Source organism: Melanerpes formicivorus, unplaced genomic scaffold, assembly GCF_026170545.1.
Source record: "Melanerpes formicivorus ecotype bairdi unplaced genomic scaffold, bMelFor1.0.p_v2 SCAF_59, whole genome shotgun sequence".
NCBI lineage: Eukaryota > Metazoa > Chordata > Aves > Piciformes > Picidae > Melanerpes > Melanerpes formicivorus.
In genome coordinates this window covers 3,340,334-3,449,547 of record NW_027142411.1, presented here as the reverse complement: position 1 = coordinate 3,449,547, position 109,214 = coordinate 3,340,334, and the positions used below count along the sequence as shown (strand labels likewise).

At 47.7% G+C, this 109,214-nt stretch overlaps 9 protein-coding genes across 10 annotated transcripts; 1 reads left to right on the top strand and 8 right to left on the bottom strand.

Moving 5' to 3' along the window:
- Positions 1–5,723: 5,723 nt before the first annotated feature.
- On the bottom strand, positions 5,724–22,460 carry UBA2 (ubiquitin like modifier activating enzyme 2). 2 transcript variants are annotated; one of them, XM_068161660.1, is made up of 17 exons: positions 22,260–22,460; positions 17,902–17,985; positions 17,590–17,660; positions 16,406–16,470; positions 15,649–15,749; positions 15,386–15,507; positions 14,731–14,798; positions 13,188–13,309; positions 12,234–12,333; positions 11,558–11,718; positions 11,255–11,348; positions 11,046–11,158; positions 10,443–10,598; positions 9,804–9,900; positions 8,759–8,864; positions 7,461–7,591; positions 5,724–6,888 (listed from the first exon to the last, which is right to left on the bottom strand). In XM_068161660.1, exons 1-17 carry the CDS (start codon positions 22,401–22,403, stop codon positions 6,701–6,703), a joined length of 1,923 nt encoding a protein of 640 aa, XP_068017761.1. In that variant the 5' UTR covers positions 22,404–22,460; the 3' UTR covers positions 5,724–6,700. The 2 variants fall into 2 exon arrangements, with proteins under 2 accessions (XP_068017761.1, XP_068017762.1); XM_068161661.1 differs by lacking the exon at positions 22,260–22,460 and adding an exon at positions 21,762–21,841.
- Positions 22,461–24,164: 1,704 nt separating this feature from the next.
- On the bottom strand, positions 24,165–29,599 carry PDCD2L (programmed cell death 2 like). The gene is made up of 7 exons (XM_068161659.1): positions 29,480–29,599; positions 29,197–29,360; positions 29,002–29,071; positions 27,556–27,959; positions 26,419–26,532; positions 25,286–25,434; positions 24,165–24,319 (listed from the first exon to the last, which is right to left on the bottom strand). The coding sequence occupies exons 1-7, from the start codon at positions 29,591–29,593 to the stop codon at positions 24,189–24,191; spliced, it is 1,146 nt and encodes a 381-aa protein (XP_068017760.1). The 5' UTR covers positions 29,594–29,599; the 3' UTR covers positions 24,165–24,188.
- Positions 29,600–32,473: 2,874 nt separating this feature from the next.
- On the bottom strand, positions 32,474–40,583 carry LOC137452857 (fatty acyl-CoA hydrolase precursor, medium chain-like). Its single transcript, XM_068161658.1, has 13 exons — positions 40,452–40,583; positions 39,428–39,632; positions 38,737–38,881; positions 38,140–38,273; positions 37,705–37,858; positions 37,031–37,132; positions 36,598–36,702; positions 35,870–36,010; positions 35,701–35,787; positions 34,884–35,031; positions 34,494–34,625; positions 33,720–33,792; positions 32,474–33,209 (listed from the first exon to the last, which is right to left on the bottom strand). The coding sequence occupies exons 1-13, from the start codon at positions 40,522–40,524 to the stop codon at positions 33,035–33,037; spliced, it is 1,674 nt and encodes a 557-aa protein (XP_068017759.1). The 5' UTR covers positions 40,525–40,583; the 3' UTR covers positions 32,474–33,034.
- A 1,967-nt stretch (positions 40,584–42,550) lies between these two features.
- Positions 42,551–52,295, bottom strand: LOC137452856 (fatty acyl-CoA hydrolase precursor, medium chain-like). The gene is made up of 13 exons (XM_068161657.1): positions 52,155–52,295; positions 51,132–51,336; positions 49,906–50,050; positions 49,362–49,495; positions 48,925–49,078; positions 48,251–48,352; positions 46,784–46,888; positions 46,257–46,397; positions 46,085–46,174; positions 44,765–44,912; positions 44,375–44,506; positions 44,012–44,084; positions 42,551–43,774 (listed from the first exon to the last, which is right to left on the bottom strand). The coding sequence occupies exons 1-13, from the start codon at positions 52,225–52,227 to the stop codon at positions 43,600–43,602; spliced, it is 1,677 nt and encodes a 558-aa protein (XP_068017758.1). The 5' UTR covers positions 52,228–52,295; the 3' UTR covers positions 42,551–43,599.
- A 5,049-nt stretch (positions 52,296–57,344) lies between these two features.
- LOC137452855 (fatty acyl-CoA hydrolase precursor, medium chain-like) lies at positions 57,345–64,691 on the bottom strand. The gene is made up of 13 exons (XM_068161656.1): positions 64,553–64,691; positions 63,529–63,733; positions 62,921–63,065; positions 62,377–62,510; positions 61,940–62,093; positions 61,266–61,367; positions 60,817–60,921; positions 60,059–60,199; positions 59,887–59,976; positions 59,070–59,217; positions 58,680–58,811; positions 58,317–58,389; positions 57,345–58,080 (listed from the first exon to the last, which is right to left on the bottom strand). Exons 1-13 carry the CDS (start codon positions 64,623–64,625, stop codon positions 57,930–57,932), a joined length of 1,653 nt encoding a protein of 550 aa, XP_068017757.1. The 5' UTR covers positions 64,626–64,691; the 3' UTR covers positions 57,345–57,929.
- Positions 64,692–66,819: 2,128 nt separating this feature from the next.
- On the bottom strand, positions 66,820–72,545 carry LOC137452854 (carboxylesterase 5A-like). Its single transcript, XM_068161655.1, has 5 exons — positions 72,251–72,545; positions 71,430–71,577; positions 70,629–70,778; positions 67,318–67,390; positions 66,820–67,187 (listed from the first exon to the last, which is right to left on the bottom strand). The coding sequence occupies exons 1-5, from the start codon at positions 72,443–72,445 to the stop codon at positions 67,007–67,009; spliced, it is 747 nt and encodes a 248-aa protein (XP_068017756.1). The 5' UTR covers positions 72,446–72,545; the 3' UTR covers positions 66,820–67,006.
- A 1,302-nt stretch (positions 72,546–73,847) lies between these two features.
- Positions 73,848–81,257, bottom strand: LOC137452853 (fatty acyl-CoA hydrolase precursor, medium chain-like). Its single transcript, XM_068161653.1, has 13 exons — positions 81,135–81,257; positions 80,112–80,316; positions 79,421–79,565; positions 78,877–79,010; positions 78,440–78,593; positions 77,766–77,867; positions 77,317–77,421; positions 76,559–76,699; positions 76,390–76,476; positions 75,573–75,720; positions 75,183–75,314; positions 74,820–74,892; positions 73,848–74,583 (listed from the first exon to the last, which is right to left on the bottom strand). The coding sequence occupies exons 1-13, from the start codon at positions 81,205–81,207 to the stop codon at positions 74,433–74,435; spliced, it is 1,650 nt and encodes a 549-aa protein (XP_068017754.1). The 5' UTR covers positions 81,208–81,257; the 3' UTR covers positions 73,848–74,432.
- Positions 81,258–83,991: 2,734 nt separating this feature from the next.
- Positions 83,992–95,754, bottom strand: LOC137452851 (fatty acyl-CoA hydrolase precursor, medium chain-like). Its single transcript, XM_068161651.1, has 13 exons — positions 95,616–95,754; positions 94,881–95,085; positions 94,342–94,477; positions 93,886–94,019; positions 93,230–93,383; positions 92,923–93,021; positions 92,013–92,111; positions 91,411–91,551; positions 90,381–90,461; positions 88,602–88,749; positions 87,801–87,950; positions 84,490–84,562; positions 83,992–84,359 (listed from the first exon to the last, which is right to left on the bottom strand). The coding sequence occupies exons 1-13, from the start codon at positions 95,689–95,691 to the stop codon at positions 84,179–84,181; spliced, it is 1,677 nt and encodes a 558-aa protein (XP_068017752.1). The 5' UTR covers positions 95,692–95,754; the 3' UTR covers positions 83,992–84,178.
- Positions 95,755–96,791: 1,037 nt separating this feature from the next.
- Positions 96,792–99,454, top strand: CIAO2B (cytosolic iron-sulfur assembly component 2B). The gene is made up of 5 exons (XM_068161652.1): positions 96,792–97,006; positions 97,086–97,163; positions 98,026–98,151; positions 98,661–98,706; positions 99,232–99,454. Exons 1-5 carry the CDS (start codon positions 96,863–96,865, stop codon positions 99,327–99,329), a joined length of 492 nt encoding a protein of 163 aa, XP_068017753.1. The 5' UTR covers positions 96,792–96,862; the 3' UTR covers positions 99,330–99,454.
- Positions 99,455–109,214: the final 9,760 nt, after the last annotated feature.

Below are 109,214 nucleotides of genomic sequence, written 5' to 3'. Positions count from 1 at the left end.
GGGCTCCGCTGCTCGCGCCCCCGACTAGAACTTTCTAGCTGGCCCCGCGGCCTCATCCCACCGCGGGAGAGGGGCAGCTCCTGCCCGCCCTCCTGCCGGGGCGCGCCTCCTGAAGCAGCCGGGTTGGTGGTGGTGGTGCCCGCAGCGGCCGGGGGGACGAGAGCGACCCCGCTGATACGAATGACTCACACCTGTGCAAAACCCCGGAACCGGCCCGGTGACTCCGGGGAGAGGACCTGTGCTTTAGCACGGCAGCTGGCGATTGTTTGTAGTCGTTTATTTAGTTTAAAAAAATGCAATACTAAGAGAGACGATAAACATATCGTGGCCTGGAGCAGCCGGTGGATTGACACGAGTTTAGAGAAGCATGCTACCGTCTCTGCAACTTCAGAGCAGCTTCATCTCTTGATCCACTAACAAACAAGACCCAGCACTGCCTACCGTTTACATCTGCACGCAGATGAAAAAAGCTCTCCGGACACACCGCCTTCAAAAGGGGCGCTGAACTGAGCCCTCCCATACTAGACCCTAGCCCACAGTTAGCTTCTTCACACCTAAGCTGCAGATCCCTGACGAGCATTTGTGCCGATGGCAGAAATGCTGACAAATTCCTAACGAGTACCTGAGCAGTGTCCTTAGACAGTAGGTGCTGAGCACCCTATCAGGAGAGAAATGTGCTGCAAGTTTGAGCTGTAAGCACTCTGCCCTGCCAAGAACGTTTTATCCTGTTATCATACCTAATTAAACATTAAAAGCAACTGTGTACTCAAAAACGTCCCCAGCTGTGGAGGGCAATTGATTGGCAATCTGCTTGTTTGTGCATGCAGGGGTGGAAAGCAATAACAACAAAAAAGCCACCAAGCCTCATAAACGTGCAGAGCAAGACCTGAAAAGCAAATTATTAGGGAGAGGGAGTCCACTGCCAGTGTGAGCATGAGTGTGCAAATAAACCCAGCCTTGGGAGTTCAGTGCTCTTCTTCAACCTGCTCACGTTACCCTCTTTGCCAATCTCCTGAGCTAGCTGTTACCCTCTGCACCTTACCACTTGTGGAATAAGTCACATTTCACCCCCAGGTGTGTGATGGCCAGAAGCACCTCTTGCAGCGGTGCACCCTGGTGTGTATCATCGCTACTCCAACCAGCACAGTGTGGGGCACTGGCAGTGAAAGCTTCCCCAGCCAGTGTGCTGTGCCACTGAGAGGGCTCAAAGCAGCAGCTCAAATCCCTGCCCCACTCAAGCCTTGCTCTTTGCTAAAGCTGTCAGCAAAGACACAAACTGTGCTGTTAGCCACAGACCACAGACAAGTCCCCACCACTGACAGGGAGCTTCCTTCCACAGGGCATGTGGAAATCACTGGTGACTTGGGCCCTCATCTACCCCACCTGGAACTCCTGCACGAGGTTCTCCTGGGGCAGATGGGAGTCTTGGAGGCTTCTGCTTCCAGGGGAGTCTGTGCAGAGCTCCTTCTTCAGTCGTTCCTGGGGCCTGCCCTGGGGTAAACTATCCTCTTACTGACTTAGAGCTGCTTACTGCCCCTTTTTATAAGGTTGTCTTCCTGAGAAGCTAGGAGAGGCTCATGGACAACCTGGGAACTTGGTCCATCAGGGCACACATGAGGGAAAATGAATTTGTTCTGGTTCAAGTTTTTGATTGTGTTTTGGGGGGTTTAAAAGTAATTTTACAACATTGGATAACAACTTTGCTATTAAACTATGGGAGCAGGTAGGATATAGTGAGAGACTGCTGTGTGCTCATGCAAAGGAGCATTCTGAACAGCTATCTTTAAAGCAGGAACTGTGTGAAGTCAGAATCCTAAGATACAGTAGGAACTTCTTGTCCTTCTGTAGCTCTGTCCTGAGCCACAGATCCACCCTTGGTCTACCTTTTGAGCCAGCACAGCTCCATTCTGCTTCTGCTGCTAGCAGGTAGCAAGTTTCTGCTGTAAGCCTCTTGGTACATAAAGTGTTAAAGCAGCCTGGGGACTGGGAGAATCTGAGGAATCTAAAGGGTACAGCCCTTTTTAGTAAGCAGTGTGGCTCAAATGCTAAAAGTCACTCATTTGCACTGCTGAAGGCCTAGGCTCAGGAAGTAAATCCTGACAGCCAGGCCCAACAGAGCTGTCCCTGCAGTGTGTTCCCATCTCAGCCCTGCTGCAGGGGCAATACTCCACCAGCAAATCCCACTTCTGGCATACACGATGAACATCACCTTTAGCCACATCATAGCTGCAGGTGTAGGCCACATGGGTGAAATAAATAAGTTTGCAGTGGCACACAGCAGACTCAAGCCCTGCTGCACTTCTCCTGGGGCACTGTACGTGCTGGGCTGTGCACACACAAGGTGTGGGGTTCAAGCTGCTGTCGCTGGGAGAAGTTCTTTCATCTTTCTCCTTGTGTACAAAAACCCCAGAGTAGTGGCAATCACAGCTTGGCAATGCTGAGGGTTTGTCCCTGCTTCCTTTTAAACATGTTTGCTTCATTTTAACCAGCAGTAAAATGCATGCACTGCAAATCAGACTCACACTTCTGCAACGAGGAGCACAAGAGCTGTTACAGGGTTGTAAAAGCTGAACTTCAGCTCTTCATCTGGTGTGGTAATCCTTACACCTGATTTTGTGGCCTATCAGTAAATCAGGCATTAAGGAAAGCCAGCTGCCTCTGTTAAATAAACTCCTTTGTCTATGACTTAAAGGGAGCAAAAAGGCCAGGTGGAGTTATTGATCTGTGAATATCAGCTGGCTGGGCCTCACAGGCAGCAGCTCCTGGTTCTGCTAATTGCCAATGCCTGCAAGGAGACCCTGCCCAAGCCACCAGGCAGGGAGACCTGATGGGCTGGCAGCTGGGGATTTTGTCTCCCTGAGCTGCAGATGGTTTATCACCAACAAAGCAGAGACTCTAAGAACTCACTGATGAAACTCCAGACCTACTGAAGACAATGCCAAACATCCCAGGGCCTGGCCCTATGGAGGATGCTGTACCAGAGCTGGGTTCTCTGGCACAAGGCAGGATGCAGCTCTTTGTCTCACTCCATCCAGTCACCAGTTTGAAGCTGCTCTGCAGATTTGCTTACTGAGGTGCATGCTGCCTGTTTGTGCTTTTTGTTGTTGTTGGGTTGGGTTTTGGCCATTTCCCTCCTTGTCTCCAACATTAAGTAACCAATTAAATGACCCTGTGAACTCCATAAGGTAAAGAAGATTTATTATTACCCAGGGATTTACTGTTCTGATTTCCCCTTGTAGAACTGATTGGTGAGGAATACATATATATATGTGTGTGTGTGTGTATTTTACTCTGGTCTGTTTTAAGCCATATTAAAATAAACAAAACAAACCACCAAACCCCGTGTGAACTTCATACAGAAAATGATGCTGAGGAGTGTTTTTGGTTTGGGAAGAGTGACTGAATTTCCTTTTCTTTGCCACGTGGTTTATGGCTTTGTTTTGCTTGTTTGGGTCCTGCATGCTAGCTTGTGCTGTTTAAGTATAAGCAGCCTTTTTGGAATCCAAGGTATGGCCATGACTATGTGGCTGGGCTCGGGCCATTTGTTTGCAAATCACCTTGTTCTGGCACGGGTTTCAAACCCCCTCCTTCGCAGTCGATCACAGATGTTCCAGATTGCACTTAGCGCTTGCGTTTTAGGGCACCATCTTCTGGCGGACACAGCGCACTGTACTCCAAGGGCCGCCCTTGCTAGGCACAACTATTCCAAGCATTTTTGACTAGCACTGCTCTGCAGGCTCACAGGTCATTTCTCACTCTAAATCTGCAGTAAAACGCTCTTTAACATTTTTGACATTCTTCCTCCTCTTTGCTGCAAACGCAGCTATTCACTGTGCCACACAAATACCAGTTGGGACGGACCCTGCGAGATTCCAGTCACAACAGGCACTTTGTGAGCCCCTTAGGTTAGACAGACAACAGATGTGCAAGCTCTCGTGATTAATACCCCATTTATGGATCTGATTTCTTCTACAGTCTCACCTTCCACTTCTCTGACATATTTCAGATAGTAACACTTCTGGCCAAAAGCAGTTTCTTGGCTCATGCTCTGGAGGCTGCCCATGGCCTTAGTCATGCTTACTTGCCCTCACAGGACATAATCCCTGTCTGTTCACGCAGCAGCCACTACATTTGCACAAATACACGATTTAGTCAGCCAGCTCAGTTAGCAGGACTCCCACTTCATATTTTTAAGGAGGTCTTAGATTATCAAGCTTCTTGCTTTAGAGACTTGGAAACAGAAAAACCACCTGGGGCTCTCCAGAGCTACAATCTTTCTTGAGGGGATATGAAGCAAGCCCTAATGCTGCAAACCAGCATCCAGCAAAGGAAAAAAGGCAGCTCTGGTGCATTTCATGAAAACAGGAAGCACTGTGTGAGGGTCAGACTGCTCTAGCACCCCTTATTCTCTGCTGGTGAGAACTAGCAGATGCACTGTATCCACCTCTTGGAGCAGACTGTGCTGACCTCCTGAGCCACCAAGACAACGCTCTGCAGCTCTGCTAAGGATCATTTCAGGAGGAGGAGGACATTGTTTTGTTGGGAACACCAATTAAATTTACATTTCCTGGTGTTTCCCATATTAAATGATACTCCAGAGGTCACACTTGTGAAGTGAAAGCAATGAACAGATTTGCAGGCAGCAGAGAGCTGGTCCATAAGCAATGGCACTAGTGCAGGGCAGTCTCCTATAGGTCTGTATTCTGCATCCTTTGCATTCTCCGTCTTGTAACCTCTCAACCCCCAGTAATGCTGCAATCCTGTCACCCCTTGTCCCATAGAGCATTCCCACTGCTGCAGGACTTGCCCTAGTCCTCAGCCACTAGATACAGTACCTCCAGGTTCCTCCTACCATGTTCACCTACATCCCTTCATAGACTTGCCTGTGCTCTTGTGTCTCTGGCATACCTCAACATCTTCACTCGCCTCCCATGTCCACCTACGTACAAAGGGAACAGAGAGAAGGTTGTAATATCCACAGCTCCTAGTCCCTTCCTAAGCTTCTGTTTAGGTATCTTAGCCCCTCTTCTTCCCCAGGACACTCCTGCTATCTCCACTCATCACTGTTTAGATGTGCAAAACTCTAAGCTCCCCCACAGACTTGCACACAGACCCTGGCACCATCAGGCAGTGTGAGTAGCACTTCTGTGGAACTGCTTCTTCATATCTAGAGACACTTACCTGTGTAGTTCTACCTATGGAGAACTGCAGTAGCTTGGAGGTCACTGATGCAATTGCTTGACATTTGCAAGCTGCTTCAAGGACAACTCTTAACTAGACTGAACTGCTCAAGCCCTCATCCAGCCTGGCCTTGAACAGTTCCACAAAGGAGGCATCCACAACCTCCCTGGGCAGCCTATTCCAGAGTCTCACCACCCCTGTACTGAAGAACTTCTTCCTAAGATCCAGTCTCACCCTGCTCTCCCTCAGCTTCAAACCATTCACCCTTGTCATGTCTCTAAACACCCTCAGGAAAAGTCCCTCTGCAGCCTTCCTGTAGGATCCCTTCAGGTTCGGTCTTCTCCAGGCTGAACACCCCCGGCTCCCTCAGCCTACCCTCACAGCAGAGGTGCTGCAGCCCTTGGATCATCTTTGCAGCCTCCTCTGGACGCACTCCAACAGCTCTGTGTCCTTCTTACGCCGGGGACTGAAGGCAGCATGCGAGGTGGGGTCTCACAAATGCTCTGACTGCAAAAGCCAATAACTGATTGTCCAACCAAAAAGAACATTCACAAAAGTTTTATTAAAAAAATTCCCCTTTCACCTCAAACAAGTGAAGCTCAAGTTCTGTACTACTAGGTTATGCTTAGAAAAATGAAAATAATACAGTCATTTTGGAAGGCTATACAGTGTAAAATCCCACCAGCCAGCATCAACTTGGACTGTGCAAGCAAATGTAGCAAGTATTTCAGATGTCATTTATTTGGTCCATCAGATGTACAGTGTAGGAGTATCTTGAGTTTACAAAACATCAAATATAAATAACCTGAAACTGTAACAATACACAAAAATTTGCTTCTTACATTGACATACCAGGCAGTACGAGCTGAAAACCTTGAGGCAATCAGAGCAGTTTTACAGTAATGTACAAAGTGCCAGCTGAGCTTGGAGAACACTGCCAGAGCAGGGCACTCGGTCGCTTTGTTGGAGTCTCCTCTTTACTGAATTTTCTTCTTTGCTTGTTCAGGGTGTGAAAAATGTTTAGGACTAGGCACAAAAGACTTTGCTTCAAGCAAAAAAAACAAACTAAAAATAAAGCAAACCAAACCAAACCAAAATTAAAAGAAGAAAAAGGGAAAAAAAAAAGTAGTTACTGAAAGTCTGGGCATCGGCTGACGGCCCTCTGCTAAGCAAGAGTAGGCTTGGGGTTTTTCTTCTCCTATTTTATTATACCTAAAATGTATTTACACTAAACCAACATGCTTCTTTTCATGGCTGTTTAAGCAAATACTTAGCTGTGAGCATTTATAAACTATAGTTCTACTACATTTAATATATGGAATCAATGGAAAAGCTTCTGGAAGAGTCTATTGAGATGAGAGCTTTATCATCAAGAGAAACAGACACAAATTAGTTTGGTACTCACTTAGAAAAAAGGCCTTAAAATCAGTCTAGTTCTGGACATTTTTCACATCCCAACAGAATCTGCTGTTACTGAATTCCATAAACTGAATCATTTTGTCAAGGGGCATTTGCATGCTCAGTCTAATGCTATAATTTCATCCTCCTCATCCTCATCTTCTGTCTGCTCAGCACGCACTCGCTTTGTCCCGACAGCCTCTTTCTCTTCCAGCTTTCTCTTGCGGCTTTTGTTCTCCTTGTCATCATCAGCCTTGCCTGAAGAACTTTCACTTTCTTCAACAAACATTACATCCTCTTCTTCTGGAGCTGCAAAAGAATGGCTTTAGTTCAGAAGAGCCCACTGGGTTTGAGACAGAAGAATGTCACTAACACCACATGCATTTCGGAGCATGTGCCCATAGTCTGTGCCCTTCAGCTGCAGGAGCAGCCCGAGCTGTCCTGAGGTCAGGATAAGACAGGCTTCTCACGTGCTCTAAAACTGGAGCAGGGCAGGTTTGGGTTGGGTATCAGGAGGAAGTTCTTCACAATGAGGGTGGTGAAATACAGCCACAGTTTGCCCAGGGATGTGGTTCAGGCTCCACTGCTGGAGACATTCAAGATCAGACTTGATGTGGCCCTGGGCAGCCTGCTTCAGCTGGAGGCTTCCCTGGTGGCTGCAGGGGGCTTGGACCTTTGAACAATCTTGAATGTCTACTTTACCCCAACTGCCAATGTGCATTTTTCTATTTAGTGTTAATCTTTATACACAAATGATCTTATTTAAGGCAACTTAAATGCTGTTTGTTTAATGTTGGCAAATCCAAGCCACGACACTGCAGACTGGGACTACACTACTGAACGTTTCCTTTGTTTGCTTCACTATTGATCCTGTTACTTACCTGTTGATGTCGAGGGCTGTGCTCCATCATCACTACCATTGGTAATGTTCTTTGATGCGGGCTCTGATGGTTTAGGGCCATCAGGAGTATCACCAACAACTTCAAATTCTACATCTTTCTCTAGGTCTTCACTGCAGACAAACAGAGATGCTTGTATCAGCTAGGTGAAAAGGACCCCCCTGGCTTTTTGACAAAGTACAGCATTCCAGTGTTAGAGCATCCTGCAGCTGACACAAGGTAAGAAAACCACTGGAAAAAAGGGAAAATCTGCTCAGTCCTCCTTTAGAATTTGTGCTTTTTCTATCCATAAACACTGCTTCACCCAGTGCCATGACCTAAAATGCTTAGAAATGAGACAAAAAGTCATTACTGGGGGTTACCTCTCCCTCAGTGTCACATTCCAGCCTGGCATTCTGTGACTGCAAGATTCCTGCTCTGACTGCAAGCACAGGGTGTTTAGTGTATAAAATATGTATCTGATTATGCAGGGTTAAACACACCCCCTGCCTATTTCCAAGTGCCTGGTAGCTGTGCTGCTGCAGCTGAACACAGCTACTCATGCAGAGGACTCACTGCCCCAGCAGACTGGGGGGGGTGGTTTTTCCTTCCTTCCTTTTACATTTTTTATTGCTAAACAGGAGTCTCTCACTTGTTGGCTGCCCCAAAAGCAAATATGGTGCTGCAGTGCATTTTTATGTTGTGGGAAGAAAAATGTTGTGTAAAGACAAGTTATTTAAATAAACTTTGTCGGTTACTGTTGTAAAACAAACCACCCACCCACCCCAAACAACAAAGCCAACAAGCCAAACCAGAACACCAACCCCCAAACCACACCCCCCAAACCAAAGCCCTCGACTCTATAAATGCATGGAAAAATAACAATTCCTTTTTATTCTGTACTTAAAAAAAACACCCAGAAAACCAAACCCCAACACCCCAAACCACCCCAACCCCAAACCCTAAGACCCCAACCACCAAACCAACCCCCCTAAGCTCTATAAATTCATTAGGAATTGATGTTTAAAAGAAAAGAATAAAATCACAACTAGTTTTTACTCTGTATTAAAAAACCCAACAAAACCAACCAACCCACCCCCAAACCACCACCACAGCTCAATCAAACCCAAGCCAACTCCCTGAAACTCTCTCAATCCACCAAAAACAATAGCAATTCCTTTTTGACTCTGCACTTTCTTTCCACAGCTTAGCCTCTGAGCTTTATTCCTTAGTTTGAAATTCCAAGTCTGTGGAACTGCACTACAACTCTACACACAGAGAGTGATTTGGGAGTTCCTTACCTATGCAGCACATTGATTAAGAGTGTGTAGTCCTGGAGGAAATCATCTGCTTGTAGCCGAGTGCCATTTCGAATTCCGAAGTCTGATAACTTCCTGTGGTTGTTTGCTAGGAAGAGGGAAAAAGTGCATGGATACAGCTTGTAACAAAGCTCCTTTGCACCTGAATCCAGGTGATGAAATGAGTACTCCAGCAGTGTTAGGTAGAGAAGCAAAGAGCCTGGCCCCTTCTTGACACCCCTCAGATATTTGTAAGCACTGATAAATCTCCTCTCATCCTTCTCTTCTCCAGACTCAACAGCCCCAGGTCTCCCAACCCTTCCCCATCAGAGAGATGTCCCAGTCCCTCCATCAACCTCGCAGCCTCCATCGGGCTCTCTCCAGCAGATCCCTGTCCCTCTTAAACTGGGAAGCCCAGAACTAGACACGATGTACCAGATGTGGTCTCATCAGGGCAGAGCAGAGGGGGAGGAAAACCTGAACCTGCTGGCCACGCTCTTCTGAATGCACCCCAGGACACCACTGGCCTTGTTGGCCACAAGGGCGCACTGCTGTCCCACGGATAACTTATTGTCCACCAGGATACCAAGGTCTTTCTCCATGGAGCTGTTTTCCAGCAGGCGAACCCCTAGCCTGTACTGGTGCATGGTGTTGTTCCTCCCCAGGTGCAGGACTCTACAGTTACTCTTGCTGAACCTCATTAGGCTCAGCATTTGGGAGATAACATTTGTCTGACAGCAGTGCCTATAAGCATCCTAAAAGGAACACGAAGGAGACACTCCAAGAGAGGCATTCAGTATAGCTGAGTACCTCTTTTTGAAAGGAATCCTGACACTCCAGCTGAAAAGCACTCAGATAGGAAAGCTGAACTGCACAAGCAGGCATGCAGACACCACTAACTCCTACTCAGTCACAAAGTACTTGCAAGTCCAGTTCACTTTGAATACTGCTCTACAGGATGAACACCAGAACATCTGCTATCCTCTCTACAGCTTGATCTCCCCCTAGTTTTTATCTACTCCCATCTAAAAAGCTTCAGTATACACACCTTCTGTTTCTCCTTCCTCTGAAGAGATAAGAATAGTTCCTTTTCCATCATCTATTTGTACATCTGGTGCTACCATAGCAAACTTTTCTTTCACTATCTGAAAAGATGAATAGGATTATTTAATCAATAGCTGGTTAAAACCACTTAGAAAAGAAAGAACCTTGAACTATTTTGACTTTTGTGGCCCAGGCTCATTTTCAGGCATCTGCTGAAAGCCTGCACTTCCTCCCCCCCACTTTCAGGAACAAAATAATCACATTTTCACTGTCCAAAACCCACAGGTCCAGACTGAAAATCTTTGTTGAACATATGTCATAACATGACAGAATTCCATCAGTGACTCTGCCACAGTACTGTGGTTACTGAACTATACAACTGAAGCACAAATGTAGCTTGTGCTGTTACATATGACCAGGCTCTGAAGCCACCACAAAAGTCAGAGAACATTCTTTCACAGGAGATAGAAGAGCAAGAAGCAGACTGCCTGATCTGGCTGCTCCTAGAGCTGAGGGAAAGGCCAAATGCAGAGCAACCATAAACAGCTGATGCTCAGTCAGAATACGCAGAGCAAACCTCTAACTTGACTGATTTACAGGATTAGAATCACAATGAAAGCTGTAGCTAATATTTCAGCTTTACCTTGTCCTGGAGTGTGAGCACAGTAACTTTGTGCACATTCAGTTTCACAGTCACTTCGGGCTTACTTGCACACACATAGCAGTTGGGGTTTGGCGGATCCAAAGCACAAGGAACTAACAGCTTCTTCCTGGGATTTGGCTGCTTGTTCAGAAAGATCTTGAGACAGACAAGAATAAACCAAGTTATTCTGTAAGTAACAGCAGCTGTAAATCTTTTCTCATGCACATTTGTTGTTTTCTTCTCACAGGTTGTCCCTCATCCTCTTTGACATGCCTGCTGAAGAGGAGTGAGTACCACAGCCAGTCCTCAAGGACGCCTGTGTGGTTGAACAGCTACTGCCAAGCAACCCTGGAACATGAGGTGTTTCAAGGGATGTCAGCCTGGTTCTCTCTCCTACCCAGCAGCTATTTTGTATTAAATCAGAGGAGTTTAATCAGCCTTTAAACTTCCACTTCTCTTTCATTGTGGCTGAAAGTTCCCAGTACATTCAGAATCTACTGAAGCAACAAGTGAGAGACAGTAAAACTACAAAGCAGGCAAAGCAGGAGAGATGTGACTTCCAAAGAAAGAGCAAGAAAGCAGAAGTGTCTCGGTCCCACTTACCGTTCTACACTGATCTATTTTTCCTGATAAAATCTTCAACCCCTCCAGCACTATCAGACCAGCTATGACTGCATTAGTAGTAGCTATAGCTGGGATAATATTTCCTGCCATTGCTGCAAAATAAGCAAGAGTATGGAAGATTTTTAACAGCAAGTAAGGAGTTTAGATTATCATCATTGACATAAAACAAGGTTGCAGTTTATCCTTACACTTGATATCAAATCTGCTCTTCATATTCATACTGAAAACATGCATCCTGAGATTGGCAGCAGAAGTGACAAAATCCATTGCAGAAGGGTCATCCTGGCAAGAATTTAATACAAAAACAAAGGAACAATTTAACATTCAAAGTCTGCAAAACATGGTTCCTAAAATGTTAGCTGCAGGAAGTTTTACTGCACAGGCTTCTTGTTTGCTATTTGATTTGCAAGCCACACTTCCTCTCTCAGCTGAATCCAGTTGATATTTGCACTACAGAGCGCAACTGCTTCTTGTGTGTTTGGCAAGCTGACCTTATCCCATATGAGCTCTGCTCCATCACCCTTCTCAGCCAGGTGAAGTCTCAGGGTTTCAACACTCTTTGAAAATAAGTGTGCATAGCTCTTGACATCCAGAACCTGCTGATCCTTCAAGACTGCAGAGGATTCATTTTGCTGGTCAGATGTGTTTTTCTCTTTGGGAAAAGAAAAAGAGAAAATGAGTGTCAGGAATACCTATAAACCCCACTGAAGCTCTCTCCAGGAGCTAAAGGAATTTCCCAGTTTCAGCAAGACCAAATATTTTTTACACTGAACTACAGAAGGCCAAACCCAGGACAACACATCTGCATTTAAAACTGTGTCTACAGCTGGACTTACATCAACCACCTAGACAGGCACAAGTGCAGCAAATTCACATTTGCAGCAGAGCTCAGCTTTCAAGGATAGCTGCATCAGTGTTCATGGTAAGGTCTCCTAGAACAAGCTGACCCTAATTTTGTGGCTGTCTAAAATAACAAACAACAACCCAGTTCTAGAACAGCATTTTCTATACAGAGAAAAAAATGTAAAGTCCTTGGGAATGGCAAAGAATTGCTGTGTTCATGCCCAGTACCCAGCTGGGGGAGTGAGCAGATGCCTGTGTTGCAGTGCTGCATCACCCAACAGCAGGTATGACTTTCAAATACACAGTGGGAGGAAGGACAATTACCTTGCTTTTGTACCTCAGCCCAGTCCAGTGGCACTGGAGGCTTTCTCTTCCTCCACAGCTTATCCATTGTCAGCAGATATCTGATGTCATCTTTGAAAAGCTAGGAAACAGAAGGAAAAAACCAAACAAACCCAAAAACCATTAAAGAGGGGGAAAAAGGGAACTATTTTTACATTTGGTGTGAAACTGACAAAACAAGTGTTAGATTGATTGGGGTTTTGCTGCTGTCCTTGAAAATACTTGCAATAGTGTAAATAAAAATCCAACTCCACAGGAAAAGGACTGGAAGAGCTTCCTATTTCCCATTCCCCAATCCTTACTGCACAAAGCAGGCACAGATCTGATCAATTTGAGGAGCAGTAAAGTGAGGAAAAGTAAGGAAAAAACCAAAATCAAGACACAACAGTGCAGAGTAGGCTCAGGTGCCTACTGAGGCCACCATTACAGCTCCCCCTGAGATACTCTTACCTACCAGCCAATGAATTTGCTAAGGGAAGTGATTACTACTCATCAACATCACATTCTAAGCTCATTTCCTCTATTTATTCACTTTTGGCAACTGCTTTAGAAGGAAAACTCCTGCAGCAGTTTGCATTTTCTTACACCAGAGCCTGATGATGCACAGAAGGTGACTGATGGATTTTAGGTGCTTAGATTGATTCTGACCATGCCCAGGCAAGCTCATAGAGAGCTCAGCTTTCCCTTTTCATATTACAGATAATGAGAATAAAGTGTTTTCTGTACAATATGGCCAAGCTGCTGAAGCCATCTGTGCAGACACAGATGGAATGCTGCAAAACAAGCAAGTGTTGCAGAAGACCAACCCTACAGCAAAATTGGTGGCAATCACAACATAATTGCATCACTGATGGCTAGCATTAGGGGTCCAAACTGGGTTCTGACTTCACCTCACACACTTGAAATAAAGACATTTATTGGGGGTAAGGAAGATACCTTAGTAAACAGTTTAACTGGGTCATATCCAGTTGATTTAGCCCACTCCTTAGTCGAAACACGTTTGATCTCACCATCCTCATTGGATGCTCGTGCTCTGGCTTCTGCTTCTGCTGGCTCCCCTGTTAATAAAGTGTCAAACAACAGTTTAGTTAAAAATAAAAGAAAAAAGGACAAGCACATCCAAATATTTCCTCTAGAGTCACTAACCAAAATTAAATGGCTCTACTGCACCCACCAAGATGAACCAGACACAGGGTGCCCACTGCTGTTTGCAAGTCACCAGTGTAACCTGATGTCACCTAATTCCTGTTTGCAGAAAGAGTGAGCAGCTGTTTCCTGTTCATTTTCTCCACATCACGTTGTGGTTTCATCAATGTCTAACCATCCCCTTTCAGTAGTCTCTTTCCCTGGCTGAGGAGGCTTAGTTTGGGTAGAACTTCAGCACAAAAATAAATCAATTTCTTTTCCTCTGGTTCTTCCTGCATAGTAAAACCCCAGACACACAGATGCTATTCATTGTGTTTCTTTCCCAGTCACATCCAGCCACTGCTGGCATGACTCTTAATGAGCAGCAGGTGATGTTCTCATAAAACTATCTATTAACATCTTGCCTGAATACAACAAATCAACATCATCACTTTGTGACCTTTTCCTCCCTTTCATCAGAGCATCATTTCACATCTATCTGCACCAGACATCGTTGCCCAGCCATTGTGTTGTGAAACTTTCCACTACTTTTTGTAGTCAGTCCTCATTTGATTATTCTTAATGACTTAACCAGGCATGCTGACCCCCACTCCAAGACATTTCTCTAATCACCATTTAGCTACCATTTAAGCAGTGCAAGTACTTCAAGTCTTTCACTATTTTTTCCTCCCCATGGCTGCATAGCTCCTTCAGATTCCTCACAAAAAGCTTTTTTGAGTGCTTTCTGCAGATTCAAACCAGTGTAAGCCACAGATGTTTGTCCTCAGCTTTGTGAATTGCTTCAGAGGACCTGCAGAGCCATACCAGACCCGAGTTCTCTTCACCAGAGGTGTGCTGACTCCTCCTCCCTGACACACCATCCATGTCCACTGGCTCTAAAGAGCATTACTGGACAGCGTGCTCACTACAGAGTGAGCTCCAGCTCAGGCCCTCCTGCAGCCCCCTGCCATCTTTGCTTAGCTCAACACCACTGTGTCTGCCACCAAGCATTCCAGCAGCAGTGAGTTTATATACCACTCTTTGAAAGATGCAGCTCTGAAGAGATCTTGTGCACATTCTCCATGCAGAAGTTAACTAAACCCCATGAAAATGTTGCAAATATCTAATAAGCAGCAGTATGAGGGAACTAAACTATGCATACTGCACACGAGGCTCTGAAAGTGAAACTACTGTTAACACATCTCAAAGTCTTGTTGTCCAAGGGTAAATGGAATCCTCTTAAAGGTAAATGGAGCTGGACTCTGCAACATTAAGGCATCACAGAAACAAGCCACAGTCTCTGCAAGGGAACATTTCAGTAACAGGGTCAGCTACCAGCTTGTATCACACTCACAGGCAGCTTCAGGATCAGCTCTGTCGGGAGAGACTTCTTGATCAGCATCTTCTTCTCCAAACAACTGGCTACATAATGATCAAGAACAACACAACACTGGAATTTCAGCATATTTGGTGAGAGACTGAAATACTTCCTAATGGATATATATCCACTTTAGAAGCTCTGCTGTCAGAGTGCCTCTTCATATATCATGCTTTTTGAACTGACAACACAAAATGTGCAATACAAACATGGATGTTGCAAACCAGCTCTGGTAACTCGCTCCACAGCTCACCCAGCCTTGTCTTTCCATTGCAGAACTGAATGCCTTGCTTACAAGCCTCCAACAACCCAGCAAAAGTTACATCCACACATGCATTACACTGAAAAATGTGTTGAAGAATAAAGTAACCTCACCCCACACTGCTGTGCCAAAGCACTTCTGATCTTCTGTGGTATTAGAGCAAGGCCTAAGTAGTAACTAACCTCCCAACCCCCCCATAACCCAAGTTAAAGAATGGGGAATTTTATCTATAATTAACATTCATTGTTTTTAAATCCCCCAACCAACCAAAAACCAAACCCAGACAGCATGTGTCCTCTTCTTGTTTGCAGGTTTATAAATCAGGACAGTGACCCAGAGTACCTTTTTGTTTTGACAGCAATCACTTACTTGAACAAATACTTAGCCCACACAATGCAGTGGATAGGTTCTGATGGTGTATTTCTAATAGTGCAGCCTGGGAAAGTCTTCTGGGTTGGCTTAGGATGGCATTCATAACATTCTGTCATTCCCTGGGAAAAGGCAAACACTTCCTTGTCACACTGTGAAGGCTCCTGCCACTGTGCGCTGTTGCCAGATGAACTGTAACTGGATCTCAACAGGCACAAGTGCCTGCTGTCTAAAAGAGCCAAGTGACAGAGACAGAACCTCACCTTCTTAATAACCGTTACTTGTCCAAGGTAGCCTGCAGTTCCGCTCTCTATCAGAGGGACATCAGCAGCCAGACACATCCTGTTCACGTGGTTACGGGCAGCTGCAGATCAAGAGTTTGCAAAGCAAAATGGAATCATCAGCAAACCAAGGAGACAGAAGTTTGACTTCTCCATACGCAAACCAGCCTCTCGTGCAAACATTCATCCTTCATCTGCCTTGTCTCATTCCACAGTACCATGCCTTTTGCAAAGTCCATTTTCATAGAATCCTAGAATGGGTTGGGTTGGAAGGGACCTTGAAGATCATCCAGTTCCAACCTCCCTGCCATGGGCAGGGACACCTAACACCAGCCCAGACTGCTCAAGGCCTCATCCAGCCTGGCCTTGAATACCTCCAGGGAGAGGGCATCCACAGCCTCCCTGGGCAATCTGTTCCAGTGTCTCCCCACCCTCACTGTCAAGAATTTCTTCCTAATCTCCAGTCTAAATCCCTCCTCAAGCTTCAATCCATTCCCCTCAATTAACACAAAATACATCCATAGCAGACTCCACTCTCCTGGGGAGCAGCAACACAGCAGTAAATGTTTTACCTTCGAAGCACCAACTACACTTTCTAGTAGAAGCACACAAACCACAGATGGCTTGAGAGGATTATTTCACTGACACTGCAGCACGACTAGGAGTGGAACCCATTCCAGTTCTACGAAGAAGCAACAGCATTTTGATCTCCAACACAAACCCACAGTGCAAAGCTCACCTCTGTTATCCAGAGCATTCATAACCAAGGTAAACTGGCGGAAGAACTCTACGTTATAGTCAGGGCTACATGGAAAAGAAACAAAGACAAAAGGTGTATCAAAGTGGTTGAGGTTTATGGCACAACAGAAACTGCACACATGCAAAGGGTGGCCTGATGTTCATGGGCTAAATTACACAGATCATAACTTTACTGCTAGCCTTTAACTGCCTCACTTGTCTTCTGCCCATTTTAAAGCGGGGCGAAAGCAAGGATGTTGTGCTGCTGGAAGGAAGCTGTTGCAATTAGCACTAATTTGACCAATGAAACAGGCAGAGAGGGAAAAGGCCATTGTACTGCTCTGACCGAACAAGTAAATTGGCTGAGCTGTGGTAACTGACCCTAAAACCCATCAGCTGAGACTAAACTCTGCACACTGTAATTACCACAGCTCATCAGAGCGCTGATGGTTGATTACACTGTGATAGCTCAGTTGGTTATGATCGTGCCTCCACGCCCTCAGGAGCCCAGACAGGAGGATTTTAAAATCCTGACACTTCAGGGTCCTTAATTTGCATTTTTCTGACCTGAAGAAGGTGGTGAAGGAGCAAAGAGGAAGCAGGATTAATGGGTTTACACTTTCAGGAGAAGGATGCACTCAGTCGGTGGTTAACAGTGACATTATAGTTCAAACCTGAATGTCCCAAACCAGAAGTTTTCAAGAAACTGGACAAATACAAATTGAAGCTAATGAAAACCTACATCATCTTGTACCCTATTCATTGGCTGTGGGTCACACAGACTGAATTTGAACAGTCTGGGGCATACATAAATGATACTCAGTTCACCCCCCCCAAAACAGGACTGTTTTTTTAATCACAGAATTAACATTCCCATTTCTCTTAATCTAATCCTTGCTCAGGACAGCAAGGCATCCTTACAGTGCAAAAACTTCCACACTAAATGCTGCTAATAAAATGGAAAATAGGCACAAGCAGATGACTACAGCTTACTACCAGCACTTCAGAGAACTCCTGCAAAACCCTCAGTGCCCCTCAGCGGTGTGCAGACTCACTCTTACAGCTGGTTCTTTTTACTGCAGTACTTTTGCAAAGGTCTTAAAGTACACAATTGCAGCATTTCAGTAACACAGCATTTGAACACAAACCCATGTTAACTGGAGATTAAAACCCAAGCAAACATACTTCATGATGCTGTCATGGTAAGCTGTAATGTTAGCCTCTGGATGAAACTGTAACACACTTTCCTTGGCAACCTAGAAATAAAAACCAAGAAAACAAAACCCCTGCATTATTTCTTCCTTCCTTATAAACACAGACTTGATACAAGTCAAGCATTAAGCTGACTAGCTTGAGACCCAAGTATTTCTATAATGAAATGTGGACAGCCACAGCCAACCAACATTTACCTCTTGAAGGCAGAAACAAAACCATGAGAGGTTCCTAACACTGCCCATCAAATATTGAGTAAGGCCTCAGCTTTGACTTTCTCCTCACCTGTGCTTTTGATCTTCCAACATGCTTCTTTTGGAACAAGAACTGCCTGTTGAGATTGCTGACATCGATGGTGTCCAGATCAATCTACAAACACAGGAGAGAGCCATTTCACTTGGACAGCAACAAAAGGAACAAAGTCACCAACAGAATTTGAGGCAAGTCTGATGACTAAAATGCATAAACTTTATAGACCTCTTTTCAGACCTGCAAGCAACCCTAGAGGCACAAGTATCACCTCATCCCCTTCAGGAATCCCTACATGTTCAATCAGGGCTAACAGTTGGACTGTAGGTCAAAAATTAAGGGCTCCCTGACAACAAACTTCCTGAAGAAAGAGTCCCTGCTGAAAATGCACGTGATTTTTGAGACACATATGCAGAGCAGTTGGTAGAAAGTCACTGACTGTCTTATTCACTGTAGGAGAAAGATCTTTAGTTAAGAATTCACCAGGAGCACAGGACACAAACTGCAGAAATCCCTCTAGATGGGTCCAAACTCTGCATGGGACTGACCACCCCAAATTCTGGCTCTGTACTGTGCTTCCCCAAGGTGCAAGTGTTCAAGGCCAGGTTGGATGAGGCCTTGAGCAACCTGGGCTAGTGGGAGGTGTCCCTGCCCATGGCAGGGGGTTGGAACTGGATGATCTTGAAGGTCCCTTCCAACCCAACCCATTCTTTGAACCCATGGATGTCCAAGAAAGGCCACTCAGCAAACCACTCCTCCCGTTTGATATGTGAGCGTGGCTTTGAGCAACTGAATCAGTCATCTGAGGGCTGTGTTGCCATCTCATTCACGCACTGCAGGGCAAAAGCTTTTACCCTTTGCCCTCAGGACTAACTGCCTAAGTGCATGTTAAAAAATTATGAAGTCTACTTACAAAAAAATAAAAAAGTCCATGCCACCAAGATGCCTAAAAACACAAAGCACAGAGCTGCTGCCATGCAGAGCCCCAGAGGACGCCGTGCCTGCAGCTCCCCACGGGCCACCTTTCTCTTTATTAATGTATGCACATCAACACCACCGCTGCAAACGTCTCTGCCCTCCACCACATCAACTAACAAGAGTTAATGGGAACTTGAAGATCTATTCCTACCTTTGTTGCCCCTACTTTTCCTTTAATTAAACAGCTTCTCAAATCAACCACTCTATTTAGAAGTCCTCTCCTCACCCCAATATTTTGAACTGGGAGGGGAAGGAGACAGTTTTCCTGAGCCTCAGAGTTTTTTCTCCCAAATCCCCACAGCTCAAGCTTTCACACTCAACACAGCAATGCTTTCAGCTCTGTGGAGAGGACTACCAGGCTGGCTGTGCAGCGTGAAGCTTAAACATGACCTACCCAGGGTGTTCTCACACACTTCTCATTTCAGTAACCAAACTTGAAGAAGAGAAACAAGGATGGCACACATTTCCCACTGAAGATTAGATCCTTTGCATGCAACATCCAAGCTTCAAGACTGAACTTCCTGGTTTCTGGGCATTTTTAATTAACTTTTGATATACTAAGAACTGTGATAGCTGGAAAGGTTTAACATTAAATAAAAGCATGTGGGAATATAGAGCAAACAGGAAATGTACAATGGTTTAGGAATCTATCATAAAGCAGGGACTGCTGACCTTTGTTAACTAGAGATATCCTTAGTAACTACTCATGGTCTTGTATCTTTACATGAAAATGGCATCTGCATGCAAACATATTTTTACCTCCCTTCCTACACTGCTTACTTCCCAAACTTGCTTAGTCCACAGCCAAAAACACCTCAAGTGAAAATCATGAAGTGCATCACTCTGTTAAAACATCCTCCACCCACAAAACCTGCAGTATTTTAACTGGAAATAACAAGTCCTTAGGTTACAACTGCAAACAATATTATCATGAGCAAAAGCAGCTAAGGTAGCTTCTCTCCAGAGAGAATACTTAAGACTGAGACCTCAGCAGAAGCATCCATCTAGCTAAGAATGATCAGGATTTAACTGTGTCCAGTTCTGGGCCCCTCAGTTTAGGAAGGAGGTTGACTTGCTGGAAGGTGTCCAGAGAAGGGCAACAAAGTTGGTGAGGGGCTTGGAGCACAGCCCTGTGAGGAGAGGCTGAGGGAGCTGGGGTTGCTTAGCCTGGAGAGGAGGAGGCTCAGGGGTGACCTTATTGCTCTGTACAACTACCTGAAGGGAGGTTGTAGACAGGCAGAGGTTGGTCTCTTCTCCCAGGCAGCCAGTACCAGAACAAGAGGACACAGTCTCAGGCTGCACCAGGGGAGGTTTAGGCTGGAGGTTAGGAGGAAGTTCCACATATGAGAATGTGCTGCCCGAGGAGGTGGTGCAGTCACCATCACTAGAGGTGTTCAGGAGGAGACTTGACAGGGTGCTCGGTGCCATGGGTTAGTTGGTTTAGTATTAAAATAACTTTCACACTGCTCCTGTTTTTGCAAGGTAGAAGGGAAGGCCTCAGAACTTCCTGAGAAGAGGTATTAATGATTTTAATTCAGACTCAGATCTTGAGTGACTGGATTTTGTCCTTCATTCAGGAGGACAACAGCACCGCCCTTCAAGAAGGTGTGCTTAACGCAATCCCACCTTTCTGGGTCGTCTGGTGTTCAAAACCACCAGATGCTTTTTGGTTTCCAAAATCCTGACCTACATACAAAACCAGGAAATACTTCCAGGTCTTCATGCTTGTTAGGAATTAATAACCATGGAAAGCCCTCAACAAAATCAACAACCTTGGCAAAATCAACTTCTTGCCACAGCAAATTTCCTCCTCGGGTTACAGTTCTCTTTTTGCCCTGGCCCCGGTTTTGTGCCCACCCACTCCCTATGTTATCAAAACATTTCTGTCTTGCATAAAACACTGCCAAAGATATTTTTAAATGAAGATGGCCCTGATCCAACATGTACTTAAGTTAATGGAGTCCAACCATGTTTGCCTTGAAAGATAACACACACAAAAAAGAAAACCGAAAAAAATCAAACTACAGGAAGTGAAACCATAAGCACATCCCAAAGAGATTTATGCCTAATGACTAAGTGGAAAGTCAGGAGGTATTCACCTCTATTGTACTGGAACGTAGGAGTACACAAATGACAGGCTGGGAAAAAAATCAGTGCAGAAAATGCAAACTTCCACTCCTCTATTGATGTTTGCTTCACTCATACAGTGTTGGAAATGGATAGGCTTGCAGTGGGAGACTGAACTCCAAGGGACAACTTGGATTACACCTAAGCACATCCTAAAAGTTATCTGAGTAGAAGGGGCTGAGCTGCATGAACAACAAAGCAAGGCTGTCACCTTCTACAGCCTCACAACCGTTTCAGATAAAAGCTGTTTCTTACACGCTCTGCTCAGCAAGTCCGAGGGGAAAAGCAACCCTTACAACTTGCCATACAACGCTCCCCGGTGAGATTCCTGGCCAGGCACACGCAAGTGAAAACGCATTCAAGGAACCAGACCTGTGCTCTAGCTGCATTTGTACTTCCATCGTTTCTTCACACCCTGTACTTTTGGAACGACAGTAAGCAATAAGGTTTGGAAACTCGGTACTCGAGTTTTGCTAATGGTGTTTCTGTCTCTTGCGTTCTCATCCCGACCCTCTCAGTCCTGCCCTCCCTATACGCACTCGGAGATCAGCATCACGAAGCAAAAGTGAAAGCAGCCGCCCGCGGGAAGCTGTCGCGACCGGACTTCAAGACTGGCAGTTTTACAACTGGGTATCTAAAAATACACTTCACCTCCCACGTATTTTGTTTTTCGCACAAGCCATCCCCAGACCACTCTCCGCAGTACTCAAGGCGGCACTAGGCAAAGCCAAGGCTGTACGGGCAATCGCCGGGCAGCGAACACAACACGCCAGTTTCCCACCAGATTTCACCTGCGGGCTCCCAGGCGCAGCCGCTCCCCCGCCGAGCTGCCCCGGGAAGGCGGCCCGACCCCGGGAGGCGGGCGGCCATAGCTCCGTGGGGAAAGGCGGCCCTCGGCCGCTCCTCCTCCCCGCGGCCGCCCCGGCGGGGAGTCCGGGCGCAGCGGCACTGCCACTCGGGGCGGCCCGCGGGAGGGAGCAAGCCGCACGGGACGGCCCCGTGGAGGCCGCGGCCCCTTCGCGGCGGAGCCCGTCCCCCGGCGGCAGGGGCGGCGCGGCCGCCTGGCGGCAGCTTTGGCGGGCCGGGAGCAGTTTGAAAACACGCAGACAATGCGGCGGGCGGGAGGGGCCTCCCCGCCACGGCGCCGCCGCGGCCCCGCCGCCCCGGCCCACCAAGGCCCTCGCTCCGTTCCCTGTGCCCCCCCACCCCACCCCGGCCTTCGCTGCGCCGCCGCCCTCCGGCCCCTCACTCGCCCCGGCCCCCGCCCCGGCCCCGGCCCCGGCCCGCACCACGTCGATGTTGCTGAAGCCGGTGAGCACCAGGTTCTTGAGGAGCTCACAGCCGATGCCGCCGGCTCCCACCACCAAGACCCGCGCCTGGGCTACGGCTTCCGCCAGCTCGGTGCGCAAGGGGCCCGACACGGGCACGGACATGACGGCGGGCGAGCGAGGGCGGCGGGCAGAGGCAGCGACTCCGCGCGGCTCCCTTCACCGGGCCGCACTCTGGACAGTGAGTCCGGGCAGGGCCAGAGCGGCAGCCGCCCGCCTCGCCCGCAGCGCCCCCTCCTGGCAGGGAGGGCCTCGGCCCCTTCCCGCTCGCCGCCCAGGACGGCGGCAGCAGGACCGCAGTCGGGGCGGGACAGGGAACTCTGGACCGCTGCGTGGAGCCCTGCTCTCGGCTGCCGCCTCGGCCGGAGGCTGGCTACGGGTGGCACCACGGGCAGCGCCTCGCGTGGAAGCCGCTCTGTGTGCTGCAACCGTCGGCATGGCCAGGGCTCGGCTCCCAGAGCGTGCGCTCGGGGCTGCCTGCCATGGCTGGGGATGCGAGCGGACCGAGCACCCGCGGGACGCCTCCCCATCACGGTAAGCGTTGGATTTCCGTTAGCCTTAGCTAGCTGCCTCGCCTCTGGAAGCTACAGTTCTTCGTTAAAAAGGGGCAGATTTGCGAATATATTTAATCATTTTAGCTTCCCCCTTCCTATTCCCCCTCTCCCCCCACCCCTTTTTTTCCACTTCTACTGCATTCATTTATGCTGCAGCATTAAACCTCTACAAAAAGCTATAAAGACACATTTAAATTACTCCTCCATTAAGTCAATTAAAATACTGCAATTTAGCCTAAACCAACAGGGAGCTCCACTCTAGAATTCAGTTTAACTACAGCAGCCAGATGAGCCTGCAAGCACTAGGCTGGTGCTGTACCTGCCCCTTCCCTCTGTCCCTGTGAAAACAAAAACCTCCTCTTCCTCACCCAGAGCAACGTGACTGTGAGAGCTCATCTTGGCCGTGCAGATGTAGCCTTATCCCTCACTGCAAAAACGTCTCCAACAGCTTCATCATGAGAAGGATGTAGTGACAGCAAGGCCCTTTCAGCTGCTGCACACTGAGCTTCCAATCTGTGGTTAAAACACAGCAGATCTGCTTTTTAAAATCAAGATTACATTTATTTCTTCACTGCCAATAGTTCCTAAAGTCTGGATCCTGCTTGACTCATAAATGACCATCTCTCTTATGAAGGAAGGCTGAGGGACCTGGGGCATTTTAGCCTAAAGAAAACCGGGGGGGGGGGGGGGGGGCAAATCTCATCAATGTTGATCAATACTTAGAGGGTGGGTGCCGGGAGGATGGGACCAAGCTTTCTTCAGTGGTGCCCAGTGACAGCACAAGGGGTAACAGGCACAAACTTGAACATCAGAACTTCCATCTAAACATGAGGAGGAACGCCTTTAATTTAAGGGTGACAGAGCCCTGGAGCAGGCTGCCCAGAGAGGTGGTGAAGTCTCCATCTCTGGAGGCATTCCAAACCCACCTAGACTTGTCCCTGCGTGACCTTCTCTTGGTGACCCTGCCTTGGCACAGGGGTTGGACTCTGATCTCCAGAGGTCCCTTCTAACCCCAAGCAGTCTGTGAAGAGAACCCTTCTCCACTACTATCCTTCCCAAACATGAGGTGTACCTAGAATTACGAAGCAATCTCTACCTTTCCACATCTCACTGAAACACGCAAGTTTCCTGTCACCACGTTTTAGAGGCTTGATACTGTGTACCTCCATCAGCTACTCCTGGGAATCAGCACCACGTCAGCAAATTCACTTCGTTTTCACCACACTGAGGGGGGGGAAAAAAGCTCTGCCGCCTAACTACATGCTTTCACCTGCAGGAGAAAAACACACCACCACAACAACCCAACAGCCTCTCCATCTATGCAGAGAAACACAGTTTATTTAAATAATCTCTGATCTGGGTCTTCTTGTACAAAAATAAATTCTTCAAGAGGGGTTTGATGATTTGGTGGCCAACAGCTTCTCTCACACGTGTAAACCAGAGCCGTTCCAAATTCCACTGCCAGATCTAAAACCAAAGTAATAAAGGTATGAGAAATGACATCACCAAAGGCTGCTCTTTATTGTGATCCCTCAGTGTCTGCAGTTCAAAAGGTACTTGTCATATTCAGTCTTCGTTTTCTGATTTTAAAGCAAGCTTATCCTGAGTTTTCAAAGAGCTTCTTAAGTCTCTCCAATCTTACTTTTCAAGGCCTCATTCAAGAAGCAATAAAGACAAACTCCTCCCCATGGCATGGAATGGTCTGTATTGCTGTTATTAATGTTCACTGGTGAGCAAATGAAGTTACAGTCTCAGAATCTCCATAAACTAGTTACACTTTTGCTTAGTGAAATCTCTAATGGAAACAGAGTGGATTCCATTCAGTTTTGGGCTCCTCACTATGAGCATATTGAGTTGCTGGAGCAAGTCCAGAGAAGGGCAACAAAGATGGGGAAAGGTCTGGAGAGCAGGGCTTGGGAGGAGCAGCTGAGGGAGCTGAGGTTGATTAGCCCAGAGAAGAGGAGGCTGAGGGGAGACTTCATTTCTCTCTACAACTCCCTGAAAGGAGGCTGCAGTGAGGTGGGGGTTGGTCTCTTCTCCTTAGTATCAGGTGATAGAAGGAGAGGAAATGGTCTGAAACCTGCCAAAGGAGGGTTAGGTTGGACATGAGGAACAATTCCTTTGCTGCAAGAGTGGTCAGGGATTGAAACAGGCTGCCCAGGGAGGTGGTGGAGTCACCAAACCTGGAGGTGTCCCAGAAAGGTGTGGCCATGGCAGCTGGTGACATGGTTTAATGGCCATGATGGCGTTGGGTTGATGGTTGGACTGGATGACCTTAGAGGACTTTCAACCCAAACAATTCTAAGATGATGACTGCAGTTACACAGCTCAGTGCATGTGGTTAGCAAGCAACAATCCAAGCTGCAGTTCACTGAACTTCACCAGGAAGGTGACTGTTTCTAGTACACTTTCAGCTAAGTCAAAAGTCAACACCTGAGTCGCTCTGGAGCATGCTGACCAGCGCTGGCATCAGCTGAAATTCAAATACTCTGCTGCCTCCACAGGTACTGCAGGCTGGAATACCTTTGTCAATGTTGGCTGGAGGACATGTTATGAATAAAGGCTGCCCACCCCAAGAGTACCTAAGAGAAGAAAGGAAAGAAAGTATTCCATTTTTTAACCTGAATTTCACAGGGAAACAATGCAGGCTGGCAACAGTGCTCTGAACTTGCTTGAGGTACAAAACATTGTTATGAGCCCAAATCTCTGCCAAAGCTTCATTAAACAGAGAATAAAGATGGGCAGGGGGGAAATACTTGCAAGATCAACACTTGGAATGTCTTAAGGCATTTAGAGGAGACATCTCCAAAATAGGCTATACCTGACTCATTCAATTAAGCAAACTGAACCTTCCTGAAAATGGAATCCTGACCAGCAGCAGTTTCAGACACTCAACACAGAAATGGTCTCAAAACCGCTGCAGTTACGTCACAGTAACAACTGATGGTTTATTTCTGAGAGCTATCACAGTTAACAGCAAACCAAGATCAGAGATTATCTGCACTGAATTGCCAAGCAGGGAATCCCATGCTGTGCAGCAAGCTCAACAGATCTGGCAGACCAGGAGAAGCTGCAGAACTCAGGCTTTAAAAGCAGCGCTTTCTCACTTCAGTTACATCTCAAGGATGGAGACTTCAGCAACTACAGCAAGGTTACAGAATTGCAGAGGAGCAGACAGCTGTGGAAATCTATCTATACACTACTGGGTATTACACTTCCACCTCAAAACTGCCTCTTGAAAACCTTTTTCTGGGTTTCAGCAAGTCTTCACAGTCTGGGTCTGTCCTCATCAGGTTTTATGTTGAAGAAAAGTCTCCCACAGCCAGATCTGGGGACTCTGATCCTGCTCTGCTTCTCTCATCAACTTACATTTGTACAAAAAAGCTGAAAGAGGGGCTGAAGTCTGACCACAGGGACAAGGTAATGACCCTCTTGGCAGGCAAGTTTTTATCATATTTTTTTTTATGAAGGAACTACCCATTTCCAACAAAAAGGTTTATTATGCTGGACTAACAATCCATGGCTCTCTGTCTCCCTGTTCCAAGCAGATGATCAGCACACCATACCTTAGGATCTGTTCAGGACACACGGACACTCTTTTCATAAATTTATGGAATGTGTGGTCCCTGCCTTTGGCTTCACTCTTCTCATAGTTTTCACTACTACCTTCACCTGCAAAACTATAAGGAAGCAAGAAAGGAACACAATTTCCAGTAAGGTTCTCGGTGTGATATGCATGACTGAAATAAGCAATGGCTACTACAAATTCACATTAAGTTATACCAAGCACACTAAAAAAAACCCACCACCAAACTTATGCATGGTGAACTAAGAGGCAATTCCTGCAAGAGCTTGCAAGTGAACATTTTGCTTCTAGTTCTTCAGTTTCTGGTGGCTTACAATTACTAACAGTGTTTCAAGATTCAAATCCAGCAGATCCCCACTTAACTCCTTCAAAAGTTACTCCTTTAGTAACCCCCTCTAAGATTTACTGGTTCTAAAATTACATTGTTGTCTCTTTACATTTTGAAATAATTAAAGTTCTCCAAGTCATAAAGATCAACAAAACTCAACAAGAACACCACTGCTCAAAAGCATTCCATATAGTGTTAGCTCCCAAAAAAATTCAGTGTCACCCCCAATTCAGGAGAAGTCACGGTAGGTGTTAAAATGATCCAAAGAGAAGTGGTCTGGATGTAAATGCTCACTGTGATCACTTCATAAGGAAAATGTCTTTAGTAGCTACATTAAAAAAAAGTTGTTTTCAGACAACCTTTATGAAGTCTGAGTCTTACTGAGTCTTACACTCATCTCTGGTTAAAATTCCTGAATAATTAAACTCTTAAAAATGCAATTGGGATGGAAGAAAAGCTTCAGCCTTGTAAAGAAAAACAACCCCCAAACGTTACAAAGTAAACGCTGCCATGTAGCACGAAGTGTTTTTTAAGCCACCTCAGTGCTCCAGAGCCTGTAGGCTCTGTCTGGAGCCCAAGGACATTCAAACTGCTCAACCCCTCAGAAAGAGATTCATCTCTGAGGAACTCAAAATCTGACAGAAGTGGGGGCATTGCTGTGTTCTTCCACCAATTACTGCTGAAGGACTCAGTTACAAACAATACCTGTTCAGAATCAGTGAGAGATTTATGCTATCCATTGTACACAAATCCCTTCAGCTTCAGCATGAAATCCAGACCTGTTCTCACCTTTCTGAGACCAACTGTTCCACATCAACACCCTCTCTCTGCTGATACTCCTTCAATAGTTTTTCTGCATGATCTGTATCAGGGAAACCTGTGTAGTCTTCCTCATCCACCACACTAATGTAAAAGGGCTGGAACACAGGAGCTGAACTCTGCGTTGCCGTTACCATTGCCTGGCTGTCTGGAGGGTGTGTGTGCAGGGGACGGGGCCCATCTGTAGCTTCAGACAAGCACAGCTGTTGGAATTGGGATGCACACTCCAGCTCTCTGGACAAAGAGCTGCTCACTGCTTCATTTAAGCCAAGCAGCTGGAGGGAGGCAGATGCAGCAGATTCTGTTCCATCACAGGGTCCCCAGTCATCTGCTTCATCACACCAATCCTTTGCAGCACAGTTTGATGCTTGTTTCTGAGAAGAACAAAGGAAAAAAAGAGAGAACACCACCAAGATCAGCTCCCATCAAGCACTTAAAATGCAGTTTGATAACAGGTAAGAAAACTAAACCCTTTGCCTAATGCTCAGCATCATTTAATTTTGCTTGTGCTGGACAAGCCCACTAAGATCATCCAGTCAACTCTCAGCCTAAGACCACCATGGCCACTAAACCATGGCCAGTGACATTCACCACCATACCCACAGTTACTTTGTTCAGCAGCACAGTTATGGCAAAACACTTTTCACAGCAGAGAAACAGAAGAGGAATTCAGTGGCTGTTTGAAGGGCCTTTGTGCATCATGTTGCCAGACCCTGGCTGCTGACAAGCCCACTGACAGCTAGCTTGGGTGCATTTACCTGCAGTTACTGCACCACAGGTAGGCTCAAGGGGCAGAATATGGAGGAAAACAATAATTTTCCTCATTTTTCCAGACTGTAAGTTCATTTCCCCCAGTTTCACACTGGAAATACACCAGTGGAATGAACACTTTCTGCCCATGATCACTAGTTTGCCATCCTCCTCTTTTGGTCTTCTTAAGCCTGCACGCAGCTTTTCTTCCATAGCAAAATGCCATAAGAGTATTAACAATAACTGAGGCAAATTAAATGAAACTGATGACACTTTAGAAATTGATTTAACTAAGAAAACAAAGAAAACACCTTAAAGGTCCAATCCTAAACAGGCTCACCCAATCATTTGAAGGTGAAAAGTACTTTTTAGGTTAAAGTATTAAATATCCTTAGTTGTGACCCTAGTTGGGCTGCAAGCTCCGCTTTAGAACAAGTCTTCTGGGACTCAGCGGTGTCAAACACTCCCCAACCATGCCTTCTCCACGTGGCCACATAGGTGACTCCAGACTGACACAGCACAGCTTCTTCAGAGAGGTTCTGGTTACCATGACAAGCAACTCGTCTAACTCAGCTGCATTTTTAAGACCTGCCTGCTCAATACCGTGCTTCAGTGAGCACACTGACAGCCAGGGCAGAAGCCCAGAAAGCAGTTTGTCACTGATACCTGGTTTATGCTGCAGTTTTGTGTTTCCTTTTCTTGCGGCTGCAAATACTGGGAGCGCAGCACCTTCCAGCTTCACCAGCCCGCGTGGAAATGAAGAAGGACATGTAAGGGAACAAACCATTCAGCCAAAGCGGCGTGTATAAGAGGCGGCACAGCCGCGCCCGTTTAAAGCAAAGCTCCCCCGCCCGCGCTCACCTCTGGGGTGCTCCCCAGCAGCCCTTGCCGGCGCAGGCGAAGACGTTAGCGACGCGGTGGCTGGGGGACCCCTCCAGCGGGCAGTACACCTGCACCAGGTGCGCCAGCGCCCCGCCGCACACCCCGCAGCGCGGACAGCCCGGCCGCACGGAAGGCACCCAGTCCTGAAAGGCGAGCAGTACAAGTACGGCTGGAGACTCTGCGAGGCCGCCCGGCGCCTCTACCGCGAGACCCTCCGCAGCTGCAGCTGCAGCTACCCCTCCCCAGCCCGCCGCAGCCCTACCGCGGAGCCGCCGAGCTTGTTGGTAGCCCAGGCGGGGGCCTGCTCGCCTCCTCGGCACGGCCCGACCACGGCAGCATCGCGCAACCCCAGCAGCACGCGCGGCCCGGCCGCCATCACAGCGCCGCCCGACCCCGCCCCGCTACGGCAGCCGCCAGCGGACACGCCTCAGCGGACACGCCTCGGCGGAGCGCTCGCACCCTCCGGCGCGGCGCGCGGACCGTCTCGAACCCCGCGGGGGTGGGAGGTGAGGGGCTTCTCAGTAACTCGCCCGGCTCTCAGCCCTCTCCTGCGCGGCTGGAGCGGGTCCGCCGCGGTCGGCGGCCTCCTTTACGGTCACTAACAACGGAGACAGTTGGGCTTTAGCGTAGCGATTAGGCAGGCGTGGGAACTTACATGAGAGTAAAGCGAATCCAGCGTCCCGAAGCCGTTCTGCCAGGCTGAGACTCGCCCGCGGCGGAGCAGCGGATCCTGGCGAGCTCCCGGTGAGCGCTGCCGCACGGCTGCCCGGGGCCGTTCCGCTCCCACAGCGCGGCGGGACGCCTTGCGGCGCCGGAGCTCCGCGGCAGCTTGCGCGTCGGGGCTGATTGTTTCATAGTTTCATTCAGGGTTGGAAGGGACCACAAGGATCATCTAGTTCCAACCCCCCTGCCATGGGCAGGGACACCCCACACTAGATCAGGCTGGACAGAGCCTCATCCAGCCTGCTCTTAAACACCCCCAGGGACGGGGCCTCGACCACCTCCCTGGACAACCCATTCCAGGGTTTCACCACTCTCATGGTGAAGAACCTCCTCCTCACATCCAGCCTGAATCTCCCCACCTCCAGCTTCATTCCATTGATAGAAAAGCTACAAGAATACAAAAATTCCTTGTTTTACTAGAACGTCTTTTAATCTTTTATCAGCCCTCAAATGCAAATGATGAGTAACCAAATTACTGAGCAAACCCTGATACCGGCCAAGAAGGGTTCTCCAGGTCCAAAGAGTGCTTTTACAGAGACAGTTTGAACTGAGTTGAACCTGGCTGGTACTGAACTCATAACCATACACTGGATTGTCTAATAAATAAGCAATGGAAACACAGCGCTGGTGCTTCAGTGCTCCTTGATACAGCTGCAGAAGCAGGAGGTTTGCAGCAGCTCAAGGGGGAATTACACTGATACTTGCTCAGGTGCCACCAGACATCAAAAGCCTCCTGTGTGCAAATCACTGAGACAAAACAGAATTTGAATAAGCTCTTCCTGAGTTTCCACAGACTTATCTCAAGCTCACTCTGCTTCCTTCTGAGATAGGTTGTTCTCATGCACATTAAGTGTCTCCTGGAGCAGGGTCTCCAGGGACCCTGAAGGGCTGGACCCTCTCCAGAGCCTGAACTACAGCCTAAAGCCTAGCCTACCCCTGCCTCTTCTCTGAAGGACAGCACTAGCTTCAGTTTTTAGTTACCTTCACCGTTTCTTGCCGTTTTTTCTCTTAAGCACTGAACTACTGCAGCTGGAATCAGGTTTTTCACAGCCATGGTAGCTGCAAGTCTCTGCAGTCAGTGTCACCAAAGACTGACAATTTTCTGCTATTAATTGTGCTGCTTATTCCCGGGCAGTGCATTCTTTAGCTACTGAGTCACAGTGACAGGAATCAGCTAGCCAGTGCTGGCAGTGCCAATGATTCTGCAGAACACCAGGCTGTTCCATCGCAGCTGGAGGCTGGAGTCATGTTTCATGCAAAAGCTGTGACACGAATAAATCACACTGTGAGTAAACACAGCATGCATAACTGCAACACTGAGTATCTGGGGCTTGTGCCAATGGATTACTTTTTTCACAGAAATCATCAGAGTGTGGAGAGCTACAATATTAAAAGGCCAGCAATAGTACTGATTACCATTGAGGTCCTAAAATGTGGGACAATATACATTCTAAAACCGCTTCCTTTATGTTGGATTTCTCAGTTACCAGAGCTCTGGCTGCTACTCCAGGCTCTGAGACAGTCTTGCAGAACGAACTCTTTCCCAGAGGAGAGGTGACCTGAGACACAGGAATGGCACATAACAAATATATTTGCTGACCTACAGGAAGGCTGGGAAGGGACTGTTCAGAAGGGTCTGTAGCAACAGGACAAGGGGCAACAGCTTGAAACTGGAGCAGGGCAGATTTAGGTTGGACATTAGTAGAAAGTTCTGTACAATGAGAGTGGTGGACCACTGGAACAGGTTGTCCAGAGATGTGGTTGAGGCCCCAGCCCTGCAGACATCAAAAGCCAAAGGTGATGTGACCTAGAGCAACCTGATCCAGTTGGAGATGTTCCTGCTCATTGCAGGGATGTTGGACAAGATGGCCTTCGAAGGTCTCTTCTAACCCAATGCATTCTGTGACTCTGTGAAGCCTGGGGGTGCTGTGCACATCAGAAAGGCCTCCTGACACTTAAGACCATAACTCCCTCTCTCACCTGTGTTTAACTTGCACACTAAGCATAGGAAAACTTCAACCATAAACCAGTCTGGTTTACAGTTTATGAGACTAAATCAAGCATTGTATCCATCCACTATGTCCAGAGCTTTTGAAAAACAAAGGAAAAGAGAGAAGAAACCAAAAGGATCTGAAATGCAGACCTGAGGAATGCAACCTCAGAGTAACAAAACAGGCTTGTGGTTTTTAAGGTGACATTCCCTTTGTGGGCCTGCAGACAATGCTGAGCTACCAAGATGCAGTGAGCAACACCATACTTAGCTTTCCCCTCTATCCTGCCAGCAATGCTTTCAACACCCAGCCAGAGAACGGTGAAGTCTTTGCCAGGAAGGGTTCAAGAAAGAACAGATCTGCACAGCACCAAGCAGTGTGTGCCAAGCCTGGAGCCCTGAGGCTCAGGCTCTGCCATGAAAGCTGCAAAATCCATAGCTGAAACCCTTTGGGCTGAAGCAAACTGGGCACACTCCTGGCTTCTTGGATATAATTTAACCTCTTGGAATCAGCCTCTTGCAGCTCAGTGACAGAAAAGGGAGTGCCAGAAAAAGCAAAAGCAACATTTATTTAGAACAATTTACAAACCAAGAAGCAAGCACAGATTTTCTGTCCTCATTTGTGACACGTCAAGCTCATCTCACAGAAGGTTTTTGATGGATGCTCTGCTCCCTTCAAGTTGTTTCCAATGACAGAAGGTGGAAAGAGGCTGCAAGAATGACAAGTGACCCTTCTCTTCTGAAAGAAGAGGGCAATAAGCATACAGACCAATCTGACACTTGTGATGTATTGTGCACAGATCAGTGCTTAGAGCTGTCACTGCAATGCAAGTCTCCCCCTCCTTCTTGCAGGGGGATGCTGCAGTTTTGCTGTCCACTGATATCCACTCCCCAGGGTCTTTTTGAGCCTGAAAGATTCTGGGTTCATTACAGAGTGATTTTTAGTCTCACCAACATCCCTGATATCCCTTGATTCCCTCTTTTCACTATGATTCTATGAACAGATCACTCAGCAGGGAGTTAGGTGATTGGTAAGCTCTGCACACCGACAAACTCTCTCTGTTTGACTTCAGCTTTCAAAAGCAAACTGTGCCCTCACCACTCTCATAAGTCTGTGTGTTGTCTCTTTTCACGCATCATTTGTTCTGTGAGCAGCATCCAGAACTCCATTTTGCCTTCTTTCAGTTTCTTGGATGCTTTTTGCTTGAGGTCTATTTCCAGGTAGCTTTCATCCAGACCATACTGAGGCCAATGGACCAGGTCTCCTCCATTGGGATGTCTGGAAAGCAGATCATGAGAAGTTAGATTTCCATTTGCCTGTCAGCTGTTCCCTGGCCGCTGGCAGTTGCTAGTAGCATGAGGAATATACTATGTCTACTGCCCAATGCTACTTCCTTGTAAGAGGCTGTCAAACAGAACAAAGTTGGGTGTTTTTTTGTCTGCAGTTTCATTTAAAAGGTCCTCATTGGAATCATTAAGAAGAGAAATAATTTACTTCAGTATCTGTTTGAAACTCTGACAGATTTGCAGACTCCTCCATGTAAATAATTATTCAGGCATGTATGAGCCTTTCAGGCAGCAAAGACAAAACTTGAGCTGTAATTCATATATTGGTTTGGGTTGGAAGGGATGGGCATGAGCACGGACACCTCCCACCAACCCAGGTTGCTCAAGGCCTCATCCAACCTGGCCTTGAACACATCCAGGGAGGGGACATCCACAAGTGACTGTTCCAGTGTCTGCCCATCCTCCTGCAGGGTTGGTGCCTAAGTAGCATTATGATCCTCACCCATTTCTAGCAAAGTTAGTCCAGTATCTCATCATAGTTCTGCTAAGTTTGCTTTCTTCTTCTGTAGCTTGTCCTGTGAAGTGAAAGGTGAAATGGCAACGTTGAAAGCTTGTTGGGGATTGCTTTAAGCAAGAGTGGACATGGGTCCCAGGAACATCTGTGCAAATTAGGCCTTGAAGGATTTTCTGTTGTTAATATAGCAATGGAGTAGGAGCTGTGGGAAAGTGCTGATTGCTTGGTATGCTGAGGTCAAGCTGCCCCTGAGAAGAGGCAAACAAGATAAGGAGGAGGCGAGATCTGGGAAAAAGAGCAATTAGATTGAGTAGAAAAAAAATCCACAGAGTAGTGAAAACAATGATGTAATCTTTTAGAGAGAAACCAATAGTATGTGTCAAATTAGAATAGAATTAACTATGCATAAGATAAGCCTATAAATAATGAAGCATGGAACACTAAAGTCAGATGATTTCTGTCACTCATATTGAGTGCTGTCGTCCCTGTCTCCCTTCTTGTCAAAAGCTCAGTCAGCAAGAAAGCAGCAGCTGCATCAAATCCTACAGACTCTCCTCAGCTCTACTTGTCAGTCTGGGTGATGGCAGCTTTACCCAAGCAGAGCTCTAGGAGAGGACTGCAGTGGACTACTCCAGGCAGAAAGTGTTTATGCTGAGTCCAGTGTTTCTAGGAGACAAAGTCTCCCCTGAAGCCCCCCCAGGAAGTGAAGTGAAGAACAGTGCTGTTGCAAGAGGAATAGTGTGGTAAGCATGGATACATCACCAGCTAAGAAAGGCTTCCCAAAGACAAAGGCAATCTCATCTCCATGATCTGCTTTCACAAACTCTGGCACCACTCCTGCCGATGAGCTTGGTCGATGCTGAAACTCATAGAAGTAGACCTGGTTGCCAGCATCTAGTAGAAAAGGTACAGAAGAGTCTTAGCCTGGGAGCTGAAAATACCTGCCACCAAAGAAGATGGAAGGTTGGACCTGATCATCTTTCAGGTCTCTTCCAAGCTGCAGGATTCTGTGATAAGACAACCTTCCATTCCTGCTGTTTTGACAACATGAAAGCACTCTCAGTTCTGTGGAGCACACTGCATGCTGTCCACAAGCACATCCCAGGATGGAACTCCACAGCTCTTCTAACAGATGCTGACTTAGAGACTCACCCCTATGGTATCTGGCCACTTCAACAGCTGAGGAAACAAACATGAAGTCTCCAATTGCAGTGAGAAGGCCATCTCGCACCTGAACACGGTCTTCTGCCTTCTCAATGTACTCCTTGTATACTTGGTCAACAACTTCAGGACTGGCAGTCTGAAATGAAGAGTGAAAATACTCCTTGCAGTGATGAAGAACAATATCAAGAGTAACAGCACTGAGTGTGCCATCTGCACACCCCTGGCTAAGCAGAGACAATCCTCAGCTGCAGCAGAGTGTGGCTCAGAGCTCCACCTGGGGAGTCACCCAGCTGCCAGCTCTGGATGCTCTCAGGGCAAAGAGGTTTGCAGGGTCTACAGACCTTTAGCTAAGCATCAGTCAGTGATGCAGATAAGCAGGGTGATCTGTTCTCCCTTCTGTGCAAGTGCCCCTCATGGGAGAACTGAAATCCTGCTGGGTTCAGAGCAATTCCATTCTTCTTGTGGGCAGCTACAATTTATTCCCTTTCAGAACAAGCCTGGCTCTGCCTTTCCAGGGCCATGATGGATGTTGGTGACACTGAATGACCCATGGCAAGTCCTGGCCATTGCTGGATTTCCACAGGGCTCTTTAGAAAGAGAAGCATTTAGGATAGACATCTGGGGGATGTTTTCAGTTGCTAGTGGCACGAGGAGTACCCCAAGCCTACTGCCCACCACTACCTCGTGGTAGAAAGAGGTCAAACAGAACAAAGTTTGCTTCTAATATATAGCCCTCCAGGAGTACAAGGGCAGGAGCAGAGCAGTGAGGAAGCAGCACTGAGTTATTCTGAAAATGGTCTCTCACCTTAGGGTCTAATGCCAAGATGTTCTGCAAAAGCTGATGTGCAACATCCTTATCCAGACCATCTCTGAAATCAGGGAAATTCATCATCTGCATGACACAGAATCATCTTTGTTAGAAGAGCTGCTGCTACCAAAATGAGAGCTAAGGAGCAACAGTAAGAGTCTCTTACCGTAGGAACTAACCATCCTCCCTCCCAGTTGTTCATTCCTATGATATATGGCACTGGATTGATCAGTTTTTCAGATAGTAATTCCCTGGGGGTCTTTGGGAAAAAGACACCATCTGGACAGCCTCCAAGGAACAGCGGAGGCTGGGGAAAAATAAAAGGAAAGCTTCCTTAAGACACAGGTTTTGTATCTAGGGAAAAAAATATCAGGTTTGACTCTGGAGTTGCAAAGCAATTCCAATTGAGTGCCAGAGAAAACAGAAGCAGTAACAGTATTTAAGCCATCCCTAAATTTTCTCTGACAGAGTCTCTGCACTGGAAAGAAGGTTCTGTGACGATCAGCATTATGTCCTCAATGTTTGTGAGCCACAGGCCATGGAGTCCAATGTACATCTTAGTCCAATCCTCATTTGGATGTGTGGTGCACTGGGGGGGGGAAATAACTGCTGTGTAGAACCTGCAAAGGAAGGTGGAATCCAGACCTGTGAGCAGACACTGTGACAGGTCCCACACTCTTTTCCTTTCCCTGGCAGAGCATGACACCAAAACACAAGGAGCTCAGAGGCCCTGCAGGATGGAAGGCAAGGAACCTGTTCACAGTTTCAGGTGCCAAGGAGGTCAAGTGCTACTCTCACTTCCAGCTCTCCTGATGTTCCAACACACCAGCAGCATACTCTCTCGTGGGCAGATCTGAGAGGTCATTTCAAAGCAAGCAGTCTAATCTCACCTACCATTTTCAGTGTTATCTCAATTATCTCTTCTTCTGTTTTTCCTCTTAAGCATTCCACCATTGCAGCTGAACTGGATTGGTCACAGCCAGCAGCAGCAGCAACTCTCTGCAATCAATAAAACCAAAGACTGACTTTTTCATGCAGCAGGAGGGAGACTGAGCTTCTGCACAAGGATCATTGAAGCCAGACAGGTTCCAGCTGCAGAGGCAGGGAATAAGCAGGGAGCAGCCTTTTCCATAGTCTCCCCACTCCTGTAAAGAAGAATTTCTTTCTAAGATCCAGATAAACCCTGCTCTCCCTTAGCTTCAAACCATTCCCCTTGTCCTGTCTCTAGACCCTCATCCAATGTTCCTCTGCAGCCTTCAGAACCTGAAGATCACTTCAGGTATTGAAGGCAGCTCTCAGGTCCCACTAATGACTACAAAATACCCACTTGTGCTTCCTCCAGGGGCTCTTCAGTGAACAGAAGTTTGACTGCAGTGCCACTCTCTGAAATGGCCTTGTGGAACAAGCCCTTTGCCAGGGGAGATAACACCTGTGAAAGAGAAGGAGCAAACATTACCAGCAGCCAAGCATTGTCTCCTGTCTGCTACCTTAGGGGTGCAGCATCAGGAATTTCAAAAGCAAACGTCCCAAGAGTGTTGCTCTGCAGCCTCTGCTCACAGCTACACCCAGGGCTCAGGCCTGCCTGTTCCCCTCCCAGAGCACCTTGCTTCCCAGGCTTGATGGAACAGCTGCAAGCCAGGCATGGATTGATTGTAGCTGTGCCCAAGACAGCCTGGCTGTGCTGCAGAAGGGCAGTAAAGAACTATTGGCCAAAGGGCAGGACTTAGGAAATAGGAATTTTATCACATGTATCCCTGAACCCTGGCTTCATGCTGTGAGCTGTCATGGAAGCACAGAATGGGTTGGGTTGGAAGGCACCTGAAAGGTCTTCCAGTTCCAACCCCCTGCCATGGGCAGGGACACTCCCCACTGGCCCAATTTGAGGCCATTTCCTCTTGTCCTGTTTGCTATCAGATCACTTTCCATGCAAGTGGGAAAAGTGAAGGGGGACAGTGTTGGGGTTTTGCCCCAAGCCATTAAAGTCAACATCACTGAACTTACAAGAGCAGAAACACTGACTGCCCCTGCAGATTCTCCAAAAAGAGTGACAGCTGCTGGATCTCCTCCAAAGTGGATGATGTTCTCCTGAATCCACTGCAGAGCTGCTACTTGATCTAAATAGCCCCAGTTACCCCGGGCATGCTCATCACCAGTGCTGCAGAGAAAGGACAGAGGTCTGTAAGTGCTCAGCACAAGAGGGGAAAAAGGCAGAGAGCCAAACTCTGTGGGAGAAGAAACCAGCTGCCATTCTCTACACAGAGCTGCCCTACTCAACTGAACACCGAAATGGCTCAGAGGGTGTTGAGATTAGAGGAGCAATTGAGCCACAACAGCCTTGGAAGCTGACCTAGGCAAATATCTGCACACCTCTTAGCCAAGGCTTTGCACACACTGCTCTGGAAGTCACTTAGCCAAAGCTGAGCTAAAAGAGCTTACCTGAAATAGCCAGCAATACCCAGTCTGTACTGAATGGTTACAACCACCACGTTCTCAAAGGCTGCTAGTGCTGAACCATCATATGATGAAGCTGCTCCTACAGCTAATCCACCTCCATGGATCCATACCAGGACCTGGAATGACACAAATCAAAGAATGGGATGGGTTAAAAGGGACCTTACAGGTCTTCTAGTTCCAACCTCCCACTTAGATGGGCAGGGACACCTCCCACTAGCCCAGGTTGCTCAAGGCATTGTCCAGCCTGGCAGCAGACACCTCCAGGGAGGAGTCACGGCAGAAGTGTCTTGGGGTCCTGCATGTTACAAAAGGACATTGACTTTATTAATTACCCACTGCCCCATGACTTGGAGGAGATTCCTGAAAGGAAATCAAACATTACCTAGACAGAAAAGCCATAAACCCTTATTTGTAAATAGGATTCTGTTTGTCTTTCTAAACCTCAGCAAATATTTACTGGAGCAAAGAATGTAACCTGATCAACCATCATTACAAAGCAGCTCTCCCAAGTCAGCAAGCAGCACAGGTTGCAGCTTTGCAGGGAAATTATTTTGCCAGAGGTTTAATCATTTTGCTTACAGGCAGCTTCTCTGGTGCCTCTGCAGAAACAGGGGTGTACACATTGAGGTATAAGCAGTCCTCAGACACCTGGAGAACAACTTTTTCTTTCCTGTTAGTAGTAAGGTCTGACAAATGTTGCCCTACGGCTTTCTCCTGTAGACACCTGAAGAAAGGAGAAAGGAGCAAGCTTACAGAACTATGGCTACAAAATATTTCAGAGGCAATGCAGCTTCATTACTTTACATCTCCAATGAGCTTTTTAGGTTGTGATGCTCTGTGTGAGGCCCCAGGCACTGAACAAGGGCAGTGGTACACACGGGGCAAGCTCTGCTTTCCTCACGTGGCCTCTTCAGTGTGTCACTCACTCCACAGACTGTTGTTCTCCTACTATGCTATTCCAACCTTTCCCCACCTTCTCTCTGTCTCTGCTCCAAAGCTGCCAGGCTGCCCCATTGCCAAATGCTCCCAAAGCAGAGCATGCTTGGCAAAGGGCAGGCCCCTCTCAGCTGATCACTGATGCCCATTTTTAACACAAAGCAGCTTACAGAGATGTCCTTAGCAAGGCATTCCCTGAAATAGCTGCAGGTGGTAAGCAGATGGCCCCAAGCAGTTGCTCTGTGTGGCCTGTGCTTGCCCTGCACAGCAGTGTCCTGGAGCTGCACACAGTAGAAAATCATTTACAAGATGAGTGGCTTTGTCACTGTCTTACATTGGTGGGTAGGAAGTGGCATCTCTGACACCTTTCCACGGCGCAGGTGGCTGGGGTTCAGAAAACCTCAGTGGTCCAACTGGAGGCTTAGCAAAAGGAAGTCCCAGAAAGATATTGACACTCTTCTCAGCTGCATCTACGTGGAACTGGTACCCTCGGACTCTCCCAGACTTGGTCTCCACTTCTGGTTGCTCTGCTTCTTGCCCTGGGGGATGTGAGCACAAAATCCCATCACTGCTCTGTGTCTAGCTGCACATGCCTAAGAGCCTGAGCTGCTTCCACACTCCCCTTTGCTTTGCTTAAACAGTTCATTCTCATGCAGGAGGCTTCACCAAGCTCCAGTCAGCACAGCTAACATTATTTCAGCCTTCCTTTGCAGTGGCTTCTCTGTGGAGTCTGCCTCGGGCCTAGCTTCTGCCTTCTCCTGCTCTGCACAGACATTGATGACTGCATTTAGATCTGAGTGCTTTGTGATGCTGGTTGGTAGCTGAAAGTCCAACTGATTGCTCTGGTTAAGAGATGGCAATTCCTATGGAAGCAAAGATCTGTGAGCACACAAAATCTATTCTGGAGCCTTTGATGGCACACACAGCCAAGAGAAGAAGCTTCTACCATGCCTGCAAATAGCCTGGCAGGTACAGCTACTGCTAACAGTCAGGCAAGCTCAGCCGTGTCACCATTGAAGACTCGGGCAGATTGGTCGTGCAAGATCAGTGGGAGAGTCCCCAGCACCAAACCGCCAGTGTGCTAGAGGGGGCTGCTGTGCCTCAGCAGACAAGGTTTGGGGATCAGCAATTTGATTTTGCTATTGGCAAACCCAACATTCGAAAAGGCAAAGAAGACAAACGAGTGGAAACAGATCTCGAAAAGAAAGGAAGAGCTCCCAGCTTAGTCGGAGTCAGGATCTGGGCAGCAAGGGGAGGTGCCCAGCTGCTCAGAGAAAGCTGCGGGCCCCTCGCTGAGCCCAGGCACGTTTGCTGTCTCCTTAGGGAAGGCGATAGGGAACAGCCCTTCCGACGCTTACCGGTAGCTACCAGCGCTGTGCCCGCGATGGTGAGAAGCAAGGAGAGCAGTGCCAAGCCCTTCCCAGTTGCCATCTTGCACGGCGGTCGAACATTTCCCCTCCTGGTGTGCTGCCTTTTATCCTCTGTGGAGCGCAGCTGTTGCGCAAGGCGAGCAGCCACTCCTCCCGGGGCACAGAGGGCAGCTCAGCTGCGGATGGCACAGGGACAGGTGGCTTGCAGAGATGTGATATGGCTGAACAGAAATGAAAGAGATTTTCTGCCCACCTTAGCTAAGAGGTTGTCGTTTATGGAAACATAGGGCTCTGCCTTTTGGGTTTTCTTTCTGTTTTGCGATCTCAGAAAGGCTGCTTTGCAATCTCATGTGTTAAATCAGTTCAGCACGCAGCTAATGCACACTGTAGTTGTGTCCTGAGCCTGTGCTTTGTGAACTTTACTCCAGATCTAGCTCAGGAGATTTGCACAGGTGTGATTTACAGCTCAGGTAGGTGAATCCCAGCCAAGTTTCAACTGAGCTGCTTGGAGAGCAAACTGTTCTGGGAGACCTCTTTCTTGTTTCTCAGGAGTGAAATTCATGATGCTAAAGCTCCATAGAAGTGGTTTGGGATTGTTCTGCACTGCTGTGGAGCTACAGTCTACACTGTGTTGAGAGGTGTGTTGAGATAGCAGCAAGGGTGGGGAGACACTGGAACAGGCTGCCCAGGGAGCTGCAAAACAGAGACAAACATCACATTTATAGGCTCATGCTTACACAAGAGCTCCCAACTGCATTTTGCCTCCACTAGGTATGGGAGAAACATTCAGAAGTCTGCATTTCAAACAGGCTCACTTTGGTTTACCACTCAGCCCTGCTGAGCATTCTACATTCACCAGAGTGCCTCTGGGACAAAGTGGACTAACAGAGCACTCCTAAGCAGGTGAGAGTGAAATCTTTTGGCCTTCTCCACTGTGATTTAGTTTAGAACTGTGTCAGAGTTCCACTGCCCCTCTGCACTTCCAACATCAGCTTTTTTTCTGGGGATGTTCATGCATCACCCTCTCTTAATCTCCTTTTACAGCAGCGGCACAGCACCCCAGAGGAATTGTACACAGGTCTCCCCAGAGCCTTCTCTTCTCCAGGCTGAGCAGCCTCACCTCCCTCAGTCCTCACAGGAGAGGTTCTCCAGCCCTCTGCTATCTCCTCTAGACCCTGTGACTCTTCTGGAGTCCTCTCAGCTTTGCTGGATCTCTCCCCAAAACAGAATATAAGCTCAAGGCTTAGCAACAGGACAATGGTCTTACACTGGAGCAGGGCACATTTAGCTTGGACATCAGGAGCAAGTTCTCCACAAGGAGAGCAGTGAAACACTGGCACAGGTTGCCCAAAGCTGTGGTGGAGGCCTCATCCCCAGAGACATTCAAGGTCAGACTTGGGCTGCCTGATCGAGTTGGAGGTGTCCCTGCTGGCTGCAGGGGGGTTGGACAAGGTGACCTTTGAGGGTCCCTTCCAACCCAATGCACTCTGAGACTCAGCCAAGCCTGGGGGCGCTGTGGACATCAGCAAGGCCTCCTGAGGCTGGAATCATGCAGACAGTGTAGGCCTCACTCCCAAGGCCACTCTCACACACTTAGGACCATAACTCCCTTTCCTATCTGTGTTTAACCTGCACACTAACCAAAGAAAACATTCAAACCCATAAAGCAGCCTGTTCTGCACTGCAGGAGAGTTTAGGAAGAAGTTCTATACAGAAAGAGTGATTGCGCTATGGAATGGGTTGCCCGGGGAGGTGGTGGAGTCGCCGTCATTGAAGGTGTTCAGAAGGAGACTTGACGGGGTGCTTGGTGCCATGGGTTAGCTGTTTGGGTGGGTTGGATTGGTTGATGGGTTGGACACGATGATCTTGAAGGTCTCTTCCAACCTGGTTTGGTTTATTCTAATAAAGAGTATTTCAAGCTACTGAAAAAGCAGCACAGAGCAGTCTGTGCCAAGCCTGGAGCCCTGAGGCTCAGGCTCTGCAATGAAACCCTTTGGGCTGAAGCAAACTGGGCACACTCCTGGCTTCTTGGATATAATTTAACCTCTTGGAATCAGCCTCTTGCAGCTCAGTGACAGAAAAGGGAGTGCCAGAAAAAGCAAAAGCAACATTTATTTAGAACAATTTACAAACCAAGAAGCAAGCACAGATTTTCTGTCCTCATTTGTGACACGTCAAGCTCATCTCACAGAAGGTTTTTGATGGATGCTCTGCTCCCTTCAAGTTGTTTCCAATGACAGAAGGTGGAAAGAGGCTGCAAGAATGACAAGTGACCCTTCTCTTCTGAAAGAAGAGGGCAATAAGCATACAGACCAATCTGACACTTGTGATGTATTCTGCATGGGTAATTCCTTGTAGCTGCTTGGCACTTTTAGACTATGCCCTTAAATATTTTCACAGATCTTGAAGAGAAAGTACTAAAATGTAAATAAGTTACTCTTGGGTGTAAACTGGAAACTAAGGATGATTCTAAACTGTCCCATTGGAGAGGGCAGGGATTTAAGCTAGAAATGTAAACAATTTCTCTCTCCTCTCTTGCTTCTTCGCTTTGGGATAGATATTAACTCACTTCTGCTTGACTTTGGCTGCATTGTTTTGGCTAAGTCTCTCATCTCTCTGCTCTTTTCTATTGCCCCTTTTATGTGCAGAGGTTGGGGAGGAAGGAGGCAGAAGGTATTTTGACCATGGTTGTCGTTGTGCTGTTCATTAGTTGTGAATACCTGTAAGTTCTATTTTGTACATATTCATTCCATTTCATTGTACATTGTAGTTATGCTTCCAAATACAACTTTTATTTGCTGGCTGGCCAAATTTAATGTTGGGGGAGAATTTCCAACCACCACAAGCTGCAATATATTCGCCAGTCTCCCCCTCCTTCTTGCAGGGGGATGCTGCAGTTTTGCTGTCCACTGATATCCACTCCTCAGGGTCTTATTGAGCCTAAATGATTCTGGGTTCATTACAGAGTGATTTTTAGTCTCACCAACATCCCTGATATCCCTTGATTCCCTCTTTTCACTATGATTCTATGAACAGATCACTCAGCAGGGAGTTAGGTGATTGGTAAGCTCTGCACACCGACAAACTCTCTCTGCTTGACTTCAGCTTTCAAAAGCAAACTGTGCCCTCACCACTCTCATAAGTCAGTGTGTTGTCTCTTTTCATGCATCATTTGTTCTGTGAGCAGCATCCAGAACTCCATTTTGCCTTCTTTCAGTTTCTTGGATACTTTTTGCTCGAGGTCTATTTCCAGGTAGCTTTCATCCAGACCATACTGAGGCCAATGGACCAGGTCTCCTCCGTTGGGTTGTCTGGAAAGCAGATCATGAGAAGTTAGATTTCCATTTGCCTGTACTGGGATGGAAGGGACCATCCACTTCTGACCCATGTGCCAGGGGCAGGGACACCTCCCACCAACCCAGGTTGCTCAAGGCCTCATCCAACTTGGCCTTGAACATCTCCAGGGAGGGGGCATCCACAAGGTGACTGTTCCAGTGTCTGCCCATCCCCCTGCAGGGTTGCTGCCTAAGTAGCACTATGATCCTCACCCATTTCTAGCAAAGTTAGTCCAGTATCTCATCATAGTTCTGCTAAGTTTGCTTTCTTCTTCTGTAGCTTGTCCTGTGAAGTGAAAGGTGAAATGGCAACGTTGAAAGCTCAGTCAGCAAGAAAGCAGCAGCTGCATCAAATCCTACAGACTCTCCTCAGCTCTACTTGTCAGTCTGGGTGATGGCAGCTTTACCCAAGCAGAGCTCTAGGAGAGGACTGCAGTGGACTACTCCAGGCAGAAAGTGTTTATGCTGAGTCCAGTGTTTCTAGGAGACAAAGTCTCCCCTGAAGCCCCCCCAGGAAGTGAAGTGAAGAACAGTGCTGTTGCAAGAGGAATAGTGTGGTAAGCATGGATACATCACCAGCTAAGAAAGGCTTTCCCAAGACAAAGGAAATCTCATCTCCATGATCTGCTTTCACAAACTCTGGCACCACTCCTGCCGATGAGCTTGGTCGATGCTGAAACTCATAGAAGTAGACCTGGTTGCCAGCATCTAGTAGAAAAGGTACAGAAGAGTCTTAGCCTGGGAGCTGAAAATACCTGCCACCAAAGAAGATGGAAGGTTGGACCTGATCATCTTTCAGGTCTCTTCCAAGCTGCAGGATTCTGTGATAAGACAACCTTCCATTCCTGCTGTTTTGACAACATGAAAGCACTCTCAGTTCTGTGGAGCACACTGCATGCTGTCCACAAGCACATCCCAGGATGGAACTCCACAGCTCTTCTAACAGATGCTGACTTAGAGACTCACCCCTGTGGTATCTGGCCACTTCAACAGCTGAGGAAACAAACATGAAGTCTCCAATTGCAGTGAGAAGGCCATCTCGCACCTGAACACGGTCTTCTGCCTTCTCAATGTACTCCTTGTATACTTGGTCAACAACTTCAGGACTGGCAGCCTGAAATGAAGAGTGAAAATACTCCTTGCAGTGATGAAGAACAATATCAAGAGTAACAGCACTGAGTGTGCCATCTGCACACCCCTGGCTAAGCAGAGACAATCCTCGGCTGCAGCAGAGTGTGGCTCAGAGCTCCACCTGGGGAGTCACCCAGCTGCCAGCTCTGGATGCTCTCAGGGCAAAGAGGTTTGCAGGGTCTACAGATCTTTAGCTAAGCATCAGTCAGTGATGCAGATAAGCAGGGTGATCTGTTCTCCCTTCTGTGCAAGTGCCCCTCATGGGAGAACTGAAATCCTGCTGGGTTCAGAGCAATTCCATTCTTCTTGTGGGCAGCTACAATTTACTCCCTTTCAGAACAAGCCTGGCTCTGCCTTTCCAGGGCCATGATGGATGTTGGTGACACTGAATGACCCATGGCAAGTCCTGGCCATTGCTGGATTTCCACAGGGCTCTTTAGAAAGAGAAGCATTTAGGATAGACATCTGGGGGATGTTTTCAGTTGCTAGTGGCACAAGGAGTACCCCAAGTCTGTGGCAATGCCAGCGATGAGCAGTGTGAGCAATCTGGCAGTGCAGGCCTAGAGCCTGACATGGTGGCAGGCCATGCTCAGCATAAATGCAGAGCCAGCTAGCAGTGTGGTAAAACAGTGCTGTGCCTGCAGAATGTAACTAAAACAAGACACTGGTAGCTATAAACATGGACAGTTATCTTGGAACAACAGGACAGGCACCTGCATCAAGAAACCTCGCGTGTCGTTAGTAGTTGGACCAGTAATCTATAGCAGTGCGATGTGTGGTCACCACAGGCAACCAAGGAAGCCATGCCAACAGGGCACCCGAGTACATAGAAGTTGTAGAAGTTCCCTTGCTACGCAATTCTGCCTTTCCTGTCTCTTCTTCTTCTACACTTTACTGTGCTATACTTGCACCACAGACCTGCTCCATAGGCCTGCAACACTGGAACAATAAAGGAACAATACTCGATCATATTGGTCAGCCCTACTGATTCCCATCTCCGTCGCCCATACAAGCCTACTGCCCACCACTACCTCGTGGTAGGAAGAGGTCAAACAGAACAAAGTTTGCTTCTAATATATAGCCCTCCAGGAGTACAAGGGCAGGAGCAGAGCAGTGAGGAAGCAGCACTGAGTTATTCTGAAAATGGTCTCTCACCTTAGGGTCTAATGCCAAGATGTTCTGCAAAAGCTGATGTGCAACATCCTTATCCAGACCATCTCTGAAATCAGGGAAACGCATCAGCGCCTGCATGACACAGAATCATCTTTGTTAGAAGAGCTGCTGCTACCAAAATGAGAGCTAAGGAGCAACAGTAAGAGTCTCTTACCACAGGAAGTACCCATCCAAACTCCCAGTTATTGATTCCTATGATATATGGCACGGGATTGATCAGTTTTTCAGATAGTAATTCCCTGGGGGTCTTTGGGAAAAAGACACCATCTGGACAGCCAGAGATGAAGCCAGCAGGCTGAGGGGAGAACATAAAGCTTCATTAATGCATAGATTGTGCTTCCAGGTGACTATCAGCAGTGACTGTGCTTAGGCCAGCCCTCAATTTACAGGTTTTTTCTGTGTAGAACCTGCAAAGGAAGGTGGAATCCAGGCCTGTGAGCAGACACTGTGACAGGTCCCACACTCTTTTCCTTTCCCTGGCAGAGCATGACACCAAAACACAAGGAGCTCAGAGGCCCTGCAGGATGGAAGGCAAGGAACCTGTTCACAGTTTCAGGTGCCAAGGAGGTCAAGTGCTACTCTCACTTCCAGCTCTCCTGATGTTCCAACACACCAGCAGCATACTCTCTCGTGGGCAGATCTGAGAGGTCATTTCAAAGCAAGCAGTCTAATCTCACCTACCATTTTCAGTGTTATCTCAAGTATCTCTTCTTCTGTTTTTCCTCTTAAGCATTCCACCATTGCAGCTGAACTGGATTGGTCACAGCCAGCAGCAGCAGCAACTCTCTGCAATCAATAAAACCAAAGACTGACTTTTTCATGCAGCAGGAGGGAGTCTGAGCTTCTGCACAAGGATCATTGAAGCCAGCTGCAGAGGCAGGGAATAAGGAATCATTGTAACCCTTCACACCATGGGCTGAGCAGAAGGACAATACATATGGCTCCAGAATAGTTAGAAACAGAATTATCACAGAATCATAGAATGGCTCAGGTTGGAATGGACCTCAGAGCTCATCTGCTCCAACCTCCCTGTCATGGCAGGGACACCTCTCAACTAGACTCAGCTGCTCAAGGCCTCGTCCAGCCTGGCCTTCAAACCCCATGGGAGGAGGCATCCACAACCATCCTGGGCAGCCTATTCCAGAGACTCAGCACCCTGGTACTGAAGAACTTCTTCTGCAGCTCCAGTCTAACCCTGTTCTCTCTCAGCTCAAACCATTCCCCCTTGTCCTGTCTCTAGATACTGTCATGCAGCCTTCCTGTAGGATCCCTTCAGGTACTGGAAAGCAGCTCTCAGGTCCCCCTGGAGCCTTCCCCTCTCCAGGCTGAACAACCCCAGCTCCCTCAGCTCATCCTCACAGCAGAGGTGCTCCAGGCCTTGGATCATCTTTGTGGCCTCCTATGGACTCACTCCAACAGCTCTGTATTCAGAGCTAGAGGCAGTATTCAAGGTGGGGTCAAGATAATAATTCTGGTAAAGAACACACTGGGCTGAGAAGGAAGGTGACATAAAGGAGTGAAGCACAGTAAGAATACAACCACATAGATGGGAACAAAGAATACATGGTACTGGTCTTGATGGGGTCTTTTGGGGCAGAGTCACAGCAGGCATTAGAGAGACAAAGCTTATTATAATGGTGCTGCTTTTAGATAGCAAATTATTAAATACAGGTTCAGGGGAGCTGTTTCTTGCAGTTGGGAAAAAACCCACAGAAAAATGGGTTGAACTCAGCTCTTCTTTGCAACTATGAGCAAATTTAAGAAAGTCTTGTTCATTTCCACACAACAGGCACCAAAAAGGAGGCAAAGAGAAGGGTATTCAGAACCTGGTGCCACTGATCAGCCAAAAATTCTAGCTCAACCTTTTCTTTGAAGACAGTACACGTTAGAGCATGGCCTTCCAGAGCACATTTCTCTGCCTTCTCTCTTTGCTTCCTTACTTTTTGCTGTCACTCAGATCTTATGTGGGTGCTTGGGGATTTGAAAAGCAAGCTCTGTTTAACAGGTGCTGTCTGTACACAGAAATGCTGTCTTCAAGGAGTGTGGTCATAGATTCACAAGAAGAACATAGCTGTTTCTGGAATTAAACAGTTTAAGATATGCAAAACTACCTGAAATAAATAATTCAAAATACCACAAAGCACCCACTCGTGCTGCCTCCAGGGGCTTTTCAGTGAACAGGATCCTGACTGCAGTGCCACTCTCTGAAATGGCCTTATGGAACAAGCCCTTTGCCAGGGGAGATAAGACCTGTGAAAGAGAAGGAGCAAACATTACCAGCAGCCAAGCATTGTCTCCTGTCTGCTACCTTAGGGGTGCAGCATCAGGAATTTCAAAAGCAAACGTCCCAAGAGTGTTGCTCTGCAGCCTCTGCTCACAGCTACACCCAGGGCTCAGGCCTGCCTGTTCCCCTCCCAGAGCACCTTGCTTCCCAGGCTTGATGGAACAGCTGCAAGCCAGGCATGGATTGATTGTAGCTGTGCCCAAGACAGCCTGGCTGTGCTGCAGAAGGGCAGTAAAGAACTATTGGCCAAAGGGCAGGACTTAGGAAATAGGAATTTTATCACATGTATCCCTGAACCCTGGCTTCATGCTGTGAGCTGTCATGGAAGCACAGAATGGGTTGGGTTGGAAGGCACCTGAAAGGTCTTCCAGTTCCAACCCCCTGCCATGGGCAGGGACACTCCCCACTGGCCCAATTTGAGGCCATTTCCTCTTGTCCTGTTTGCTATCAGATCACTTTCCATGCAAGTGGGAAAAGTGAAGGGGGACAGTGTTGGGGTTTTGCCCCAAGCCATTAAAGTCAACATCACTGAACTTACAAGAGCAGAAACACTGACTGCCCCTGCAGATTCTCCAAAAAGAGTGACAGCTGCTGGATCTCCTCCAAAGTGGATGATGTTCTCCTGAATCCACTGCAGAGCTGCTACTTGATCTAAATAGCCCCAGTTACCCCGGGCATGCTCATCACCAGTGCTGCAGAGAAAGGACAGAGGTCTGTAAGTGCTCAGCACAAGAGGGGAAAAAGGCAGAGAGCCAAACTCTCTGTGGGAGAAGAAACCAGCTGCCATTCTCTACACAGAGCTGCCCTACTCAACTGAACACAGAAATGGCTCAGAGGGTGTTGAGATTAGAGGAGCAATTGAGCCACAACAGCCTTGGAAGCTGACCTAGGCAAATATCTACACACCTCTTAGCCAAGGCTTTGCACACACTGCTCTGGAAGTCACTTAGCCAAAGCTGAGCTAAAAGAGCTTACCTGAAATAGCCAGCAATACCCAGTCTGTACTGAATGGTTACAACCACCACGTTCTCAAAGGCTGCTAGTGCTGAACCATCATATGATGAAGCTGCTCCTACAGTTAATGCACCTCCATGGATCCATACCAGGACCTGGAATGACACAAATCAAAGAATGGGATGGGTTAAAAGGGACCTTAAAGGTCTTCTAGTTGCAACCTCCCACTTAGATGGGCAGGGACACCTCCCACTAGCCCAGGCTGCACAAGCCTCTGTCCAGCCTGGCCTGGAACACTTCCAGGGAGGGAGCATGGTAGAAGTCTTTCAAATCTGAGGCCTGCATGTCACAAGAGGACATTGACTTTATTAATTACCCACTGCCCCATGCCTTGGAGGAGATTCTTGAGAGGAAACCAAACATCATCTAGCAATAAAATCTGACTGGGCAAGGAATGTAACCTGATCAATCATCGTTACACAGCAGCTCCCCCAGGTCTACAATTAGCACAGGATGCAGCTTTGCAGGGAAATTATTGTGCCAGAGGTTTAATCATTTTGCTTACAGGCAGCTTCTCTGGTGCCTCTGCAGAAACAGGGGTGTACACATTGAGGTATAAGCAGTCCTCAGACACTTGGAGAGCAACTTTTTCTTTCCTGTTAGTAACTGCATTGGACAAATATTGTCCTTTGACTTTATCCTGGAGACACCTGAAGAAAGGAGAAAGCAACAAGCCACAGAAATCATTAACACCTCAATGCTATCAGCTGTAGCTTTTTGTACTTCCATGACAAGGTCCAAACCAGAAACCAATCTCTGCTACATTCTGAAGTTATTAACAGCACAAAACACTGCCTTTTTTTCCACTTATCATATCTTCTGCCTCTGGCCTGGCATTATGGAGAGCTGTAAAAAGGAAGCACAGCCTGCAGCTGTCAGCCTGCTCCAGGCCCAAGGCTTTGGACCAGTTGCAGCCTGGTCTTGGAAGGGTTTAGCCTCGGAGGCCTCCAAGGCCCAGTTGGAGAAATGAGCCCAGGCTGAATTCTGACGTGCTGTATATGGTGAGAGAGTTTCCTTTCTGCCTTGATGTATTTACTTTTGTACAGCATGTTCCCATGTCACATCCACTTTTGTGTGTGCATTCTTATTTCACTCCTTGGGGGGAGGTAAAATCTCTTTCGGTCTGCTCAAACCCAGGCAGGTGTAGAAAAGAGGCACAGCCTGCAGCAGCACAGTGAGATGCAGATCTGCTTTTGCATGTCTCCAAATATTACAGATCTATGGCTACAAATTACTTCAGAGGCAATGCAGCTTCATTACTTTACATCTCCAATGAGCTTTTTAGGTTGTGATGCTCTGTGTGAGGCCCCAGGCACTGAACAAGGGCAGTGGTACACACGGGGCAAGCTCTGCTTTCCTCACGTGGCCTCTTCAGTGTGTCACTCACTCCACAGACTGTTGTTCTCCTACTATGCTATTCCAACCTTTCCCCACCTTCTCTCTGTCTCTGCTCCAAAGCTGCCAGGCTGCCCCATTGCCAAATGCTCCCAAAGCAGAGCATGCTTGGCAAAGGGCAGGCCCCTCTCAGCTGATCACTGATGCCCATTTTTAACACAAAGCAGCTTACAGAGATGTCCTTAGCAAGGCATTCCCTGAAATAGCTGCAGGTGGTAAGCAGATGGCCCCAAGCAGTTGCTCTGTGTGGCCTGTGCTTGCCCTGCACAGCAGTGTCCTGGAGCTGCACACAGTAGAAAATCATTTACAAGATGAGTGGCTTTGTCACTGTCTTACATTGGTGGGTAGGAAGTGGCATCTCTGACACCTTTCCACGGCTCAGGTGGCTGGGGTTCAGAAAACCTCAGTGGTCCAACTGGAGGCTTAGCAAAAGGAAGTCCCAGAAAGATATTGACACTCTTCTCAGCTGCATCTACGTGGAACTGGTACCCTCGGACTCTCCCAGACTTGGTCTCCACTTCTGGTTGCTCTGCTTCTTGCCCTGGGGGATGTGAGCACAAAATCCCATCACTGCTCTGTGTCTAGCTGCACATGCCTAAGAGCCTGAGCTGCTTCCACACTCCCCTTTGCTTTGCTTAAACAGTTCATTCTCATGCAGGAGGCTTCACCAAGCTCCAGTCAGCACAGCTAACATTATTTCAGCCTTCCTTTGCAGTGGCTTCTCTGTGGAGTCTGCCTCGGGCCTAGCTTCTGCTTTCTCCTGCTCTGCACAGACATTGATGACTGCATTTAGATCTGAGTGCTTTGTGATGCTGGTTGGTAGCTGAAAGTCCAACTGATTGCTCTGGTTAAGAGATGGCAATTCCTATGGAAGCAAAGATCTGTGAGCACACAAAATCTATTCTGGAGCCTTTGATGGCACACACAGCCAAGAGAAGAAGCTTCTACCATGCCTGCAAATAGCCTGGCAGGTACAGCTACTGCTAACAGTCAGGCAAGCTCAGCCGTGTCACCATTGAAGACTCGGGCAGATTGGTCGTGCAAGATCAGTGGGAGAGTCCCCAGCACCAAACCGCCAGTGTGCTAGAGGGGGCTGCTGTGCCTCAGCAGACAAGGTTTGGGGATCAGCAATTTGATTTTGCTATTGGCAAACCCAACATTCGAAAAGGCAAAGAAGACAAACGAGTGGAAACAGATCTCGAAAAGAAAGGAAGAGCTCCCAGCTAGTCGGAGTCAGGATCTGGGCAGCAAGGGGAGGTGCCCAGCTGCTCAGAGAAAGCTGCGGGCCCCTCGCTGAGCCCAGGCACGTTTGCTGTCTCCTTAGGGAAGGCGATAGGGAACAGCCCTTCCGACGCTTACCGGTAGCTACCAGCGCTGTGCCCGCGATGGTGAGAAGCAAGGAGAGCAGTGCCAAGCCCTTCCCAGTTGCCATCTTGCACGGCGGTCGAACATTTCCCCTCCTGGTGTGCTGCCTTTTATCCTCTGTGCAGCGCAGCTGTTGCGCAAGGCGAGCAGCCACTCCTCCCGGGGCACAGAGGGCAGCTCAGCTGCGGATGGCACAGGGACAGGTGGCTTGCAGAGGAGCCCCCCCTAGGGCCATGCTGGCTCCTTCGTGCTGCCCTGCTCACTTGCAGGGCGAAAGGAGGATTCCTCTGCACGCTGCACAGGGAGGGCAGCAGGAAGGGAACGACACCTCTGCTTTATTACAGCTGTTGGCTTCCTTTGGTTTGACAGAAACCACAGCAGGAAACTCTTTTGTTTGCTGCAGGGTGGACACCCTGCCTGCCGCTCAGCCCTGCCCATTCAGGGAGGTTTGTCTGGCAGCTAACACAACACATCAGTTTCCCCACACTGAAGAGGTGACTTCCCAAGCTTTGTAGTGTGGGAACAATATCAAAGCATTTGGGTGGTTCCAACGTGTGTAATGCTCTGAAAAATCAGGAGAGATTAGGAGCTTTTGTGTGAACTGACATTTGTCATGGGAAGAGGCTGTGGAGGACAGGACAGAGATGAGAGGTGGCTGAAGAGAAAGGAGAGATTTTCTGCCCTCCTTAACTGAGAGGCTGTGGTTTATGGAAGCTTTGGGCTCTGCCTTTGCGTCTGTTTCTGGTTTGCGATCTCAGAAAGGCTGCTTTGCAATCTCATGTGTTAAATCAGTTCAGCATGCAGCTAATGCACACTGTAGTTGTGTCCTGAGCCTGTGCTTTGTGAACTTTACTCCAGATCTAGCTGAGGAGATTTGCACAGGTGTGATTTACAGCTCAGGTAGGTGAATCCCAGCCAAGTTTCAACTTTGCTGCTTTGAGAGAAAAACTGTTCTGGGAGACCTCTTTCTTGTTTCTCAGGAATGAAATTCATGATGCTAATGCTCCAGAAGTGATCTGGGATTGCTCTGCACTGCTGTGAACTTACAGTCTACACTGTGTTGAGTCGCAGAATCACAGAAACATTCAGGTTGGAAAAGAACCTCAGCACCACCAAGTCCAACCCATTACGCTGCTCTGCAAAGTTCATCCCTAAACCATATCCCCAAGCACCACATCTGAAAGACCTTTACACATCTCCAGGGTTGGTGACTCAACCACCTCCCTGGGCAGCACATTCTAATCCCTGATCACTCTTGCTGTGAATTTTTTTTTCCTATTGGCCAGTCTAAACCTACCCGGACGTAGCTTTGGGCCATTCCCCCTTGTTCTATCATTAATTACCTGTGAGAAGAGACCAGCAGAAACCTCTCCACAACCTCCTTTCAGGTGGTTGTACAGAGCAATGAGGTCTCCTCTCAGCCTCCTCTTTTCCAAACTAACCAGCCCCAGCTCCTTCAGTTGCTCCTTATAAGATTTATTCTCCAGGCCCTGCACCAGATTCGCTGCCCTCCTCTGCGCTGGCTCTAGCACCTCCACATCTCTCCTGTACTGAGGTGCCCAAAACTGGACACAATACACATGGTGTGGCATCACCAGAGCGGAGTACAAGGGCACAATCTCCTGCCTATTCCTGCTGGACACAGCATTTGTGATACAAGCCAGGATGCCATTGGCTTTCTTGGCCACCTGGGCACACTGCTTGCTCATATTCAGTTGCCCCAGGTCCCTTTCTGGCAGCAGCTTTCCAGCCACACTGCCCCAGGCCTGCAGCGCTGCTTGGGGTTGCTGTGACCTAAAGTGCAGGACCTGGCATTTAGCCTTGTTGAAGCTCATCCCATTAATGTTGGTGTGGCAGTTTTAGGCTATGCCTTTAAAAGTTAGCTGCAGATTTGAAGCAGAAAAGTGGAAAAATATAAACAATTCACTATTGGGTGTAAAAAGAAAAAGAAAAGATAATTCTGAATGAATTTCATTGGCTAGAAGGTGTGGGACGGAGGCAGATGTACCCTAACAATCTTACACATTCCACTTCATTCCTTTTCTTCTCTGGCCTGGCTGTTCTGCTGGGGAGGATAACACTCCTGACCAGGCAGATAAGGATACTGATATTGTTTCTTTGAACTAACATTTCTCCTAATGGCTTCTCTTCCTCTAACTACAGGGGGAAAGGAGGTGGGTTTGGGGGGAGTGGAACAGCTTCCCTGGTCATTTTGGCCAAGGGGTTTTGTGTGTGCTATTTTCTGATTCTAAATACCTGTATAATATTGTAAGTCCTGTATATTTTGCACATATTCATTGCATTCCATGGCAGAGTATAGTTTTGCTTTGTAAATACAGCTTCCATTTGCTTCCAGTTGAGCTGGTCATGCTTAGTTATGTGAATGGGAAATTTTAACCCACTACAGCTGGCCATGGATCCAATCAATCCAAGTCCCTCTGTAGAGCTTCCTTACCCTCCCACCTATCTTGGTGTCATCTGTGAACTTAATGATAACACACGGTGTCTTCAGCATGGTCACTCTATGTCTTCAGTGAGAGGTGTGTTGAGATAGCAGCAAGGGTAGGGAGACACTGGAACAGGTTGCCCAGGGAGGTGTGGAGGTCTCCTCCCTGGAGGTGTTCAAGGCCTCCTCCCTGGAGGTGTTCAAGGCCAGCCTGGATGAGGCCTTGAGCAACGTGAGCTGGTGGGAGCTGTCCCTGCCCATGGATCTAGATGACCTTTCAAGTCTCTTCCAACCTAAACCATTCTGTGGATGTAGGACTCTGTGTATGCACTGCCAGTGGAAGGAGGCATCACCTCTGCAAATGTGGGGGGCAAGGACTAAACTTGTGGCATCTGGAGACAGTGCTGCAAGTCTGGCAAGTGGAGCTCCTGAATCCTTTCTGGCATTTAACAGAGACCATTTTGTGACTTACCCTCAACCAGTGAACACTGCACAATTCAGGGATCAATCAAAAAACCTCCTGCCATAGGATGACCTTTGCCTCTTTCTACTTTAATGCATTTCTACCTTGCTCCATTTCAATAGCTGCAAAACAGAGACAAACATCACATTTATAGGCTCATGCTTACACAAGAGCTCCCAACTGCATTTTGCCTCCACTAGGTATGGGAGAAACATTCAGAAGTCTGCATTTCAAACAGGCTCACTTTGGTTTACCACTCAGCCCTGCTGAGCATTCTACATTCACCAGAGTGCCTCTGGGACAAAGTGGACTAACAGAGCACTCCTAAGCAGGTGAGAGTGAAATCTTTTGGCCTTTTCCACTGTGATTTAGTTTAGAACTGTGTCAGAGTTCCACTGCCCCTCTGCACTTTCAACATCAGCATTTTTTCTGGGCATGTTCATGCATCACCCTCTCTTAATTTCCTTTTCATGACAGTGGCACAGCACCCCAGAGGAATTGTACATTGAATGAAAATCTGTCAGGACTGTTTTGAGCTTATACTCCCCTCCCTAATCTTCTGAGCTAAAGCCAAGGGGGAGGGACAGCAATTCCTGTTTATCAAAACATCAGTCATGCTGTACCTCCCCAGGTCTGACTGGCAACCAAGTTTAGACAGAACAATGTAGGATATCTCACCCAATCTCCTCCTCTAAAGTCATTCAGAATGAAAGGGGGGGCAGGGAGTTGCTGTAGAACATTATTAGCTATGACAAAAATCTTAAATATTCCTGCAAATACAGAGAAGAGATGGAAGAAGGTTGAGCAGATGCATAATGCCCTGTAGGATCTGTGGAGCTGCTGGGGGGCGACAGGACACTCAGGACTGGCCATGGTGTTCTTGAGCTGACGGCTGGACTCAATGATCTTAAAGGTCTTTTCCACCTGAAACAATTCTGTGATCCTATGGACATGGTTAGGACAGGGGCAGCAGCCAGATACAGGAATCAAAGAAGACACAGCAGAAAAAGAACTTCTTGACAACACTGAAGTGTCTTCATTGATTACATTTTGTTAAAAAGAGCATTGCTGCTATATTCTCCCTTCAGCCATGGGGAGGCAGCAGGAAAAGAGGTTTCTGTGCAACTCCATAGGCTGTAGCCATAGAATCACAGAATGTCTTGAGGTGGAAGATGATCTAGTAAAGATCATCCTTTTCCAACCCCCTGCCATGGGCAGGGTCACCTCCCACCAGCCCAGGTTGCTCGAGGCCTCATCCAGCCCGGTCTTCAACACCTCCAGGGAGGAGGCATCCACAGCCTCCCTTGGCAACCTGTTCCAGTGTCTCACCACACTCACTCTCAAGAATTTCCTAAGGACCAATTGAAATCCACCCTGCTCAAGTTTAAATCCATTCCCTCTCTTCCTATCACCACAGGCCTGTAGAAAAAGTGCCTCCACAGCTCTCCAGTAGCTTCCTTCTGGTACTGGAAGGCTGCTCTAAGGTCTCCCCAGAGCCTTCTCTTCTCCAGGCTGAGCAGCCTCACCTCCCTCAGTCCTCACAGGAGAGGTTCTCCAGCCCTCTGCTATCTCCTCTAGACCCTGTGACTCTTCTGGAGTCCTCTCAGCTTTGCTGGATCTCTCCCCAAAACAGAATATAAGCTCAAGGCTTAGCAACAGGACAATGGTCTTACACTGGAGCAGGGCACATTTAGCTTGGACATCAGGAGCAAGTTCTCCACAAGGAGAGCAGTGAAACACTGGCACAGGTTGCCCAAAGCTGTGGTGGAGGCCTCATCCCCAGAGACATTCAAGGTCAGACTTGGGCTGCCTGATCGAGTTGGAGGTGTCCCTGCTGGCTGCAGGGGGGTTGGACAAGGTGACCTTTGAGGGTCCCTTCCAACCCAATGCACTCTGAGACTCAGCCAAGCCTGGGGGCGCTGTGGACATCAGCAAGGCCTCCTGAGGCTGGAATCATGCAGACAGTGTAGGCCTCACTCCCAAGGCCACTCTCACACACTTAGGACCATAACTCCCTTTCCTATCTGTGTTTAACCTGCACACTAACCAAAGAAAACATTCAAACCCATAAAGCAGCCTGTTCTGCACTGCAGGAGAGTATTTCAAGATACTGAAAAAGCAGCACAGAGCAGTCTGTGCCAAGCCTGGAGCCCTGAGGCTCAGGCTCTGCAATGAAACCCTTTGGGCTGAAGCAAACTGGGCACACTCCTGGCTTCTTGGATATAATTTAGCCTCTTGGAATCAGCCTCTTGCAGCTCAGTGACAGAAAAGGGAGTGCCAGAAAAAGCAAAAGCAACATTTATTTAGAACAATTTACAAACCAAGAAGCAAGCACAGATTTTCTGTCCTCATTTGTGACACGTCAAGCTCATCTCACAGAAGGTTTTTGATGGATGCTCTGCTCCCTTCAAGTTGTTTCCAATGACAGAAGGTGGAAAGAGGCTGCAAGAATGACAAGTGACCCTTCTCTTCTGAAAGAAGAGGGCAATAAGCATACAGACCAATCTGACACTTGTGATGTATTGTGTACAGATCAGTGCTTAGAGCTGTCACTGCAATGCAAGTCTCCCCCTCCTTCTTGCAGGGGGATGCTGCAGTTTTGCTGTCCACTGATATCCACTCCCCAGGGTCTTTTTGAGCCTGAAAGATTCTGGGTTCATTACAGAGTGATTTTTAGTCTCACCAACATCCCTGATTTCCCTTGATTCCCTCTTTTCACTATGATTCTATGAACAGATCACTCAGCAGGGAGTTAGGTGATTGGTAAGCTCTGCACACCGACAAACTCTCTCTGTTTGACTTCAGCTTTCAAAAGCAAACTGTGCCCTCACCACTCTCATAAGTCAGTGTGTTGTCTCTTTTAATGCATCATTTTTTCTGTGAGCTGCATCCAGAACTCCATTTTGCTTTCCTTCAGTTTCTTGGATACTTTTTGCTCGAGGTCTATTTCCAGGTAGCTTTCATCCAGACCATACTGAGGCCAATGGACCAGGTCTCCTCCGTTGGGTTGTCTGGAAAGCAGATCATGAGAAGTTAGATTTCCATTTGCCTGTACTGGGATGGAAGGGACCATCCACTTCTGACCCATGTGCCAGGGGCAGGGACACCTCCCACCAACCCAGGTTGCTCAAGGCCTCATCCACCTGGCCTTGAACATCTCCAGGGAGGGGGCATCCACAAGGTGACTGTTCCAGTGTCTGCCCATCCCCCTGCAGGGTTGGTGCCTAAGTAGCATTATGATCCTCACCCATTTCTAGCAAAGTTAGTCCAGTATCTCATCATAGTTCTGCTAAGTTTGCTTTCTTCTTCTGTAGCTTCTCCTGTGAAGTGAAAGGTGAAATGGCAACGTTGAAAGCTCAGTCAGCAAGAAAGCAGCAGCTGCATCAAATCCAACAGACTCTCCTCAGCTCTACTTGTCAGTCTGGGTGATGGCAGCTTTACCCAAGCAGAGCTCTAGGAGAGGACTGCAGTGGACTACTCCAGGCAGAAAGTGTTTATGCTGAGTCCAGTGTTTCTAGGAGACAAAGTCTCCCCTGAAGCCCCCCCAGGAAGTGAAGTGAAGAACAGTGCTGTTGCAAGAGGAATAGTGGAGTAAGCATGGATACATCACCAGCTAAGAAAGGCTTCCCAAAGACAAAGGCAATCTCATCTCCATGGTCTGCTTTCACAAACTCTGGCACCACTCCTGCCGATGAGCTTGGTCGATGCTGAAACTCATAGAAGTAGACCTGGTTGCCAGCATCTAGTAGAAAAGGTACAGAAGAGTCTTAGCCTAGGAGCTGAAAATACCTGCCACCAAAGAAGATGGAAGGTTGGACCTGATCATCTTTCAGGCCTCTTCCAAGCTGCAGGATTCTGTGATAAGACAACCTTCCATTCCTGCTGTTTTGACAACATGAAAGCACTCTCAGTTCTGTGGAGCACACTGCATGCTGTCCACAAGCACATCCCAGGATGGAACTCCACAGCTCTTCTAACAGATGCTGACTTAGAGACTCACCCCTGTGGTATCTGGCCACTTCAACAGCTGAGGAAACAAACATGAAGTCTCCAATTGCAGTGAGAAGGCCATCTCGCACCTGAACACGGTCTTCTGCCTTCTCAATGTACTCCTTGTATACTTGGTCAACAACTTCAGGACTGGCAGTCTGAAATGAAGAGTAAAAATACTCCTTGCAGTGATGAAGAACAATATCAAGAGTAACAGCACTGAGTGTGCCATCTGCACACCCCTGGCTAAGCAGAGACAATCCTCAGCTGCAGCAGAGTGTGGCTCAGAGCTCCACCTGGGGAGTCACCCAGCTGCCAGCTCTGGATGCTCTCAGGGCAAAGAGGTTTGCAGGGTCTACAGACCTTTAGCTAAGCATCAGTCAGTGATGCAGATAAGCAGGGTGATCTGTTCTCCCTTCTGTGCAAGTGCCCCTCATGGGAGAACTGAAATCCTGCTGGGTTCAGAGCAATTCCATTCTTCTTGTGGGCAGCTACAATTTACTCCCTTTCAGAACAAGCCTGGCTCTGCCTTTCCAGGGCCATGATGGATGTTGGTGACACTGAATGACCCATGGCAAGTCCTGGCCATTGCTGGATTTCCACAGGGCTCTTTAGAAAGAGAAGCATTTAGGATAGACATCTGGGGGATGTTTTCAGTTGCTAGTGGCACGAGGAGTACCCCAAGTCTACTGCCCACCACTACCTCGTGGTAGGAAGAGGTCAAACAGAACAAAGTTTGCTTCTAATATATAGCCCTCCAGGAGTACAAGGGCAGGAGCAGAGCAGTGAGGAAGCAGCACTGAGTTATTCTGAAAATGGTCTCTCACCTTAGGTCCCAATATCAAGTTGTTCTGCAAAAGCTCATATGCAACATCCTTATCCAGACCATCTCTGAAATCAGGGAAATTTCTCATCATCTGCATGACACAGAATCATCTTTGTTAGAATTGCTCCTGCTAACATAATGAGAGCTAAGGAACAACAGTAAGAGTCTCTTACCGTAGGAAGTGCCCATCCAAACTCCCAGTTATTGACTCCTATGATATATGGCACTGGATTGATCAGTTTTTCAGATAGTAATTCCCTGGGAGTCTTTGGGAAAAAGACACCATCTGGACAGCCACTGAAGAAGTCAGGAGGCTGAGGGGAAAGAAAAAGAACAAGAAAAGCTTCATTAATAAACAGATTTTGCTTCCAGGAAGAAAAAAAAAGAAAAATATATGGAAAAAAACATCAGGTTTGATTCTGGAGTTGCAAAGCAATTCCAATTGAGTGCCAGAGAAAACAGAAGCAGTAACAGTATTTAAGCCATCCCTAAATTTTCTCTGACAGAGTCTCTGCACTGGAAAGAAGGTTCTGTGACGATCAGCATTATGTCCTCAATGTTTGTGAGCCACAGGCCATGGAGTCCAATGTACATCTTAGTCCAATCCTCATTTGGATGTGTGGTGCACTGGGGGGGGAAATAACTGCTGTGTAGAACCTGCAAAGGAAGGTGGAATCCAGACCTGTGAGCAGACACTGTGACAGGTCCCACACTCTTTTCCTTTCCCTGGCAGAGCATGACACCAAAACACAAGGAGCTCAGAGGCCCTGCAGGATGGAAGGCAAGGAACCTGTTCACAGTTTCAGGTGCCAAGGAGGTCAAGTGCTACTCTCACTTCCAGCTCTCCTGATGTTCCAACACACCAGCAGCATACTCTCTCGTGGGCAGATCTGAGAGGTCATTTCAAAGCAAGCAGTCTAATCTCACCTACCATTTTCAGTGTTATCTCAATTATCTCTTCTTCTGTTTTTCCTCTTAAGCATTCCACCATTGCAGCTGAACTGGATTGGTCACAGCCAGCAGCAGCAGCAAGACTCTGCAATCAATAAAACCAAAGACTGACTTTTTCATGCAGCAGGAGGGAGTCTGAGCTTCTGCACAAGGATCATTGAAGCCAGACAGGTTCCAGCTGCAGAGGCAGGGAATAAGCAGGGAGCAGCCTTTTCCATAGTCTCCCCACTCCTGTAAAGAAGAATTTCTTTCTAAGATCCAGATAAACCCTGCTCTCCCTTAGCTTCAAACCATTCCCCTTGTCCTGTCTCTAGACCCTCATCCAAAGTTCCTCTGCAGCCTTCCTGTAGGATTATTTCAGGTATTGAAGGCAGCTCTCAGGTCCCCTTAGTGACCACAAAATACCACAAAATACCACAAAGCACCCACTCGTGCTGCCTCCAGGGGCTCATCAGTGAACAGAAGCTTGACTGCAGTGCCACTCTCTGAAATGGCCTTGTGGAACAAGCCCTTTGCCAGGGGAGATAAGACCTGTGAAAGAGAAGGAGCAAACATTACCAGCAGCCAAGCATTGTCTCCTGTCTGCTACCTTAGGGGTGCAGCATCAGGAATTTCAAAAGCAAACGTCCCAAGAGTGTTGCTCTGCAGCCTCTGCTCACAGCTACACCCAGGGCTCAGGCCTGCCTGTTCCCCTCCCAGAGCACCTTGCTTCCCAGGCTTGATGGAACAGCTGCAAGCCAGGCATGGATTGATTGTAGCTGTGCCCAAGACAGCCTGGCTGTGCTGCAGAAGGGCAGTAAAGAACTATTGGCCAAAGGGCAGGACTTAGGAAATAGGAATTTTATCACATGTATCCCTGAACCCTGGCTTCATGCTGTGAGCTGTCATGGAAGCACAGAATGGGTTGGGTTGGAAGGCACCTGAAAGGTCTTCCAGTTCCAACCCCCTGCCATGGGCAGGGACACTCCCCACTGGCCCAATTTGAGGCCATTTCCTCTTGTCCTGTTTGCTATCAGATCACTTTCCATGCAAGTGGGAAAAGTGAAGGGGGACAGTGTTGGGGTTTTGCCCCAAGCCATTAAAGTCAACATCACTGAACTTACAAGAGCAGAAACACTGACTGCCCCTGCAGATTGTCCAAAAAGAGTGACAGCTGCTGGATCTCCTCCAAAGTGGATGATGTTCTCCTGAATCCACTGCAGAGCTGCTACTTGATCTAAATAGCCCCAGTTACCCCGGGCATGCTCATCACCAGTGCTGCAGAGAAAGGACAGAGGTCTGTAAGTGCTCAGCACAAGAGGGGAAAAAGGCAGAGAGCCAAACTCTCTGTGGGAGAAGAAACCAGCTGCCATTCTCTACACAGAGCTGCCCTACTCAACTGAACACCGAAATGGCTCAGAGGGTGTTGAGATTAGAGGAGCAATTGAGCCACAACAGCCTTGGAAGCTGACCTAGGCAAATATCTGCACACCTCTTAGCCAAGGCTTTGCACACACTGCTCTGGAAGTCACTTAGCCAAAGCTGAGCTAAAAGAGCTTACCTAAAATAGCCAGCAATACCCAGTCTGTACTGAATGGTTACAACCACCACGTTCTCAAAGGCTGCTAGTGCTGAACCATCATATGATGAAGCTGCTCCTACAGTTAATGCACCTCCATGGATCCATACCAGGACCTGGAATGACACAAATCAAAGAATGGGATGGGTTAAAAGGGACCTTAAAGGTCTTCTAGTTCCAACCTCCCACTTAGATGGGCAGGGACACCTCCCACTAGCCCAGGCTGCACAAGGCTCTGTCCAGCCTGGCCTGGAACACTTCCAGGGAGGGAGCATGTTAGAAGTCTTTCAAATCTGAGGCCTGCATGTCACAAGAGGACATTGACTTTATTAATTACCCAGTGCCCCATGACTTGGAGGAGATTCTTGAGAGGAAACCAAACATCATCTAGCAATAAAATCTGACTGGGCAAGGAATGTAACCTGATCAATCATCGTTACACAGCAGCTCCCCCAGGTCTACAATTAGCACAGGATGCAGCTTTGCAGGGAAATTATTGTGCCAGAGGTTTAATCATTTTGCTTACAGGCAGCTTCTCTGGTGCCTCTGCAGAAACAGGGGTGTACACATTGAGGTATAAGCAGTCCTCAGACACTTGGAGAGCAACTTTTTCTTTCCTGTTAGTAACTGCATTGGACAAATATTGTCCTTTGACTTTATCCTGGAGACACCTGAAGAAAGGAGAAAGCAACAAGCCACAGAAATCATTAACACCTCAATGCTATCAGCTGTAGCTTTTTGTACTTCCATGACAAGGTCCAAACCAGAAACCAATCTCTGCTACATTCTGAAGTTATTAACAGCACAAAACACTGCCTTTTTTTTCACTTATCATATCTTCTGCCTCTGGCCTGGCATTATGGAGAGCTGTAAAAAGGAAGCACAGCCTGCAGCTGTCAGCCTGCTCCAGGCCCAAGGCTTTGGACCAGTTGCAGCCTGGTCTTGGAAGGGTTTAGCCTCGGAGGCCTCCAAGGCCCAGTTGGAGAAATGAGCCCAGGCAACAGCTGCAGGTGGTAAGCAGATGGCCCCAAGCAGTTGCTCTGTGTGGCCTGTGCTTGCCCTGCACAGCAGTGTCCTGGAGCTGCACACAGTAGAAAATCATTTACAAGATGAGTGGCTTTGTCACTGTCTTACATTGGTGGGTAGGAAGTGGCATCTCTGACACCTTTCCACGGCTCAGGTGGCTGGGGTTCAGAAAACCTCAGTGGTCCAACTGGAGGCTTAGCAAAAGGAAGTCCCAGAAAGATATTGACACTCTTCTCAGCTGCATCTACGTGGAACTGGTACCCTCGGACTCTCCCAGACTTGGTCTCCACTTCTGGTTGCTCTGCTTCTTGCCCTGGGGGATGTGAGCACAAAATCCCATCACTGCTCTGTGTCTAGCTGCACATGCCTAAGAGCCTGAGCTGCTTCCACACTCCCCTTTGCTTTGCTTAAACAGTTCATTCTCATGCAGGAGGCTTCACCAAGCTCCAGTCAGCACAGCTAACATTATTTCAGCCTTCCTTTGCAGTGGCTTCTCTGTGGAGTCTGCCTCGGGCCTAGCTTCTGCCTTCTCCTGCTCTGCACAGACATTGATGACTGCATTTAGATCTGAGTGCTTTGTGATGCTGGTTGGTAGCTGAAAGTCCAACTGATTGCTCTGGTTAAGAGATGGCAATTCCTATGGAAGCAAAGATCTGTGAGCACACAAAATCTATTCTGGAGCCTTTGATGGCACACACAGCCAAGAGAAGAAGCTTCTACCATGCCTGCAAATAGCCTGGCAGGTACAGCTACTGCTAACAGTCAGGCAAGCTCAGCCGTGTCACCATTGAAGACTCGGGCAGATTGGTCGTGCAAGATCAGTGGGAGAGTCCCCAGCACCAAACCGCCAGTGTGCTAGAGGGGGCTGCTGTGCCTCAGCAGACAAGGTTTGGGGATCAGCAATTTGATTTTGCTATTGGCAAACCCAACATTCGAAAAGGCAAAGAAGACAAACGAGTGGAAACAGATCTCGAAAAGAAAGGAAGAGCTCCCAGCTTAGTCGGAGTCAGGATCTGGGCAGCAAGGGGAGGTGCCCAGCTGCTCAGAGAAAGCTGCGAGCCCCTCGCTGAGCCCAGGCACGTTTGCTGTCTCCTTAGGGAAGGCGATAGGGAACAGCCCTTCCGACGCTTACCGGTAGCTACCAGCGCTGTGCCCGCGATGGTGAGAAGCAAGGAGAGCAGTGCCAAGCCCTTCCCAGTTGCCATCTTGCACGGCGGTCGAACATTTCCCCTCCTGGTGTGCTGCCTTTTATCCTCTGTGGAGCGCAGCTGTTGCGCAAGGCGAGCGCCGAGCAGCCACGCAACAGCGGAGCTGTGGCCAGGCAGCCACTCCTCCCGGGGCACAGAGGGCAGCTCAGCTGCGGATGGCACAGGGACAGGTGGCTTGCAGAGGAGCCCCCCCCAGGGCCATGCTGGCTCCTTCGTGCTGCCCTGCTCACTTGCAGGGCGAAAGGAGGATTCCTCTGCACGCTGCACAGGGAGGGCAGCAGGAAGGGAACGACATCTCTGCTTTATTACAGCTGTTGGCTTCCTTTGGTTTGACAGAAACCACAGCAGGAAACTCTTTGTTTGCTGCAGGGTGGACACCCTGCCTGCCGCTCAGCCCTGCCCATTCAGGGAGGTTTGTCTGGCAGCTAACACAACACATCAGTTTCCCCACACTGAAGAGGTGACTTCCCAAGCTTTGTAGTGTGGGAACAATATCAAAGCATTTGGGTGGTTCCAACGTGTGTAATGCTCTGAAAAATCAGGAGAGATTAGGAGCTTTTGTGTGAACTGACATTTGTCATGGGAAGAGGCTGTGGAGGACAGGACAGAGATGAGAGGTGGCTGAAGAGAAAGGAGAGATTTTCTGCCCTCCTTAACTAAGAGGGTGTGGTTTATGGAAGCTTTGGGCTCTGCCTTTGTGTCTGTTTCTGGTTTGCAAGGCTCAGTAGCTCTTGCCTCAGAAAGGCTGCTTTGCAAGCTTATGGCATGAGCATTGTCATTTGTTCCTGGAGATGCTCTTACTGCCTGCCCCTTTGTTGGCAGCTGAAGAGGCCATAGAGGCTCAAGGCCATTAAATCAGTTCTGCACATGGCTTATACATGTTGTACTTGTGTCCTTGGCCTGTGCTTGAGGTGTGTTGAGATAGCAGCAAGGGTAGGGAGACACTGGAACAGGTTGCCCAGGGAGGTGTGGAGGTCTCCTCCCTGGAGGTGTTCAAGGCCAGCCTGGATGAGGCCTTGAGCAACGTGGGCTGGTGGGAGCTGTCCCTGCCCATGGATCTAGATGACCTTTCAAGTCTCTTCCAACCTAAACCATTCTGTGGATGTAGGACTCTGTGTATGCACTGCCAGTGGAAGGAGGCATCACCTCTGCAAATGTGGGGGGCAAGGACTAAACTTGTGGCATCTGGAGACAGTGCTGCAAGTCTGGCAAGTGGAGCTCCTGAATCCTTTCTGGCATTTAACAGAGACCATTTTGTGACTTACCCTCAACCAGTGAACACTGCACAATTCAGGGATCAATCAAAAAACCTCCTGCCATAGGATGACCTTTGCCTCTTTCTACTTTAATGCATTTCTACCTTGCTCCATTTCAACAGCTGCAAAACAGAGACAAACATCACATTTATAGGCTCATGCTTACACAAGAGCTCCCAACTGCATTTTGCCTCCACTAGGTATGGGAGAAACATTCAGAAGTCTGCATTTCAAACAGGCTCACTTTGGTTTACCACTCAGCCCTGCTGAGCATTCTACGTTCACCAGAGTGCCTCTGGGACAAAGTGGACTAACAGAGCACTCCTAAGCAGGTGAGAGTGAAATCTTTTGGCCTTTTCCACTGTGATTTAGTTTAGAACTGTGTCAGAGTTCCACTGCCCCTCTGCACTTCCAACATCAGCTTTTTTTCTGGGGATATTCATGCAACACCCTCACCCCAGAGGAACTGTACATTGAATGAACCAGTGCTGGTAATGAAGGCCTGACCCAGAAATGGTAGAAACAGAAAGTGTGGAAATAATGTTGATCCTTCTAGGGCTGTTACTGCTAAATTAAATTTAAGAGGAAAGCAGTCTAGGTAGTAGAGATTGACTCTTCCTTTCCTAGTGTTGAAGTTCCTGCTGTTACAGACCATGTATCAGAAATAGGCTCTGCTGTAAAACTGACTTACAAAGCAGAATATTCTTTAGTTTTTGATTGCTTCCTTGTTTGTTTCCACAGAGGACCTTTCTGTATCTAAATCAGGCCAAAACTTCTGCTAATTGGGTCTCTATTGATTTCATTTTATTAAAAACAGCATTGCTGCTATATTCTTCCTTCAGGGAAGCAACAGGTAAAGAGGAACAGTTGGGGATCTGGTGTTTGTATTCAATAAGTGAGGGTTCAGGGAAAAGTAAAGCATCAGGCAGTAGAAATAGATCAACTGCATTTATTACAGTGAATATCATAGTATCACAGTATCACTAAGGTTGGAAGAGACCTCAAAGATCATTGCAAATAAGACAACTGTTAAAAGAAGGGAAGCGATTTTATCCTCAAAATGAAGTAATTTCTTTTACTATCCTAATAGTTTGCTGACGGTGTGCCTGGTGAGGCTGTACATCATAACTCTGAATGAACCTTCTTTTTTTGGTCATTTGTGTTTTCAAACACCACCTTCTTCCAGAAATCTACCTTCTTTTCTTTCAGCTTTCTGCCTTTCTTTTGCTTGAGGTTTATCTCTAAGTATTCTTCATGGAGGTTGTAAGATGGCCATTCAGCCAAACCCTCTCCATTAGGATTTCTGGAACCAAGAAGAAAGAAAGAGTTAGTGCCCTTCTGATTCACAGAAGTTCAGACTGAATCAAGAAAGCAGCTAATTCACTAGGAGTCTATACAACCAGGAAGAAGTGTGGTGACTCTCATGTTCTTACCCAGTTCGAGCAAAGTTAGCCCAGTACTTCATTAGAGTTCTACTGAGATTCTTTTCCTCCTCTGTAACCTCACCTGAGACACAAAATAAAAATGGATTATTGGGTGTGGCAGAAATCTAAGCAGCACTTCAGTCTGTCAATGTCTTATATTCACAGTCAAGTTTTCAGCACCCTTTCTGAAGGAGAGTAGCATAACTATCTTTATTCCACAAAGCAGGGAAACAGGGGACAAGGAAGTGATGTGCCTGTGGCTTTTCAGGAATCCAGAAACAACCCCCGAGAAAGAAGCCACCTGTCCTGCCTTCCACTGCAGCTCCAGAAGAGGCCACAGGGTTTTGTTTCATAGATCTCATTCTAGCCTTGTGGGTCTGAAATTCCCCCCCTTATTCACAGAATCACAGAATGTTAGGGGTTGGAAGGAACCTCTGGAGATCATCCAGTCCCACCCCCCTGCCAGAGTAGGATTACCTAGGGCAGGTCACACAGCAACACATCCAGGTAAGTTTTGAGTATCTCCAGAGAAGGAGACTCCACAACCTCTCTGGGCAGCCTGCTCCAGGGCTCCAGCACATTCACAGTGACAAAGTTTTTCCTCCTGTTCCTGTGGCACCACCTCTGCTCCAGCTTGCCCCCACTGCCCCTTGACCTGTCATTGGACATCCCTGAGCAGAGCCTGGCTCCGTCCTCCCCACACTGCCCTGCACATCTTTATCAACAGCAATGAGGTCACCCCTCAGGCTCCTCTGCTCCAAGCTCAAGAGCCCCAGCTCCCTCAGCCTGTCCTCACAGGGAGATGTTCCACTGCCTTCAGCATCTGGACTCTTTCAAGCAGTTCCCTGAGGTCCTTACTGAACTGAGAGGCCTAGAACTGGACACAATGTAAGCAAAGATTTGTTCCTTCTGATACCAAACAATGTCATCCTGTGGCTCAAGACTTCATACATTGAGAGGCAGGCAGCCCCATGTTTGCCCACTGTATCAGCTCTGTGAAGATAATTTTAGTTACAGTGTGCACTTAATTAGAAATGCACCTCAATACAGCAGAAAAGTATTTGCTCTTTTAGTGCTCTCAGTAAATTCTGGCAAATTAACAAAAGAACTAGAAAGTGTTTTCTTAATGTAGGATGACCTCAGCGAAATACATCAATACAAGCAAACCCAATACAAACAAATCAATGTAACAGATAAACAAATGGGTTTACAGCACAATAGAATAGCTCCAAGGTTCAGAAGAGTAAAAGGAAATGCTGACTATGAACCATTATGACAAATGGTTCAAGAGGGGATTGGACGTGGCACTTGGTGCCATGGTCTACTCATGGGGTCTGTGTTGACAGGTTGGACTCACAGTATCACAGTATCACTAAGGTTGGAAGAGACCTCAAGGATCATCGAGTCCAACCTACCAACACAGACCTCATGATTAGACCATGGCACCAAGTGCCACATCCAATCTCCTCTTGAACACCTCCGGGGACGGTGACTCTACCACCTCCCTGGGCAGCACATCCCAATGATGACGACTCTCTCAGTGAAGAACTTTCTCCTCACCTCGAGTCTAAACCTCCCCTGGTGCAGCTTGAGACTGTGTCCCCTTGTTCTGGTGCTGGTTGCCTGGGAGAAGAGACCAACCCCCTCCTGGCTACAACTACCTTTCAGGTAGTTGTAGAGGGCAATGAGGTCTCCCCTGAGCCTCCTCTTCTCCAGGCTAAGCAACCCCAGCTCCCTCAGCCTCTCCTCACAGGGCTGTGCTCAAGGCCTCTCCCCAGCCTTGTTGCCCTTCTCTGGACACCTTCAAGTGTTTTGATGTCGTTCTTAAACTGAGGGGCCCTGAACTCGAGATGTGGACACAGGACTCGAGATGTGGCCTAACCAATGCAGAGTACAGGGACACAATGACCTTCCTGCTCCTGCTGGCCACACTATTCCTAATGCAGGCCAGGATGCCCTTGGCCCTCTTGGCCACCTGGGCACACTGCTGGCTCATATTCAGGCGGCTGTCAATCAGCACCCCCAGGTCCCTCTCTGTTTGGGAGCTCTCCAGCCACTCTGACCCCAGCCTATAGCTCTGCATGGGATTGCCGTAGCCAAAGTGCAGCACCCGGCACTTGGACTTGTTGAATGCCATCCCATTGGATTCTGCCCATCTGTCCAGTCTGTCGAGGACCCTCTGCAGAGCCTTTCTACCCTCTAACTGACTAACATCTGCTGGGGCTGGAGCTCCTCTGCTACGGAGACAGACTGAGAGAGCTGGGGTTGTTCAGTCTGGAGAAGAGAAGGCTCCGAGGAGACCTTCTTGTGGCCTTCCGGTATCTGAAGGGGGCTACAAGAAAGCTGGGGAGGGACTATTTAGGATGTCAGGCAGTGACAGGACTGGGGGGAATGGAGCAAAACTAGAAATGGGTAGATTCAGATTGGATGTTAGGAAGAAGCTGTTCACCATGAGGGTGGTGAGACACTGGCATAGGGAGGTGGTGGAAGCCTCATCCCTGGAGGTTTTTAAGGCCAGGCTGGATGTGGCTCTGAGCAACCTGATCTAGTGCAAGGTGTCTCTGCCCATGGCAGGGGGGTTGGAACTGGATGATCCTTGAGGTCCCTTCCAACCCTGACAATTCTATGATTCTATTATTTGGATTCAGAACTTCCAGAATCCTATGAGAATGCCCAAACTGAGAAAGCAAAGGCCCTTAACCCTTTCTCAATGGACCAGTTCTATTTTGAAGAAAAAGCTGAATCATTAACTGAGACATGGAACAAAATACTCATTAACCTAACCATTAGATCTTCATGCAGAAAGTCAAACACTAGGGTTCCAAGCCTTGCTCCAGTCAACACAACTGGAACTCTATCTGCAAAAGAGACCAAGTCCCCCATGCTCTGAAGCCAGAGAGCCCATGGGATTTCCTGGAAAGGAGACATTAACTTGAATCCCAGAGGAAAACAGAAGAGCCCCCAGATTTCCTTCTTCCCAAGCACTTCACTAATCCTCTGCGATTTAATTGACCTTTCCTTCAATTGATTTTCCAGCCAAAGCTTTTTTATTGGCAATTTCACAATCAGTGCTGGTATAGTGACAGTGATTTTTTTTCTAGCAAATGTCCTACTTGCTGTATTGTTGACAAACAGCAAAGGGCAGATGATAAAGGATGGATAAGACAGCAAATCAGTGTTAAACAAAGTCTAAAAGATCTAGAGGGTTATACTTTGGTCTCACTGTTAATACAGCTGATTAAAATGGAAGCACCACTACAGAACAGTGTCATGCCAGTGTCATGAGAGTAATTTCTAAGTGAACACTGAATGTTCCTTACTACGTAGCTGAATGTCCCCAGTCAGAAATGGCCCTCCAAAGACAAAGCCAACATCATCTCCATGGTCAGCTTTCACATACTCTGGCTTACTGTCCCAGTAGGAAGAGGGCCGGTGCTGAAATTCAAAGAAGTAAGCAGGAGCTCCAGACTCTGAAGGACAAAACATTTAAAGAAGAAATGTGAAGAAGAAAATTGAATGGAAACATAACATGTAAAGAAGAAACAGCATGTAAAGAAGAAAGCTGGCAGCAGCTGCCTAAAACATTACTTTAAATATGCCCAAAGCTTCACATGTTTTGCATGCAATGTAGCATTCCAATATGGATTTTTAATTCCAAATGATGAACTCACAGCACATACACTGAAAAATATAAAAGAAAATGAAATATTGACCCCAGGAACATTTATAGCCAAGAAAATATCATCAAATTGGTTTCCAGTTCTGGGTGTTTTGGCATGGTTTGTCCACACTTACATAACAGAAAATCTCCAGCCTGCAGGCCTTCCCAAGCAGTGCTGGGGCAAAGGACAAACTCCAGGTGGCTTGTGTATGTTTTAACTCTGAATCAAGTATACCTGAGCAAACATCCACCTGTGTTATCATGCTCTGCCCTCAACACAGTGTGACCAGGAGCACAGGTGCAAGGCATTAGTACCAAGATAAAGGATTAATTGCTTCACACAACTCTGCAGGAGGAATCTGAAGAAGGCTGCCTACACACAACGGGAATTTGTGTCCACATCATTTGATTCAGCATGTAGTAAGAGGGTTGAACATGCTGCTGGTGTGGATTAGCTCACCCCTGTGATAGTTGAGTACTCTAACGGAGGGCAGGACGAATGCTGCATCCCCGAGCAAGTCCAGAAACCGGTCCCGTAGCTCAGCAGGATCATCTGTGGTTCCCATGTATTCATCCACGACCACAGGCAGGAGCTCTGATGGCACGTTCTGGGAGGGAAAAAAAAGGGAAACAAGAAGCCAACAAAAAAAGGATCACTTTCTGAATTGGCAACTGAAAATGGCATCTTGTAAGCTTTGGAGGTTCAGCAAAGGCACAGAGGTCCAGGGCAGCACTCATGTTTATAGGAAAAGGTAAATAAAATCTATTTAGACTTTCTTTTGGGGGAACGAGCACCCAAACAGCAACAAAACCCACAGCAGACAAACCACCTCAGGTGAAATTTATAACAGATGTAGGGGCATTAAAACTCTACAGAAACTGACAGCATTCAGCAGCTTCTCCTGATAATAATTTTGGCTTCTGTTTCCTTCAGGACTAAAGAGATGGAATAACAAAAGTAAATCCTTTGAGTCCTTGAAAGACTCAGGGACCATTGGACTACAGGGCAAGATCAGCAGGATCTCCAAACACAGTTTAAGGTTCATGCATCACCCTCTCTTAATCTCCTTTTCATGACAGTGGCACAGCACCCCAGAGGAATTGTACATTGAATGAAAATCTGTCAGGACTGTTTTGAGCTTATACTCCCCTCCCTAATCTTCTGAGCTAAAGCCAAGGGGGAGGGACAGCAGTTCCTGTTTATCAAAACATCAGTCATGCTGTACCTCCCCAGGTCTGACTGGCAACCAAGTTTAGACAGAACAATGTAGGATATCTCACCCAATCTCCTCCTCTAAAGTCATTCAGAATGAAAGGGGGGGCAGGGAGTTGCTGTAGAACATTATTAGCTATGACAAAAATCTTAAATATTCCTGCAAATACAGAGAAGAGATGGAAGAAGGTTGAGCAGATGCATAATGCCCTGTAGGATCTGTGGAGCTGCTGGGGGGCGACAGGACACTCAGGACTGGCCATGGTGTTCTTGAGCTGACGGCTGGACTCAATGATCTTAAAGGTCTTTTCCACCTGAAACAATTCTGTGATCCTATGGACATGGTTAGGACAGGGGCAGCAGCCAGATACAGGAATCAAAGAAGACACAGCAGAAAAAGAACTTCTTGACAACACTGAAGTGTCTTCATTGATTACATTTTGTTAAAAAGAGCATTGCTGCTATATTCTCCCTTCAGCCATGGGGAGGCAGCAGGAAAAGAGGTTTCTGTGCAACTCCATAGGCTGTAGCCATAGAATCACAGAATGTCTTGAGGTGGAAGATGATCTAGTAAAGATCATCCTTTTCCAACCCCCTGCCATGGGCAGGGTCACCTCCCACCAGCCCAGGTTGCTCGAGGCCTCATCCAACCCGGTCTTCAACACCTCCAGGGAGAAGGCATCCACAGCCTCCCTTGGCAACCTGTTCCAGTGTCTCACCACACTCACTCTCAAGAATTTCCTAAGGACCAATTGAAATCCACCCTGCTCAAGTTTAAATCCATTCCCTCTCTTCCTATCACCACAGGCCTGTAGAAAAAGTGCCTCCACAGCTCTCCAGTAGCTTCCTTCTGGTACTGGAAGGCTGCTCTAAGGTCTCCCCAGAGCCTTCTCTTCTCCAGGCTGAGCAGCCTCACCTCCCTCAGTCCTCACAGGAGAGGTTCTCCAGCCCTCTGCTATCTCCTCTAGACCCTGTGACTCTTCTGGAGTCCTCTCAGCTTTGCTGGATCTCTCCCCAAAACAGAATATAAGCTCAAGGCTTAGCAACAGGACAATGGTCTTACACTGGAGCAGGGCACATTTAGCTTGGACATCAGGAGCAAGTTCTCCACAAGGAGAGCAGTGAAACACTGGCACAGGTTGCCCAAAGCTGTGGTGGAGGCCTCATCCCCAGAGACATTCAAGGTCAGACTTGGGCTGCCTGATCGAGTTGGAGGTGTCCCTGCTGGCTGCGGGGGGGTTGGACAAGGTGACCTTTGAGGGTCCCTTCCAACCCAATGCACTCTGAGACTCAGCCAAGCCTGGGGGCGCTGTGGACATCAGCAAGGCCTCCTGAGGCTGGAATCATGCAGACAGTGTAGGCCTCACTCTCAAGGCCACTCTCACACACTTAGGACCATAACTCCCTTTCCTATCTGTGTTTAACCTGCACACTAACCAAAGAAAACATTCAAACCCATAAAGCAGCCTGTTCTGCACTGCAGGAGAGTATTTCAAGATACTGAAAAAGCAGCACAGAGCAGTCTGTGCCAAGCCTGGAGCCCTGAGGCTCAGGCTCTGCAATGAAACCCTTTGGGCTGAAGCAAACTGGGCACACTCCTGGCTTCTTGGATATAATTTAGCCTCTTGGAATCAGCCTCTTGCAGCTCAGTGACAGAAAAGGGAGTGCCAGAAAAAGCAAAAGCAACATTTATTTAGAACAATTTACAAACCAAGAAGCAAGCACAGATTTTCTGTCCTCATTTGTGACACGTCAAGCTCATCTCACAGAAGGTTTATGATGGATGCTCTGCTCCCTTCAAGTTGTTTCCAATGACAGAAGGTGGAAAGAGGCTGCAAGAATGACAAGTGACCCTTCTCTTCTGAAAGAAGAGGGCAATAAGCATACAGACTAATCTGACACTTGTGATGTATTGTGTACAGATCAGTGCTTAGAGCTGTCACTGCAATGCAAGTCTCCCCCTCCTTCTTGCAGGGGGATGCTGCAGTTTTGCTGTCCACTGATATCCACTCCCCAGGGTCTTTTTGAGCCTGAAAGATTCTGGGTTCATTACAGAGTGATTTTTAGTCTCACCAACATCCCTGATATCCCTTGATTCCCTCTTTTCACTATGATTCTATGAACAGATCACTCAGCAGGGAGTTAGGTGATTGGTAAGCTCTGCACACCGACAAACTCTCTCTGTTTGACTTCAGCTTTCAAAAGCAAACTGTGCCCTCACCACTCTCATAAGTCAGTGTGTTGTCTCTTTTAATGCATCATTTTTTCTGTGAGCAGCATCCAGAACTCCATTTTGCTTTCCTTCAGTTTCTTGGATACTTTTTGCTCGAGGTCTATTTCCAGGTAGCTTTCATCCAGACCATACTGAGGCCAATGGACCAGGTCTCCTCCGTTGGGTTGTCTGGAAAGCAGATCATGAGAAGTTAGATTTCCATTTGCCTGTACTGGGATGGAAGGGACCATCCACTTCTGACCCATGTGCCAGGGGCAGGGACACCTCCCACCAACCCAGGTTGCTCAAGGCCTCATCCACCTGGCCTTGAACATCTCCAGGGAGGGGGCATCCACAAGGTGACTGTTCCAGTGTCTGCCCATCCCCCTGCAGGGTTGGTGCCTAAGTAGCATTATGATCCTCACCCATTTCTAGCAAAGTTAGTCCAGTATCTCATCATAGTTCTGCTAAGTTTGCTTTCTTCTTCTGTAGCTTCTCCTGTGAAGTGAAAGGTGAAATGGCAACGTTGAAAGCTCAGTCAGCAAGAAAGCAGCAGCTGCATCAAATCCAACAGACTCTCCTCAGCTCTACTTGTCAGTCTGGGTGATGGCAGCTTTACCCAAGCAGAGCTCTAGGAGAGGACTGCAGTGGACTACTCCAGGCAGAAAGTGTTTATGCTGAGTCCAGTGTTTCTAGGAGACAAAGTCTCCCCTGAAGCCCCCCCAGGAAGTGAAGTGAAGAACAGTGCTGTTGCAAGAGGAATAGTGGAGTAAGCATGGATACATCACCAGTTAAGAAAGGCTTCCCAAAGACAAAGGAAATCTCATCTCCATGATCTGCTTTCACAAACTCTGGCACCATTCCTGCCGATGAGCTTGGTCGATGCTGAAACTCATAGAAGTAGACCTGGTTGCCAGCATCTAGTAGAAAAGGTACAGAAGAGTCTTAGCCTAGGAGCTGAAAATACCTGCCACCAAAGAAGATGGAAGGTTGGACCTGATCATCTTTCAGGTCTCTTCCAAGCTGCAGGATTCTGTGATAAGACAACCTTCCATTCCTGCTGTTTTGACAACATGAAAGCACTCTCAGTTCTGTGGAGCACACTGCATGCTGTCCACAAGCACATCCCAGGATGGAACTCCACAGCTCTTCTAACAGATGCTGACTTAGAGACTCACCCCTATGGTATCTGGCCACTTCAACAGCTGAGGAAACAAACATGAAGTCTCCAATTGCAGTGAGAAGGCCATCTCGCACCTGAACACGGTCTTCTGCCTTCTCAATGTACTCCTTGTATACTTGGTCAACAACTTCAGGACTGGCAGTCTGAAATGAAGAGTGAAAATACTCCTTGCAGTGATGAAGAACAATATCAAGAGTAACAGCACTGAGTGTGCCATCTGCACACCCCTGGCTAAGCAGAGACAATCCTCGGCTGCAGCAGAGTGTGGCTCAGAGCTCCACCTGGGGAGTCACCCAGCTGCCAGCTCTGGATGCTCTCAGGGCAAAGAGGTTTGCAGGGTCTACAGATCTTTAGCTAAGCATCAGTCAGTGATGCAGATAAGCAGGGTGATCTGTTCTCCCTTCTGTGCAAGTGCCCCTCATGGGAGAACTGAAATCCTGCTGGGTTCAGAGCAATTCCATTCTTCTTGTGGGCAGCTACAATTTACTCCCTTTCAGAACAAGCCTGGCTCTGCCTTTCCAGGGCCATGATGGATGTTGGTGACACTGAATGACCCATGGCAAGTCCTGGCCATTGCTGGATTTCCACAGGGCTCTTTAGAAAGAGAAGCATTTAGGATAGACATCTGGGGGATGTTTTCAGTTGCTAGTGGCACAAGGAGTACCCCAAGTCTACTGCCCACCACTACCTCGTGGTAGGAAGAGGTCAAACAGAACAAAGTTTGCTTCTAATATATAGCCCTCCAGGAGTACAAGGGCAGGAGCAGAGCAGTGAGGAAGCAGCACTGAGTTATTCTGAAAATGGTCTCTCACCTTAGGTCCCAATATCAAGTTGTTCTGCAAAAGCTCATATGCAACATCCTTATCCAGACCATCTCTGAAATCAGGGAAATTCCTCATCTGCATGACACAGAATCATCTTTGTTAGAATTGCTCCTGCTAACATAATGAGAGCTAAGGAACAACAGTAAGAGTCTCTTACCATAGGAAGTAGCCATCCAAACTCCCAGTTATTGACTCCTATGATATATGGCACGGGATTGATCAGTTTTTCAGATAGTAATTCCCTGGGAGTCTTTGGGAAAAAGACACCATCTTGACAGCCACTGAAGAAGTCAGTAGGCTGAGGGGAAAGAAAAAGAACAAGAAAAGCTTCATTAATAAACAGATTTTGCTTCCAGGAAGAAAAAAAAAGAAAAATATATGGAAAAAAACATCAGGTTTGATTCTGGAGTTGCAAAGCAATTCCAATTGAGTGCCAGAGAAAACAGAAGCAGTAACAGTATTTAAGCCATCCCTAAATTTTCTCTGACAGAGTCTCTGCACTGGAAAGAAGGTTCTGTGACGATCAGCATTATGTCCTCAATGTTTGTGAGCCACAGGCCATGGAGTCCAATGTACATCTTAGTCCAATCCTCATTTGGATGTGTGGTGCACTGGGGGGGGAAATAACTGCTGTGTAGAACCTGCAAAGGAAGGTGGAATCCAGGCCTGTGAGCAGACACTGTGACAGGTCCCACACTCTTTTCCTTTCCCTGGCAGAGCATGACACCAAAACACAAGGAGCTCAGAGGCCCTGCAGGATGGAAGGCAAGGAACCTGTTCACAGTTTCAGGTGCCAAGGAGGTCAAGTGCTACTCTCACTTCCAGCTCTCCTGATGTTCCAACACACCAGCAGCATACTCTCTCGTGGGCAGATCTGAGAGGTCATTTCAAAGCAAGCAGTCTAATCTCACCTACCATTTTCAGTGTTATCTCAATTATCTCTTCTTCTGTTTTTCCTCTTAAGCATTCCACCATTGCAGCTGAACTGGATTGGTCACAGCCAGCAGCAGCAGCAAGACTCTGCAATCAATAAAACCAAAGACTGACTTTTTCATGCAGCAGGAGGGAGTCTGAGCTTCTGCACAAGGATCATTGAAGCCAGACAGGTTCCAGCTGCAGAGGCAGGGAATAAGCAGGGAGCAGCCTTTTCCATAGTCTCCCCACTCCTGTAAAGAAGAATTTCTTTCTAAGATCCAGATAAACCCTGCTCTCCCTTAGCTTCAAACCATTCCCCTTGTCCTGTCTCTAGACCCTCATCCAAAGTTCCTCTGCAGCCTTCCTGTAGGATTATTTCAGGTATTGAAGGCAGCTCTCAGGTCCCCTTAGTGACCACAAAATACCACAAAATACCACAAAGCACCCACTCGTGCTGCCTCCAGGGGCTCATCAGTGAACAGAAGCTTGACTGCAGTGCCACTCTCTGAAATGGCCTTGTGGAACAAGCCCTTTGCCAGGGGAGATAAGACCTGTGAAAGAGAAGGAGCAAACATTACCAGCAGCCAAGCATTGTCTCCTGTCTGCTACCTTAGGGGTGCAGCATCAGGAATTTCAAAAGCAAACGTCCCAAGAGTGTTGCTCTGCAGCCTCTGCTCACAGCTACACCCAGGGCTCAGGCCTGCCTGTTCCCCTCCCAGAGCACCTTGCTTCCCAGGCTTGATGGAACAGCTGCAAGCCAGGCATGGATTGATTGTAGCTGTGCCCAAGACAGCCTGGCTGTGCTGCAGAAGGGCAGTAAAGAACTATTGGCCAAAGGGCAGGACTTAGGAAATAGGAATTTTATCACATGTATCCCTGAACCCTGGCTTCATGCTGTGAGCTGTCATGGAAGCACAGAATGGGTTGGGTTGGAAGGCACCTGAAAGGTCTTCCAGTTCCAACCCCCTGCCATGGGCAGGGACACTCCCCACTGGCCCAATTTGAGGCCATTTCCTCTTGTCCTGTTTGCTATCAGATCACTTTCCATGCAAGTGGGAAAAGTGAAGGGGGACAGTGTTGGGGTTTTGCCCCAAGCCATTAAAGTCAACATCACTGAACTTACAAGAGCAGAAACACTGACTGCCCCTGCAGATTCTCCAAAAAGAGTGACAGCTGCTGGATCTCCTCCAAAGTGGATGATGTTCTCCTGAATCCACTGCAGAGCTGCTACTTGATCTAAATAGCCCCAGTTACCCCGGGCATGCTCATCACCAGTGCTGCAGAGAAAGGACAGAGGTCTGTAAGTGCTCAGCACAAGAGGGGAAAAAGGCAGAGAGCCAAACTCTCTGTGGGAGAAGAAACCAGCTGCCATTCTCTACACAGAGCTGCCCTACTCAACTGAACACAGAAATGGCTCAGAGGGTGTTGAGATTAGAGGAGCAATTGAGCCACAACAGCCTTGGAAGCTGACCTAGGCAAATATCTGCACACCTCTTAGCCAAGGCTTTGCACACACTGCTCTGGAAGTCACTTACCCAAAGCTGAGCTAAAAGAGCTTACCTAAAATAGCCAGCAATACCCAGTCTGTACTGAATGATTACAACCACCACGTTCTCAAAGGCTGCTAGTGCTGAACCATCAAATGATGAAGCTGATCCTACAGTTAATGCACCTCCATGGATCCATACCAGGACCTGGAATGACACAAATCAAAGAATGGGATGGGTTAAAAGGGACCTTAAAGATCTTCTAGTTGCAACCTCCCACTTAGATGGGCAGGGACACCTCCCACTAGCCCAGGCTGCACAAGCCTCTGTCCAGCCTGGCCTGGAACACTTCCAGGGAGGGAGCATGGTAGAAGTCTTTCAAATCTGAGGCCTGCATGTCACAAGAGGACATTGACTTTATTAATTACCCACTGCCCCATGCCTTGGAGGAGATTCTTGAGAGGAAACCAAACATCATCTAGCAATAAAATCTGACTGGGCAAGGAATGTAACCTGATCAATCATCGTTACACAGCAGCTCCCCCAGGTCTACAATTAGCACAGGATGCAGCTTTGCAGGGAAATTATTTTGCCAGAGGTTTAATCATTTTGCTTACAGGCAGCTTCTCTGGTGCCTCTGCAGAAACAGGGGTGTACACATTGAGGTATAAGCAGTCCTCAGACACTTGGAGATCAAGGTTTTCTTTCCTGTTAGTAGCAAGGCCTGACAAATGTTGTCCTTTGGCTGTCTCCTGTAGACACCTGAAGAACGGAGAAAGGAGCAAGCTTACAGAACTATGGCTACAAAATATTTCAGAGGCAATGCAGCTTCATTACTTTACATCTCCAATGAGCTTTTTAGGTTGTGATGCTCTGTGTGAGGCCCCAGGCACTGAACAAGGGCAGTGGTACACACGGGGCAAGCTCTGCTTTCCTCACGTGGCCTCTTCAGTGTGTCACTCACTCCACAGACTGTTGTTCTCCTACTATGCTATTCCAACCTTTCCCCACCTTCTCTCTGTCTCTGCTCCAAAGCTGCCAGGCTGCCCCATTGCCAAATGCTCCCAAAGCAGAGCATGCTTGGCAAAGGGCAGGCCCCTCTCAGCTGATCACTGATGTCCATTTTTAACACAAAGCAGCTTACAGAGATGTCCTTAGCAAGGCATTCCCTGAAATAGCTGCAGGTGGTAAGCAGATGGCCCCAAGCAGTTGCTCTGTGTGGCCTGTGCTTGCCCTGCACAGCAGTGTCCTGGAGCTGCACACAGTAGAAAATCATTTACAAGATGAGTGGCTTTGTCACTGTCTTACATTGGTGGGTAGGAAGTGGCATCTCTGACACCTTTCCACGGCTCAGGTGGCTGGGGTTCAGAAAACCTCAGTGGTCCAACTGGAGGCTTAGCAAAAGGAAGTCCCAGAAAGATATTGACACTCTTCTCAGCTGCATCTACGTGGAACTGGTACCCTCGGACTCTCCCAGACTTGGTCTCCACTTCTGGTTGCTCTGCTTCTTGCCCTGGGGGATGTGAGCACAAAATCCCATCACTGCTCTGTGTCTAGCTGCACATGCCTAAGAGCCTGAGCTGCTTCCACACTCCCCTTTGCTTTGCTTAAACAGTTCATTCTCATGCAGGAGGCTTCACCAAGCTCCAGTCAGCACAGCTAACATTATTTCAGCCTTCCTTTGCAGTGGCTTCTCTGTGGAGTCTGCCTCGGGCCTAGCTTCTGCTTTCTCCTGCTCTGCACAGACATTGATGACTGCATTTAGATCTGAGTGCTTTGTGATGCTGGTTGGTAGCTGAAAGTCCAACTGATTGCTCTGGTTAAGAGATGGCAATTCCTATGGAAGCAAAGATCTGTGAGCACACAAAATCTATTCTGGAGCCTTTGATGGCACACACAGCCAAGAGAAGAAGCTTCTACCATGCCTGCAAATAGCCTGGCAGGTACAGCTACTGCTAACAGTCAGGCAAGCTCAGCCGTGTCACCATTGAAGACTCGGGCAGATTGGTCGTGCAAGGTCAGTGGGAGAGTCCCCAGCACCAAACCGCCAGTGTGCTAGAGGGGGCTGCTGTGCCTCAGCAGACAAGGTTTGGGGATCAGCAATTTGATTTTGCTATTGGCAAACCCAACATTCGAAAAGGCAAAGAAGACAAACGAGTGGAAACAGATCTCGAAAAGAAAGGAAGAGCTCCCAGCTAGTCGGAGTCAGGATCTGGGCAGCAAGGGGAGGTGCCCAGCTGCTCAGAGAAAGCTGCGGGCCCCTCGCTGAGCCCAGGCACATTTGCTGTCTCCTTAGGGAAGGCGATAGGGAACAGCCCTTCCGACGCTTACCGGTAGCTACCAGCGCTGTGCCCGCGATGGTGAGAAGCAAGGAGAGCAGTGCCAAGCCCTTCCCAGTTGCCATCTTGCACGGCGGTCGAACATTTCCCCTCCTGGTGTGCTGCCTTTTATCCTCTGTGCAGCGCAGCTGTTGCGCAAGGCGAGCAGCCACTCCTCCCGGGGCACAGAGGGCAGCTCAGCTGCGGATGGCACAGGGACAGGTGGCTTGCAGAGGAGCCCCCCCCAGGGCCATGCTGGCTCCTTCGTGCTGCCCTGCTCACTTGCAGGGCGAAAGGAGGATCACAGTATCACAGTCTCACAGTATAACTAAGGTTGGAGGAGACCTCAAGGATCATCGAGTCCAACCTACCAACACAGACCTCATGACTAGACCATGGCACCAAGTGCCACATCCAATCCCCTCTTGAACACCTCCAGGGATGGTGACTCTTGAACACCTCCCTGGGCAGCACATTCCAATGAGGAATGACTCGCTCAGTGAAGAACTTCCTCCTCACCTCGAGTCTAAACCTCCCCTGGTGCAGCTTGAGACTGTGTCCCCTTGTTCTGGTGCTGGTTGCCGGGGAGAAGAGACCAACCCCCTCCTGGCTACAACCACCTTTCAGGTAGTTGTAGAGGGCAATGAGGTCTCCCCTGAGCCTCCTCTTCTCCAGGCTAAGCAACCCCAGCTCCCTCAGCCTCTCCTCACAGGGCTGTGCTCAAGGCCTCTCCCCAGCCTTGTTGCCCTTCTCTGGACATGTTCAAGTGTCTTGATGTCGTTCTTAAATGGAGGGGCCCAGAACTGGACACAGGACTCAAGGTGTGGCCTAACCAAAGCAGAGTACAGGGGCACAATGACTTCCCTGCTCCTGCTGGCCACACTGTTCCTAATGCAGGCAGGATTCCTCTGCACGCTGCACAGGGAGGGCAGCAGGAAGGGAACGACATCTCTGCTTTATTACAGCTGTTGGCTTCCTTTGGTTTGACAGAAACCACAGCAGGAAACTCTTTTGTTTGCTGCAGGGTGGACACCCTGCCTGCCGCTCAGCCCTGCCCATTCAGGGAGGTTTGTCTGGCAGCTAACACAACACATCAGTTTCCCCACACTGAAGAGGTGACTTCCCAAGCTTTGTAGTGTGGGAACAATATCAAAGCATTTGGGTGGTTCCAACGTGTGTAATGCTCTGAAAAATCAGGAGAGATTAGGAGCTTTTGTGTGAACTGACATTTGTCATGGGAAGAGGCTGTGGAGGACAGGACAGAGATGAGAGGTGGCTGAAGAGAAAGGAGAGATTTTCTGCCCTCCTTAACTAAGAGGGTGTGGTTTATGGAAGCTTTGGGCTCTGCCTTTGTGTCTGTTTCTGGTTTGCAAGGCTCAGTAGCTCTTGCCTCAGAAAGGCTGCTTTGCAAGCTTATGGCATGAGCATTGTCATTTGTTCCTGGAGATGCTCTTACTGCCTGCCCCTTTGTTGGCAGCTGAAGAGGCCATAGAGGCTCAAGGCCATTAAATCAGTTCAGCACATGGCTTATACATGTTGTACTTGTGTCCTTGGCCTGTGCTTGAGGTGTGTTGAGATAGCAGCAAGGGTAGGGAGACACTGGAACAGGTTGCCCAGGGAGGTGTGGAGGTCTCCTCCCTGGAGGTGTTCAAGGCCTCCTCCCTGGAGGTGTTCAAGGCCAGCCTGGATGAGGCCTTGAGCAACGTGAGCTGGTGGGAGCTGTCCCTGCCCATGGATCTAGATGACCTTTCAAGTCTCTTCCAACCTAAACCATTCTGTGGATGTAGGACTCTGTGTATGCACTGCCAGTGGAAGGAGGCATCACCTCTGCAAATGTGGGGGGCAAGGACTAAACTTGTGGCATCTGGAGACAGTGCTGCAAGTCTGGCAAGTGGAGCTCCTGAATCCTTTCTGGCATTTAACAGAGACCATTTTGTGACTTACCCTCAACCAGTGAACACTGCACAATTCAGGGATCAATCAAAAAACCTCCTGCCATAGGATGACCTTTGCCTCTTTCTACTTTAATGCATTTCTACCTTGCTCCATTTCAATAGCTGCAAAACAGAGACAAACATCACATTTATAGGCTCATGCTTACACAAGAGCTCCCAACTGCATTTTGCCTCCACTAGGTATGGGAGAAACATTCAGAAGTCTGCATTTCAAACAGGCTCACTTTGGTTTACCACTCAGCCCTGCTGAGCATTCTACATTCACCAGAGTGCCTCTGGGACAAAGTGGACTAACAGAGCACTCCTAAGCAGGTGAGAGTGAAATCTTTTGGCCTTTTCCACTGTGATTTAGTTTAGAACTGTGTCAGAGTTCCACTGCCCCTCTGCACTTCCAACATCAGCTTTTTTTCTGGGGATATTCATGCAACACCCTCACCCCAGAGGAACTGTACATTGAATGAACCAGTGCTGGTAATGAAGGCCTGACCCAGAAATGGTAGAAACAGAAAGTGTGGAAATAATGTTGATCCTTCTAGGGCAGTTACTGCTAAATTAAATTTAAGAGGAAAGCAGTCTAGGTAGTAGAGATTGACTCTTCCTTTCCTAGTGTTGAAGTTCCTGCTGTTACAGACCATGTATCAGAAATAGGCTCTGCTGTAAAACTGACTTACAAAGCAGAATATTCTTTAGTTTTTGATTGCTTCCTTGTTTGTTTCCACAGAGGACCTTTCTGTATCTAAATCAGGCCAAAACTTCTGCTAATTGGGTCTCTATTGATTTCATTTTATTAAAAACAGCATTGCTGCTATATTCTTCCTTCAGGGAAGCAACAGGTAAAGAGGAACAGTTGGGGATCTGGTGTTTGTATTCAATAAGTGAGGGTTCAGGGAAAAGTAAAGCATCAGGCAGTAGAAATAGATCAACTGCATTTATTACAGTGAATATCATAGTATCACAGTATCACTAAGGTTGGAAGAGACCTCAAAGATCATTGCAAATAAGACAACTGTTAAAAGAAGGGAAGCGATTTTATCCTCAAAATGAAGTAATTTCTTTTACTATCCTAATAGTTTGCTGACGGTGTGCCTGGTGAGGCTGTACATCATAACTCTGAATGAACCTTCTTTTTTTGGTCATTTGTGTTTTCAAACACCACCTTCTTCCAGAAATCTACCTTCTTTTCTTTCAGCTTTCTGCCTTTCTTTTGCTTGAGGTTTATCTCTAAGTATTCTTCATGGAGGTTGTAAGATGGCCATTCAGCCAAACCCTCTCCATTAGGATTTCTGGAACCAAGAAGAAAGAAAGAGTTAGTGCCCTTCTGATTCACAGAAGTTCAGACTGAATCAAGAAAGCAGCTAATTCACTAGGAGTCTATACAACCAGGAAGAAGTGTGGTGACTCTCATGTTCTTACCCAGTTCGAGCAAAGTTAGCCCAGTACTTCATTAGAGTTCTACTGAGATTCTTTTCCTCCTCTGTAACCTCACCTGAGACACAAAATAAAAATGGATTATTGGGTGTGGCAGAAATCTAAGCAGGACTTCAGTCTGTCAATGTCTTATATTCACAGTCAAGTTTTCAGCACCCTTTCTGAAGGAGAGTAGCATAACTATCTTTATTCCACAAAGCAGGGAAACAGGGGACAAGGAAGTGATGTGCCTGTGGCTTTTCAGGAATCCAGAAACAACCCCCGAGAAAGAAGCCACCTGTCCTGCCTTCCACTGCAGCTCCAGAAGAGGCCACAGGGTTTTGTTTCATAGATCTCATTCTAGCCTTGTGGGTCTGAAATTCCCCCTCTTATTCACAGAATCACAGAATGTTAGGGGTTGGAAGGAACCTCTGGAGATCATCCAGTCCCACCCCCCTGCCAGAGTAGGATTACCTAGGGCAGGTCACACAGCAACACATCCAGGTAAGTTTTGAGTATCTCCAGAGAAGGAGACTCCACAACCTCTCTGGGCAGCCTGCTCCAGGGCTCCAGCACATTCACAGTGACAAAGTTTTTCCTCCTGTTCCTGTGGCACCACCTCTGCTCCAGCTTGCCCCCACTGCCCCTTGACCTGTCATTGGACATCCCTGAGCAGAGCCTGGCTCCGTCCTCCCCACACTGCCCTGCACATCTTTATCAACAGCAATGAGGTCACCCCTCAGGCTCCTCTGCTCCAAGCTCAAGAGCCCCAGCTCCCTCAGCCTGTCCTCACAGGGAGATGTTCCACTGCCTTCAGCATCTGGACTCTTTCAAGCAGTTCCCTGAGGTCCTTACTGAACTGAGAGGCCTAGAACTGGACACAATGTAAGCAAAGATTTGTTCCTTCTGATACCAAACAATGTCATCCTGTGGCTCAAGACTTCATACATTGAGAGGCAGGCAGCCCCATGTTTGCCCACTGTATCAGCTCTGTGAAGATAATTTTAGTTACAGTGTGCACTTAATTAGAAATGCACCTCAATACAGCAGAAAAGTATTTGCTCTTTTAGTGCTCTCAGTAAATTCTGGCAAATTAACAAAAGAACTAGAAAGTGTTTTCTTAATGTAGGATGACCTCAGCGAAATACATCAATACAAGCAAACCCAATACAAACAAATCAATGTAACAGATAAACAAATGGGTTTACAGCACAATAGAATAGCTCCAAGGTTCAGAAGAGTAAAAGGAAATGCTGACTATGAACCATTATGACAAATGGTTCAAGAGGGGATTGGACGTGGCACTTGGTGCCATGGTCTACTCATGGGGTCTGTGTTGACAGGTTGGACTCACAGTATCACAGTATCACTAAGGTTGGAAGAGACCTCAAGGATCATCGAGTCCAACCTACCAACACAGACCTCATGATTAGACCATGGCACCAAGTGCCACATCCAATCTCCTCTTGAACACCTCCGGGGACGGTGACTCTACCACCTCCCTGGGCAGCACATCCCAATGATGACGACTCTCTCAGTGAAGAACTTTCTCCTCACCTCGAGTCTAAACCTCCCCTGGTGCAGCTTGAGACTGTGTCCCCTTGTTCTGGTGCTGGTTGCCTGGGAGAAGAGACCAACCCCCTCCTGGCTACAACTACCTTTCAGGTAGTTGTAGAGGGCAATGAGGTCTCCCCTGAGCCTCCTCTTCTCCAGGCTAAGCAACCCCAGCTCCCTCAGCCTCTCCTCACAGGGCTGTGCTCAAGGCCTCTCCCCAGCCTTGTTGCCCTTCTCTGGACACCTTCAAGTGTTTTGATGTCGTTCTTAAACTGAGGGGCCCTGAACTCGAGATGTGGACACAGGACTCGAGATGTGGCCTAACCAATGCAGAGTACAGGGACACAATGACCTTCCTGCTCCTGCTGGCCACACTATTCCTAATGCAGGCCAGGATGCCCTTGGCCCTCTTGGCCACCTGGGCACACTGCTGGCTCATATTCAGGCGGCTGTCAATCAGCACCCCCAGGTCCCTCTCTGTTTGGGAGCTCTCCAGCCACTCTGACCCCAGCCTATAGCTCTGCATGGGATTGCCGTAGCCAAAGTGCAGCACTCGGCACTTGGACTTGTTGAATGCCATCCCATTGGATTCTGCCCATCTGTCCAGTCTGTCGAGGACCCTCTGCAGAGCCTTTCTACCCTCTAACTGACTAACATCTGCTGGGGCTGGAGCTCCTCTGCTACGGAGACAGACTGAGAGAGCTGGGGTTGTTCAGTCTGGAGAAGAGAAGGCTCCGAGGAGACCTTCTTGTGGCCTTCCGGTATCTGAAGGGGGCTACAAGAAAGCTGGGGAGGGACTATTTAGGATGTCAGGCAGTGACAGGACTGGGGGGAATGGAGCAAAACTAGAAATGGGTAGATTCAGATTGGATGTTAGGAAGAAGCTGTTCACCATGAGGGTGGTGAGACACTGGCATAGGGAGGTGGTGGAAGCCTCATCCCTGGAGGTTTTTAAGGCCAGGCTGGATGTGGCTCTGAGCAACCTGATCTAGTGCAAGGTGTCTCTGCCCATGGCAGGGGGGTTGGAACTGGATGATCCTTGAGGTCCCTTCCAACCCTGACAATTCTATGATTCTATTATTTGGATTCAGAACTTCCAGAATCCTATGAGAATGCCCAAACTGAGAAAGCAAAGGCCCTTAACCCTTTCTCAATGGACCAGTTCTATTTTGAAGAAAAAGCTGAATCATTAACTGAGACATGGAACAAAATACTCATTAACCTAACCATTAGATCTTCATGCAGAAAGTCAAACACTAGGGTTCCAAGCCTTGCTCCAGTCAACACAACTGGAACTCTATCTGCAAAAGAGACCAAGTCCCCCATGCTCTGAAGCCAGAGAGCCCATGGGATTTCCTGGAAAGGAGACATTAACTTGAATCCCAGAGGAAAACAGAAGAGCCCCCAGATTTCCTTCTTCCCAAGCACTTCACTAATCCTCTGCGATTTAATTGACCTTTCCTTCAATTGATTTTCCAGCCAAAGCTTTTTTATTGGCAATTTCACAATCAGTGCTGGTATAGTGACAGTGATTTTTTTTCTAGCAAATGTCCTACTTGCTGTATTGTTGACAAACAGCAAAGGGCAGATGATAAAGGATGGATAAGACAGCAAATCAGTGTTAAACAAAGTCTAAAAGATCTAGAGGGTTATACTTTGGTCTCACTGTTAATACAGCTGATTAAAATGGAAGCACCACTACAGAACAGTGTCATGCCAGTGTCATGAGAGTAATTTCTAAGTGAACACTGAATGTTCCTTACTACGTAGCTGAATGTCCCCAGTCAGAAATGGCCCTCCAAAGACAAAGCCAACATCATCTCCATGGTCAGCTTTCACATACTCTGGCTTACTGTCCCAGTAGGAAGAGGGCCGGTGCTGAAATTCAAAGAAGTAAGCAGGAGCTCCAGACTCTGAAGGACAAAACATTTAAAGAAGAAATGTGAAGAAGAAAATTGAATGGAAACATAACATGTAAAGAAGAAACAGCATGTAAAGAAGAAAGCTGGCAGCAGCTGCCTAAAACATTACTTTAAATATGCCCAAAGCTTCACATGTTTTGCATGCAATGTAGCATTCCAATATGGATTTTTAATTCCAAATGATGAACTCACAGCACATACACTGAAAAATATAAAAGAAAATGAAATATTGACCCCAGGAACATTTATAGCCAAGAAAATATCATCAAATTGGTTTCCAGTTCTGGGTGTTTTGGCATGGTTTGTCCACACTTACATAACAGAAAATCTCCAGCCTGCAGGCCTTCCCAAGCAGTGCTGGGGCAAAGGACAAACTCCAGGTGGCTTGTGTATGTTTTAACTCTGAATCAAGTATACCTGAGCAAACATCCACCTGTGTTATCATGCTCTGCCCTCAACACAGTGTGACCAGGAGCACAGGTGCAAGGCATTAGTACCAAGATAAAGGATTAATTGCTTCACACAACTCTGCAGGAGGAATCTGAAGAAGGCTGCCTACACACAACGGGAATTTGTGTCCACATCATTTGATTCAGCATGTAGTAAGAGGGTTGAACATGCTGCTGGTGTGGATTAGCTCACCCCTGTGATAGTTGAGTACTCTAACGGAGGGCAGGACGAATGCTGCATCCCCGAGCAAGTCCAGAAACCGGTCCCGTAGCTCAGCAGGATCATCTGTGGTTCCCATGTATTCATCCACGACCACAGGCAGGAGCTCTGATGGCACGTTCTGGGAGGGAAAAAAAAGGGAAACAAGAAGCCAACAAAAAAAGGATCACTTTCTGAATTGGCAACTGAAAATGGCATCTTGTAAGCTTTGGAGGTTCAGCAAAGGCACAGAGGTCCAGGGCAGCACTCATGTTTATAGGAAAAGGTAAATAAAATCTATTTAGACTTTCTTTTGGGGGAACGAGCACCCAAACAGCAACAAAACCCACAGCAGACAAACCACCTCAGGTGAAATTTATAACAGATGTAGGGGCATTAAAACTCTACAGAAACTGACAGCATTCAGCAGCTTCTCCTGATAATAATTTTGGCTTCTGTTTCCTTCAGGACTAAAGAGATGGAATAACAAAAGTAAATCCTTTGAGTCCTTGAAAGACTCAGGGACCATTGGACTACAGGGCAAGATCAGCAGGATCTCCAAACACAGTTTAAGGTTTTAGCCTTAGGATTTGCTGCTTGAAAGGTACATTTCAAAAGCTTAAAAAGTTACATCCAGTATAAGGTAAACATATGGGAAAAGCCAGCCTTGAAAGCCATCAACCAGATTAGCCATCAACTACCATCAGACTAGGGAAACCAGGACAATCATCCTACACACAAAGAAAGAAGAGAAAAAATGTTGCTTCAGAGGCAAAAGGCATTTCCCAAATCCCAGGCCTGACTCAAGCCACTTTCTGTGCAACTCCATACACTGTAATCATAGAATCTCAGAATGAATCATAGAATGTCTTGAGTTGGAAGAGACCTTAAAGATCATCCAGTTTCACCCCCCTTGCCATGGGCAGGGACACCTCCCACCAGCCCAGCTTGCTCAAGGCCTCATCCAAGCTGGTCTTCAACACCTCCAGGGTGGGAACATCCACAACCTCCTTGGGCACCTGTTCCAGTGTATCACCACCCTTACTCTCAAGAATTTCTTCCCAAGGACCAGTCTAAATCCACCCTGCTCTAGTTTAAATCCATTCCCTCTCATCCTATCACCACAGGCCTGTACAAAAAGTGCCTCCCCAGCTCTCCTGTAGCTCTGCTCAGGTAGTAGAAGGCTGCTCTAAGGTCTCCCCAGAGCCTTCTCTTCTCCAGGCTAAAGAGCCCCAGCTCCCTCAGTCCTCAGAGGAGAGGTACTCCAGCCCTCTGATCATCTTTGTGGCTCCTCTTCTAGCCCCTGTGACTCTTAGTCTTAGACTCTTAGTTAGTACTAGGAACATGAAGATAAGATGGTTTCTTCTGGAGTCCTTTCAGCTTTTGCTGGATCTCTCCCCAAAACAGAATATGAGCTCAAGGCTTAGCAACAGGACAATGGTCTTAAACTTGAGAAGGGCAGATTTATGTTGGACATCAGGAAGAAGTTCTTCACAATGAGAGCAGTGAAACCCTGGCACAGGTTGCCCAGGGCTGTGGTTGAGGCCCCGTCCCTAGAGACATTCAAGGTCAGACTTGATGTGGCCCTGAGCAGCCTTGAGGTGTCCCTGCTGTCTGCAGGGGGGTTGGACAAGATGACCCTGGAGGGTCTCTTCCAACCCAACCCAATCTGTGACTCTGTAAAATTTACAGAACACCAAGCTTCACAAACCTGTTGTATGCCTCCAAAACTTAAATGCCACTTGTGGAGTGAATGGGTGCAGCAGTACTTACTATGAATGGTTGTAAAAGCTCCAGAGTTGAAATGATTGATTTTCTATCTCCTACTTCCTTCAAACCTGGTATGCTGGATGTCTGTGTGGGAAAAAAGGAATGTTATTGGTGCCCCCCAACTTCTCCAGTCTTTTTAGCATAGCAGCTGCATGATTCCTGGTGTATTTCTGGTGTATATTTCTGAAGCATCACATCACATACAAAAAATGCAGTATGGTGCAGCAGCTGTTATGCAGAGCTTCTGTTTACTGCATTAGAGCAGAACTGAAGCAAAAAGCTGTCTCAGAGGCTTCTTTTCCCTCCGGTAGGGAAGATCTTACAAGTAACTGGCAGCCTCTCTGCTCCTAGTCCACGTGTTTGAAGCCTTTGAAGTAAAGATAAGGCAATGCTCCTCCTCTTTTAGAGCATTACATAAAATGACTTCTGTCTATAAAATGGATTAGAAAAGATTTCACTTTTACATTTGCCTTCTTGGACTGAGTACCAGCACACTCCTGAAGACAGGCAGTCACTATACAGATTCCAAACAAATGCTTTGTACTACACAGATGGAGTAATGAAAAACTAAGGAAATTAAGAGAATAGGGCAAGGAAGAGAGAGGACACCAACCCACCCCCTGCACAACATACAGGGTGAGCTGTTGAAGGTGATCAGTGCCACACTGATGCTATGTATGAGTCTTGAACGTTGGGGGGGTGGGCAGAGGGACTGCTTTCACTTTTCTTCCAGTAACAAGCCCTTGACTATTGCATTCTGTTTCCTCTCTCTGTCTGGATAAGGGATTAACATTATGGATGTGACAAGGATGTCCATGCAGTTCAGCTTGCAGGGTGAAGCTTGTCTCACTGTTTTGTGAGCAGCTGGTTCTGGGTCACTACAGAATCATCATGCAAAGTTTACCTCGCAAATGCTTCTAATAATGCAAAGCCTGTTTGGTTATACTTAAAGGTGTCCTACCAGCAAATACTTTCTGAGTTGCCTTCACCAGCTAATACAAACATTGAAAAAAACCAATAGGCATTAAATTACAGATCTAATATTCCAGCCAAATTCATTGTTGGTGACTCCTATCATATATGGAACTGCATTAAATTCTTTTCCAGCCAGTATCTCTTCAGGTGACTTGTGAAGAAATAGTCCATCCAAAACTAAGGGTAGAAATGGGATATCCTGAAGGAGGAGAAAAGAAGATGAAATTACTGGTTACTAGTATTTCCCATTTTCCCTTCAAATCAGATAATGGAGTGTTCACGTTTAATGTTCCAAGTGCAAAAAAAGAACTCTGAGCATCTACAGCCACTCTAACATAAATTTACCCTTGGGCACAAGAGTATAAAATGCCAGCCTGGTTGTGTCATGCTATGGAGTAAAGTAATGGTTTCCTGCCCCTGTGCTGACATGAAAGCATACATATGCTCAAGCCTTGCTCACACTTTTATAGGTGCTGGAACACCTCAATGAAAATTCTTAAAAATAGTGATGTGAAATGATTTCAATACTCAGGAAATATTTTGACGAAAGCTAAAAATCAGCTTTGGAACAGGCCAACAACAAACTGCAGTCAGAGGCTGAGCTGACGTTTGGCAAGCATGCCATGAAGAACTTCTGGTAGGAGTTAAAGTGTCACCGACCTTGCTCTTCAGGATTAAGTCTTCTGCTTCCTGCTTCCTTAAGCAGTTCAGCAGTGAGAGTGAACTGCTTGGCTCACACTTAAACACACTTGCAATTTTCTGCAAATCATGAGCAAAGACAAGAACTGTTAGCTCTGAGGTGGCCTTTCAGGCATGTAGAAACAGGAAATATTATACACAGAACTGCTAGTAGTTTATTTCAGAGCAGATTTAGGTGGGCTTGATAGGTCTTTGAGTATTTTCTTTCACTAGTACCACTACAGTTTGAATATGGAGTGAAACTATTCTGGTATGCTTCTCTTGTTTGCTACACTTCACTGTTCTACAGCAAACCTTGCTGTAGAGAGAACACAAAGTTGTCAGATAAATCAAATGAGGAAAGAAAAACTCATTAAATGAATTATTTATTAAATATTTCCTTTATTAGCACCTGCTGTTGCAGGAGGAGGAATGGAAAGGTACTCAGAGAGAGGAAATGAATGATCAAAGGGGTTTAGTTTGGGGCTTTTATTTTAAAACCAAATTTACTTCAACTAAAGACCCTCCATGAAAGACCATAGCTGACTGAAAACAGAGTTATTGTCTAAGATACAGTGTGCGTGTGCCCAGCTTGGCATGTGTGCAACTGAAAATACCTACAGTCAGCCCACAGGTTTATAATCATAGAACTCTACAATCTATTTCCAACACCAAACAGACTGAAAATGGACTATTTGTAGGGAAATTTACTTATTGCCAATCTGTACATTTATAGGTATGGCATGGGTTTGTAGCATAGTATACAATATATACAATATACAATAGACAATCAGATTTCCCCCTCTTCCCAAATTATCAGATGTAAGAAATATCCTACTTTGGGTTATAAAACTTTTCAGATGAAAAAAGAAGGAAAAAAAAAAAAGCTTACCTTAAGGTCTGTTGAAATTAAATGTTTATCAGAGTGCAGAATAAGTCCACTCTCTGATATTGCTTTATGAAAGAGCCCCTTTGATAAAGGGGATAAAACCTGCCAAGAAGAGAACAACAAGAAGTATTAACTCAACATTAAGGTCCTTATTCCATAACTTCATACTTGATCCAGTGGGGGATTAGGTATTTTTAGGTGCTTAGAGGGGCAGTGTCCAGATGTAGCATGAAATGGGACACTGACTGAGTTTTTGAATAAGTTTTTTTTAAGACTTTACTTTTTAGTGTTTTTTCTACTGCATGCCTACATGTGCAAAAACAGAGCAAGCTCCTGCAGATACACCGAAGAGTGTGACAGATCCTGGATCTCCACCAAAGTGTTCAATGTTTTCTTGGATCCACCGGAGAGCTGCTACTTGGTCCAAAAAGGCCCAGTTCCCACGAGCGTGTTCATCACCAGTACTGAAAGGAAAGCGTTACAATGGCAGCTTCGGAGGAGATGCAAGAGTCCTGCTGGTACTAGAATAAAATCAATCTCACCAACTCACATTCTGTGTCATATCTGGCCAGGGAAAGATCCATATGGCCCTGCTGACCTAAAGCCCTCCATAGTCAGATCTAAGCCCCACTGACTCATTTGCCTCTGCTCTTTGTTCACCCATACACAGATGGATTCTTGGCCTTTCCACACCAATGGCTGGAAGCAAAGGCAAGAAGATCCTATTCAGAACCAAAGAAGGTCATCTATGATTTGATAACAGTCTACAACCAAATGCCAGCACAAATGGAATTATATGGACATTTCTTAATGTTCTTAAGTCCTGCTGGCAGTGAATTAGGCACATTCAAACCACTTTAACAGTGGGAAGCTGGTAGAGAAGTTCAGCTGATGTAGAGAACAAAGCTCCCCATGCTTTAAACGTGATAGGAAGTGTTTTGTAACAAGTGAAAGAGGTTATCTTACTTGAAGAATCCAAGGAGTCCAAGCCTGTACTGAATGATGACTACCACAACATTCTCATAGGCTGACAGTGCAGAGCCATCATACCTAGCAGCACCACCAAATATAAAATTGCCTCCGTGGATCCACACCATTACCTTAGAGAAAAGAAAAGGTGAAGCTCTTTATACCTTGTTTGGCAGATGTCATAGAATCAGAGTATGGCTTAGGTTGGAAGGAACCTTAGAGAGCACCTACTCTAACTTCCTTTAGAAAAAGGAAGACAACAGCAGAGAATGAGGAGATGCAAACCACCCAGCGCTCAGCGGGAGCTGAAGTTTCGGTTGGTGGACTTTGACTTTTACACAATAAGATTATTTTTGCTAATGCAGCATCCCAGTTTCAAAAGCAATTAAGTGACTTAAGAGCTATCATTAGGTGCAAACTTTGTACAAGGTGTTTGCCCAAGGGGTCACATACAGGTAACTTGCCCTTGTTTGCAGCAGCTGGGCTGTAAACATTCAGATACAAGCAGTCCTCTGAAGTTTGGAAGGGAAGGTGTTTTTCTTTGAGGTTTGTCTCAGCTGTTTTCATCAGGGACAGATCCTGAGGACATCTTCACAAAAGAAAGGAGTCATGACTACTAGTAGGAAAACTGCAGTAACAACAATCTAACAACAAGAGATAAAACACTTTCTTTTGCCCCATAGACTGACTTCCTACAGCATGCTCTCACTTTGATCTGCTGATACACAGTTAGAGGTGCAACCTGTCAAAGCAGAGCTCTATACTTCTACTTAAAAGCTGAACTACTTCAGCTGAGAAAATGTGATTTCCAGAGACAGGAATTTCCCAGGAATCCCTTGAGGCTCCTACTCCCACGGGTCTTAGGAAACATTTCAGCACTGGCAGCATATTCACTACCCGTCTCTACAAGCCCACCCCCAAACATCAGACCTCTGCAACCTGTGTGCAAAGGTGAGCAGATCCTGTACACAAACAAACTGGGAAGCTCTCACAGTGGTGGGTAGGAAGTTGCATCTCTCAGACCATCCCAGGGTTCAGGCGGTTCAGGAGAGGAAAACCTCAAAGATCCAAGAGGGGCTTTTGCAAAAGGAATCCCAAGGAAAGCATTTACAGGTCTGTCTGTCCCCTTCACATTTGTTTGTAGCCCTTTGAGCCGCCCGTGTGTGGTAGTCACTTCCGGCTCAGCTCCATTCCACCCTAAATAACACATCAAGATAGAAAAGAATGGATCCCCCCAGTATTTAAATTGCATAACTGCCAGACAGACTTCAGTGTAACATGTTTTGCTCATCTTGGTTTAGAAGATTTCAGCTTATTCCATTTTCTTCTATTTTGGTTTCATTATGTGCAATGCCACACACCCCCCTGCCAGTCAGTCACAGTGCAAGAGCATAAAGCTTGAAAACAAAGTTCAGAGCACACAGCAGCTATCAAAATCATCAATAATTGCTGAATTTAATCATTCAACAAGAGCTTAAAAAGATCTTTTGCTTAGATAATTCTGAAATGGCTTTGCTTTCTTACAGAAAACAAGCTTGCCTTTAATAAAGTCATCTCAGCAATGCTTTCCTCTCATAAAATCAGGCTGTTGATTTTTTCCCCATCAAGCTTATAAAGGTATTTTTGCAATTGCTAACAGAAGTATAAGAGCTGCACTGCCTTTGGAAATCACCACCCTGCCACTTGCTTCCCCAACAGCAGTAACAGCAACAGGTTTTGTATCTCACCTTCTGCTCCAGCAGTGATGAATGCTATGCAACAAAACAAGGTACCAAGCAAGGAAATCTGACTTCGAGGAGCCATCTTTTCACCCTTGTTTGCCCTCTGCCCTCTGGTTTCACAGAGGTGAGGATGATACAAAGGTCCCTGTGAGCAAGGACTGCAGTCAGATTACCTTCTGAAGGTGTGCTGTGCTAGGCACTTTCAGAGCTAAGCTTGTAACAGTGTAAATAAATCCCTCGGTGGGATGCCCCTAAGCAGTACCTGATCCTGAGATTGGATGGGCTGAAAGTGACCCAGCACCGCCTGTGACAACAAAAGGTTTAGTCACAGCTAGCATTGTGCCCTTGTGGGCCAGTGGCTTAGTGGGGTGGGTTAGAAGAGCTGTGGTTAATAGGTCGAGAGAGGTTCTCCTCCCACTCTACTCTGCCCTGCTGAGGCTGCATCTGGAATGTTTTGTCCAGTTCTGGGCTCCAGTTCAAGAAGGACCTCAGCAACTGCTTGAGAGAGTCCAGCACAGAGCCACACAGCTGCTGAAGGCAGTGGAACAGCTCCTGCGAGGACAGGCTGAGGGAGCTGGGGCTCTGTAGCTTGGAGGAGCCGGAGGGTGCCCTCATTCATGTTGATAAAGATGTGAAGGGTGAGTGGGGAGCCAGGCCCTGCTCAGCGATGTGCAAGGGGCAGCAGGTGCAAGCTGGAGCAGAGGCAGTGTCACGGGAACACAAGGAAGAACTGAGTGTGCTGGAGCCCTGGAGCAGGCTGCCCAGAGAGGTTGTGGAGTCTCCTTCTCTGGAGATATTCAAAGCCCTCCTGGATGCGTTCCTGTGTGGCCTGCTCTAGGCGCCCCTGCCCTGGCAGGGGGAGCTGGACTGGATGACGTCCAGAGGGTCCTTCCAGCCCCTAACTTTCTGCGGCTCCTTCCAGAGGCCCCTCGCAGCCTCTGCAGTGCCGCCGGAGCCGTTCGTCTGTCACTACCGACTGTGTTCGTCAGGCAGACCGGAGCAGACCGGAGCAGACCGGAGCCGCGGCCTCGGCGCCGCTCCTGCGCCCCTCAGAGCTGCCCTGCACGCGCCCGAGCCTTCGCGAGCGGCCCGCGCCAGCCGCGCGCCTTGCCCACACGGGGGCGCTGCCGCCTCGGGGAGCAGAGGCCCGCGCCGCCCGGAGCGCGCCCCCGCGCCCGGTGCGTCGGCGAAAGGCGTCCGGGCCCCTTCCGTTCCCCCGGCGGCACTCGGCAGGCAGGGCCTGAGCGGGGGCCATGGTGGGCCCGGGCCCCGGCGGCGGAGCGCCGCTGGAGAACGCCAACCCTCTCATCTACCGCCGCTCCGGGGAGCGGCCGGTGACAGCGCAGGAGGAGGACGACGAGCTGCCGGACGCCATCGATGACCGGGAGATCTTCGATATCCTGGCGGGAGGGGAGGGCCAGCGGGCGGCTGGGGCTGGGAGAGGGCCGCAGCGCCGTTTTCCTTAACCTGGCACATCTCATTCGCTCCATCAACGACCCCGAGCACCCCCTCACCCTGGAGGAGCTGAACGTCGTGGAGCAAATGCGAGTCAAAGTGAGCGCCTGGCTGCGGGTGTTAGCGGCGCCGCTGCCTCTGCCGGCGCCTGCATTGCCTTTTCTGACATTATAAGAGGTTACAGCAGCCTAGTGCTGAGCAAAGCTGGGGAAGGGTCTGGGCAACAGGGCTGGTGAGGAGCAGCTGCGGGAACTGGGGGTGTTCAGTGTGGAGAAGAGGAGGCTGAGGGAGACCTCATTGCTCTCTACTGCTCCCTGAAGGGAGGTTGCAGTGAGCTGGGGATTGGTCTCTTCTTCCTAGTATAAGGTGACAGGACGAGAGGAAATGGCCTGAAATTGTGCCAGGGGAGGGTTAGGTTGGAGGATAGGAAAAACGTCTTTGCTGCAGGAGTGGTCAGAGATTAGAACAGGCTGCCCAAGGAGGTGGTGGAGTCCCCATCCCTGGAGACATTGGAAATGTGTGGCCATGGCATTCTGGGACATGGTTTAATGGCCATGGTGGTGTTGGGTTGATGGATGGACTGGATGATCATAGAGGGTTTTTGCAACCCAAACAATTCTGTGGTTTTATGAACAATTAGAGGCTGGATTCATCTCCAAGGAATCATCTGCAAAGGAAGCAGTGGGTTCCCTTACACTGGACAGCTTGAAGGCTCAGTTTGACAGGGTGCTGGGCCAGCTCATTTCAACTAGGCTATTACCAAGAAAGGTTGGACCAGATGATCCCTGGGGTCCCTTCCAACCTGACATTCTATGATTCCATGGTAGTGCAGGTAAACAGTGTTTAAAAACGTCAGGGAAGAAAACTCTTAAGCTTCAAGTTGCATTTCACATAAAGTGTCCCCAGCCTCTGGGGTACAGGCAGTGAGTTTGACACATGGGAAGTGTTTGTTTTGTGACAGGTGAACGATGCCGAAAGCACAGTGGCAGTGGAGTTCACTCCCACCATTCCTCACTGCAGCATGGCCACCTTAATCGGCCTCTCCATCAAAGTGAAACTGCTCAGATCGCTGCCTGAGAGGTTTAAGGTGAGTCAGCAAATCACCCTGGGAAACAGAAGAGGTGGAGGCTGATGGAAAAGACAAAAAACCCCATCCCACCAGCAGTCATTCCTCCAACAAAACACAATGCAGTTAACTAACTTACAATGGAAAATGACTAGAGCTCTTTTCATGGGTGAGGGACACAGTCCAGGAACTAGGCAGGGCAGTGGACTAAAATTCATGAAGCACTATGGTTCTGTGACAGCAATGTCTAGGGTTGAATGGGGTTCTGGGGGGAAGGCACTTGCAGTGCTCTCTGCATGGGAGGAGAGGTTTGTGCCTCACCTGCCTGGCTGAAGAAGGCTTAAGCAGATGGGAATGCAGAATATTCTGATTTTTAAACTTGATTTTATTCTGCTGTATGCAGTAATAGGAATTGGCAAGAATGTCCTTCCCCCCCACTGTTTCTGTTACTGTTTCCCTCATCTACTTGGTTTTATCATGCAATACTTTGAGCTTCCACTATTTGACTTTTCCCTGTTCTTCTTTTTAAGCTGGATGTCCATATAACGCCAGGAACACATGCCTCTGAGCATGCAGGTAAGGGGTTTTTGATGATTTTGTGGTCTTTTTTGGTTTAAATCTTGGACATTGCAGTGGAATGAGATTCCCACACCTGCAGAGCTGCTGGCTGGTACCTGGGACTTTGTGTGCGTCAGCTCCTGGGGTGTTCCAGCACAGGAGTGTGCCATAACGGCACTCGGATGTGTTCCGTACCCTGCTTGAAACGTCTCCTCAGGCAGCGTCTGCTCTCATCTAGTCATTGATTTGCCTGTGTTAGGAAGGACTCAGAAAATGGGGAGAGGCAGGGGGGAAATGTCTTTTTGTGTTACACCTACACATGTGTAGCTCCCTGCTGCTGAGTCACAAGCAGCTTGCTGGCTTAGCTGGGGAGAGCAGTGCCAGCTTTGACTTGACAGCGGCTCAGGAGTGTGTTCAGCAGCTGCAGAATTACCTGAGTACCATAGCAACAGTGTGACTGGGTCTGGACGTAAAATGCTTTGGAGAAGACATGGTGTTCCTGTGTTTTGACCAGTTTCTGGTGGTTCTTTTTGTTCTGCACAGTTAACAAACAGCTTGCTGACAAAGAACGTGTGGCAGCTGCCTTGGAGAACTCTCACTTGCTGGAAGTGGTGAATCAGTGTTTGTCTGCTCGATCATAACTGCCCCTGAGGAAACCCTTGGGATCCTGCTTATGTTCAACTCATTTTGTATAGAAGTGGTGATGCTGGTGTTGCACTGGACATAATCTCTCAGCAGAATAAAACCTCTTTGGAGTTTCTTGTAAGATGCTTCATTACTCAAAAAATCCAACAAAACAGAAAGGGCAGATGGAGACTGGAGATTAGGAAGTTCTTGACAGGGTGGGGAGACACTGGCACAGGTTGCCCAGGGAGGCTGTGGATGCCTCCTCCCTGGAGGTGTTCTAGGCCAGGTTGGATGAGGCCTTGAGCACCCTGAGCTGGTGGGAGGTGCCCCTGCCCATGGCAGTGGGGTTAAAACTGGATGATCTTTAAGGTCCCTTCCAGCCCAAACCATCCTTTGATTGGATGTGGTAAATGAACTTAGAGGCAGCTACAAAAAGATAATGAAAATTGACTTCTTTCAGCCTGATTTTAACCAGTTTCTCCCTCTACAAAATGTATAGAATCATGTATACTTTTAAAAAGAAGGTTTTGCTGACTTGCTTGATGGTCATGCTTTGTATTTCTGTAGCATTTTGCCTTGGAGGGTCTCAGGTGCTGCGTTACAAAGGGTGAAGCTATGAACACTACGTAAGCCACAGCCTGGTGGCCAAGTCTGCTCTGTTGAGCAGCTGAGGAGACTGAGGCAGCAGTGATGCAAGTGTGACATCTGAAGTCACAGAGCAAAATAGCACAGAAACAAACCCAAATCTTCCCATTTCAGAAGTGAGGCTTCCAGTTTGCACTGGGCTTCTACAGAAGCCACCTCTGCAGCAGCTTTAATCTGCTTGTTTGTGTTAGCATCCCTTGAATGATCAGCACTTGCTTGGGTGTATGAATGAGACTGTAAATAAAGGCAGTATTTATGTGGTATTAATTTTGGGAAGGAAGCAGAATGACCTGGAGGTTAATACTGTCTTTTCTCTCTGCCTCTTGCTGAATCACTGGGCTGATGAGGTCTGACATTGCCAACCCACAGACGAAGCTTCATCCATGGCAATGCAGGCAGCTCAGAGGCAGCATGCTTGCTTGCTTTGATTTTGTTTTCTGCTGGGTTTTGTGGGATTTATTTTTTTTAACAGAAAATGAATTTTGCCCTCACAGATTTTGGGGAAGAAAGGAATGCAAATATGTGCCAGGGGGAAAACAGAAGGATGACTAAGCTGCCAACAGATTGCTTCAACCTGCACTCCAACTAGAGAAGGAATCAGTAAAGTAATGCTTTGTTGAATCTCTCTGCTTGGCTTTCACCACTACATAACAACAGTGCTCAATAACTGCTGGAGAGGTTGGCACTTGCCTCCTGGAGCCCTGTACACAGTAACCCTGGGGGTGCACTGTACCTCTCCAGGGAAGCAACAGCATTAGCTTCTTTAAATTGATAGTGTAGAGCTGGGGACTGGCTTCACTGACAAGGGGTTCTGTTGTGGGGTATCAGAGAAAAGGTCTGACTTCTGCTGCTTAGGGATGGAGAATTCATTTAGATGCATCATTCACTAAATGATGTGGATTCTGTGAGATGATAGCAACAACAGTAAGGACAAACCACAGTTCACAGAATGGTAGGGGTTGGAAGGCACCCCTGGAGATCAAGTCCAAGGTCACACAGGAATATGCCCAGGTGGGTTTGGAATGTCCCCAGAGATGGAGACTCCACCACCAATCTGGGCAGCCTGCTTCAGTGCTCTGTCACCCTTAAAGAAAAGTAGTTCCTCCTTGTGTTTAGAGGGAACTTCTGATGATCTAGTTTGTGCCCATCCTGTCACTGGGCACCACTGGAAACAGACTTGGTTCTATTCTCCTGACACCTATCCATTAAGTATTGATCAGCATGGATGATATCCCCCCTCAGTATTCTCTTTTCCAGGTTAAGAAGCCCCAGTTCTCTCAGCCTCTTCATCACAGAGATGCCCCAGTCCCCTCAGCATCTTTGTAGCCCTTTTCTGTACCTTCTCCAGCAAGTCTTTGAACCAGGGAGCCCAGAACTGGACACAGTGCTCCAGATGTGGCCTAACCAGGGCAGAGTAAAGGGGGAGAAGAACCCCCCTCGACCTGCTTGCCACACTCTTCTTGATGCACCCCAGGCTTATGGTCATCCTTTTGTCCACCAGGACTCCCAGGTGCTTTCCCCCAGAGCTGCTCTCCAACAGATTAGCCACTAACCTGTTCTGATCCACAGGCTTCGGTTACTTTGCTGAAGATCACAGGTTCAGGCTGTTCAGGCTCCCTCAGCTTGGACACTTGCTGAATGCTGATGTACCTCCAGCTCTAGCAAAAATCTTCTGTTCCCTGGTTGTAATGATTGTTGGCTGGCTCCTGCTGCATGGAGATAAAGTGGGAGGAGAATTCATTAACTTGTTACAAATGCTTCTTTTCAGATTTTTAATTTTCCAAATAAAAGTTCCTCCCAAATTTGGCCTCTGGAATGCTTTGTAATGGGACACAGAAACTCTGCCCCTTTAGAGCAGCTGTGTTGAATACAAACAGCCTCATTCAAGTCCAGGAAAAATGCCAGAGGCAGACATCTGGTTTGCATTCCTAGGCTCTGGGCAGAGCCTTCCAGGGGTGGCTGAATGGCACTCACTCCTCTGTCTGCAAACACTGCAAGAGGAGCTCCCTGGGGCAGTGGCTGGGTTGTGCACTGGAGTAACCTGCCCTGTGTTTGAGCCTCACACCAGCACACTTCCTGCAGCTGATGTCCACCACAGGGCACACTCTTGGGCCTGTCCACACAATCCTGCTCTCAGACTTCCCAGCTGCTCCCATGCTGCCATTCCTGCCTAGTACCAGCAATGTGACACTCTAAAATCTCTTTTTCCCCCAATTTCATGAGTGGCAGGGAGGCAGCTCCCAGCTCTGTATCTCACAAGGCAGGTGAACTGCGTGGCAGAACTTCACACTCCAGTGGTGGTATTTCTGCTGTGCCCTGGGTGGAGTGTGGGGTACCACACACTGGGAACCGAGTCAAAACTGATTTGAGTCTTCTGGCCATGCCCATGATTGATATGTTGATGTCAATAAAGTGCTGTGATAAAAGATCTGCCCCTGGAGCTTTGATTTGTAAACCTCATGTTTTACAACTTTACTTTTCATGGAGCTGCTAAAAACATTTTCCTGGAGCCTGTCAAGCAGACAACTTCACCACTTTCCCTTCCTCCATGAAATGCACTGTTTGGCATAAATGAGGACTGAACAAGCAACAGAGCTGACTTCTTTCCCTAAACAAAAGAAAAGTTTCCAGCAAACTCTTTCAGATGTTACTATGGAAAGGTTCCGTGTCAGCAAAGAAATCAGCCCAGGGAAGCTGACACTGTTTGGTGTGCTTCAGTCTGCTGGCATGACTCCCAACCACTGGCCAACAGCATGTCGTGGAAAGCACACAGACCTGACTTCATTCCTCATCATGCTAAAACTGCCTCACACTTTAATAACCATACAAACTGCAGAGAGCCCTCAGGCTGTTCAACACCCCTCAGGAGCTGAGAAGATGTTGCCATCATATTGTGTAGCTTTTAGGTATTTCTTATTGTCAGCTCATACATTCTCATACATTTCTTCTTCCGTGTCCTACCTGTGAAGAGCTCTTGCATCCCGCAGTAGGTTGTCCTCAGTCCTTTGTGGCTCAAAGGAGCAGCTCTGTCTGCAGTGATAAAAACGTCCTGGGTGGTTGGATGGTTGGAAACTCTGCTCTCCCAGCCTCCTTCCTCACACTCATCAGGGTTGCTGAGTAACTTTCCAGTTGTCTCCTCAGTTGTGTTGCTTTTCAGTGTGTTGCTGCAGCACATGCAAGCTTCGGATGCCAAAGCTGTCCTCCAGCACAGAAGTTAAAGCAGTTTCTGCTTCCTGCTGTTAGCTCAGCTTCCAGCAGAGGGCTGGAGGGAGAGAACAGAGCAGAAGTTCATTTCCAGCAAGTCTGTGGAACAAACAGAATGGGAATGGACAGCAGCTGCTGCCTGGGAGCTTTGGGAAGGCACAGGAAGACAAAGGGAAGGAAAAGGCAGAGGTGTACAACACCTCGTGGTGCTGCCACTAGCCTCAGCCTGTGGAACAGGGAGCTTCTACAGCAGGTAATGGTTTAGCATAGCATTCTTTTTTATCTCATCTACCCAAATCACTTTCATCAGGGCTCCCATCAGACATGTCACACATGGGTTTGACCACAATAACCTCAGGAGGTTGTCAGGAGCTTGCTTAACCCCGGGATGCCTGCCAGCTTGATTTCTCTACAGTTTTGCTAATGGAAGAGCTGGCACATGCTCTGTCTAAGGATTATGGAAGTATCTAAGCAGCAATACTTTTCCTTTCCCCTGCAAAGTGACAAATAAATCACCCATGCAGGCTTGCAGACAAAAAAGTACAAATGCCACTAGAGTCCAGTTGCTTTTTGTACCAGTTTTGTAGAACACCACTGGTTTTCTTACTGAGAATCAGAACACAGCTTCCTTAACACTCTTCCCAACTTTTCAAACCCAGCATTACCTCAGCAATGAGTCACAGAAATTGTTTCCCTGCAAACTGGTCACAACACTGCATTTTAGGCACTGGGCTCTGAAACAGTAGCCAATAATGTAAAGAGCCTGGCAAATTCTGTTTTATTAATGATTCTTACTAATGGTTGCATTGACTAGGAGCTTAACACAGGAGCTGTGATCTAAACAATTCCTTCCCCTTCAAACTCACCTTTCTGGGCTTGACCCTGCAGACTTGGAGCTGTATCATAGAATCACAGAATCAGGGAATGGTTTGGGTCAGAAGGGACCTCCATAGCTCATCCAGTCTAACCCCCTGCAGGCAGCAGGGACATCCTCCACTAGATCAGGTTGCTCAGAGCCCTGTACAGCCTGACCTTGAATATCTCCAGGGATGGTGCCTCAACTACCTGCCTGGGCAACCTCTTCCAGTGTTCCACCACCCTCATGGCAAAGAACTTGTTCCTAGTTGAAGTTATACTCTGGATTATAGTTTTAGCATGGAAGTGATGAAGTCTTGTCACACTTGGGCCTGTTTGTAAGGTGAATATTGGACCATTCCTAGTGAGGAAAGAAAAAAAAAGAGAGAGTTAATTAATTTTCCCAACAAACCCCAACCACTGTATGAGCTTTACCCCCAGCCAGAAGCCCTCCTGCAAACACATGTGCAATTTCCATGCACACATCTCAGCTCATCTGTAGTCTAAGCACTTAGCTCCACAGAAGATGTACTCATGCACTTACCAAGTCAGATAATGAATAGTTTTCTGCATTTCATGGCTGATTAAATCAACACTGCAGCTTAGATGCAAATTGTGTACACATCAGTTAATGTCATCAGGCTATTTTAGCACTTGCAACATATTCTACTAACCCTTAAAACTGCAGGAGCTTTGCTCTGGATCTACCTTCCCCTGATATTGTACTGTGATCCAGGCTTCATCCCCTTAAAAGCTGCCTGAGCCTTTCGCTGACTAGAGATGACTTCTGTCTTTTTCTCTGGCTTGCATGCCTAGCTGGGCACTCCCTGCTTCACCAGGATGAATGACAAGATGAAGGAGGCAATGTGGCACGAGTCGTGCCTCAGTTCAGCTGGGGAGAATGGAAGCATCCCACAGAAGGGGCTCACACAAATAGCAAGCCAAGGAGGGGGAAGGCACACAGGAGAGCTGCCAAGGCTCTGATGCAGCGTCTCTGAGTAGCTACATGTAGGTCTGTACCAGAAAAGACACTTGCCACAGAAACTGCACTGCAGAGAGCATGTGCCCTCAAACACTGACAACCTGAGCGGGGCTGCCCTCTCCAGATGTTTGCCCTGCTGCCTCCAGGTCTCCTGCCCCAGCCACACAGGCTGCCCTGCTGCTCTCAGACTGGGAGGAAAAGCTGAAAGCTCTGCAAGTTGAATAGATTTCTGCATGTGCAGACAAGCTGTCAAATTGGTGAAGTGTACAAAAGGGAACGTAGGAGAAACGGGAGACAGGGGAGGGCTGAGATCAGGAATCCCAGCGCGGCTCAGGGGCTGCTAACAGCACCCCAGCAGATGGTGCCATGATTGCACACGGGCCAGAGGCTGTCCTGAGACCTGGCCAGCATGAACTCGGGTGAGAAACGCAGGCAGACGTTTCCATCCAGCATCTCAAAGCTCCTGTTGCCTCTGGAGGCTGGAGAGAGCTCCCTCAGTGCCCAGATGCTGGCCTGGTCCCTCTGTCATCCTCTGTTGGCAGGGTTCATTGCCCTTATCTGGAGCACCAAGACATCAATTCCCACCCTGTAGCTGCTTGATCACATCACTTTTTCAGCCTGCACCTAACCAAACCCCTACACAAGCACAAAATCAGTGTCCACCATTCCCAGCAGCTCTGCCCCTACATCTGGTGCTGGCCTGAATATACAACAGGATGTCTCTGCACTCATACAATCCCTTTTTAGAAGCTGACATCTCCTCAGAGGACATGGTTTCAGCTGAACTGAGGGACAATTTATTTCAGCTGACTTGGTAATTATTGAAGCATTCATTTTAATTGGGATGATGCTTAATGAAATCTGCCAGCAGATCATTTGTAGGGTTTAGTCTTTGTAAAAAAAAAAAGCCCTTAGCAATAAGTAAGAGATGCAGAGAAATAAAGAGGAAGGGACAAGGCTGCCAGCATCGGTTCATAGGTGCTGTATACCACTGCACTTCTTGGGATTCATTATTGAGAGCTGGCTGCAAGAAGCAGCTCAGTGTTGAGGTAGAGGGTTACAGGTGTGCTCTCACCCTTCCTGACAAACAACCAAGTGTTTCTGCTAGCCTGAGAGACACAACAGGGCTATTGGACCTCCTTTGTGGGTTTGTTCTCCATCAGGAAGAAGAACTTCTTAAAGCAGAACCTCTTCTCACCAGGAGGGATCACAGATTAATCTTTCAGTGAGAATAAAGTCAGAGTAAGAAAGAAGCACCCATGGCTGTGTTGCACTATGCCAGTGTAAGCTGCCACTGCTGCTAGGAGTAGCAGTCCTGCATGCTCAGCTCCTTGTTCTTTCCCTTTGCTGGCACAAGAAAGAGTGTAAGCTTCCAGAGAGGTAGAGACCAGCTAAAACTAACCCATTACAGGCTGGAAAGTGTCCAGGAGAAAGGCCAGGAGAATGCTCAGAGGACTGGCAGCCCTGCCCTGTGAGGAAAGGCTGAGGGAGCTGGGTTTGTCCAGCCTTGAGAAGAGAAGGCTTACAGAAGACCTTATTGCCATGGATGAGGACATAAAGTGTGGCTCCCAGGAGGATGGAGACTCCCTTTGTACAAGGAGTCCCATGGCAAAGACAAGAGGTGATGGGGACAAGTTACTGCTGGGGAGATTCCCACTGGACTCCAGAGGAAAATGTTTGCCCATGAGCACAGTCAGACCTTGGAATCACCTCCCAGGGGAAGCAGTGGAGTCCCCTCCACTGGACGGTTTTAAGACTGGGTGCTGGGGTGCTGGGCCAGCTCCTTTCAACTACACCATCATCTAGAAGGGTTGAAGCAGATGGTGCTTGGAGTCCCTTCTAGTCCATGATGGTTTGTCCTGGCCGCTGAGAGGGAAGCCTATGCGCTGATATGACATGACAGTGGCAGGATGACAGCCTCCTTTCTCCAAGGAACCATTTTCTTCTTATAAGCAAAAATAAATAAATACACTTTAAAAAAGGCACTGCATCTGTAGGAGATCTTCTAGAAGAGTCCTCCTCATGAGAAATACTATGTTCTTTTTGTTGCCTAGCTACAGGCTGCTGTTACCTTAGAAGGCTGCAGATTCATCTGAACGATTCTGGTGGAGCTGATTGTGCTTGAGCAGAGGAGTAATGCAAATACATGACCCTTTCCTTGGTAAAGAGTATGAAAGAAAGGGCTGAGTGTGAAAAGAAAGAGCCCTTGCAGAAAAGCAATTTGCTGTATTCAACATATTCCTTTTGACATTAGCTGTTGAATAAAGGCCATTTTCCCCCCTAGCCCTGGGTGCATGAGCAGGCAGTGAAATCACAGGCGTGACGCTTTCACCAGGAGAGGCTGATGCCACAGAAGCCTTTGCCTGCTTCATCTTAATTACAGCTGTGAGTAAGTGTGGAGAAGGGAAAAATCTGTCAGAGTCTGATCTCAGCTCCAGAACTGCAGAGAAAAAAGTCACACTTGCTGAATTTCATTCCTGCCAGAGAATGGGATGCTCACGGAGTCCCTCTTGGAATACAAGGAGCTTTGCTGATTGGGAGAGTCAAGCAAGTCCACTCCACAAGCCTGAGGCCCCTAGATGTGCTTTGTGATATGCCTGTCACAGCAAGCTCTGATGGCACTCTGCCCTCACCCACAAGATGCACAGAGCCTGACAGCTGAGCACTAATTCCCTGGCACTTCCCTGATGGGATCAGCAGCTCAGCATGCTGCTGCCTCCCCAGAGATGCACTGGATGAGAGGCAGCTGCTTGCAGGAGGAATAAGATGAACAGGGAAATAAAGTTCTCTCTTGGATGCTTCAGTGTAACTGGTTTGGGTGTAGCATAGCTTTGATGGGTATCAAGATTTTGCAGTTCTATCTTCAGGACGCACTGGAGTTCTGATTCAGCTTTTTCCAGCTTGCTCACCTGTCATATTCATGGAAACATCTACCACATGATGGCTTTATCCAGATTTTCAGACCCCCCTCCCACATCCCCAGATCTTTTTTTCCTTTGGTGTCTCTCTGTGTTGAAACATAAGCTATGCTTTGTCAGGGCACAATCTGCTGTACCCCAGCACCCCCCTTGCTAGAGTCTTCCCTTACAACTCTGCTTTCCTTCTGCAAGTTCCTCTGCTTTTCCTGCACCACTGTGTGGAGATGCCTGCTGACAGGCAACTTTTGAAGACATTTTCCTGCAGGCATATGGAAGAAATGGGCTCTGTGGGTTACCAAGGGCAGCTTTAGGCTGTTTTCTACTTAATTTCCTGCCTATTAAATCATTAGTTCCTCAATAACAGAGTTACAGTAGGTCCACAAAAATGTTGTTCAGTGCTCACCTGACAGTGTGAAGAGATGCTAGGAATTCTCAGGGCTACCAAAGAAAGCACCACTGTCCAATGTGGAAGTCATGCAGTCTGAACAATGTGTTTGCTACTTGTCCTCTAAGTTCTACAAAGATGTATTAGAAAAAGATAGGGAGAGGGGCAAGGCAGGATCCTCTTTGTACAAGGAGTGACTGAACTCCTCAGCCAAGAGAGAGAATTACTGCAGAATGATAATAAAATCATTCCATGTCTGAAGAAGACATGAGGGAAATCCTACTCTCAGTAAATGAGGTGCTGCAGGATATGGGAAAACTACAAGGGTTAAAAGGCAATTGGAAAAGTCTGCACAAGCAGCACATCAAGGGGCTCTGAACAAAAGCAATACTTTTAGCCTCCCACTTGTATGGGGGAGTTCTCATTGTGTTTATCATGTTCATCTTGTCCATTCTTCTTTAGATACCTGCTACTGACAGCTGCTGGAAACTGGCTGCAAGTTGAGTCTGACCCAGCTCTAATTTGTTATTGTAAATAGATTCATTCCTCTTGCCAAGAGCTATTGCTGGTAAACAATAAATCTTCCATTTGCAATCTGTTTCCCCAGCACTATGCAGGTCTCAGCGAGCCAGCCAGCCAGCTACTTTGCCCACTCCTTAAAACAACTGTCTTTTGCAATCTGTAAATTCAGAACCCTTTTCATGGTATTAGACTCCTAGGTATGTCTGCAAAGGGCCTCTGAAATCCACACTAAGAAGTACACATCCCAGAGGAATTGCAAGAGGATAGTTAGCATTCTGCTTGTGGACGGATGATGGATGTCATGCACATTGGCTGGGACAGGTTTCATACTGCAAAAGAGGAATTAGAAGTGATAAAAGAAAATAATTATAGAAATATCTTAGGTCAT

Bases quoted from the DNA above. Each gene is read 5' to 3' on its own strand.
- UBA2 (XM_068161660.1), bottom strand. From the start codon at position 22,403: ATGTCCGTGCCCGTGTCGGGCCCCTTGCGCACCGAGCTGGCGGAAGCC. The intron at 12,334-13,187 runs GTATCTTCCTTA...TCTGTTTCCTAG, and splicing joins CAGTTAAACTGTTTACTAAG to CTTTTCAAAGATGACATCAG. The intron at 10,599-11,045 runs GTAAGTGGGACC...GTCTGTCTCAAG, and splicing joins AAATAGATCAGTGTAGAACG to ATCTTTCTGAACAAGCAGCC.
- PDCD2L (XM_068161659.1), bottom strand. From the start codon at position 29,593: ATGGCGGCCGGGCCGCGCGTGCTGCTGGGGTTGCGCGATGCTGCCGTG. The intron at 29,361-29,479 runs GTAGGGCTGCGG...CTCGCCTTTCAG, and splicing joins ACAAGCTCGGCGGCTCCGCG to GACTGGGTGCCTTCCGTGCG. The intron at 26,533-27,555 runs GTGAGAACAGGT...GCTTCCTTATAG, and splicing joins GAACAGTTGGTCTCAGAAAG to TTTTGCAGGTGAAGGTAGTA.
- LOC137452857 (XM_068161658.1), bottom strand. From the start codon at position 40,524: ATGGCAACTGGGAAGGGCTTGGCACTGCTCTCCTTGCTTCTCACCATC. The intron at 37,133-37,704 runs GTAAGTTCAGTG...TCTCTTTCACAG, and splicing joins CAGTCAGTGTTTCTGCTCTT to GTGTTATCTCCCCTGGCAAA. The intron at 33,793-34,493 runs GTGATGTATCCA...TTCACTTCACAG, and splicing joins TGGGAAGCCTTTCTTAGCTG to GACAAGCTACAGAAGAAGAA.
- LOC137452856 (XM_068161657.1), bottom strand. From the start codon at position 52,227: ATGGCAACTGGGAAGGGCTTGGCACTGCTCTCCTTGCTTCTCACCATC. The intron at 49,079-49,361 runs GTAAGCTCTTTT...CTTTCTCTGCAG, and splicing joins GGTATTGCTGGCTATTTCAG to CACTGGTGATGAGCATGCCC. The intron at 44,085-44,374 runs GTGATGTATCCA...TTCACTTCACAG, and splicing joins GGGAAAGCCTTTCTTAGCTG to GACAAGCTACAGAAGAAGAA.
- LOC137452855 (XM_068161656.1), bottom strand. From the start codon at position 64,625: ATGGCAACTGGGAAGGGCTTGGCACTGCTCTCCTTGCTTCTCACCATC. The intron at 59,977-60,058 runs GTAAGAGACTCT...TGTGTCATGCAG, and splicing joins TTGGATGGGCACTTCCTACG to ATGATGAGAAATTTCCCTGA. The intron at 58,390-58,679 runs GTGATGTATCCA...TTCACTTCACAG, and splicing joins TGGGAAGCCTTTCTTAGCTG to GAGAAGCTACAGAAGAAGAA.
- LOC137452854 (XM_068161655.1), bottom strand. From the start codon at position 72,445: ATGGCCAGTCCTGAGTGTCCTGTCGCCCCCCAGCAGCTCCACAGATCC. The intron at 70,779-71,429 runs GTGAGCTAATCC...TTTGTCCTTCAG, and splicing joins AGTACTCAACTATCACAGGG to AGTCTGGAGCTCCTGCTTAC. The intron at 67,188-67,317 runs GTAAGAACATGA...TCTTGGTTCCAG, and splicing joins GCTAACTTTGCTCGAACTGG to AAATCCTAATGGAGAGGGTT.
- LOC137452853 (XM_068161653.1), bottom strand. From the start codon at position 81,207: ATGGCAACTGGGAAGGGCTTGGCACTGCTCTCCTTGCTTCTCACCATC. The intron at 80,317-81,134 runs GTAAGCGTCGGA...CACATCCCCCAG, and splicing joins CACAGCGCTGGTAGCTACCG to GGCAAGAAGCAGAGCAACCA. The intron at 75,315-75,572 runs GTGAGTCTCTAA...CTTTTCTACTAG, and splicing joins AGTGGCCAGATACCATAGGG to ATGCTGGCAACCAGGTCTAC.
- LOC137452851 (XM_068161651.1), bottom strand. From the start codon at position 95,691: ATGGCTCCTCGAAGTCAGATTTCCTTGCTTGGTACCTTGTTTTGTTGC. The intron at 91,552-92,012 runs GTCGGTGACACT...CTCCTCCTTCAG, and splicing joins ACTTAATCCTGAAGAGCAAG to GATATCCCATTTCTACCCTT. The intron at 84,563-87,800 runs GTAAGGAACATT...TTTGTGTCTCAG, and splicing joins TGGGGACATTCAGCTACGTA to GTGAGGTTACAGAGGAGGAA.
- CIAO2B (XM_068161652.1), top strand. From the start codon at position 96,863: ATGGTGGGCCCGGGCCCCGGCGGCGGAGCGCCGCTGGAGAACGCCAAC. The intron at 97,007-97,085 runs ATCCTGGCGGGA...AACCTGGCACAT, and splicing joins ATGACCGGGAGATCTTCGAT to CTCATTCGCTCCATCAACGA. The intron at 98,707-99,231 runs GTAAGGGGTTTT...TGTTCTGCACAG, and splicing joins ACATGCCTCTGAGCATGCAG to TTAACAAACAGCTTGCTGAC.